Below are 144,179 nucleotides of genomic sequence, written 5' to 3' on the forward strand. Positions count from 1 at the left end.
AAAAAAATCTTCTTTTGGGCTTTTTTTTTATTTTGTGGTCTTATCATGCATTGTTTTAGTTTTAGTTTAAAAATCAAAATCATTGTTTTAGTTTAAAAATCAAAATCATTGTTTAAGTTTAAAAAATCAAAAAAAAAAAAAATTGAAATTACCTCGGAAGGAAAAGTTCCAATTTTCCAAAAATCTGGATATACATTTTGTGATTTGAACAAAAATCAAACTGTGTTTACTGCACAAATTTTGCTGTGGGAATAACAGCTTTACTAAGATACTACGTTTCTGCAGTAACTTGTGCTCGACGTCTGGTAACTTAAATGAAAAAACAGAATTGTATATTCCTCGAACTTCGCGTATTTTTCTGAGATTTTATTGGCGTTTAACAACTAATGGGCACGTAATGCATACAGCCGCTCTGTTAGTTCAAGAGGCCTGTCACAAAACTCCAGTTTTGAGCTACGAATGATTTAGAAGAGTTATCTACTTAAGGTACGTTTTAATTTTTATAGACAATTGCGTCTTATGTGTCATTCTGTACTATGTAATTGGCATAGGAAATATCAATAAGAAGTGAGGGATTCCCTAATACTACTACTACTACTAATAACTCACTGCAGCACCAAGCCGCCTGAGGCCAACACAGCTACGCACGCTCTTCCTCCAACCTAATCTATTTAATTCTATAATTAAATAATAATCTATAAATAATATGTATATATAATAAATAATCTATAATATGTATTTATATATTTGTATAATATATGTATTTATATATATATATATATATATATATATATATATATATATATATAATATATATATATATATATATATATATATATATATATATATATATATATATATATATATATATATATATCTATATATATAAAAATAAGTTGTCTGTCTGTGGATGGATGGGTCAGGTGACGTCACCTGAAAAAACTGGATCAGGTGACGTCAAAACTGAAAAAACTAAAAAAGGCAAAAACTACAAAAAAACTAAAAACTAATAAAAAAAATAAAAAAGCTAAAAAACTAAAAAAACTAAAAAAAGGCAAAAACTACAAAAAAAACTAAAAACTAATAAAAAAGCTAAAAAACTAAAAAAACTAAAAAAAGGCAAAAACTACAAAAAAAAACTAAAAACTAATAAAAAAAAATAAAAAAGCTAAAAAACTAAAAAAACTAAAAAAACTAAAAAAAAGATAAAAAACTAAAAACTAAAAAAAAAGGAAAAAACTGAAAAATAAGCTAAAATAAAGGTAAAAACCAATAAAAAACTAAAAAAAAAACTGAAAAAACTAAAAAAAGGCAAAAACTACAAAAAAAAACTAAAAACTAATAAAAAAAGTAAAAAAACTAAAAAAAACTAAAAAAACTAAAAAAAGGTAAAAAACTAAAAAAAATAAAAAATAAAAAAAAACTAAAAAAAAGGAAAAAACTGAAAAATAAGCTAAAATAAAGGTAAAAACCAATAAAAAACTAAAAAGAAAAAAAGGAAAAAACTAAAAAAAATTTTCATCTAAAAAACTAAAAAAAACTAAAAAAGGTAAAAACTAAAAGAACTAAAAAAGAAAAAAATAAATGACGAAACTCAAAGAGAAAGCGACCAGGACAAAAGGAATGTTCGATTAGCAATCAACAAAGCACCGGGACACAGGGAGTATAAATGACGACCAGGGCATAAGTAAAAAAAAAAAAACTATCTATATATATAAAAATAAGTTGTCTGTGGATCTGTGGATCGTGGATCAGGTGACGTCACCTGAAAAAACTGGATCAGGTGACGTCAAAACTGAAAAAACTAAAAAAAGGCAAAAACTACAAAAAAAAACTAAAAACTAATAAAAAAAAATACACCGGGATACAAATGACGACCGGGACACAGGGAATATAAATGACGACCGGGACACAGGGACACAACTACAACGGGGACACCGGGGGAAACAGGGGGATGTAAATGACGACCGGGACACCGGGACAGGGAATGGTCGATTAGCAATCACCATCAACAAAGCTCAAGGGCAATCATTAGAATCATGAGGTATAGATCTGAATACAGATTGTTTTCCCATGGACCATTATATGTTGCATGTTCAAGAGTCGGTAAACCTGACAATCTATTTATATGCAAAGACAATGGGACAGCAAAGAATGTTGTATAAGTTTTACGTAGTTAAAACCATATATATATATATATATATATATAGAAGCGCCCCCACCAACTAGGTGTTGGGGTGGCGCGAAGCGCCACCCCAACAGCTAGTATATATATATATATATGTATGTATTTATATATATGTATAATATGTATTTATATATAATAAATAATCTGTAAATTATATGATTAAATAATCTATTTAATCTATTTAAATGAGGTTAGCAACTGGTTTTGTATTAAATCAGGAGTTAAGCAGGGTTGTGTTCTATCCCCCTTTATATGGATCATTTTGATGGACTTCGTCTTAAGGAGCACAGGAAAGGCAATTGGAGACCATGGAATCAAATAAGGAGGAAGAACGCTCCTGGACTTAGATTATGCTGATGATTTAAGCATATTAGATGAAAGTGTGAGCAAAATGAATGAATTTTTAGAGGTTTTACGAGTTCAGGGTGCTAAAATAGGCTTGAAAATTAATGTTAAGAAGACTAAGTCACTAAGGCTAGGAATAGGAAAATGAGACTCAGGGATGAATATACAGACTAAAGTATGTCCCGGAAGGTATTTTGTTGCAACTACCTCCACTCCATCTCCCTCTAGAGGGCCCTGACCTTTGATGACCTTTAAAGATATGTGTGTTATAAAAGTGAAACCTTGCGAAATGATCTTCTACTTATTTGAAGTACAACAAAATTGTTTTCAGCTTCATAACTTAGCTCAATTCCATTTTATAAGGTTTTAAAGATATGCAAATACATTTCCTAAATTTTGAAAAAAAAAAACATTGATATGGCTCAAAATTCTACTCAAATAACAGGAAATGCATTTTTAGAACTAAAGGCAGAGAAAAAGCAACTAGTAACTGAAAATTAAGGTAAAATGTTGTTTTGTCAAAATTTCAATAGGTATAGACCTGTCATATAGGTGTTTTTAACTACGTAAAACTTGCGAATATACAACATTCTTGGCTTTCCCATTGTCTGTGCATATACAAAGCCTTATATACTTATAATGACGTCATATGCAAACACTCTTTTTACAAACAAACAAACATGCATACATACAACTCATTTTGTATATATATATAGATAGATACAATACAAATTAACTGCGTAAATCTTGCGAATATACAACATTTTTCGCTGTCCAATAGTTGCTGCATATAAATAGATTGTCAGGTTTACCGACCCTCGAACATGTAACGTACAATTGTCCATGGGAAAAACAATCTGTATTAAGATCTATACCACATTTTTCTAATGATTGACCTTTAGCTTTGTTGATGGTGATTGCAAATGCTAATCGAATTAGGAATTGCAATCTTATAAATTGAAAAGGCAGATCCGTTGGAATCATGGGAATGCGAGGAATAAGAACAGCCTCAACCTCAAAAGGCCCTGTCAAGATTGTTGCCTCTATTACGTTTTCCATTGTTTTTTTTACGGCAAGTCGCGTGCCATTGCCAAGCTTTGGAGGGTTTATGTTTCGTAACAATATTATTGGTACGCCTATTTATAGTTGTAGCACGTGTGGTGGAAACCCTGGGAGATCCAGGGAATTTAAAAATTGAGATGGATAATTAACCGTTTCATTTGGTTCCACAACTGTGTCGACTGACTTGTAAAGGACTGCCTGGTCTCGAATCGTGGTCAAAACAATATTGTTGGTTTCGTGGACGTCTATATTTTTGGGTGCAAGAATCGCTCGTTCACTTAGCCATTTATTATTTTTATAATTGGTTAGAATATTCGGAAATACTTTTTCAATCAATTCATTTTTGGACGTCACTAAATTACAGAATTCAGCAGGTAGTTGTATACATTCTGAAATTGAGTCTACTGGGAGCTTCCCGTTTCCAATTGCCAGGAATTGATCTGAAAATGTTTGACCAGAGGCATCGTTTTGCCATCGGACATGCATATTTGTAGTTAATTTTCATGTCTTTACGTGTGCCCATAAATTAGAATTTTTCAGGCAAGCATTCATTTCGTCTGCAGGGGTTGATCTAGGCATTATAGGTAACGTTTGTCTGGATTCTCCCGCAAGCAATATTAATGTGCTGCCAAACTGTTTCGAATTTCCTCGCAAATCTTTCAAAGATTGATCCAGAGCCTCGAGCGATTTTTTGTGTGCCATTGTGCACTCGTCCCAAATTATAAGTTTGCATTGCTGCAATACTTTACCCATCCCAGATGATTTGGAAATACTGCACGAGGGAGTTTCTGTAGAATGCAAATTCAGAGGCAATTTCAAAGCGGAATGAGGAGTTCTTCCACCAGGCAGCAACGTTGCGGCTATTCCGGACGACGCAATTGCCAACGCTATATCATTTTTTGATCGAATTGATGCCAGAATCAGTTTTATCACAAACGTTTTACCAGTACCTTCTGGCGCATCCAAAAAGAAAATTTCTCCAACGTTGTTATCGACACAATGCATTATCGTATCATAAATGTCTTTTTGCTCCGACGTTAACTAAGAAATGTTATTTTGTACATACGACAATAGATCACTGGTGCTGTAACTTTGTTCACTATCCAATTCTACACATGTCGAAACAGCAGCGGTACGATTAGGTGAGGGCATTCCCAAATCCTGAAGAGGTTTTTTGCCATACATACGCACAAATCTTCAATAATAACTAAAGTGAAGTTATAAATTTCTGATGTAAAATCAAAAGTCATATCTGACGTCTCTAACCGTTTTCGATGGAGTATATCTTCGGACATTTTCGATTTGTATTTTTCCCATAACTCTGTAGGAGCTGAAGGAGAGCAAGGTGTTAGTATGATTCCAAACAATGCACGAATTTGACTTGGAGTTGACGTTTCGCACGCGTCATTGATGCAGTTATCCCAGTGTTGGTCATTCTCCAACAAACTCAGAGCTTGGCATGCACTACGGTAAGTGTCATGTATAGTACCGTTTACAGTTCTCAAATACTCAAAGGACATCGGACCGGGTACATTCACCAAAAGCAGGCGGAGAAAGAAGCATCCATGTTGATTGGAGTGAACGGTGTAGAGTCTTCATATCGTGGTATCTTTGAAGATGGTGGGTTGGCCGTCGACTGACTTACCCTGTTTTCGACGTTCAAATACTTTATTTTTAGTATTCTACGTGTAATACGAAGGCACTTCAGTATACAGTAGTTTTTTTTTGCAAAAGAGTCATTTTTGTATAACGAAAAGAAAGCAGTTAACGTTGTATCCGGTGAATTCAGGGCTCTTTGTTGCACGCTGGATTCCGAGAAATAAACACGTTGACCATTCTGTAAATGTACCGCTAAGTGAACAACAGCTGGACTACGTTCATGTATCGGAAATGAAAGAATTCGCCAAACAGCTTCATTACTGCTTATGTATCTTCCAGCCTGATATTGTACGATTTCGTCGATATCACTGATTTCGGACTGCAAGCCAAAAACTGCCATGTCACTGCCTTTGTTGACGTATTTACATATGTATTTGATTGCCTTTACGGAGTTACAGTATTCAACGTTTATGTGTGCATTAAATGTTTTTGATAATAAAGGGAAATATGGAACAACCCACTGGTTATCTACTTCGATGGTGGTACCGTTACGCTTCTTTATTATTGCTGTTTTACCGCCATTTTCAGTAGATTTTCTTCTATATTGTGGGTAACCATCATTGCCAGTAACTGTGTTGGGTACTAAAAGTCGAGGATATTGCTTTGTGCACCTTCCTTTTGCCATGCATGGAGATTTTTCGTTCAGTGCACCGCAAGGTCCATGTATCATATTTTTTACCACAATACCATATAAGCCCTTATCGACATTTTCATCAGGTATTTCAGTGGAAATCATATCATCAATTTCATTCGAAGTAATTTTATAATGTAGCCAGATTAGTATATGTGCGTGTGGCAATCCTCGTTTTTGCCATTCCAGTGAGTACATCCAGCATCGCACTGACCCAAATACTTTAAGTTTTACTACGTAGTTTATCAGTGATTTCAAATTTTGCCGGAAGACACGGGCCGTAATGTCATGTCTATGAACCGCCGATTGTCCTTGAAGTAAAAGCTGCTGTATCTCGTCCCAAGATTGATTACATGTAAATGTAATAAATAAATATGGACGACCATAGAGACGAACATACGCAATAGCATCTTGACCATATTCATGCATATGACGGGGACTGCCAGCATATGACGAAGGTAAAATCGTTAATCTTCCAACGTTTGTGGTATTACCGTCATTTACAACTGTATCTCGCAAATGAATGTAATGTTCAGAGCGGAGCTTGGTCTGATTCAGACGGATAAATAGCAAACGTTCTGATTGAATTTTTGCATACATATCAACGATGTATTGGTGAAACAATTGACGGCATTTTAAAATATAATTGTCTTCATCCTGCCGAATCATTAGTCTATAGGAATAATAATGCATTGCACTGCATTTATTATTCATTTCTTTGTTAGTGGCTGGATTAAAGTGATAGCCGTCGGCTCCGTCCCAAAAAATGATGGGATATTGTAGGGCATCGTAGCATCGATGAGTTTCAGCAATTCTTACCAACTGAGCGTTTCGCTTATGAAGAATAATATCTCGAGGTAAAAACTGATCACCGACCATAACGATTGCCACTTCGTCGATAGTTGAAGCATTGTATCTACGCACATGTTGGCCAGGAGGCGTTTTGTCAGCGGAAATAACAATTTTATGCGTATCAGTAGGCATCAAATCGATGGCTGTTTTGAACAGACGCACTAAATTATTATTTTCGTGGAAAAGATGCTGCAATTGGGAAACGATTGTCCTTTCAACGTCGGGAGAAATTTCGCAACGTGCATTCAATTCAGAATTTCTATCACTGATGAAGTACAGTTGTAAAAATTTATGATTCTCGCCTGAGAATGGTAGAAGGGACCCTGCTCTAAGATAAATTTGCCCTTTTACTTTGAAAGTAGGCATAAATTGATCTGGATTTTCGATTTGGGCACCAAACGACGTCATTTGGAAACATGAGTTATATTTTCTGATATGTGATAAAAACGCTTAGATTCTGACGTAGTTCCAATAAGCAAAGTCTTCAATGGCTCTGGTGGTGCAGCCAGTAGAGGAACTTTAACTTTTCCTGAGGCGCAACACATTCCCATTGTTTCACCATTAAATTTCAAGGCCTTACAATAGGGACAAATTTTAGACATAATCCCTATTTGAACCCATCCTCTCAAGCTATAATCATCGACTGGGGTGTACCTGAATGCCAGGCGATAATTTTCAGGTTGCTGTTGTGATTCCTCGGCACGCTTTCTTTTGGTGATTTCTCTTTGAGACGCAAGCCTAATTTCACGCTGTTGTTGTGATTCCTCGGCACGCTTTCTTTTCTTACTTTCTCTATCAGCCGCAAGCCTGTTTTCTTGCTGTTCTTGTGATTCCTCGGTACGCTTTCTTTTCTTACTTTCTCTATCAGCCGCAAGCCTGTTTTCATGCTGTTCTTGTGATTCTTCGGCACGCTTTCTTTTCTTACTTTCTAAATTATTATTTTCGTAAAAAAGATGCTGCAATTGGGAAACGATTGTCCTTTCAATGTCGGGAGAAATTTCGCAACGTGCATTCAATTCAGAATTTCTATCACTGATGAAGTACAGTTGTAAAAATTTATGATTCTCGCCTGAGAATGGTAGAAGGGACCCTGCTCTATGATAAATTTGCCCTTTTACTTTGAAAGTAGGCATAAATTGATCTGGATTTTCGATTTGGGCACCAAACGACGTCATTTGGAAACATGAGTTATATTTTCTGATATGTGATAAAAACGCTTAGATTCTGACGTAGTTCCAGTAAGCAAAGTCTTCAATGGCTCTGGTGGTGCAGCCAGTAGAGGAACTTTAACTTTTCCTGAGGCGCAACACATTTCCATTCTTTCACCAGTAAATTTCAAGGCCTTGCAGTAGGGACAAATTTTAGACATAGTCCCGATTTACAAACAAACATCTTATTTTTATTACGCGCCATTGTAGTTGTGTCCCTGTGTCCCACCCGTGAATATAGATAGATATATATATATTTGTTTTTAACTACGTAAAACTTGCGAATATACAACATTCTTCGATGTCCCATTGTCTGTGCATTTAAATAGATTGTCAGGTTTACCGACTCTTGAACAAGCAACATAAAATTGTCCATGGGAAAAACAATCCGTATTCAGATCTATACCTCATTATTCTAATGATTGCCCTTGAGCTTTGTTGATGCTGATTGCTAATCGAACATTCCCTGTGTCCCCATCGTCATTTATATATCCCCCCTGTGCCCCCGGCGTCCCCGTTGTAGTTGTGTCCCTGTGTCCCGGTCGTCATTTATATTCCCAGTATCCCGGTCGTCATTTGTGTCCCAGTCTGTAATTTTTCTTTGAGCGTCCCGGTCGTCATTTATATTCCCTGTCCCGGTCGTCATTTGTGTCCCGGTCTGTAATTTCTCTTTGAGTGTCCCGGTCGTCATTTATATTCCCTGTGTTCCGGTCGTCATTTGGTCCCGGTCTATAATTTCGTGAGTCGACAAACATGACGTCAGTCGACGAACATGACGTCAGTCGACACACAAACATGACGTCAGTCGACAGACAGACAAACAACTTATTTATATATATATACTAGCTGTTGGGGTGGCGCTTCGCGCCACCCCAACACCTAGTTGGAGGGGCGCTTCGCGCCCCCCAAGCCCCCCCGCGCGCGTAAGTCATTACGCGCCATATTAGTTACGCGCCAATGTAGTTGGGGCCCTGTGTCCCACCTGTGAATAGAGATAGATATAAATATATGTTTTTAACTACGTAAAACATGCGAATATACAACATTCTTCGCTGTCCCATTGTCTCTGCATATAAATAGATTGTCAGGTTTACTGACTCTTGAACATGCAACATATAATTGTCCATGGGAAAAACAATCCGTATTCAGATCTATACCTCATTATTCTAATGATGTGTCCCTGTGTCCCGGTCGTCATTTATATTCCCTGTGTCCCGGTGTCCCAGTTTGTAATTTCTCGTTGAGTGTCCCGGTCGTCATTTGTGTCCCGGTCTGTAATTTCTATTCAAACAATCCCTGTGTCCCGGTCGTCATTTATATATCCCGCCTGTGCCCCCGGCGTCCCCGTTGTAGTTGTGTCCCGGTCGTCATTTATATTCCCTGTGTCCCGGTCGTGATTTGTGTCCGGGTTTCCCATTCTGTAATTTCTCTTTGAGGTTCCCGGTCGTCATTTGTCCCGGTCTGTAATTCTCTTTGAGTGTTTTTTCTTTTTAGTTTTTTACCTTTTTTCTTTTTTCAGTTTTCTTTTTCTTCTTTATTTTTCAGCGTCACTATGAAGTACATATTGCCGAACCTTTGTTTTTTTAACTTAAATCTGGTAGGCATTGATGGCCTTATCCAAGTCAAAATCCCAAACCCAACCATCATCGCTATCATTTTCAGTTTTGATATGTTTTGACTCTCGCTGTCCATGTGGATTTTCATCTAACTGCGCGGTTTTGCGTTCTTTAACCGCAAGCCTGTTTTCTTGCTGTTCTTGTGATTCCTCAGCACGCTTTCTTTTCTTACTTTCTCTATCAGCCGCAAGTTTTTTGGCATAGACTCTTTGAGCAGCTTCCTCGGCTGTTGCCATTGTAGGTTCTTCAGTCATTTTACAATTAAACTTTTTTCCGTGAACAAATGTCTTAAATACCTTTAATGACGTCATCGTCATAACAAACATGACGACAACTAATTTCATGACGTCAGTCGACACACAAACATGACGTCACTCGACACACACACACACAGACAACTTATTTTTATATATGTAGAAGACTTGCTGTTGGGGTGGCGCTTCGCGCCACCCCAACACCTATGTGATGGGGGCGCTTCGCGCCCCCCAAGCCCCCCGCGCGCGTAAGTCGTTACGCGCCATTATAGTTGTGTCCCTGTGTCCCACCTGTGAATATAGATAAAAGAGAAAAGATTTCTCTTTTCGTTATAGATATATATATATATGTTTTTAACTACGTAAAACTTGCGAATATACAATATTCTTGGATGTCCCATTGTCTGTGCATATAAATAGATTGTCAGGTTTACCGACTCTTGAACATGCAACTTAAAATTGTCCGTGGGAAAAACAATCCGTATTCAGATCTATACCTCATTATTCTAATGATTGCCCTTGAGCTATGTTGATGGTGATTGCTAATCGAACATTCCGTGTCCCGGTCGTCATTTATATTCCCAGTATCCCGGTGGTCATTTGTGTTCCAGTCTGTAATTTCTCTTTGAGCGTCCCGTTCGTCATTTATATCCCTGTGTCCCGGTCGTCATTTGTGTCCCGGTCTGTAATTTATCTTTGAGTGTCCCGGTCGTCATTTATATCTCCCGGTCGTTATTTGTGTCTCAGTGTCCCAGTCTGTAATTTCTCTTTGAGTGTCCCGGTCGTCATTTATATTCCCTGTGTCCCGGCTTTTAGTTTTCTTTTTCTCCTTTATTTTTCAGTTTTTTTCCTTTTTTTAGTTTTTTTATTAGTTTTTAGTTTTTTTCTTTTTAGTTTTTTTGTAGTTTTTACCTTTTTTAGTTTTTTTTTCTTTTTTTTCTTTTTTAGTTTTTAGTTTTTTAACTTTTTTTATAGTTTTTTAGCTTTTTTAGTTTTTTTAGTATTTTCTTTTTAGTTTTTACCTTTTTTAGTTTTTTTCTTCTTTTGTATTAATGCTAAAGCCAAGGTTCAAACCTGGAGCCTCTCGGACCTAGAACCTGAAACATAACGCTTTACCAACTCAGCTACTTCGGCTTGAATACATTCGTTTTGAGCAGCTTCCTCGGGTGTTGCCATTGTAGGTTCTTCAGTCATTTTACAATTAGAAATTTCTCTTTCAACGATCTTCTTGCAATTAAAAATTTGACTTTGAACGATATTTTTAAATACCTGTGTCCTGGTCGTCATTTATATTCCCTGTGTCCCGGTCGTCATTTGTGTCCCGGTATCCCAGTCTGGGATTTCTCTTTGTGTGTCCCGGTCGTCATTTATATTCCCTCTGTCCCGGTCGTCATTTGTGTCCCGGTCTGTAATTTCTCTTAGAGTGTTTTTTCTTTTTAGTTTTTTACCTTTTTTCTTTTTTCAGTTTTCTTTTTATTCTTTATTTTTCAGCGTCACTATGAAATACATATCGCCGAACCTTTGTTTTTTTAACTAAAATCTGGTAGGCATTGATGACCTTATCCAAGTCCAAATCCCAAACCCAACCATCATCGCTATCATATTAATGACGTCATCGTCATAACAAACATGACGACAACTAACTTCATGATGACATGACGTCACTCGACAGACCCACAGACATACAACTTATTTTTATATATGTACTATTTGTTGGGGTGGCGCTTCGCGCCACCCCAACACCTAGTTGGTGGGGGCGCTTCGCCCCCCCCCAAGCCCCCCCGCGCGCGTAAGTCGTTACGCGCCATGTTAGTTACGCGCCATTGTAGATTTGTCCCTATGTCCCACCTGTGAATATAGATATATATATATATATATATATATATATATATATATATATATATATATGTTTCGTGGAAAAGATTATTTTCGAGATAAATTATTATAAATTAATGATAAATTAAATTATATAATAATTAGATAAATTATTATTTTCGTGGAAAAGATGCTGCAATTGGGAAACGATTGTCCTTTCAACGTCGGGAGAAATTTCGCAACGTGCATTCAATTCAGAATTTCTATCACTGATGAAGTACAGTTGTAAAAATTTATGATTCTCGCCTGAGAATGGTAGAAGGGACCCTGCTCTAAGATAAATTTGCCCTTTTGCTTTGAAAGTAGGCATAAATTGATCTGGATTTTCGATTTGGGCACCAAACGACGTCATTTGGAAACATGAGTTATATTTTCTGATATGTGATAAAAACGCTTAGATTCTGACGTAGTTCCAATAAGCAAAGTCTTCAATGGCTCTGGTGGTGCAGCCAGTAGAGGAACTTTAACTTTTCCTGAGGCGCAACACATTCCCATTGTTTCACCATTGAATTTCAAGGCCTTGCAATAGGGACAAATTTTAGACATAGTCCCTATTTGAACACATCTACTCAAGCTATAATCATCGACTGGGCTGTACCTGAATGCCAGGCGATAATTTTCAGGTTGCTCTTGTGATTCCTCGGCACGCTTTCTTTTGGTGATTTCTCTTTGAGACGCAAGCCTAATTTCACGCTGTTGTTGTGATTCCTCGGCACGCTTTCTTTTCTTACTTTCTCTATCAGCCGCAAGCCTGTTTTCTTGCTGTTCTTGTGATTCCTCGGTACGCTTTCTTTTCTTACTTTCTCTATCAGCCGCAAGCCTGTTTTCATGCTGTTCTTGTGATTCTTCGGCACGCTTTCTTTTCTTACTTTCTAAATTATTATTTTCGTAAAAAAGATGCTGCAATTGGGAAACGATTGTCCTTTCAATGTCGGGAGAAATTTCGCAACGTGCATTCAATTCAGAATTTCTATCACTGATGAAGTACAGTTGTAAAAATTTATGATTCTCGCCTGAGAATGGTAGAAGGGACCCTGCTCTATGATAAATTTGCCCTTTTACTTTGAAAGTAGGCATAAATTGATCTGGATTTTCGATTTGGGCACCAAACGACGTCATTTGGAAACATGAGTTATATTTTCTGATATGTGATAAAAACGCTTAGATTCTGACGTAGTTCCAGTAAGCAAAGTCTTCAATGGCTCTGGTGGTGCAGCCAGTAGAGGAACTTTAACTTTTCCTGAGGCGCAACACATTTCCATTCTTTCACCAGTAAATTTCAAGGCCTTGCAGTAGGGACAAATTTTAGACATAGTCCCGATTTACAAACAAACAACTTATTTTTATTACGCGCCATTGTAGTTGTGTCCCTGTGTCCCACCCGTGAATATAGATAGATATATATATATTTGTTTTTAACTACGTAAAACTTGCGAATATACAACATTCTTCGATGTCCCATTGTCTGTGCATTTAAATAGATTGTCAGGTTTACCGACTCTTGAACAAGCAACATAAAATTGTCCATGGGAAAAACAATCCGTATTCAGATCTATACCTCATTATTCTAATGATTGCCCTTGAGCTTTGTTGATGCTGATTGCTAATCGAACATTCCCTGTGTCCCCATCGTCATTTATATATCCCCCCTGTGCCCCCGTTGTAGTTGTGTCCCTGTGTCCCGGTCGTCATTTATATTCCCAGTATCCCGGTCGTCATTTGTGTCCCAGTCTGTAATTTTTCTTTGAGCGTCACGGTCGTCATTTATATTCCCTGTCCCGGTCTGTAATTTCTCTTTGAGTGTCCCGGTCGTCATTTATATTCCCTGTGTTCCGGTCGTCATTTGGTCCCGGTCTATAATTTCGTCAGTCGACAAACATGACGTCAGTCGACGAACATGACGTCAGTCGACACACAAACATGACGTCAGTCGACAGACAGACAAACAACTTATTTATATATATATACTAGCTGTTGGGGTGGCGCTTCGCGCCACCCCAACACCTAGTTGGAGGGGCGCTTCGCGCCCCCCAAGCCCCCCCGCGCGCGTAAGTCATTACGCGCCATATTAGTTACGCGCCATTGTAGTTGGGGCCCTGTGTCCCACCTGTGAATAGAGATAGATATAAATATATGTTTTTAACTACGTAAAACATGCGAATATACAACATTCTTCGCTGTCCCATTGTCTCTGCATATAAATAGATTGTCAGGTTTACTGACTCTTGAACATGCAACATATAATTGTCCATGGGAAAAACAATCCGTATTCAGATCTATACCTCATTATTCTAATGATGTGTCCCTGTGTCCCGGTCGTCATTTATATTCCCTGTGTCCCGGTGTCCCAGTTTGTAATTTCTCGTTGAGTGTCCCGGTCGTCATTTGTGTCCCGGTCTGTAATTTCTATTCGAACAATCCCTGTGTAACGGTCGTCATTTATATATCCCGCCTGTGCCCCCGGCGTCCCCGTTGTAGTTGTGTCTCTGTGTCCCGGTCGTCATTTATATTCCCTGTGTCCCGGTCGTGATTTGTGTCCGGGTTTCCCATTCTGTAATTTCTCTTTGAGGTTCCCGGTCGTCATTTGTCCCGGTCTGTAATTCTCTTTGAGTGTTTTTTCTTTTTAGTTTTTTACCTTTTTTCTTTTTTCAGTTTTCTTTTTCTTCTTTATTTTTCAGCGTCACTATGAAGTACATATTGCCGAACCTTTGTTTTTTTAACTTAAATCTGGTAGGCATTGATGGCCTTATCCAAGTCAAAATCCCAAACCCAACCATCATCGCTATCATTTTCAGTTTTGATATGTTTTGACTCTCGCTGTCCATGTGGATTTTCATCTAACTGCGCGGTTTTGCGTTCTTTAACCGCAAGCCTGTTTTCTTGCTGTTCTTGTGATTCCTCAGCACGCTTTCTTTTCTTACTTTCTCTATCAGCCGCAAGTTTTTTGGCATAGACTCTTTGAGCAGCTTCCTCGGCTGTTGCCATTGTAGGTTCTTCAGTCATTTTACAATTAAACTTTTTTCCGTGAACAAATGTCTTAAATACCTTTAATGACGTCATCGTCATAACAAACATGACGACAACTAATTTCATGACGTCAGTCGACACACAAACATGACGTCACTCGACACACACACACACAGACAACTTATTTTTATATATGTAGAAGACTTGCTGTTGGGGTGGCGCTTCGCGCCACCCCAACACCTATGTGATGGGGGCGCTTCGCGCCCCCCAAGCCCCCCGCGCGCGTAAGTCGTTACGCGCCATTATAGTTGTGTCCCTGTGTCCCACCTGTGAATATAGATAAAAGAGAAAAGATTTCTCTTTTCGTTATAGATATATATATATATGTTTTTAACTACGTAAAACTTGCGAATATACAATATTCTTGGATGTCCCATTGTCTGTGCATATAAATAGATTGTCAGGTTTACCGACTCTTGAACATGCAACTTAAAATTGTCCATGGGAAAAACAATCCGTATTCAGATCTATACCTCATAATTCTAATGATTGCCCTTGAGCTATGTTGATGGTGATTGCTAATCGAACATTCCGTGTCCCGGTCGTCATTTATATTCCCAGTATCCCGGTGGTCATTTGTGTTCCAGTCTGTAATTTCTCTTTGAGCGTCCCGTTCGTCATTTATATCCCTGTGTCCCTGTCGTCATTTGTGTCCCGGTCTGTAATTTATCTTTGAGTGTCCCGGTCGTCATTTATATCTCCCGGTCGTTATTTGTGTCTCAGTGTCCCAGTCTGTAATTTCTCTTTGAGTGTCCCGGTCGTCATTTATATTCCCTGTGTCCCGGCTTTTAGTTTTCTTTTTCTCCTTTATTTTTCAGTTTTTTTCCTTTTTTTAGTTTTTTTATTAGTTTTTAGTTTTTTTTCTTTTTAGTTTTTTTGTAGTTTTTACCTTTTTTAGTTTTTTTTTCTTCTTTTTCTTTTTTAGTTTTTAGTTTTTTACCTTTTTTTATAGTTTTTTAGCTTTTTTAGTTTTTTTAGTATTTTCTTTTTAGTTTTTTTTGTAGTTTTTACCTTTTTTAGTTTTTTTCTTCTTTTGTATTAATGCTAAAGCCAAGGTTCAAACCTGGAGCCTCTCGGACCTAGAACCTGAAACATAACGCTTTACCAACTCAGCTACTTCGGCTTGAATACATTCGTTTTGAGCAGCTTCCTCGGGTGTTGCCATTGTAGGTTCTTCAGTCATTTTACAATTAGAAATTTCTCTTTCAACGATCTTCTTGCAATTAAAAATTTGACTTTGAACGATATTTTTAAATACCTGTGTCCTGGTCGTCATTTATATTCCCTGTGTCCCGGTCGTCATTTGTGTCCCGGTATCCCAGTCTGGGATTTCTCTTTGTGTGTCCCGGTCGTCATTTATATTCCCTCTGTCCCGGTCGTCATTTGTGTCCCGGTCTGTAATTTCTCTTTGAGTGTTTTTTCTTTTTAGTTTTTTACCTTTTTTCTTTTTTCAGTTTTCTTTTTATTCTTTATTTTTCAGCGTCACTATGAAATACATATCGCCGAACCTTTGTTTTTTTAACTAAAATCTGGTAGGCATTGATGACCTTATCCAAGTCCAAATCCCAAACCCAACCATCATCGCTATCATATTAATGACGTCATCGTCATAACAAACATGACGACAACTAACTTCATGATGACATGACGTCACTCGACAGACCCACAGACATACAACTTATTTTTATATATATACTATTTGTTGGGGTGGCGCTTCGCGCCACCCCAACACCTAGTTGGTGGGGGCGCTTCGCCCCCCCCCCAAGCCCCCCCGCGCGCGTAAGTCGTTACGCGCCATGTTAGTTACGCGCCATTGTAGATTTGTCCCTATGTCCCACCTGTGAATATAGATATATATATATATATATATATATATATATATATATATATATGTTTTTAACTACGTAAAACTTGCGAATATACAACATTCTTTGCTGTCCCATTGTCTGTGCATACAAATAGAATGTCAGGTTTAACGACTCTTGAACATGCAACATATAATGGTCCATGGGAAAACAATCCGTATTCAGATCTATACCTCATGATTCTAATGATTGCACTTGAGCTTTGTTGATGGTGATTGCTAATCGACGATTCCCTGTGTCGCCATCGTCATTTATATATCCCCCTGAGCCTCCCGGCGTCCCTGTTGTAGTTGTGTCCCTGTGTCCCGGTCGTCATTTGTGTCCCGGTCTGTATATACATTCGTTTTTGAATTGGTCTTTTTTTAGGTTTTAGTTTTTTACCTTTTTTTAATTTTTTTTCTTTTTTTTAGTTTTGTTTTTCTCCTTTATTTTTCATTTTTTTTCCTTTTTCATTTTATTTTCTTTTTTAGTTTTTTTTAGCTTTTTAGCTTTTTTAGTTTTTTATTAGTTTTTAGTTTTTTTTTCTTTTTAGTTTTTTTGTAGTTTTTACCTTTTTTTTAGTTTTTAATTTTTTTTTTACTTATGTCCTGGTCGTCATTTATACTCCCTGTGTCCCGGTCGTCATTTGTGTCCCGGTGCTTTGTTGATGGTGATTGCTAATCGAACATTCCTTGTGTCCCGGTCGTCATTTATATTCCCTATGTGCTGGTGTCCCGGTCGTCATTTGTGTCCCGATGTCCCGGTCTGTAATTTCGTCAGTCGAAAACATGACGTCAGTCGACACAGAAACATGACGTCACCTGACTGATCCACAGACAGACAACTTATTTTTATATATATAGAAGATATATATATATAAATATATATATATTTTCTTTTTAGTTTTTTTGTAGTTTTTACCTTTTTTAGTTTTTTTCTTCTTTTGTATTAATGCTAAAGCCAAGGTTCAAACCTGGAGCCTCTCGGACCTAGAACCTGCATTTATATATCCCCCTATGCCCCCCGGCGTCCCCGTTGTAGTTGTGTCCCTCTGTCCCGGTCGTCATTTATATTCTTTTTAGTTTTTTTTTTGGTTTTTACTTTTATTTTAGTTTTTTTTCTTTTTTCTTCCCTGTGTCTCGTCATGTATATATCCCCCTGTGCCCCCCGGCGTCCCGGTCGTTATTTGTGTCCCTGTGTCCCGGTCTGTATATACATTCGTTTTTGAATTGGTATATGATGAAATAAATTTTGTGTTTTTTTCCTTTTTCTTTTTAGTTTTTTTGGTTTTTACCTTTTTTTAGTTTTTTTCTGTTTTCTTTTTAGTTTTTTTGTAGTTTTTACCTTTTTAGTTTTTTTTTTAGTTTTGTTTTTCTCCTTTATTTTTCAGTTTTTTTCTTTTTTTTAATTTTTTTTTCAGTTTTTAGTTTTTTTCTTTTTAGTTTTTTTTTGTAGTTTTTACCTTGTTTTAGTTTTTTTTTAGTTTTTTCTTTTTATTTTTTTTTGTAGTTTCTCAGACCTAGAACCTGGAACATAACGCGTTACCAACTCAGCTACTCGGGTTTGAATACATTCGTTTTTGAATTGGTTGATGAAATAAATTTTTTGTTTTTAGTTTTTCTTTCTTTTTTTTAATTTTTTTGTAGTTTTTACCTTTTTTAGTTTTTTTCCTTCTTTTGTATTCAGGGTTGAACTTCTCAGATCTACAACCTGAAATAAAACGCTCTACCAATATTAGTTACGCGCCATTGTAGTTGTGTCCCTGTGTCTTTTAGTTTTATTATTGGTTTTTACCTTTTTTTTAGCTTTTTTAGTTTTTTTTCTTTTTCAGTTTTTAGTTTTTTTAGTTAAATTAGTTTTTAGTTTTTCTTTCGTTTTAGTTTTTTTTCGTTTTTGCCTTTTTTTTTAGTTTTTTTTTAGGTTTTAGTTTTGTAGTTTTTACGTTTGTTTAGTTTTTTTTCTTTTTTAGTTTTTTAGTTTTTTTTTTAGTATTCTAGCTTTTTTAGTTTTTTTAGTTTTTTTCCTTTTTAGTTTTTTTTGTAGTTTTTACCTTTTTTAGTTTTTTTCTTCTTTTGTATTCAAGGTTCGAACCTGCAATCTCTCGAACCTAGAACCTGAAACATACCGCGTTACCAACTCAGCTACATCAGCTTGTATAATTTCGTTTTTGAATTGGTATATGATGAAATAATTCAGACGTCATATGCGGACAGACAGACAGACAGACATAACTCACAAACAACTTATTTTTATATATATAGATATATATATATATATTTTCTTTTTAGTTTTTTTGTAGTTTTTACCTTTTTTAGTTTTTTTCTTCTTTTGTATTAATGCTAAAGCCAAGGTTCAAACCTGGAGCCTCTCGGACCTAGAACCTGAAACATAACGCTTTACCAACTCAGCTACTTCGGCTTGAATACATTCGTTTTGAGCAGCTTCCTCGGGTCTTGCCATTGTAGGTTCTTCAGTCATTTTACAATTAGAAATTTCTCTTTCAACGGTCTTCTTACAATTAAAAATTTGTCTTTGAACGATATTCTTAAATACCTGTGTCCTGGTCGTCATTTATATTCCCTGTGTCCCGGTCGTCATTTGTGTCCCGGTATCCCAGTCTGTAATTTCTCTTTGAGTGTCCCGGTCGTTATTTATATTCCCTCTGTCCCGGTCGTCATTTGTGTCCCGGTCTGTAATTTCTCTTTGAGTGTTTTTTCTTTTTAGTATTTTTTAGTTTTTTACATTTTTTCTTTTTTCAGTTTTCTTTTTCTTCTTTATTTTTCAGCTTCACTATGAAATACATATCGCCGAACCTTTGTTTTTTTAACTAAAATCTGGTAGGCATTGATGACCTTATCCAAGTCAAAATCCCAAACCCAATCATCATCGCTATCATTTTCAGTTTTGATATGTTTTGACTCTCGCTGTCCAGGTGGATCTTCATCTAACTGCGCGGTTTTGCGTTCTTTAGCCTCAAGCCTGTTTCCTTGCTGTTCTTTTGATTCCTCGGCACGCTTTCTTTTCTGACTTTCTCTATCAGCAGCAAGTTTTTTAGCATAGACTCTTTGAGCATCTTCATCGGCTTTTGCCATTGTAAGTTCATCAGTCATTTTAAACTTAAACATTAATAGATTTCTACGTGAACATATATGTCTTAAATGACGTCACCGTCATAGCAAAAATGACGACAACTAACTTCATGACGTCAGTCGACACAGAAACATGACGTCACCTGACAGACAGACACACAGACAGACAACTTATTTTTATATATATAGATATAGATAGATAGATTGATCAATAATGAAATGTATGTAGTTATAATAGTGAGAAGGGGGAAGGGGGTAATGTAAGTAACGCACCACTGAACTGGAATACGCATATTGGTTCTTGACAAAATCAGCTGTTGAGCTAAGCATAGAAGTAAGGTTTTAGAAGCTCCAAGTTCAAACAAAAAACTCAATAGGTGTTACGATTAACAAAGATAGAGATTTATTCCAACATAATAGAACTAGGGTGAGATTTCACAGTGTCGGGTGTCTAGCTTTCAAGATTATTTTTCCAGTATCGTCGCAAGACATGTTAAAATCCGCCAAAACAATTCTTGCTCTCGATGCTAATATCGACGATGCCACTACTCGCTTATGAATCCCCAGTAGAAACAGAAAAACTAAAAAAAATCATTTTGTTTCACTTCTTAATGTCCAATAACACTAAACTTATACTTTACTATAACCATAACAGCATATCTTCGCATTCTTAAAAAGAGGTCTCAACTCTGAAAAAGGAAACACTGTGCCTTGGTTTTTTGACTTTTTATATCTCCACTGTACCCACAACCTTTACTAATAACACTACACAGGTAAATGAAGGTATTTTCGTTACCTAACATTAACCTCAACTATGTCTAATATATGCAACTTATTCTTTAAAACGTTGTTTTTCTAAACCATTTTTGCACCTTGACCTCACATAACTTTCCAAAATTCATTTATTTCGCTAATATTTTTATATTTGACACTCAAATCATCTGCACGTCTAATAGAATTAGGTTGATGAGAGTTTTAACTTCCCATTTGATCTCCCTTTCCCCACTAAGGGGAGTGAGAGGAGGCGTTGTATTCATTTTTAATCTCTTGCCACTCGAATAGAAAAAAAAAACAACATGAAAATGTGGACTTTTGGTTATTTGATGACCGGCTAAGAAATTTTTCATAATTATGTTGCAGTAATACAAAAGACATAGTGGCATTTTTGGTAGGCTAGTCCAGCTCTTGACAGTTTACTTGACTGATAGGTAGAATCCATTCACTTGTATTTCTTTTGGGGGTCCTAATAGTGAATGATTCTGTTTTTCCAAAATTTGCCAGTTCCTTTATTCTCAATTGTCGGAATAGTTGGAAAATCGGACTTCTAACATCGAGTCGTTTCTCCGTGTCTCGGATGTCCAAAAAAACTGTCCTTGCGCAAATGCTCGTTTACTAACAGAAATACTAATTGAACGTTAGTTGCATAAAACTAGCAATCTAAGGTAAATTATTATAAAGGTATGTATATTTTTGTATATTCATATGTACATAATAAATCACATACAATTGTCTTTTGCAGAAAAATATTATCAAGTACAACCAACATATTAATTATAAAAGTAATAATTTAAACCTTAACCGTTAGTATAATTATATATAACAACCTTTTATATAAAAAAAAACATAAAGTAAATTAACATAATGATTATAAAAGTAATTATTTAAAACGTTAATTGAAGTACTAGAAGCGCTTTTTTTTTAGTTTTTGCTCTCCTGTCAAACATATATCTTGCAACACAATGTTATGAATTACAGTTGCAGAGTTGCCCCCCCCCCCCCCAACCAAAAATCTGGGTTACAGGCTTAATAACTGCCAAAAAATAGCAATAATAGGGATTTAAAATATGTTATGACACAAGTAACTTCAATTGGTTATATCAAAGGTTATAATTGGCTGCTTTTGCTTTTTTTTGGGGGGGAGGGGGGGGGGGTAAAAAGAATAACTATTTAAATTTTCTGATTGCCGTCTCAAAGAGCCCTTGTTTAAACTGCCTTAATTAGTTCAAACCTTAGACTTTAGTTCGTTGATACCTCAGTTACTGATACTTTAATTTATTGATAATATCAATAATTTATTGCTATTAATATCGAGATGTCAAAAACAGTAACTGGAAAGTTTTGCCTATTGCGATGAAACGTAGAGATAGGCTTTTCAATGAACCGTCTTAACCGCTAACAAGTTGTGCCAGACTCGAGATAACTATTGAGAATGCTAGGGTAATGGATGGAATTTGATCGTGGTAATTTTCCGAAGTAAAATCCTTGAACATGCAGTGTTAATTAGTGGCAGGGCGATATCTGGATTTTTGGGGATATCGAATTATCAATATTTTTACCTTCAATATATAATACATCAAGGCTTGAACTCGTTATCTCTACCGTAGAATTCGGAAAATAAAAAATTAAATAACTGAGATAAAACAAACAAGACGACTCAGCGGAAGCAAAGAAGAGAACAAAAGAGAAGGAAAAACTGAAATCAATACAAATTTCAAGAAGAAAAAAGAACTAGAACACTAAAGAACTAAAAGAAATTATGGAATAGGAGTTGAACTAAATAATCCAAATATACAACTAAATACTTCATGCTCAACTGAAATATAATATCTGAGGCCTGATTGAATATTTCATTTATTTCGTTTTGTTTTACTGTTTTTTATAGCTTTTTTGGGTTTTTCTTTGATATATAACTTTTTTCTTTTTTTTCTTTGTTTAGTTGTTTACTTGCACTGAGACTGCTTGTTTTGTGTGCATATCATGATGTTATTCTTCTTCGGATTTTACTGGTCTTCTCGTCCCATGTTCTCGTCGCTTCATTTATTTTGCCGAGTCTAGTCTTGGATAGTCAATCCGAATAGAGATACTTCGTTTTTTCTGATTCTCTTAAATAAATCTTAGATGTGATCTCTTGATATAATAAATATTGGCTGGCATGGCCACAGGGGCTTTAGCGAGGAGAGGGACGTTGCTCGGTAAAACTTGCAAACTAAAACAGTGAATTATTTTCTGAAAATTCGAGATCTTTAAGAAAATTCTAAGAATATAGGGTAAGGAGGCTAAGGCTCGGAGGCATCTTTCCGGCATGCAAGCTATGTTGTAAACAGGGTTGCCAAACATTTTTGATCTACAAAAAATGTTTTTGCACCTGTCAGATATGGAGCTAAAATCCTGTTATTTGACTGACCGGCCTGTCAATGTTCTGGCCCTCAACTGCAGTTACCTGTGGGGACTCCACGTGACTCGAAGATTTTTACCGTTCATCATCTGTAGCAACACTCAGATACTACGAGCACTTCTAGAGCTCTGTTGCTGCTTTAGTGAACTTTTTAAAACTCATTAGTTATAATTAAAGGACGTTTGAGACCTTTTGAAGGTCGATGGATGTCCTCTACTGTAGTTTAGGGTCCAAATATAATCATTAGTGCTAATAACACCCATATAAGGGACTGCGGCTCTCAGCTCCTTTAATCCTTCATGGAAAGGGTAATTTTCTGGAGGTCATGTTTCCCACTTGAACAACTTCGAAGTGAAAATTCAAGACAAAATTGTCATGTAGAAGTTCTCCTTTTTGTGAGGCGCAAAAGTTGCGCCCAAAATTTGAAGTTTATGTAACAAGTTTTTCTTTTCGTAGGAAAATCAAATATTTAGCCATTTCAAAAGCCCGCAAAGTCTCGTTGAAAACTACACTGGTGATACGGTAGAGCTGTTAGGTTGTGCTTTTATTATATATTTTTCGAGCGAAATTCACAGGTTTGCGTGTCAGTGAAAACGGCTGTTCAATCGCCAGACCAGACTTGAAAAAAAAATTCAATTCAAGTTTTGAGCCTTTAAAGGCCCCAGCGGAAACTGTCAGAAAAGTAAAAAAAAACTTGGCTATCTTTGCCTGAAAAAGACATAATGAAAACACGGCCTATATTGGCTTTAAGAAAAACAGCAAAGACCAACTACTAGCCAATTTATCATTTTTTTTTTTTTTTAGTTACTAGAGTAATTAGGCATCCTTTAGAGTACCTAAGGCAAAGATCAATGCTAATGAAATTGCAGTTATAAGCACCATCGGCTAATCAACCAAGGAATCAGTAAAAGTTCATGCTCAGAGGCCAACAGTGCTCACATTTCCAAAATTACTCTCTAAAATGCCATGTTTCTAGCTTGAATACTTGTGCTGATTATGGAGTGCAAATATGAAAACTTGATTTTAAATTTTAAGTCTACATAGATAAAAAAAAAAAATCCCGTGTTTAGCTCGTGCAATTCTGAATTCGATTGTAATTGCATACATTTCTAAATGCAATACCCCCATTTTGCATACAAGTCCAGTGGACATTGACCGTCGTTTTTCAGCCCTTAGTTGATCATCCCTTAGTTCTATGATTATATACCTTAGTTCTGCCCAAGGATGGATGATACAGTATCTGTCTATCAAAAAAAGAAAATGACATCATTTTTATACAATCCTCAAAAAGGCTTATGCCAACTTTGCCTCTCACTCAGACTATCTGCCTTGATTTTGTCTCCAATTAGCCATGGCTTGATTTTAATTCAAAATCTACATATCTAATTTGGGCTACCGATTCTATCTCCGGTAGATAAATTGAATTATCAATTATGGAGTTATGGATGATATCAATAGAAAATCACATCATTTTTATACAATCCTCAAAAAGGCTTATGCCAACTTTGCCTCTCACTCAGACTACCTGCCTTGACTTTGTCTCCAATTAGCTATGGCTTGATTTTAATTCAAATATCTACATATCTAATTTGGGCTACCGATTCTATGTCCGGTTCGAATAGTCATCCATCAGTTATGGAGAGTTTCAGAATATTTTCCCTTAAATATGGGTAGTTCTTCAATATGGGTAGCTTTTCAATAAGTCCACCTTAACTCCTTTTTGGGCTATTGGCTTATCAAACAGCTGTATATAATACACCAGAATCATATGCTTTCCACAGTAAAAAAAAAAAACAAATAACATTAAATGTTAGGCCACACCAGGGTAATGGGCCCAATTTGGGCCATCCTCCACCCAGAAACGAAAAAAAAACAAAAAAAGAAGAATCCACCACAACCCGGAAAAAAAATTGTATAAGTTGACACCAATGTTTTGGAAAAGAATAATCGAAGCAACAGCTTACCAAGAGCAATTGAAGAAACAGTAAAAAATATATGGTTAGCTAGGGATTTGGCCAATGACAGCTGAGACGTAGCTGGATCTGATAACCACTGCCATGCGCCTAGTGCCACACATACAGACGCAGCTAGAAGAACCACTGAAAAAATTACAAATTCAATTATTAACATTTTTACAGTTATTATTCCAACATTGGAGTTATTATTATTTACTTTATTTTCTACTTTCTCTGCTGGTTCCTACTTATTTTTACTTTTTTATTTTACTGTCTCTAGTGGTTCCTTACCGGTTTATCAGAAATTGCTGTTATCTTACTGATATGTTTACAATGGCTGATTAAGCCATTATTAGTCAGCACTTATTCTTTATCCTGACGATAACGAATTTGCTTTCCTCCAAGTACCACGAATTCATGGCACCCCCTTAAAACACTGAAATATAATGGACAAAAGCTAGAATATTTTCCAAGTTCTAAAATAAAAATTTGCTCCTTTCATCTACTTCTTTACTAAATACTAAAATTTTAGTTTTCTTGATCACCTGGTAGATTTCACGACTGACGTCATCATACTCAAAATTGCGACTATGGAGACCCCGAAACGCATCACATTAGGAGATGTTTCTCTATATTCGTCTTTGATAGGACATCACTACTTCCCATCAGATTAATGATAATCAGAATATTGGACACACAGAAATTTTTCGCAAAGACTTCATTTTTTACCTATATAAGTCTGGATTTTAATTTCATTTCTATTGGTTTCTTTTTTTTTCAACATCAGGAAAAAATCATACCCAAATTTTGCACTTTCTCCCCATGTTTGACCAATGAATTTCTGCTTATTATCTGTTTAAATATTAACATGCCTAAGAGCTCTTAAAATTATATCAATCCACAGTCAATACTATGGAGGCCAAAATACTTCAAGCTATCCATCCCATCAAATGAAAAAATTAAAACAGGAGAGAAATAAGGGAAGGGAAACTACAGAGGAGAGAGAGAGACGAACAACAATAAAAAAAGAATTTGACAGAGAAAAAGCCGAAAATGCAAACTGGCAAGTGACAACAACCACATTGTAGTTCAAGCAAAAAAAATATATGAAAAAGGCTTGAAGTACTAAGGAAATTAAAAGAAAACATTTTCTACCCCTTGGACCCATGTTGGGTCTATTCATACCCAAAAACCACAGTTTCCTAAGATATTTCTTATGGTCGTTTCAAAATTATAAGGTTTTCGGGGTACTATCGCATTTTCGTCACTGTTGTCACATCGAGACGTTAAATAAATATTACAAAATTAATTAGATAAATTTGAGAACGCTCTTCGACTGTAAAAATACAAATATTAAAAATATACTGTTTTCCAAAAAAAAAACCTTCCAATGAAGGCTAAAAAAAGGATTAAAGTACTCAGGGCGTCAAAATAAAAACATTTTTTCCCCTTGGACCTATGTTAGGTTTATTTATACCTGAAAAACATAATTTTCTAAGACATTTCTTATGGTCGTTTCAAAACTATAAGATTCTTAGGGCAGTATTACATTTGCATCAGCGTTGACACGTTAAACCATTAAAGTAAATACTGAAAAACTAATTAGTTAAATTTGAAAACGCTCTTCAACTGTAAAAACTCAAACATTGACAATATGTTAATCCCCAAACACAACTACACCATCACAGGAAAGCTAAAACGAAAGCTAAAAAGGTTGAAAGCACTAAGAGCGTCACAATAAAAACATTTTTGTCCCTTGGACCTAATGTTAGATCTATTCATACCTGAAAACCACAATTTTCTAAAATATTTTATATGGTCGCTACAAAATTATAAAATTCTTAGGGCAGTATCACATTTTCGCCAGTGTTGTTACGTTGAAATAAATATTCGAAAACGAATTAGTTGAATTTTAGAATGCTTTTTGACAGTAAAATTTAAACGTTAAAAATATGTTGATTCCATAAAACAAGTACACCTTCAAAGGAAAGCTACAATCTCTTAAGATGTCTTGTGACATGTATTTTACCTTATTTTTTTGTTGCTTTTAACCCTCATTTTTGCCTAAACTTGGCACCTTCTATTGCCGAAATTGGAATTACTACTATTTAAAAATGGAGTCCCATTTTTTTTTTTTTTTTTTTTTTTGCAACACATATTGTCACGTTGGTTTCCACTTGACCAATTCAAACAATCACATTGGATTTTCACTGCCCTAGGCAATTTACGGAAAAACATTTAAAAAATCATTGGGATTAGATCTGGCCATCAAAGAATTCCAAACTGAAAGCATTCAAACCGCTTAAATAGCACCGTAAATAGTGACAAAATATTGTTACTGATAATTAAAGGGTTTGTAATCCTATGAATACATCACATTAGTCATTATAACTAGTTTTTGAAGCAGATGCTCAGACTAAAAATCACACAGTGAAAAGCAGGACCCAGGTTCCTAAAAATGCCACAAAAAGTATGACAGAAAACTGTTCTTAAAAAAATTCTAGCATAAATTACAAAAAAAATTCTAACTGAGTATGGTAATAAATTTTTAATCGCCCTTATTGTCGAAATGTGAGCAGAGGGTTCTTTTGAGACCAGACGTTAAAAAAAAGTCCAGATTCTTCTGATTTTCTCATATTTCATGTTGACTTGACCTATTTCCTGTGGTTTTGATGAACTAATAGCAATCAAGCAGATAATTTTTTACATTTTTCTAATTTTTGTTTCCTGGCATCAAATGCATGTTTTACAAGAATGAGCTTCAATGTCTATTGTAAAAGAATTAATTAAGGGGATGTAAGCAGTTAAAGTCAAGTATTTTATATTTTTGTTAGTTTCGATTTGTTAGTTTTTGTTAGTTAAGATTAAATTTTCCAACTTATGCAATAAGTGTTGCTTTATCAAGACTTGTAGGCTTAAATTAAAATTAAATCTTAACAGAAGTATTCAGTTCAGCATTGTACTTTGAACAAAATTAATAGCCATGAAATCTTCACTTAAGTGCTCATGGCAACAACAAAAACTTCAAATTAGTCATTATTGTTGACATCGCCTTCTTTCAAAATATGTATTGCATTTTATACTTACACAAGTTTTAATAATTTACATGTCTGAAAAAACCTCCATGTTATACAACTTTGAGTACAAAGTTAGCCTATCTCACTCTCCTTATATAGCCTTCAGGAGCCCCCTGTGACTTCAGGAACACAACCATGATCACATAATTAGATTGATAGAAAATACAATGAACTTTCTTATTTTGGCGGAGAAACGAAATTGCTTACATCTCCACTTCCTGGCTGGTTGCTGGGAGCAGCCAATGATTTCAGTAAGCCGCCTTTCAAATGCTTTCAAATCTGAAATAAAAGCTTATAAATAAGGAGATTGGCTGAAGGCCTATAGGATTTTTTTTAATTGACAGATTTAAACATATATAGCCAAAAACCATAAAGCATGATTACTAATGGGCTAGTTCTCAAGTGATGTTAAAAATCTTTCTTTTTTCACTTGATAGGTTGTTGTTTGTTTGTTTGATGCACTTGTGGGCAGGCTGCCCACTGTGCATGTCTCCTCGATTTTATCAGAGGCTTTCAGGGTGAGAGGTATTCCACGTCTAATTTCAGCTGTCTTACTGTTTTTCTCTCATGATCAGGAATTAAACAATTAGAATAGCCATCTAGCTATTGTCTATGGTTAGAAAGGGTCTTGAAGATTCTCAAGGACGGTTCCTTTAAATCAATGGCACAGCTATATCCAACGCCATCTAATGATGCCACGTTTGAGTCTCCATATCTATATTGCAAACAATAAACTAGCTTATATGACAATTTAGACCCATGAGCTTGGCATGCAATTTATACATGTACGCATACATATACATACCATTAATATACAATCATTACAATTATCTATATATACTACAGCACTAAGTGTAGCTTATATGACAATTTAGACCCATGAGCTTGGCATGCAATTTATACATGTACGCATACATATACACACCATTAATATACAATCATTACAATTATCTATATATACTACAGCACTAAGTGTAGCTTATATGACAATTTAGACCCATGAGCTTGGCATGCAATTTATACATGTACGCATACATATACATACCATTAACATACAATCATTATAATTATCTATATATACTACAGCACTAAGTGTAGCTTAGTATCTACAGTAAATCAACCTAATACTTCCACAGATGTTTTCCTAGCCCAAAGTGGTACCAGTGCATGACCCAGGATACTTCTGAGTGTAAATACACCAAAATCCTTCAGGCAAGCTTATTTTCAATGGCAGTCTCTGTGTCTCATACTTTCTACAATACATTAGTATATGCCTAACACCCCCTTCTACATTACAGACCTCACATAATGGAGAATCTACTAACTTCCTTTTAAATAAAATACTCCTAATTAGAGCATGGCCTGTTCTAAGCCTGAATATACTGATAGCAGGGTGCCTGACTGGGTGGCACAGATCAAGATGTGGGGGTTTCTTTTTCTTTTCTCCTTTTCCTTTAATAACTTTTCATAATATCATAAGAAATCATTCACTGAATACTGTCTAACGTTGTCAGCCCTAGCTCACAGTATATTGCAGGTAGGGAGAGGGGGTTGATTTTAGGCATCCAAGAATTTTTCTTAATATGCAATGCAGGGCTGTATCCAGTTTTTTATGGAGTTGGGCAGGTGCCTCCTGGTATAGGAGGCAACCATAATGCAAATTGCTTATTACAACTGCTCTCCCAAGCTGGGTGGCAACAGAGAAAGAGGCTCCTCTCTTAGATATGCAAATATCATTGACAATGTTGGCTCTACTCTTGATGTTTTCAATTAAATAATTCACATGGTGGGTCCATAACAGTTCAGTGTCAAAAATCAACCAAAGGTAGCAAAACTTTTCAACTGCTGGGACAGGGGTACCACTGATTGAAAGCCTTGGTATTGAGTGAATATTTTTCCTTGTGAAGAGGAGCACTGCTGACTTAGCTGGTGTTCACTTGATAGGTAGTGCATTAATATTTTATAATACCATAGTTAAAATATTTGAAACCAAGTCAATCACTAAAATAAGCTTCTAGAAGAACTACATTGAAAAACCGTCAAGTCAAGGAGTGGCAAGACAATCCTTAAAAATATCACTTTCAATTATCTTAAATAAATCTTTTTAGTCCAAAGCACAGATTATTGATGGTTACACATATTTTTCAATTTATTTTTTGGCGAACCTCAAAAACCATCTGATCAGATGATTTGGCTTCCTAAAGATTGATGATATTCAATGAAATTGAGAAACAGGAGTGTTATCCAATCCAAGCACAGGCAGAGCATTATCCAATGAAATCACATGGCTTGGGTAGTTTTACTAGACAGCCAATGTAATTGAGGAACACATCAGCCCATGTATTTTGCTAAGAGTGATATATCTTGTGAAACCTAAAAGATAATCTGTGCCTAAAGTACTTGTGTCAATTACCAGTTTATTACTACTACTACTAACAACTCCCTGCAGCACACCAAGACAGCTGAGGCCAACACAATTACATACTTCCTCCTCCATACCAACTTAATCAAAGCCTCCCTCTCTACACCCTCACAAGAAGTAGATGCAACTATGATAAATTAAATTATGATAAATTACGAAATCTGATTCACCCTGCTGAAAATGCCAGGGGTTAGTCAAGCCTTGGCATTTGTCCAATATTTGGTCAATATTTTTATTTAATTTTAACACTTCAATAGTTCTTGCCCAAAATTGTTTTTCTATTGAGTGATGGTCTGGTCATTTTTGTGGTATAATAATATTCCCTCACTTTTGTCCCTAAGAGAAATAATGGAGATTGAAGTATTTCAGCTTTTCAAGGCAACAAACTTTGTGGAATGTCACTGGGTAGATTCAGAGACTTGCTGGTTGTACTGGTCATCTTTATTAACAGGCAAACCATTTGCTGACCTTTGTATGGAGAGGGGTAATATGCATAATAAATTCCAATTTGGGTCAAACAAGGCCTTAGTGAAGCTTGGGGATAAGCTTTGGGAATGGCTGATGAATGTTCATTTAATCAATCTCAAAGTTTTCCTACAGCTGCTCTTTCTAACTGCTATCTCTACCCTATTTTTATTTCTATCACTTAGGAGATTACATATAATAGGTGTATAAAAGTCTATATCAATCTAAATTTTGATGAACAATGCTTTACCTTAATTTGGGTTTTTAGTTTCTTTTTATTTAGCTCCAGGTTTTGAAAACACAATTCCTATGATCTCTACAAGATTTTAAGCCAAATCAAGGCATTTTTTCAAATTTAAGGAATAGGATTACTATTAAAAATCATTATAATTCAACAAATCAGGTTTGAGTAAAGACAAAAGGCTCAAACAACATTTCTTGTGCCATATTTGGGTAATTTTTTGGTTTCACTGATTCTTAAGATAGTTAAGAAATATACATAAGTTTTAGAATCAAAATTTTAGCCTGAATCTAAATATAACATTAATTTTTGGTAGCAAATTTAATTTAACCCCATTCTGCCCTAATGGTCAAATATATTTCAGACATTGTAAGTGTGCACTAAATTTCTTATATATCACTTTTTTCTTCAAATTGATTTAACAGTTTATTAAGTTGATGGAAACATCATTGCATATGTACAGTTCAGGGCATTAAGGGGGGAGATTTGCAATGAAAATTAACATTATATTTTGATTCATGATAAAATTGTGGTTCAAAAATCATGTATTTTTCTTACCTATCTCAATAATCTGTAAATAAAAAAATACTCTAATTTGAGTTCTAGATCTATTCTATTTTTGAAGATTTTGCTTTTATAACACAAAGATTGTCCAAAGTCCCCTGCCTTGTGGTGAATATTCTAATTTTTATTTAGAGTGAAAGTTGAGTGGAAAAATAATGGCATTTACTTATTACATGTCAGCTATTTATCAAAATTTATGGTTTTATCAACTTGTAGTTTGTTTTTACTACTTTTGAAAGATGTATTATATTATGTATTTAAAAATAATTTTACTCTATCAAATATAGCCTAAGGCATTAGCCTAGCTAAACAGCAGTGGGTTAAGATGATAAATTGTGAAACATAACATTTATGAAATATGTTTACATAATATAATTATAATATAAAACACAACAATGTAGGTCTACATACTATATAAATGAAATATCAAAATCTCAAATACATTTTTTTTTTCTTTTTTTCAAGTTCAATGTTCCTTTCACAAATGAGTAAGGATACAACAACTTTGTTTGAAATGCTTTAGAGGTTTTTTGTTTCAAAGTACTATTTTCCAACTTTCCATTCAGATAATCTGATCCCTTCTTTATCTCAAAAGTGCAAGGTAAAATTTAGTACATACATATCCCCCCAGAGGTTATCATAATCAGTACAGGCCTATATTTCTACAAGCATTGTAGTTTATAATGCCAGTCTTACCAATTCCATTTAAATTTTATCTTGATTTAAGTGAAAAAATTTAAGTGTCATTACCATAAACAGTATAACAGAATAATTTGGATTGAATTCAATTTACAATAATTTACTGAGTTCTAATAAAGTAAATCTCATTTCACCTAAGAGCTTTGACCTCTGTCCACCTGGTATTCCAGATACATCTAATGAATCAGAAACAAAAAGGTCAAGGAGATTTGCTCCCACAGTTGCATTGAAAAACATAAGAGCAATAAACTATATGTAATTAGTTTATTGGGTATAATTTTTTTGGTTTTTGTTAATGTCTTTTAGTTTTACTGCTGATGATGGGCACTGTATATATGTCCAAAATATTCAGTTAAAATTTTATGTTTGTTTTACTGTCAATTAAAAGGTTTCTTCCCTGTTATATTTTTGTCATGGAAAGGCATGGTCTTCAAATTGTCTAATAAAAATATATTATTATACTTGAAAAAACACTCATGTGCCATATTATAATTGGCAAATTTGCAGTTGGCTATATAATATAAGTTGGCTAGGATGAAAGTGAAATGTAATTTGATGTTTTTTTTTTTATTCTCTCTTACAATTAAATAATTGCTTCTGGGGCTAATTGCATCTTGATAGCCTCAATGTCATTTGATGCCTTTTTTTATGCTCTTTCATAATTGAATAATTCCTTCTGGGGCTGATTGCATCTTGAGCCCTTAAAAGGGCCCCAAATGTACTTCATTTTTGTAACCACACAGAAAAATAATCAACACTAGTTAAGGTATTGAAAATTGGCTTGAAACATATCACTGGTTTATAAATAAGTTGTTAAAGTGTAATATATTCAGAAAATAATTATTCAGAACAATTCAAATCTCATTTATCAGGCTGTTCAAATATAAATCATTTTCTTATTATTTCAATTCTACTGGGTGTTTTTAAATGCTGTTGACTAAAAATATTGCTGAGTTTTGTGATGCAAAACTTTGCTGTCAACAATTTGGGGTAAATTCTTAGTCAGGGTGTAAATTCACACATTAAGAGGGTGGGGGTAGAGTTTGTGATAAATTTGCAGTGGGCTTGTAATTTGACTAGGATGAAAGTAAAAATATCCTTGGATACTTTTTTATGCTCTTCTATAGCTTATATAAAATACCTTAGGGGTCCCTTTAAGGGGTTAATATGCAATTAGCCTAGCTCTAGAACTAATTATTGAATTATAAAAGAGCATAAAAAGGCATCAAATGATGTTTTCACTTTCATCCCAGCTAATTTATATAGCCTTGGCTAATTTCAAATGATGAATTAGGCTAGGCTATTTCTTTTATCAGGAAGTTTTTTTTCAATTTTGATCTTTGACTTGTTTTGCCACACTTAGATGGGCCATCTGGGGAAATTTCTCCTCCTAAGTTCAGGCATGAAAAAACCTTCCCAGGGCTTTGTTGAGGCTCTGGAATTGAATCCATCCCTGAAAAATTTGAATTGTTCCTGAAAAATTTGTCTTGTGTAATTCAATTAATTTCCAATAAAGAAAAAACAATTATCTACAAATGACCAATTTTACCTTAATATGATGAATACATCAACTCATAAATGGCTCAAATGAATTGAAGAAATTCAAAAATATGAGTCCAAAATACAACTTCGCCTTTTAAAGGACCGAAAAACTAATTAAATTTATTTCTTAACCATTTTGAAATTGTATCAAATTTGAAGAAACTTAAAAGAACCCAAAGCCTTCAACCAACAAAACTATTTAAGGTTCTACCTTCACAGGTTGTTTGCTCCAGCTGCATGTTTTAAAATGGAATATTTTGCCTTTTTAGCAGGATTGCCGGCATATACAGTTGCTAGAATTTGACGATACATTTGCGTGCTACATAGCGATTTTCGGTGCAACAGTCAAAAAACGTTTGTGCGTATCACAGCTTTCCCCTTAACAACACGCACACTGTCTGTTTAAATTTACTTAGACTTATTTTTATGTAAATTGTCTAATCTTCTTTAATATACAAGAATAAAAATTATATCCTGAACTGATCAGAAAGCTGAATGAAAAAATAAATGTGCACAGCAAGCATTAAATAGTATTTAGATTATTGTCATGCATAAATAATATTGAAACGTATATTTTGATGTGAGGCATAATACTTAATTGCATTTTAATGTCCATATAGCGTCAAGACTATCCGTTCTCCGGAAAAAACGGGACGGAAAATTGAAAGCAGGAAAAGCGGTCTAGAATTACCATTTTTCAAAATGTGTCTTAACAAGTTTATCAGCTATTTTAAGGCCGTAGCCAGGATTTTTTCAGAGGAGAGAGGTATTTTGCGTTTGTTTTTGAGGGGGGAAAGGTACAAAAACTTTAGAAAACACATCACCAAGTTTACATGTATGTTTGTCACGTTTTATGAGTCGGACAGAGGTTCCGGGGGAAAATGTTGAAACCCCCTACCCCTTGAATACGCTCCCAAGGTATCCTCATCAATTATGTTTTTTTCTAAGCCAAGGTCTAAAGTAAACAATTTATAGACTGAAATGAACGTTTTCCTTTTTCTGTTTTGAAATCATTTAAAAAAAAATAATCCTTTGTCCTTTATCGTCTTTGATCTTCTTTTGGTAAATTTTCTAGAAAAGCATCTTATTTTCTGGGCCCAAAAACAAAAAAATAGCACGGAAATAGTTTACATAGTTTTCATACTTCTGTCCCATTTTTCCAGAAAGCGGATAGTCTGCACGCGTTATTAAAAGAAATTGGTTTTTATTGTTTCTGGGAAAAGATCCATATGCGATGCAAAAATTACCCGCAGTTTGGCTTGCTTCTTGTTTTCTAACTTTTTTGGTCGAACCAAAGTCGCTTCCTCGCATTATTTATTTCATTGCTTTTACTATCCAGAAATTTGGAAAACTAGCTTAGGCCGATAGATGTATGTTCATATTGAAACCTGTGTGGAGCTATCTTGATCTCCTCTAGCTCAGAGAAAAAAAGTCCTTTTCTATTGAAACTGATAGATCAACAGCTTATAGTACTTATAATTTTTTCAGGGGCGTTACTTTTAGTCACTGGTGACGACGGTACGCGTTTTTTTTAAATAGCTCTTCTTTTTTACAAAATTTTAAGGGAAATTGTAATACAAAAGTGCTACAATTTGGTCATGAAAAAGAAAAAGTAGTTTCGTCAGCTAAAATTTGAACTTGTCGCTCAATATGCCTTAAAACGCTGGTTCTACATGTCCTTATCACTAACCTTACAATTTCGTTCCATACCCCCTAATGGAACTAGATGTAGCCCTAAGTTATATTTTTTATTGTTAGGAAATTTTCTAGGAAAATCACTTGGAAATTGTTTCTTATACAATCTTATACATACTAGATCACGATCGGTATAATCTCCTTTTACAATAGATCTGTTTTCGTTTTATTCATTTTAGTGCTATTTTGTTTGCCCTTTTATTAGTTGAGTCTCTTTCTAGTTATGTCTCTTCTGATATGTTCTTATATATTTTCTTATATTTATATGTTCATGCTCCATCTTTTTCATTTCGTATGATTGACGGGTTTTCAAATAAAAAAATAAATAAATATAGGAAATGAATTTTTATCATAACTCTCTTTCTCTTAAATATTCTCCTTTTAAATGCACAGAGAACCAATTGGCAAAATTTGTTTTTCAATTTGTCAACTCAAAATATTTCTTTAGAAAACCAAATGTAGTCGGTGTCAAGCTGAAACCACGTATCTCGGATTAACACAGGGGGCTGTCAAGTGGAGACCACGTATCTCGCAGCTTTCTCCACATGGCATAATTTGCCTCCGGAAGAAAAGAGTCGTTAGCAGTGAAACAACAATAACACAACCACATGTAAGATAGTTATTGTTCCTTCTGAACTGCTAAAGTTAATTAACACATTTTTAGGCAAGCGTGTTGATTAGGAAAAATTGTTATACTATAACCGTTGTATATTTGACAGGTCAGTCGAAAATAAAATTCTAGGTTCATAGCATAAACATGTATTATATTTCATGCTAGAAATAGGGCATTTTGTCTCTCACAGAGTTCGTGTTTAGAGAAATTTGAATCCCTTAATGACAAAAGTGGTTGCGTAACATGCTACATTCGTGTTTTGTTTACTTTTATTTGAATTAAAATGGAATAGTTGTGGTCATCAAGTCATTGCTAATTATAGAAAAAGACAAGACAAATAGTCCAATTGAGTGAGAAGCAAACTATAATGAGATCTTTGTGTCCTATTGGGAGCTTGGCAATACAATCAGACAGAAAGATTGGTTGTGTGCCCACTCCAATTGTGAACCTGTTTCAGAGCAGACTCTAAAAGCAGAAACAGGAAGAAGAAAGAACACTGTTAGGTACTTTATGCCCCATGACAACGGAAACAAGAAGAAAGTTTGTCTGAAATTCTTTTGTGCAACCCTTGATCTTGGGGAATTTGCTATCAGAAATGCAGCTAAGAACAATGATCTGGAATTTTCTCGAAGAAAGGATAAGAAATCAGACCCTACCAATAAGATACCCAGGGATGTCTATAAGCATGCAAGAAAGCGGATAAAAGACTTACCTGCTCCGGAATCTTATTACTGCCGTTCTTCTACAACCAAGAAGTATTTGCCTCAAAACTTCAAAAATAAGTCGAACCTGTCCAGGCTGTACACCGGACACTGCAGAAAGATCAAAAAGCCCATCCTTTTGCGTGGAACATTCATGAACATCCTGATCAATGACTTTGACTTCAGCTTCTATATGCCGAGGAAGGATAAGTGCGTGCTCTGTGAAATGGTGCAGTCTGCCCAGAATGTGATAGAAAGTGAAAAGTTGGGTTGCACGAGCCACTTAATAGAGAAGAAGGTAACCAGGAACTATGCGGCAGCCACCCGCCAACGTGCTAAAGCTGAGCAGTCTCACGTTGATACATGATTTGATCTAGAAAAAACCCTTGCACACGACACAGACAAGGAATGTTGATTTGATTCTCTCGAAAATATGCTTGCTACAATTTTACAGTTTACAAGAATGTGACTAAGAATGGATATTGCTTCTTCTGGGAGCAGAAGAACCGAAACCGAGGGGCAAACGAAATAGCAACCTGTCTTTCGCGGTGGATTAGAGAAATTGATAGTAGATGTACTGTCAAGACAATAAGCCTTCTTCAGCAGTGTAAAAGCATAAAAGATAATTGAGCTGAAATTCATTCTTTCGGGTAATTTGCTAATGACTATAGATAGCAGGCATTCTGTGATTGAAAACAATGTAAGAGGAATCACAGTGTACGCGCCAAGTCAATGGATGACTCTGCTCCAAACTGCAAGGAAAAATCCAGCTCCCTAGATTGTTGAGGTACTGACGTTCAAAGACTTCTTAGACCGAAAGGCAGCTCAAGATACCATTATCCCATCTACCATGCGGGATACAAAGAAACGTAAAATTCCGTGGAGTAAACTGAGGTCGGTAAAGTTCACACTAAACTCGTCAGTTGTAAAGTTTCATACTGGCTTCACGGAAATAGATGAAAGGTAAGCTGAATTTGGCCGTAAAAAGAAAGTGCAAAAGGCAGCTTACGCTGAGAAGATTCCTGTTTCGGAAGTGAAAAAGAGAGACCTTGTGGCCCTTTGCAAGAAGAAGGTGGTCCCACAGCCATTCCATTATGAATACGAAAATTTGAAAACTTTGAAGGGTGTGAAAGAAGTCCTTCTTGAGACTGATGAAAACAAAGAAGGGAGAAGAAGAAGAATCGTCTGAAGAATTACCGATGGCTGAGTGATTCACAATCTGTACTTTTTGTATTCGAATTCTGGATAAAAACAGCTTTGCTGAATTGCACAGTTTTCCGATATATGCGTTTTCTGCTTGGCACTCTGCCATAAGGCTATTAGAAATTTTGTCAAGCGGAAACCACGTGTTGGCGTTTCTGTCAGAACTGCTTTAGTTGAGTTGTTTTAGTTCTTTCCACGGGATCCGCCATAAAAAGTTGGCTATCTAAAGTAAACGTTCCAATAGCACAACTACTAACGAGAAAAAGTTATTATGTTTTTTTCACGTCATGAAAAATTTTGAAAAAGGGAGATACGTGGTTTCCGCTTGACACCGACGATGTATTATAAATGTAAATGTATGTTAAGGTCATTTGCAAAAAGGGCCCTGTTTTGTTGTTGTAAAGCAAGTTTAAGCTTATTTCTCTTTATAAAACATTTTATGGCTTTCTAGGATGTTTTCTATGAATGAAATATGGAAATTAATTTAAGAGGGAAAATTTTTCTTGCTGAAAAATTTTAGGTGTGATAATCTTGCTTTCTATAATTGGTACATATACGACACAAATATCAAAATCAAAAATATGGAAGCAGTCACGTGATGTTATGCAACAGGTACCTGAGTCAAGTTTTACTCCATTATATAATCAGTCAGTAGATTTCCGATCCTCAGAAGAAAGTATATTTAACTTTTTATGGCTGAAGGCAAGCGTGCATTTTTCACTACAAAAGTGCTGTGATTAGGTATTAAAAGCTAAGAAATATTATTGCTTTTGTATTAAGTAAAAAATTTTGGAAAAGCTGTATTTTTTAGAAGGAGGGTAAGGACACTTAGAATTTTGTGATTAGGGAAGGGGAAAAAATCATTTCTCCTATCCTTATAGATGGGTATAGGTTATATTACATTTCCCCCTTTAAAAAAAAAATGTCATCTGGCAGGGTCCTTGGCTAGCTTTATTGTAAGATACAAAAGGAATTTTTACCAATCTTAAGCAGAAACAAGTACGTGCGTTAAAATACAAATTCAGTTATTGTAAAAATAGATGTCACAAAATAGCATTGTTAGTTTTAGGGGAGGGGGGTTTGGAGGAGTCACTGACCTTCTTTGTGCCTTCAAGCATATGGTCTAATCCTAAGGAGATATAATAACAAGAATAAACACAGGCTTGTAAGGGATGATTTGGGCTGATTTGCAAGACAGCAAAGATGGTAAGCCAAGAGTGGCTGGCTACAGCATGGAAGACAAAGTTGGAAATCGAAGTTTTTGTATTTACTTCTGATTGACCGTATGTAGCTGATACTCTCTGTTGTACCATCTGTGATATACTTTCTGATACCCGCTTGCCAGCGAAGTGACCAAAGAGTAAAAAAGTGCTAAGTGCTACTCGAAATTCTGTAGATAGGTACATGAATCCCAGGTAACTGTAAAACACTGACCTTTACTGTCCAGGTGCCAGCAGGTTAAAAAGTTTGGAAATTCGGAAAACATTCAGCTTTTTAACTTTAAAGCCTGCTAGTTCATCGGCCTCGTCATTCTTATATTTCACAGACCCAAGTAATTTACCCCATTGGTCTCATGGAGATTGGAGAAAGACCTACCTACACTTCTACTAAAAATTAAGCTGTTCCAGAAGCTTATTTTGTGCCTCCAATTATTCGACTTAGAAATTCTTGCATGATTCAGTCCCAATAAACAACATTTAATTTTCTCTTAAGAAGGTGGCAGTGGGAGAGAGTTGGGGGTAATGTTATGAATACTCGCTTATTTGGATTTTCCAAATATACAAAGTAAGATTCTTTGCGTGACTCCTCTTCAAAGAAGGTAAAACATGCCATTCTGGTGTCCACCGAATCAGTACACAGCTTGGAGCTCGTTTTTACACTTAGTTTGAAATTATATCGTTTTTGTATCTCACTCTCAAAATTTTGAAGCATGGACATACGCCTGGTTAAAATTGGCTGAAAGCCAAAGGTGGGTTTCTTTAATCAAGTATGATCTAAATTCTCTTTTTTCAACTTCGAAGCCATATAGCTGAACAGTTAAAAGAGCTAGCCATTTCCAACGCTCACAGCTATGATTTTCTATTAATTCTCTACAAATTGATGCTTACTTCATTATAAGCCAAGTAGACATAGTTTTGTGAAGAAGGGCCAACTTCACGGTTTCCCCCAAATTCATGGGCTTAAACTATTTTGACCTGGAACTTTTTTATACCTTGTGGTACCCTGATAGAATATATTTCAGGTCTGATGTCGCCTTTATGGCTAGACTACAAGTTTATTACCTTTAGTTTCCTGGCTGATTGGATGGCAAAAGAATTGCTCATGCCTTTATGTGCATTTGGCCAATCTTCTACATGTCTCCAGGAGTCACAGATAAAGCGCACCGTTGGATGACAGACAACTTTTTTTTTAAACTCTATTTCTTTTAGTTGCCTCCTAGGCTAGCCACTTTGTTTATTTACATTGAGACGGAAATTAACTCGCATTTCCACTCAGGAATTTGTTTTTTTTTGCAATCAATCAGGACTTACCTCATGTCTGCAACGGGAAGCTTACATTTAGCGACTTATCTTCTCTTTACTTTGAACCAGGACTTAGCTCATTTTCGCACCAAATCATCATTCAGCTCGTTTTTGCTCCAAGTCAAAACTTAGCTCGTTTTCGCCCGAGTCAGTCCCCATTTTCGACTTCATTGTTCACTTTCACATTGAGTCAGAAGTTATGTCATTTTTGCATTGAGACGAACATTATCGTATTTTGCCTCATATCAGGACTTAACTTGTTTTTACTACTGAGTCAAGAATTAGCTCTTTTCTTGCATCGAGTCAGGACTTAACTTGTTTTGTTTGTGCCGGAGTAAGAACTGAATTTGAAGTTCTTGCATGATTCAAGTCAAGGTGCGACTTGCGCAATACTCCCTACTATAATGTATTTGTGAAGAACAGCCCAAAAACATAAATATTAGTCTTGTCCTTGGGGCTGCATGACCAAGCCTCCTTGGGGACAGTCTTTTTACCCTTTGATCCTTACAAGCCAAATTTTTTACTCAGAACAGTCAGAATTGTGATTCAATATAACAGGGAGCAACAGGGGGTGGGATGTGGCTATAAAAGACACGAGAGCAAGCTGGATGTCCTCCAATCACGCAAGATCTGTTAAAGAGCACTCAAACTTTCAATTACGGTCAAGGGAGTGCCTTTTCACGTTTCTAGTAACGTTCCTTCTATATGAAATTGCTGGCAAAAAAAATATTAATAATAATAAGTATATAGGAGACACATTCTATGCTGACATTAAGCTGCTGTGTTTGCTCTGATTCAAATTTGTAAAAAAACATCCATATTTAGTTTAGTAGTCAAAAATTATTATAATACGATCATTTTGATAAATTCAGACAATGGAGGTCCCCCCCTCTAAAAAGTTATGCAATCTTGAAGAAAATTTTCCCATGGAATTAAAAATTTCTGAGGATTTTAGAGCAATCCCATGTTCATGCCATAAAATTCCGTTTTTTTTTTCAAGATCCATAGCAACGGATAAGTGCTTTTTTTTTCTTGGATGATTAAAATTTGTTGAGCTCCTTTTAAGTTACGAAAGAGATTAAGTAGCAACCATGCGCCATCTTTTGTCACGAAACAACAATTTTGGCAACATTCAGGGTCCTGTTTATATTTTGCGTTGTTTATCAGATAAAAATTAAAAATGCCGGTATGGGTCAGGTAATGTACATAGTAACCTAGTGTAAATAAGGCCTATCATCTGCTTTGACAAAATGATAGAATTCCCAAAAAGCGCGGTTCGTGTAAAGAAATACACAAGCTAAATTAGATCAAACCATTGGTGTGATCAGCTGTCACAGCACATTGATTATGACGTAAAGAACCATGAAGATTCTATGCATTATTTACTGGTTTTTCCCCGTGCCACTTTGAATAGAATGGGTGCTCGTAGAAACTTGGGAGGAGGCTTATTCGATTGAAAGTCAGAAGTTGTATTACCCTTTTTAGTCTAATACGAAGGTCCAGGGTGTAACGAAGTGAAAATATAAAGGATTCACCTCTAGCACACAGTGAACTCTTTCTGACATTTTATTTTTATGTTTTCCAAAGAAATTGCCTCCGGGTTGTTCTGGGTACCCGGCTGAATGACAGTCTTTTAAGCAGTAGGCGTACGAAAAGTTTGATTTAATATCCCTTTCTAGGGCTATAATGAGAGAAATGTGGAAATGGCTACGACAAATTCTGCGGATGAAGGATGACAGAATGCAAAATATTGCCCTTTTCGACCACCCATCTAGGGCTAAACGGAAAGCAAGTTGCCCACGGTTGGGGCGGGAGAATATCGTAAAGAACTATTTGAACTATTGGATATCGTAAAGGGAAATGGAAACTTCCTGGGAGGGTGTAAAGAGGAAGTCTTTGAATAAAATGGGATGGAGAAGGAGCGTTCATAGCTGTGTTGCCTCCGGTGGGTTGGTGCTACGATGAGTTTTTAGTAGTTCTAGTATATTTGCTATCAGAATTCGAAATTGTCTGTTAGTACCTAATCAGTGTTTAAAAGTATTAGAGTCGAAATTTGATATAAGCAAAAAAGGTAAATCTCAAAGTTTGTCGTTTAAAAATTTAATATTCATTTCATTTTTTTTATAAATTGAATTTCTTTGTAACCTTTTTGCGACAAACTTATAAAGTGATTTTTCATTTGGTGCTAATTACAATATATTTTTTAAAATTATAATGTTCGGTCGATTAGTTTAGAAGTGGATGACATATTTAAACACAATATATCATGCATACAACAGAAACAGCTTTTGTCGGGCCCTAAACTACCATTATTAATTATCGTTGCTTTAACTATTTCAGTTCAAGTTCTGACAATGTTCAAACGCCGAAGGTTTGCTTTTTGACAGTATGGAAATTGTCAGATGAACTTATTATATTGTCATTATATTGTCAGATTTGTCAGCCAAAATTTCCAGAGAAACTTAAATGAAGTCCTTTTTAATATACCCTAGCCGTTCTGGAGCCGAGATTTTGAGCCGTCCTGGCCGAGTGGATTGGTGCGCTGGATTCAGGACCCTTTGTCTGAGAGGGCGAGGGTTCGAATCCTAGCGTACCCAATTATTTAGTTTGGGACGTGGGTCAGTGGTGTGACTCTGTAAGCTCAGCCAGAGTCGACCCAGCTCTAAATGGGTACCTGGAGAAATCTGGGGAAGGTAAACAGGAAGGGTGTGTGAAAGCACAGGATGGTTTGCCCCCAACCCCCCATTGCGCTTCCTGGCTGAAGGGCCAAGAAACGGAGATTAGCACCGCCGGTAGGGACTGTAAAGTCTAATGCCGTATTCTTTACCTTTTTTTAAGACCATCTTTGGCAAAAATTCTTATGTCCATAGGCCTAACCCAAACATCTTTAAGCGTTTACGCGTTGATCTACTCACTGACAGGAGTTGTGAAAAGTTGACTTTGAGTAGAATAGAACCGAGTCTGGAGTGTCAGAATTTTAGATGCCAGGTGAGGCGGAAAACGTTTAGTCCTGTGGCAAGCAAGCAACTGGAGTTCAACGGTAAAGCGATCGAAATAACTGCATTTATGGAGGGGGAAACGCTGGTAGTTGACTGTAGTTCAACCAAAGTCAACTAATTTTCAAAATAGCACGCACCCTAGTTGCCAGGATGACGTCGTTCCGATTTCAAATCATATTTGTGGTGTTTAGAGCCATGAAAGTGGCTTAAAATATTTCAAGTTCCACCTTTGTGTATTCCATACGCAAGCATGTATATTTATCTAAGCCTATGGGGAGGCCAGACCGAGGAACTAGGCCTAAACAGACTTAAAATAACACAGTAATGTGAAAGCAGGAACAAGCCAAAAGTAGATATACTATGGCGGTCATGTTTGCAGAGGGTGACTTAGGGGGTCTTTTGAATTTTAAATTCCCGGACACTTCTTATTGTTATCATTGCCTACCCCCCCCCCCCCCCCGGAATAAAATATCTGCTTAAGTTCCTGTGCCATCTGTTTTAAGCTAATTTTTGGCAAAACCATATTCTTACTGTAATTCCTGACCCTTTTAAACGACCCTACCTAAAAGGACCCTTTTAGACGACCCTGACCCTAAAGAGACCCTTTTAGACGAATCAATGTAATTTGCATTTGTTACAGGAAAATGCAACAAAGCCAAACATCTTATTTTTCTAAATATACAAAGAAATATACCCGATTATTAACTCCTTCTGATTCCCAATTAAGCTAGGAGATGGTATATAATGTTCATTTTTTCTGTACGCATGTTTTTAAAGACAAAAAAAGATTTTTAATATATACCCTAAGGATCATGAGCTGTATGTATTTATTTTAAAATGCAATTATCAAGTCTCCACTAACTAAGGAAAAAACTTTGCTAATTGCTACACTTATAATTGCTAGTTCTTAAAGCATTTCCTGACATGAATATGCATTACCATATTCTTACTGCAATTCCTGACAAGACCCTTTTAGACGAATCAATGTAATTTGCATTTGTTACAGTCAGTATAACGAGCCTGAAAATGCGAGGAAGCATAACCAGAGGCGCCAATTGGGGGTGGGGGGTCAGGGGTGGGCAAATGCTCACCCCAGATTTTCCAGGCGGCCCAAGCTTCCACCACAAAGGGCCCTTTTCCGGCCATAAATATCCATTATGTCCAACATAATCCATTCTGTTCAAATGATTTGAACTAACTGCACGCCTATTAGCCAAAGAGCGTAATTACCTGACGACTTTTGGGGTAATTACGCTATTTGCTATTAATCATTGTAAACTTTGAAAGTAGGTTAGATTCATAATAAAAGTCTCAAGTTCCGTCAATTGCCTCATGCCCACCCCAAGATTTGGCCCAAATGGCACCTCTGAGCATAACATCTTATTTTTCTAAATATACAAAAAAATTACCCGATTATTAACTCTTTCTGATTCCCAATTAAGCTAGGAGATGGTATTTATATACCATCGTATAGAAACATTTTTTTCTGTACGCATGTTCTTACAGACGAAAAAGGATTTTTAATAAATACCCTAAGGATGATTAACTGTATATTATTATTTTAAAATGCAATTATCAAGTCTCCACTAACTAAGGAAAAAACTTTACTAATTGCTACACTTGTAATTGGTAGTTTTCCTTATTCTACATCATATTGCTGGATTTAAGGCTTACGAAAGATTATTCCTGGCAAAGAATTGCTTATAGAATCAACAGTCGTTTGATTGGAAACAGTTTTGTCTCAGTTTGAGAACGGAAAGGATAGTAGGGATCAAACACACTTTCACATGATTGGATGTATGGACAAAGGTATATTTATTGATATTCAGATATCAAATAACTAATTGAACAAGATTCACATGAATGATAGCTGCATTTGTTTAGACCAGTATTTGTTCAGACATCCCCATCTAGATATCAGAGTCCAACTAGATATGCATGTGAACGCCACGGATAATTTCGAGATAAATCGTAAAGCTGCTCACCAGACACGTTTGTGCCTACACAGAGGCGCAAAGGCATTGGAGTTAGAGGCACTGAGGCAGCATTGGATACAAACTCAAGGGCAGGGACCACTGTACGTCATGCACTGCCAGTGAATCATCCGCTTGATCAGAAACGGCATTTCATTACTTCAGTTGAATATTTAACATTATTGATTATGTGTTTATACGTAATGAAATTATTGATTATGTACAAACTATAATACTTAAATGGTACTTCTTTAGAACTTATTAAATAACCCAAAACACTCAATAAGTTTAATGTGTGTAATCTGAGAAAAACAAACCTGCCTTTCGCATTCGGTGATTTAACACCGACCTCAGCCTGAGCGAGACAAACTACTTTGCCAGTATATTTTAAATATATATTTAATATATAGAGGTGGTTAGATATTGAACATAATGAGTTCGGTTATCCTGCTTCCCATTATTTTCTGCTGTAGTTTTTATAATTTCATTAATAAAGTATTATATTTTCATTATAGTTTGGTGTATTTTATTACGATGAACCTAACTAATCATTACGATTAATCTAACTTCACTTCTTGAATGTTTTCGGAATATTCACAAGCACCCTTTTCATTACTCAACTCACTGAAGTAACATTTTTAACCTATTATCAAACAGTTCGTGGGAACGAACTGTAGTAAGTACGGCCCGGCTCAATAGTAACCAAAGCTCTAAAAACGGGATTTTGATAGTAATAGATATATCAAAATAATCGGATCTTTATGCTGATTTTAAATATGTAAGTTTCATCAAATTTAGTCTAATCTATCAAAAGTTACGAGCCTGAGAAAATTTGCCTTATTTGAAAAATAGTTGGAAACCCCCCTTAAGCGCCATAGTATCTTATCGAAAATCACACCATCACATTCAGATTATCAGAGAACCCTCTGTAGATGTTTCGAGGGTCTATGTACAAAAATGTGGAATTTTGTATTTTTGGCCAGAAGACTGATCACGGGTGCGTGCTTATTTGTTTTTTGTTTTTTTCCCAGGGGTGATCGTATCGACCCAGTGGTCCTAGAATGTAACGAAAGGGCTCATTCTAATGGAAAGTACAAGTTCTAGTTCCCTTTTAAGTGACCAAAAAATTGGAGGGCACCTAGGCCCCCTCCCACGCTCATTTTTCACTTAAGTCACCAGATCAAAATTTTGAGATAGTCATTTTGTTCAGCATAGTAGAAAAACTTAATAACTATGTCTTTAGGGATGACTCACTCCCCAAACTCCCCGGGGGAGGGGCTGCAAGTCACAAACTTCGACCATTGTTTACATATAGAAATGGTTATTGGAAAGTGTACACACGCTTTAAGGGGGATTTTTTGGTTGGGGGATGGGTCAAGGGGAGAAGGTCACGTGGGATGATCTTTTCATGGATAATTTATCATGGGGGAAGAGAAATTCCATGAAGGGGGCGCAGGATTTTCTAGCATTCTTTAAAAAAAAACAATGAAAAAATAGATATGAAACAGTTTTTTCAACTGGATGTAAGGAGTAGCATTAAAACTTAAAACGAACAGAAATTATTACGCATATGAGTAGGTTCATCTCCTCCTGTATGCTAAAGTATTTTTTGTAATTTCAACTATTTATTCTACGACCTTTGTGATTCAGGGGTCATTCTTAAAGAATTGGGATACAATTTAAGCTTTAGTGTAAAGAGCGGGTATTGACGAGGGGGTGAACCCTCTCATATACATAATAAAAATATACGAATGTAGAACCTCGCTACATACGCTGATTCGTAAGTTACGTATATTTATTACTAATATAAATGTTCGTAAAAGAAATTATAAGCTCTAGTTGCCTTTTTAAGTAACCGAAGAATTGGAAGGCAAATAGGCCTCCTACCCCAGCTCTTTTTTTCTCAAAATCGTCCAATCAAAACTATGAGAAAGCCATTTAGCCACAAAAAATTAATATACAAATTTCGTTTTAATCGTTTATGTGCGGAGAGCCAAAATCAAAACATGTATTAATTCAAAAACGTTCAGAAATTAAATAAAAAAATTCAAGTTTTTTCAACTGAAAGTAAGGAGCGATATTAAAACTTAGAACGAACAGAAATTACTCCGTATATGAAAGGGGCTACTCCCTCCTAAGCCCCCCGCTCTTTACGCTAAAGTTTGTTTTAGTGTTTTAAAAAGTAGGGTTGTGAGAAAGGGTCAAATTTTGGCGTTTAGAGCGGGGTGTTTCTCTGAATATTTCTGATCTACGCTATTATGAAAGTGAAGAGTGCTGCAAACCCAAAAATCAACAGAATTTATTCAGTATAGGAGGGGGACTGTCCCTCCCTCACCTCTAACCTCCCCCAGTGGTCAAAGAAAGTTTGGAGGATGTTCATCTTATCGGACAATGAGTATTATAATCTTTTTTGTAAGTCGAAAGAAGTTGAGATCAACCAGCCCCTGTTTAAAACTGTTTTTTTTTTTAATTCTGGTCCTTTTGTTACCCCTTAGGGCATCTGATCGATATTTTGAGGTACTTTCTTTGTGGCTGCTAAATTTTGCATGTAGGGAAATTTTCCATAGGGTGGGATTATCAAGGGGGAATTTTCCACGGAGGGGAGAATTTTCCAGGGGAAACGCCGGTTCCCATATTAAATTATCACAAGGAAGCCATCTTACCAATCAACATAAGAAATTTTCAGAAAATTCAGGTATATCCTTTTGAAAAAAAAATAAAATGATGGTTATAATGCTAATAACAGCGAAAATGGAATTTGAGTGTTGACTGTACAAGTAAGAACTTGTACAGTCATTCATGCATTAATGAATAAGGAAAAGTTCGGGAATTCAGCTTTCACGACAAATAACTCAATGTGTAATTATGCAATTACTGGTTGTAGCGAGCGCCAAATTAAAAAAAAGAAATACTTTAGAAAAAAAGTATAAATTTTTTTAAAAACATTAGGCATGAAACAACTTAAGAATATGGAGCTTTTTTATGAAAGTGAAGCTGTCTTTGGAATCAGCAGTGCTACTGTTTGAATTTTAAGGAACAAAAGGCATTATCTAACTGAACGAAATATTTTTGCCTATTTAGAACCCCGGTTAAACATGGCAACGCTGAAAAAATTGTACTGTCCTTAAAACTTAAAAAAAAATTTTAAGTTTTCACTTTAATTTTTTTTAATTTTTATTTATTTTTTATCAAAAATTGTCCTTAAAAATTTTGAAACAACCGAAAGAAAAGTCTTAGGAAATCGCGGTTCTTAGGTTTGAATATACCTAAAATGGGTCCATGGTCCAAAAGGAAGTTTTGGCAAAATAGTCCATAGGAAAAGTTCTTAGGTTTGAATATACCTAAAATGGGTCCATGGTCCAAAAGGAAACTTTAGAAACATGGTCCAAAGAAAACATTCTTAGGTTTTGAATATACCTAAAATGGTTCCATGGTCCAAAAGGAAACTTTGGAAACATGGTCCAAAGGAAACGTTCTTAGGTTTGAATGTACCTAAAATGGGTCCATGGTCCAAAAGGAAACTTTAGAAACATGGTCCAAAGAAAACATTCTTAGGTTTTGAATATACCTAAAATGGTTCCATGGTCCAAAAGGAAACTTTGGAAACATGGTCCAAAGGAAACGTTCTTAGGTTTGAATGTACCTAAAATGGGTCCATGGTCCAAAAGGAAACTTTCGAAACATGGTCCAAAGAAAACATTCTTAGGTTTTGAATATACCTAAAATTGGTCCATGGTCCAAAAGGAAACTTTGGAAACAGGGTCCAAAGGAAACGTTCTTAGGTTTGAATATACCTAAAATAGGTCCATGGTCCAAAAGGTATTTTTATTTTGATATTCTTGGTACTCTAAAGAAACAAGGGAAACACTTGATTACTAAAGAAAATCCATCGATATACTTAGTTACATTTTTTTTAAATAAATCTTTCTTGTAAAGACGCTATTATATATTTTTTTTCGTAATTAGATAAACAAAAGATAGACACACTATCTTTATCATCTACTTCATATTCAAGCAGACTGTACTGGTCACTATTCCTTTCAAAAATAATAGCAAATCATCTTTTGTTTTTATCAGTACGTCAGAAAAAGCTTATTCGTGTCTTATCAGTTAGTATTTACAAAAACAGGATAAAGAGAAATTTTTGGGCTTCTTTAGAGACGGGAAAACTACAGTTTCGGATTATTTTTAACCAGACAAAAGGCTCACTTCCACCGTCTAGGAAAAAAACTGTTGGCTAATGATTTTCTTACAATCACAATTACACCCTCCAGAAAAAAGCTTGGAACTAGCACTGATAGACAATTTATTTAACAAAATGAATCATTTTTGGGGTAAATTGTTGTACGGCTACCATTTTTTGTCTCGAATCCTTCTAAGTGTTTCACCTTAGTGGCCCCGGTGGAAATCTTTGGAAACTAGGTCTAAACTTCCATACATTTTTTTGTGGAAGAAGAAGGGTAATGAGGAATCCAATTTTATTTCAAAAGAAAGAGTTCGAGAATATGTTAGTCTTTAAAAAGGGTTTACCCGATAAATGGCCAAGATTTTTTTCTGATAACTTGAAACTTATATCTCTAAGTTCCTGGGACCCCTATGCACGAAAAAAAAAACTTAAAAAACAATTTTACTTCACCAAAAATTAGCGTGAAACTTTTCTTCCGGTCTACCAGGACTAATAATATATTGTATATATTATTTTTATAATATATACTGTATTGCATATTATATATATATATATATATATATATATATATATATATATATATATATATATATATATATATATATATATATATATATATATATATATGTATTTGTTCAGCCCAGACCAACAAAATGGGACGGCAATTTGAATGTTTCTCATCACTTCAGACCAAAGAGTAAGACATCCGAGTGTCATAAAAACGGGACCATATTTTTGTGTTTCTAATCGGCTAGAAAATCACATTTATAAATTTTCGAGGAAGATGGACTCCTATGCATAACGTATTTGAAATTAATTTTAGCTGTATTGACTGAAAATGAACTCAAATTTTTCGTCTTTGGTAGACTTGAAACTTATTGGAGGCAAAGACAGGGCCAGAAAACCTCAATAAAGATGAAAAATCTCGGACTTAAATTGTATCGATATGTGACAAATATCGATGTCAAAATGTGAAATAGAGCAAAAAAAAAAATAGGTTTTCTCCGACTCGCTTAAACTTACAAACAATGTAGGCGGGGGCAAGGTGATGCCGATGAAGGTTAAGTATAAGGAAAAGTGTGGTTGTATTGATTTACAACGGCCAAACTACATCCAAATTTATGTTTTAGTCAGGTCGCAACTTACTGGGAAAAAATGAGGTTGTATTGATTCACGACGATCAAATGTCATCCAGATTTGTTTCGTGATCGGCTTTTTTGTGATCTTTTTGTAATCATTTTTTATAAATTAATTCTAAAAAGGAGTTAAACCAGTTAAATACAGCAGTCTAGTTATCTCTTCCGTATAAGGCACGATATATGAGGGAAACTCCTATACACATGGAAAAATTTCAATAAACGTAAAACTAGATGAATATCTCACTCGTATACATCCCTAAAGGGCCTTTGCGTCTGCTTTTTCCGTTGGACCCCAAAAATCAATATTTAAAAAATTTCATTAACAGGCTTTGCCCTCAGCATTATCGTATAGGGAAACCTCCCTCTACAGCCTACATATTTTCAGCATTTTGCCTGCTTTTCCTTGTGTGTTTTCCGTAATTTACGTCTATTTCGTTTTTACCCGCGCCAAGATTTTGACCCCCCCCCATCCCTAACATGCATGTGTACATGTTTGGCCTCACTAAACACTTAACGTTTCTAAGACTAAAGAACCTAGTGCCGATCAGATAAGGACCAGCATTTCACTTTTAAGAAAGTAAATTTCAGACAGAAAGAAAGAAAGGAGAGTTTGGTTATTAGAGAAGTATTCACAGAATTATTCAGCATATTAATTGAATAGGTTTGCCATATAATTTACTGTTTTTGTTTTTTATCTAAAAAAAAAACGGTCATAATTCTCTTACCATCCAGTTCATATCCAGTCTGTGCTATATTTCTCATTCTTCATCTCAATAATAAAACTAAATCATCTTTCGTTTTATCAATGCATCATTAAAAATTTATTTTAATCTTATCAGTCAATATTTACAAAAAAAGAGGAAACAATTTTTGGCTTCTTGGGAAACAGCGATACTAATAGTAAATTGAATTATATTTTCATTCAATTTCTTTTTACCAGACATATTCAAATAGACGTTAAATCTGACCCCTTAGAGGACACGCTGTGATTTTCATAACACTATTTAATGTTCTGCCTAATCAATGCTGGTACATTTATGGTTCCAGTGCTAGCTGAAACCTAGTAAAGAGCTAATCTGGGCCATTAGTAGCTAAATGTTTGAAAACGCGTTTTCACCGTTATATCTAACGAGACAGGTAGTATGTTTTCAACAAACATACCACCCGTTGGGTTGGTAACTCGTTTTCAACAAAACGAGTTTTCAAAGAAAAGTAAAGAGCTCTACAAAATCAAAAGCTGAGCAGAAATTAAGTCAAATAATTTCCCAAGCGTAAAACTACTACAAATCGCCATCAATAAATAAATGGAGCCCAAAACGAACTGAAATTTCAATTAATAACCAAGTCAAACACAAAACGAGCAGAAATAAGCATGAGTAGGGCTGACACCTCCCATGCCTTCTTACGATCAGAACCTAATTTGCAATTTACTGAAAACAAAATATATTTTAAATATTTTCACTTTTTTAACTTCATAAATACGTTCTGAGACCATACTGGCTATGCATGACGTATGAAAACAAAGAAAGGAAATAATAAATGAAAAGAGAAAAATCAAACAGGTGAAAAACGAGGATTTTATCAGCCAGTGGCAAAATATGAAAAACAAGCAACTATTTCGACTATTTCGGGAAAAAAGGAAACAAAGAAGAAACAACAACAAAATCTAAACTTCTTAAGTGAACTGCACGAGAGGAAAAAAGACACTGAATCAAACAACAAAAACCAGCTTGAGCAAGTTGGACCGACAAGGACCTCCGCCAAGTCGTACTCAGTGCTCAAAAAAATATAAGAAAGAGGGAAAAAAGGAAACAAAGAAGAAACAACAACAAAATCTAACCTTCTTAAGTGAACTGCATGAGAGGAAAAAAGACACTGAATCAAACAACAAAAACCAACTTGAAATCAATGAAAGAGAAGTTACCAATTAGATTGAATAAGTATCATTTGCCTTGCAACAGATTTCGCCTGTCTACAATTTCGGTTTTCATTAGATATGCGGACAGGTTGTCTTAAATTAGACTGGGCGAAAATATTCATAGAGTCTTTTAATATTAAATTGTTATAAATTGGGCTTTAGGAAATATCTCCCGTGTCTCTATTTATAGCCAAATTTCTATTTATATGTTTTTTATCTCAATTGCCTCTTTTAAAAGATTGCGGTAGGCCATTTACGGTAGATATTAAAGTTGCCTCTTCAAAAAGAACTAAATGGTCAGGATTTTCGTATATAAGTTTCCCAATCTCATTCGGGAGAGAGGTTTTGTACGAGGATCATTTCATAGAAGAATTTTTCACGGGGAAAGGGAATTATACATGAATGGGGCGCCGGATTTCCAGGCCTTGTTTAAAAAACTATTAGAAATTGAATAAAAAACAAGTTTTTTCAACTGAAAGTAAGGACCAATATTAAAATTTAAAACGGACAGGAATTATTACAAATATGAGGGAGGTCGCCCCCTCGCCATTACTTCGCTATTTATGCTAATGATTATTTTGTAATTTCAAAAGAGCTGTTTATTCTGATTAAATGACCTTTGTGATTCAGGGGTTATTCTTAAAGAATAGGAACAAAATTAGAACTTTAGCGTAAAGAGCAAGGCATTGACGAGGGGACGAACCCCCTCGTATACGTAATAACTTCTGTTCTTTTTAAGTTTTAATTTTGCTGCTTACTTTTAGTTGTAAAAATTGTTTTTTTTATTATTTAATCATAGTAGTAGTGACATCAGCAGGAGCTGTAACAGTGTTTATTAGTAGTAATAGCAGTAGTAACAGTAGTACCAGCATTATTAACAGATTAGTAGCATGTACATGTTGACTTTTGGTAGGTTGAACATTATCCTCAAGATATCCTGGAAATTTCACCTTGATACGGTAAGGTGTTCAAAAAATATTGCTGATCTGCCCTTTTGACCATCTGTATTTACATAGTATGTTTGGACTTAATTCGACTTTCCGCTCAACATTTCCTCAGCTGTAGTCGTAGTAGTATGCAACTATTAGCTCTTTAGTCAACTGATCATTTCTCTTATCATTTCCTGGAAGTACCAAATTAATGTACTTAATTACGTTTAGTTTACTCAAGTTAAGCACATTTTTTTCTGTTCTTACCCAGCTGTTGGCATTGTACTTGGGTCATAAGAGAGGGTAGTCGTCAAAACAGGTAAAGTACATGATTGTTATAGGATTCAGACGATCCAGTGGACTATGAGAATAGGTCAAAAATCTCCGGCGTCATAAACACACCGATGTAGTTTAATAAATAAATCCTAAAACGATCAGAAATTACAATGAATAATTTGGTTAAACTTGAAAGAACCAGAAATTGCAACAAACAAAATTAGGGCAACTTTCCCCCTCCTGAATCTTCTAAAGGATATTGTGTCATTTGTGCTTTGTTGAAAAACCAAATATAGTGTAACCATTTTTCTTTATAATATTAACACAGAAAATCTAAAATTTCTTTTAAATATAAAATTGAATCTGGAATTCCTGAGACATCTAAGAATTAATATCAATATATCTTAAATATTTAGTTTGTTTTAATTACTTTTATTCTGGTCTTCTTAGTTATTACGGTGTATATATTTAATCTTTTTGATTTTGTCGATATCTTGACAAATATGTCACAACCCACTGTTCAAAGAAAATAAGTTTCTGAACAGCGGAATAAGAGTAGTCTTGCTCCTGTTTGTATTAATATCTTTTAATTTTTGAGTTTGGGATTATTTAGTTAATCTCCATTAAGTTTGATTATTCAGTTAAATATCTACTCATTTTAGAATTTATTTATTCATCTATATCAATATCTGTCAGTTTTATATGGTTGATTATTTTAATTTCAGTCGGTTTGAATTTCAGTTATTTATTGAAAGTGCTTTCAGGTTGTTTTAAGTTTTAACTTTTATAGGACATTATTTCTGCTCGTCTTAGGTTTTAATATTGCTCATTATTTTCTTTTAAAAAAGATTCTTTTTTGGTAAAAAAATTTCTCTTTTTAATTCCCTATCATATACTTATACCTGTCACTGGTAATTTTACTAATCTAATTCGGTCTTTAAAACCGAAGCTTTTTGCTTGAGTTTGGAAATTTCAACAAAACATATTTGTTTTATTGTCTATGGTTAAACAGCTTTATTGTGTTAAAAAAATTTCAAATTATTACTAACGTTTCTGGAATTCGACCAAAACTATGTGAATTAATTATGACTAGCTAATTAGCTAATAAGATCGGCTATCTTAGCTAATTTTACGTTTAGCTTTGATACTTAACAAGTATTTCATAATAACAAGCCCTAACAGATACACAAGGGCCCTTCAGCTGCAGCTGTGATCTAAAATATTCAGATTTTTTTATATTTTCTATTTAGGAGCCTTGCTAGAATTATTCTCTCCCCCACCTGAAAAATTAGTTTCTATGTGTCTGATTGAGCCTCTTGCATTTGACAGAAATTAATTTTATTTTTTTATTGGTGTTAGCAGGCTGCAGCAATGGCTGCAGCCTGCTAACAGCGATTTGGGGCCCCTAGAGAGAGAAATGTACGGATTTAGACGAGGAAAAGTATTTAGAATCCAGGGACAAGTGTTTATGTGCGTGTCTAATTGACACTGAGCAATAATTTGCGCGTAGATCATACTTTCAAGTTTCCATAGTGGAAATACAAAGACCACAAACTTGGAAGGGCTGAATAAAAACTTTACTACTAAAATTAGGTTATTTGGAAACTCCACCTAATAGATTTGGGGATGAAACTGTTTCCCATCTAACGAATTATATAAAACAAATATTTGAACTCCTCCCCAAATTTTTGTTAGACTCGTAAAAAATACAATAAGCAGATTTTGACACCTTCTTTAAAGTTTTTTCTAAGACCCAAGCCCTCATCCCACAACGGCCCCCTAAAAAAAATTGATATGCCGTTTAGTCTTGAAGCTAACTAAAACATCTAAAGCATACTAATTTAGGAGGACTGGTAATTAAAAATGCGGTAATGAAGGATGTTTTTTTTCTTCTGGTTGTTGAAGTTTGACAATTGTATAATAAAAACAATTAACTACAACTAATCATATCTAGCGTACTTATTAGAAACTTTGTTTAGGTCTTTCAATCCCATAAATATATAGTGAGGATAATTACGTTGCCTCTCGAATACTAATTAGCAACCAAAAAGAACTAAAACTTGGATATGAGTCAACAACATTGAGTTTTGTTTTTAAACTATATCAGTATCTTAGTATTTTTTTTTTCAATGTACTTTAAACAATAAACGATACGCAGTTTTTTGTGCTAAAGCTTAAAAATAGAATATTTAATTACATTGATTTAAGCATTAAAATTTTTAAACGTCCAAGAAAGGCCAAACTCAGGCTTGATTAAAGAAAAACAAAACATAAATCCTGTTGAAGTGATCCTTTATAAAGCTGGGAAAGGGGTTGTTAAGTTTGACACTGACAATTGCAAGTCTTTTTTTTCAACAGTAGTGACACCCTAAGGCTTCTGGACGGAGCCGTATCTCTTCAAATTTCGATCGTGGCACTTTCTTAAACTTCTTCAAAATACAGGTGTATGTTACGCAATAGGAGTTGTTTGTTTACTTGTGCAAATGTTTTCTTCATGAAATTATTATGTACAGTTGAGTCTCATAGTACACCTGTATGCTACGCAATTGCTTACCGATTTTGAGGTTGACAAAATCTCGCGTCACTGACTAGAGCTCAGGGCCCACTAGTCGAGTGGGGAACCCCTATTTGTAACTGAGAAAAGCGCACAAATGGGTGTTATATAATAACTTAGGAGATGTTTTTCTCTTAAACACGTTTTTTTCTATTTGGTGGTTATTCCTCAAGGTATTTTTTTCTTCGAGATATTTTTCTTCAACAAATTTTTTTTGAGATGTTCTACATAGATCAGGGATTTCCACAATGGAACGACACGTTATTTACCTAGAAAAACACTTTATTCTTAATGCTACTTCCTGAAACACAATTTCTACGCGATAGGCTGTTTCCCCGTCTGAAGTATTTTCTACACAGTTGCTAGATCGACAAAGCATTGGATTGCATTTTTCCAATATCCGGAAATATTTCACATGGAAGGGAGAAAATCAATTAGTGAAAAAGAGATTTATAGGATTATTGTTATAGGTTTGAAACACACACACACGCATAGATTTTACATTGTAGTTATGTAAATGCTCAGATCAATAACTTCACTTTTGCTTTTCTGTGGTGCCAGGGCTATGCAAACAACACTGGTGAATTATCACGTAGACATAATAGAAAAGAGTTTTAACTCTTTTTGATGCTGATAGACCACATTCTTAGATGCGGACAAGGCTAAATTCAGGTGAATCCAGAAATACATCTGGCTTATCTAGACGCCACTGACGACATTGCAATGGTAGAGTCCTGTACGACTCCAAGAAATATTCAGTGGGATGAAAAAAGAACGGGTCAAGCGCTTCTGAAGATAAACGCCGAATAAACAAATGCATAGCAACAACTGACTCTCTCTTGAATAGCGAGTACGGAGACTTGTACATACAACAAGTAGTTCAGGTCAAATACTAGGGAAGTATAATTGAGAACATTGGCTCAAATCGCAGGAGGTATCGACCAGAATAGGATAGACAATGGCACATTCAATGGGCTCCATGAAATCCGGTGATCCTACTATTTCTCCACTTGCTTGAAGTTACTGCTTTCCGATTGCAATTTTTGTCTGTACTTTTATACTTTTTAGAGACACGGCACTTAAATGAGCAGCAAGGAAAATGAGTTCGAGCGTTCAAATATATCTACCTTAGGAGAATACTAAGCATTCATTAACTTCAGAAAATATAAGTTGAATCAATATGACAAATTGACAAATTGACATTCACCAAATTGTTATTTTTTTTTAGGCTCAAAATGGCTGTTTGTTGTTTTCAAGGGGTACTATGACCCACGCTTTTAGTTAAATGAGCCTAACAAGTATTCTAAGACGACTGGTTTGACATAGCCATCCCCTGAAAAAAAGAAGAGAGACACTTAATTATTGTCTTCCCCAATGCAAATTCTTGATTTGTAGCTACATAGTTGAAATCTGTTGTCCAGGTTTCACAGACAAGTTGATCAACCATATAACTGGCTTTCGTATAAAGTGAATATACAACTCGACGCTTTTTTATGCTCTTTACGAATATAATAATCGCTTCTACCTTATATTCAGATTTAAGCTCTTTTAAACATAACCCAACCTAACCTATGGTAGCCTTATTATAAATAATTTTAGCACTGAGAAAATGTAGCAATATTTTTCGAAAACGGCGCAGAGAAAACGTAGTATTATTCTGTTGGAAACGCCGGATAATTCGGACTTTATTTGAAAATTCGTCATTTTTAAGAGCTAAAAAACTGCTTAAATTTTGGTAAAAGTGATTATTATATTCGCAAAGAACATAAAAAAAGGCATCAAGTGGCATGTTCGCTTTATTGGTAAGTCAGTTTCATAAACCGTCATAATTTTTTGAAAATTCGTCATTATTAAGAGCTAAAAAAGTGCTGAAATCTGAATTAAGATAAAAGTGATTAGTACGTTCGTAAAGAAAATAAAAAAAAAGAAATCGAGTGATATATTCACTTACGAAAGCCAGTTATATGGTTTGCTATAAATTTACGATATATGGATAACCAATATGATACGTATTTGTGTATATATTGTAATTGAAATTCCTGTCTTACAGTTGTTTTTTTACCATTTGTGAGGAATGTTCTTTATTTACCACTCATCACTATGGACGGTGCGGTATTTACAAAACATAAAAAGAAAAAAAACAATTTTTGGCTTCTTCTGACACCGCGGATCTAAAGTAAATTGGATTATTTTCAACAAGGCATATTCAAATGTTCATTATATCCTTAGTACTCTTTCAGTATTTGACGAGGGATAAAATAAAAATGCGAAAGAAAACTGGTATAACAGGTAAAATATCTAATTCGTTATCTTATTAGCATAGACCTGGGTGCTAACCTTCATAGGAGGCTAGGGGGATAATATAGAGAAGGGGATAGTAATGTCAATTATGTAGTCTAGGGAATCAAAAAGAAAGATTATGTCTCAATTACTGGATAATTAAAGTGATTAATTAAAAGAAACTGTTTGAAAGAAGTTCTCTTAGAAAAGGAAAGAGTCATATTAAATTTAAAACCAGCAGATATAAATTACTATGCTAATTCAAACTCTAAACGACAAAAATTACCATTAAAGAATAAATGTAACGGAAAACGACAGTAAATAAGTTACTGTAGCAAACGTACAGCAAGTACTAATACAAATGAATAAATAAATATTAGAACAAGTATAGCTTAAATTGAACACTCAAATCAAGCCTAAAACAAGCAAAAATCACTACGAATATGGGTTTTGCTACTGCCGCCTTCCCCCTCCCCTAAAAGTAAAAGCTTAAAGCCTACTGGTTCATTTGTGTTTTATCGACAACTATATGTTCATTGAACAGTTCCTGGAAAGACCAATAAATACTAATAAAGTTGAACTGAACATTTGGTATATAATGATATCAATTGCTGAAAGCTCGGCAAATAAATTTTTATTTTGCTCTAAATTTTGATTTTTTTTTTCAATTTTCTAAGTACAAAAGAAAATATTTTTAATAAGTTATCAGTAAAGTGCAAACGGCGTATTAGGCTTTGGATTTTTAAAGTTAGATGGGATGGGGTCAGTAGTAAAATTATTGTAATGCCCTCATCTGTTCTTGTGATATTGCACATACACCTTTTTTATAAAAAAGGATGCACTTAATATCTTTATAATTATTTGACATACCCCTCAGTACTCCTCGAAGTTTCAACTTAATACCCTTAGCCTTTTTGAACATACCTAGAAACAAACATCCCCCCTTTTCCTAATGATAAATCTTACATGTAAAAAAGGGTAAATTGCATATTTTAAACTCCTTACCCTAAGGGATGCTGTGAGGGGCATTGAAACTCTAGAGGCATAGTTTCGAATGTGCCTCCTTCCAAGTTTAAAGGATCATCCCTTACAAAAAACCTTATATTTTGACAATGCATAGCTTACAGCCCTTCCCCCGGGGGCTGTGTTTTTTCAACCCCGGTGGCATTTGACAGTCTATTTTGAACAAATAAGGCTATATTAAAATTTTGATCGGATGTATTTTGGTTAGGGGAGGGTGTGGGGGTCTGGTTGCCCTTCGATTAATTTTGACACTTAAACTGGGCACTAGAACTTCTATTTCTAATATAATGAGCATCTTCTAAAGTTTAGGCGACCACCTCTTCCAGAAAAACCTTATATCTTATTATTGAGCAACTTGATTAGCTTACAGCACTTGCCGCAGGAGCTGGGGGCGTATCATACTCAGAATTCATAGTTATTTGACCTCCGAACTATTTTGAACAAAATGGCTATCTCAAAATCTTAATCGGAAGCATTTTGGATTAAAGAGCGTGGAGAGGGAGGGGGGATGGATGCCCTCTCGGCGATTTGACTCTTAAGAAGGGAGCTAGAACTTTCGATTTCAAATCAAAAGAGCTTCCTCCAAAGTTTATCCGACAACCCTTCTAAATAAAAACTTATATGTTGACAACGGTGGCTCGCATTACTTATACCCTCAGCTCTGGGTGCTATAGGTGGTCTTTCAACCCCTGAGGCATAGTTGTTTGACCTATTGACTATTTTTAACAAAATAGATGTCTCAAAATTGTGATTGGGTGCATTTGGAGAAAATAGGGTCTGGCAGACTAGTTGCCCTCCGTTTACTTTTCAGAGGCAACGCTATAGCATTGAAATCTTCGATTTCGGCAGAATTTTTGGTAATTTCCTATGTATATACAGCTTGGGCCAATAATATACTTAAACAGGACATGGTGTCGTCAACCTAACTATTTGGTAGGCTGGTAGAATCCATTTACCCACAATTGGTCAAAAGCTACAAGAAATTTCTGAATTCCCATTTTTGGATGTCTGTGCTCGACTGGACCTCTGCGAGGGATCGGATGCATTGTTGTTATCCATATCCATTTGAAGGGCTTACTGATGTAAAATAAATTTGTCAGTTATTAAAAGCTAGGGTTCAAAAAACGTGTTTTGCTATTTAACCAAACACTTCCTAACAATGAATCGTAAGCAAGGACTGACTGTAAATAAAGAGATATTCGGCTCAGTAGTAACCGAAATTCTTAAAAGCAGAATTTAAATAACAATAGATACATCAAAAGAATCATTTTTCATTCTAAGATTGGAGATTAAAGGGCAACTAGCTCCCCTCCTACGCTTCCTTTTCCTCAATGACATCTGATCAAAACAATAAGATGGCCATTTGATTCAGTATAGTTCAAAGATCCAATAAATGTGCCTTTGGGGATGACATGACCCGGTGTAGTCACTGGGGAATGGGCTCTAAGCTACGCAATTTTTCTGTCGTTCACAAATAGTATTTGTTATCTAGAAGTATATGGAAAACTTCTAGGGCAAATTTCCTGCCAAGGAATTTTCAGCGAGAAGAACTTTCCATGGGAAGGAGAGTTCCCTGGGGGAATCTTCCATGGGGAAATTTTAAACTTAGGGGATTTCCTGTCTTGGCCAGAAACTAAATAAAAAAAGTTTTTCGACTGAAAGCAATCAGCAATATTGAAAATTAAAACGCATACAAATTATTTCGGTTAGTAGGAGGGTTGTCCTTTCCTGTACCCTCACTCTTTAACCTAAGGTTGACTTCTTGCCACAAATCTTTAAGAAAGACCGCTCAAACACAGGGGCCGTTGGATCGGAATAAAAAGCTTTTTGAAGCACAAAAACCCTTGGTACAACGAACGAGGAGTTGAAGAGGGGGAGCCCCTTCAAATAAGGTCTAATCTCTGTTCGTTCTATGTTTGGATGTTACTCCTTACTTTCAGTTGATTTTTTTTTTATTTGATAATATGTGAAGAGTCTGCGTAATCCATGGTGCACCATAGAAATTGAATAGGGGGCTTCTGATCTACACTATGTGGAAGAGTAAAATATCTTGTGGCACTTATAAATATGATTGCTTAAAGCTGAATCGAAAGATATGGAGTTATTTCTAGATTTTAATGCTTTTTCAATACTTTCTTTGTGTCGCTGTAATCTTGTTCCTAAATTTTTGTGGGTTCGATCAATGTAATAATTTCCCCAACTACATGGTATTTGATACACCCCTCTTAGACGAGTCATTGGGGTTTTATCCTTACCAGAATTGAGAAGATTCATTATACTTAAATTACTTGTGAATACAAAACGTAAATTGTTCTTTAAACAAACAATTTTGGTCGAACCCACCAAAACTTAGGAACAAGATTACAGCAACACAAAGAAAGTATCGAAAAAGCATTAAAATCTAGAAATAACTCCATATCTTCCGATTCAGCTTTAAGTAATCATATTTTTGAAAATCCAAACCATTATGTGCTATTTGATGAAACAATTCTAATTAGCAATGACCTAGGAATCAAACAAACTGTCCGCGAGGCAATCGAAATCAAACAAAACTTAAATAATAATACATCCCTAAATAGAGACTTAGGTGAATGCACACTCAACCCTATGTACACAAAATTAATTACAGAAAATAATCTAATTCAAAATAAAACAAAAATAGGAACGAATAAAAACAAGCCCAATCCCAAAAGAACTACAAGATTAGCTGCAGAGAAGGCAAATATTGCAATAAGAAATTATTCCAATTCTTAATAAATACAGTTAGTTCAATGAATGAACCTTTTTAGCTTGTAAAATGTTAGCTTTTATCACACAGTCTTGGCTGAACTTTTCTTTAAGAAGTAATGATGCCAAGGCTATTTTTTAAAAAAAGAATGGATTTTTAACCGAAAACTTTTATTGTAAGTGTTTTATTGTTTATTATTTTCTTTGCTGAAGACGGCCCTTAGATACAGGGCCGAAATATTCAAATAGGTTTTGTTGGTTCACTGTCTTGGAAAAAAAAAGAAAAAAAGTCCTCATTATTCTCTCTTCTGTAGTTGTAAGATAATAACGTTAAACATATTTTGATTACTTTCAAGAAAGATACAGAAGAAAAGCTTGTAATTGGGTAACGATCGTCTTGGGTATAAAATAGATATAGTTATAATTTTTGGAACAACTTTTTATCCTTTTTCGGAGAATTTTATGAATGGTACAGTACTCTTTTCTTAACCTTTTATTATGAACGTCGCCAATTGTTTACATATACTTTTGATTATTGGGAAACATACAGGTTTTTTTGAAGGGGGGGGATTTTTGGTGAGAGGGATTTTGGAGACGTAGGAGGTTCCTTATATTAAGGAATTTTCCTGGGGGAACGGAATTTTCCTTGGTGAGGAAGCTGGATTTCTCCAGCACTATTTAAATAACGATCATAAATTAAATAATAAAAACAAGTTTGTTCAGCTGAAAGTAAGGAGTAATTTTAAAACTTAAAACGAACAGAATTTGCTACGTATACTAGGGGGTTGCCCCTTAATAACTCGCTGTTTACGCAAAAGTTTTCTTAGAACTTTTTTTCTGTTTGTTTTAAGTTTTGATAATGAAAGTATATTGCTTATACTTTCAATTGAAAATACCCTTTTTTTTATTTCGTTAATTTAAAAAGAAACTTCGAGAAAATGAAGTTTATCAAAGAAAAACAAAGATTGTCATGAATCATTATTGTTGAAAGATCACCAGTTCAAGATTTTATTTCACTGTAATTTTTATTTTTAATTTCAATGTTATAATAACTGGAAAAGAAAATGTTTGTAATATAATTCGTTTTCAGTGAGTCCCCTTTGAAGTTTATACAACCGCCCCTTCCATAAAGCCTTATTTGCCCCCTGGGTATATTTACAACACTTGCTCCCGAATTCGGGGGGGGGGGTGTACAAATCTCGGAGTTTTTGTGATAAGATCTTTGGTCTATTCTGGAAAAGATGATTATCTCAAAATTTTCATCAGACACATTTGGGGAAATTAGAGTGAGAGGGGGGGGGGTGTTGTTGTTGTTGCCATCTGATCACTTTTGAATCTTAAAAAGGGAATTGAAACTTTCCATTTTTAATCATTTGAGCTCTCTCCGAAGCTTTTACCACCACTTCTTCCATAAAAACCTTATATGCTCCTGGGGTATAAGTTACAACCCTTCTCCCGGGGTTACGTTGACCCAAAGTTATGTTGTCTGATCGTTGGACTATTTCGAACAAAGTGGCCGTCTTAAAATGTCGATCAGATGTATTAGGGGGCAGAAGATAGTGGGTGGGGTGTATATACCCTCCGATTACTTTTGACTCTTAAGAAAGGAACTAGAACTTCCTATTTTCAGTCAAATGAGCCTCATCTGAAGTTTATGTCACCATTCCTCCCATAAGAACTTTATATACCCCCGGGCATAACTTACAACTCCTGCTGTCGGGCTCTGGAGGATTGTATCAACCCCGGAGTTTTTGTTATCTGATATTAGAACTATTTTTAACAAAATAACTATCTCAAAACTTTCCGAGAAATAAGTTTTTCAAAGAAAAGTAAAGGCCATATTAACCTTAAGATCAGAAAAAATTGAAATCTACAATAACTCGAACTCAAAACGACCAGAAATTACTACTACAGAATAAGTGAAAACCAAAACGAAAAAAAAAATAAATAAACAATCATAGCAAAAAAAACACAACTGATACTAATATAAATGAATAAATAAGTCTTAAAAAGAGTGAAGCTTAATTTGGATATGCAAATCAAGCTTAAAACGAACAAAAGAATTTTCCTATTGAAGTATAAATGAAACTCAAAACGAACCAAAATTAAATAAACAATTATAGCAAACAAACATACAATAGGTACCAATATAAATGAATAAATAAAACTTAAAATGAGTGAAACTTAAACTGAATATACAAATCAAGCTTAAGGAACAAAAACCACTACAAACAAGATTTTGGGTATTGCTTCCTTCTCTCACTGTAAAAGTCTGGAACCTACTGCGTCATTGGCGCTTTACTGAAAACTTTACGTCTTTTGAACAGTCTTGGAAAGTACAAATAAAATCAAACTGAATACTTGATGTATAATGACATTAATTGTTGAAATATTATCAGTTTAAGATTTTATTTCGCTGTAATTTCTATTTTCAGTTTCAATGGTGTAATGACTGGAAAGAAAAATTTTTTAATATAATTCGTTTTCAGTGAAGCACCAATGACGCAGTAGGCTTTAGATTTTTACAATTAGGGAAGAGGGTAGTATCCTAACTCCTTTTTGTAATAAAACTTTATTTGCCTTGAACAGCCATGGAAAGAACTAATAAAATTAAACTGAATATTCGACATATAATAATATTAATTGCTGAAAGCTCATCAGATCAAGATTTAATTTTTCTGTATTTTTTAAGTTTATTTGTAATATTGTAATAAGTACAAAAGAAAATATTTGTAAAATAATCCGTTTTCAGCAAAGCGCCAATGACGCAGTAGATTTTAGACTTTTACAGTGAGAGAAGTAGACAATACCAAAACTCTTGTTTGAAGTAATTTGTGTTCCTATCGAGCCTGATTTGCATATTCAATTGAAGTTTCACTCATTTTAAGACTTATATATGTGCCTATTGTATTCTCGTTTGCTATTACTGTTTATTTAATTTCTGGTCCCTTTGAGTTTGATTTATTGTAGGTTTCTATTTCTTCTTGTCTTAAGTTTAATATGGCCTTTACGTTTCTTTGAAAAACTTCTTGTTCGGAAGTTGTTTTTTTTTTTAATTAATTTATGTAAGTTTCTGATTGCCAAACTTTCAAGTTTTTCAGATTCCCAATTTCAAAATAACTTTTAATCTATATAAATAAATCTAAAATAAATTCCAAAGTGAAACTATTTGTGTCTGTAAACAGTCCTGGCAAGAACTAATAAATTTAAACTAAATATTTAATATATAATAATATTAATTGCTGAAAGCTCATCAGCTCAAGATTTTATTTCACTGCTATTTTCTTTTTATTTTCAATGTTGCAACAATTACAGAAGAAAAAAATTATAAAATATTTCATTTTAGTAAAGCGCCAAATACGCAGTAGACATTATGCTTTTACCGTAAGGGAAAAGGGCAGTAGCCAAGCTTTTGTTTGTAGTGAAAACTATAGGTGTTTCGAAAAATTTTGGAAAGAGCTAATAAAATTAAACTGAATTCTCATGATTTCTGGAATAAAATATCGTTAATCAGTTAATCATTGTTAATCAATCTGTGTGTGGGGGGGGAGTCTGGCAATGGAGGGAGGGTCAGGTGCCAGCTCCCATGATTTTTAGAATAAAATACCGCTAGAAAATTTTTTGAGGGGGTGGTCAAGCCATGGAGGAAGGGCCTGGGGTCAGCTCCCATATTTTTGCAATAACATATCGGATATAAGTTGCTATTTTGAGGGGGTTGGGCCATGGAAAGAGGACCAGGGGTTAGCTCGTATGATTTATCATTGATGAGCTTTTTTGAGGGGAGGAGGATACGGCCATGGAGGGACAGGAGTGAACTCCCACAATTTTCGGAATAAAACATCGTCAATAAATTAATACAGTTCAAAATAGGGATGAAACCTTTTAATTGACAGTGAATAGATATAATATATAATAAATTAATAGAATAGATATAAAATAAATTATTTTTTGGGGGAAGGGGTCGGGCCATGAAGGAAGGGCCAGGGTGAGTTCCTGTGATTTTTGGAATAAGATATCGCTGAGAAGTTGTTTTATTGGAGGGGGTCGGGCCATGGAGGTAGGATCAGGGGTCAGTTCCCAGGACTTTCGGAATAATGGATCGTTAATAAGTTTTTTTTTTTGGCAGTAAGGAGGTCAGGCCAGGGGGTCACCTCCCATAGTTTTGGAACAGAATATTGTTATAATTTTTTTGTTTGGCCGGGTGTTGGGCCGCAAAGGGAGGACAGGGGTCAGCTCCCATGAATTATCATTTATAAGTTTTTATGGAAAAAAGGGAGAGGATCGGGCTTGGGAGGGATAGGGGTCAGCTTCCATAAGCTTAGGGATAAAGTATCATTAATAGGTTTTCCTAGAGAGGGTCAGGGTCGGGCTCATCTGATCTTTGAACTATTTTAAAAACCCTCGCATAAGAACCTTACAGGCTCCCAGGGAATAACTTACAAAACTTTCCCCCGGCTCTTGGGGGTTGTGCCGACCCCGGAGTTTTTGCTGTCTGATTTTTGAGCTTATTAAAAAACGGTTATCTCAAAATTTTCATCAGATACATTTGGAGAAAATGGGCGTCACATGGGGGTGTTGCCGTCCGATGACTTCTGACTCTTAAAATATGAACTAGAACTCTCTATTTCCAATAAAGTGAGCGCCCTCTGAAGTGTATACAAGCACCCCTTTCATATGATTTATATATACCCCCAGGACAAAACTTACAACGCCTGGCCCAGGCTCTGGGGGTTTTGTCGACTTTAGAGTTTTTGTTATCTGATCTTTGAACTATTTTTAACAAAATGGTGATATAAAATTTTTATCAGATGCATTTGGGGAGAATAGGGCGTGGGGGGGGGTTATATTAATTGGAAAAAATATAAAACATTGGAGCCTTATGGCCTTTACAATAGGGATCGCTATAGCGTTGCCTCTGATATATTCTATAGGGGGCTTTCTCGATAGATACTTTACGGAATTCTTGGGATCCTCAGAGGTTTGGTGAAAGAGATTGAGGTACAATGGATGAGGAGAAAACCACCTTAGATCTAATATAACTGGGTGAATTGCGCATTATGTAACCAAATGAAAAAATATTAAAAGAAATAGGGAATGTCTTGTTCAGGGGTTTTGAGACAATTTGTCAATTTGTCAAGAAAAATAAAGTACACACACATACATGGCCAAACATTTGCTTTTGGGACTTCAAGCCCTCAATTCTCATGGTTGTAACATATCTGCTATTTTATCCATACTGAAGTACACAATATGTATAACTTTCTGTTTGAAACGATTGTTTTAATTTTTTTTCTATTAAATAGATTATTTTGGCTTAGTTGTCATACCCAGCGTAAAAACAATGTTTCTGTCCAATTCCGCACCAATTTATCTTTAGTTATAAATAGTCAAAGAAAACATTATAATAGTTTCAGTGTTTAGTAATTTTTTCGAAGGAGATTTTGTTCACCCTGAAATTTCAGTTACGTTGGGAGATATTTCAAATTAATAGAATACAGGGTTGCGTGAAGTATGGAACAAGACTGCTAATGTTGTATTGCAACTTTTTTGACTGCATAAACATAGCATTTCAAACAAACTAAAAAAAAAAGTTTTTGCAATCTTTTTGGAACAATGTTTCTCTGTGTTTTTGGCTTATTATTTTCTTTTCCCTTTTTTGCATTTTTTTTTTTATTTGGGTTAAATTTTGAACTGAATCTATAATACCTTATAAAAAAAAGTATTAGCCTACCCCTTCAATTGTTGCTAAGATACATTATCCATTTCAGGTCCCACTCAGCCTCTTCTGCCACTATGGACTCAACATATCGGCCAGCCTCTTTCAGGGACATGGCCTTCTGTTGGTAGTGGAGGTGTTCTCTTAGTAAGTTGCATTTTACCATAATCAATTCCAGAAACGAGGATAGGCTGGGTATAAAAAGTAGGAGTTGTTCCGGTGTTGTGAGATGGTTCGGGATCTCTGCTCTCTGCTTCAGACCCTCCACACGTTTGCATAACTAGAACTGTGACTGTAAACGGTGGTGCAGGGTGACCTTCAGAAGTGACACCCCTCAATGAAATTATAGCCTACCAAACGACACGGTGTTGCACTGAATTCTGATTAATGGATAATTACTCCATCGTACTTGTAGTCCAAGATACTTTTTGCTGTCCCGTTTTAAGCCGTATTATGCGCTTCGTTGTAGACTTGAGAACATGTAAGAGTCCCTAACCTTTACTTGTGGGACCCATTACTTTTTCTCTGCCCATAGTATTTTCAATAGTTTAAATAGCATGAAAATTGTGACTTGGAATGTTACAACGTTAGATAACAGTTATCATGTTGATATTTTGAGTAACGACTTCAGGCTTTTTGAACTGGACTTGTTAGGGATTTCAGAAACTCATATCCCGAGGATAGGAGCCATGAAATTAGGTGGCATAGAATTTATTTACTCAGACAGGAAGGATGACGTGCATAGGCAGAGAATAGATCTCATGATGAATAAGGAAGCTTCTAAGTTTTGCTTAAGTTGGGAAGGTTTTAATAAAAGAACTCCCCCTAATCAAGCATTGTACTCTCAGCCGAAGGCATTAAATTAGGAGTTTGATGCCTGTGCAACGCAAATCATTGGTCAGCATGCGAAACGTTGTTTTTCAAAGAAGTTGAGGCCAGGGATAAAAATTGCCGAATGTCTGGATGATGTAGCCAGACGGCACAGTAATATAATATTGTTTTGTAATGGTAAAAATTGACAGGGGGCAGTCAGTCTAGATTTGACCCAGTTAAAGGTAGGAATGGGGCAACAATTATTGATAAGGAAAGAGTTGGAGGGAGATGGGTAGAACATTTGGACAATATTTTAAACCGTGATCAAGTTACAGGAAATGACATAAAAGAATGACACAGTTTATAACATTTAGGAAATTAAGGAAGTTTATTTTGCTATAAAAACTTGAAGACAGCACTAAAAGGATTAAGAAACAATAAGGCCTTATGTGCTGATCTTTGAATGATATACTTGTTTTTTTTAGGAATGAAATTACCTAGTATGATGAAATTTTTAGACTTAGAGATGTTGTAGACAAAGTTTAAAGAGAAGAACAGTGTGGTCTTAGGAACAAGAGAGGATGCGTAGACCGAATTTTCACTCCTGAATAAATAATTGAGAAGTGCCTCAATCATCAAGCCTCTATTCAGTTTGATAAATTATAAGAAAGCGTTTATTCAGCTGATGAAAGAGCTTTAGGGGAGGTCCCATCTTTGAATGATGTATCAAGTGAATACATTAAAGTAATTACTGTATGTACCAGAACGGCATTGCTTCGGTTAAGGTAGGGAATGAAGCTAGTGGGTGGTTCTGTATTGAATCATGATTACGTTTTATGGTCGTTTATATGGATTATTTTGATAGATTTTGTCCTAAGGAACACAGCAAAGGCTCTGGCAGAGCATGAAATCAAATAGGAAGTAAAACTTTCCTAGACTTAATTGTCCTATTATCCTAGACTTAAAGTTATTATCCTAGACTAGGTCTTTAAATTATCCTAGACTTAGTCATTATCCTTGACTTAAGTCATAAAGACTTAAATTATCATAGACTTAAATTATCCTCCCTAGATGTATATTAAACAATTTGAATGTCAAAGATGAAAATATTAGCAAAATAAATGGTATCTTTGGTATTTAGGGAGTTCAGGGAGGAGGAATAGGTTTTAAAACTAGTTTTCAAGAAGCCTACTTAAGTTGCTTGCACTAGCAATAAATTCAGATGAATAGCTGATGTTATGTGAAGAAAAGACCAATCGAGTGGATAGTACTTACCTGGGTAGTGCCAGGTAATATACACAGGATTACGTTCTATGGTCATTTTTATGGATCATTTTGATAGATTTTGGCTTAAGGAACACAACAAATGCTCTGGCAGAGCCTGGAATCAATTAGGAAGAGAAACACTCCTAGACTTCAATTATCCAGGTGATTTAAATGTTAAGGATGAAAATATCAGCGAATTAATGGTTTCTTTGATATTTACGGAGTTCAGGGTGGAAGAATAGGTTTTAGAACTAGTTTTCAAGAAGACTACTTAAGTTGCTTGCACTAGGAATGAATGCAGGTGAATAGCTGATGTAATGTAAAGAAAAGATCAATCGAGTTGATAGTACTTACCTGGGTAGTACTATTAGTAAAGATAATGGATGTTATGAAGATGCTAAAAGACGAATAGCCTAGGCCCATGGAATTTTTCACAGTTGAAAAGTTTTAAAGTAAAAGATAGGAAGATAAGTCTGCTAGCCAAGATTTGAACATTGAAAGCTACAATGATGACAATGGCCAAGTATGGTAAAGGAAATTAGATGCTCCATAAGGAGGATGAGGATTTGTTGGACGTTTTCTAGCGGAATTGTCTACCAAAAGTGTCGGGTACGCATTGACGGGCCTCATTCAAAACCGTATGTTGTACAAAAAATGGGGTTTTATCATATTTTCAGGGCTATAATGAGAGAAAGGTTGAGATGGCTAACTTAAATAGAAGAATTAGTCTCATGAAATTTTGATCCCTTCTTCTATTTTTCTTCTTTTTTATCTCTTTTTCTTCCCCTCCCCCTCCTCTCTCTCTGTCTCTCCATCTCTTCTACGTCTTTTATTGTAGTCTCAAATCTGCAGTTGGGGTTAATACGACTGATATTTTTCGCTAACCACAATAAAACGATTGTCATGTTTGCTGATGAAGCTTCTTAGGTATTCATTTTTTCAAATTAATTTTTCAAGCAACTAAATCCTAAACGTTTTTTTTAGTTTTTTCGGCACTTTGCTGTGAAAAACAAAATATCCACTTTTAACATACCAATTTGACGAAATGTTTGTTTTCGAATCAGTCACTAACAACAAATTTCTTGATGAATTGTCTGAGAATCAGATCCGACGGAGAGTGCGCCGAAAGATGAGGCCAAGTTCCCCTTAGAGAATACAATCGATGTTTATTGCTTTTTAATGCGAAATTGGAGTTAAAGTAATTTTTTTAGATTTAATTTACAATCAAAACTTTTCTTATGATGTTTTTTATGACTTCTTTTTATATTATACAAAAAATTTAATTTGTCTATGATAAAATTGTTCCCCGATACCAAATATTTTCATACAGTTAACACATATTTGCTTCAGGCTCTCTATTTTTTGTTTTTTTTATCCAGTTTTAGTGAAACAATTCTAAGATGTGCTTTTCAACATTTTCTAATCTCAAGACACCCCATACATTTGTTTCTATTGTGAAGGAAGATTTGTTTAGTGAGGAAGAATTAGCGACAGTACTAGAAGGATTAAAAAATAATAAGGCCCCAGGTGCTGATAGTATGATTAATGAGTTCCTTAAATATGGTGGCTCTGAGGTTAGGAATAAGCTACTGAAGATTATGAACATGATTTTTGAAAAAGGGGAAGTACCCAATGATTTTAGGAAAACCTTAATTAAACCACTGTATAAGAAAGGTGACAAGAGTGAATGTCGGAATTATCGAGGCATTAGTCTGGTCTCTGTAGGTAGCAAATTACTGAGTAATATGATACTTTTTAGACTGAGACATGCTGTAGACAAAGTTTTAAGGGAAGAACAATGCGGTTTTAGAAAAGGTAGAGGATGTGTCGACCATGTTTTCACTCTTAGGTTAATAATTGAGAAGTCCCTTCGTTGTCAAACACCTTTGGTCCTTAGTTTTATCGATTATGAGCAAGCTTTCGATTCTGTTGATAGAACAGCGTTAACAAAGGTCTTATCGTTATATGGTATACCAGAAAAATACATTAAAGTGATTTGCGCTATGTACGAGAATAATACTGCTGCGGTTAAGGTAGGAAATGAGGTTAGCAACTGGTTTTGTATTAAATCAGGAGTTAAGCAGGGTTGTGTTCTATCCCCCTTTATATGGATCATTTTGATGGACTTCGTCTTAAGGAGCACAGGAAAGGCAATTGGAGACCATGGAATCAAATGGGGAGGAAGAACGCTCCTGGACTTAGATTATGCTGATGATTTAAGCATATTAGATGAAAGTGTGAGCAAAATGAATGAATTTTTAGAGGTTTTACGAGTTCAGGGTGCTAAAATAGGCTTGAAAATTAATGTTAAGAAGACTAAGTCACTAAGGTTAGGAATAAGTGAAGATGAACAGGTGACCTTAGGTAACGAAAAGATTGATCAGGTTGGGAGCTTCAGTTACCTTGGTAGTATTATTAGTAAAGATGGTGGGAGCAGTGAAGATGTTAAAAGTAGAATAGCTAAAGCTCAGGGTGTTTTTTCACAGTTAAAAAAAGTTTGGAAGAATAGAAAGATAAGCCTACAAACCAAGATTAGAATATTGGAAGCTACAGTGATGACAGTGGTCAAATATGGCTCTGAAGCATGGACACTCCGAAAAGCAGATGAAAATTTACTAGATGTTTTCCAGAGAAATTGCCTACGGATTGTTCTGGGTACCCGGCTGACTGACCGTATTTCAAACAGTAGGTTGTACGAAAAGTGTGGTTCAATCCCGCTTTCTGGGGCTATAATGAAAGAAAGGTTGAGATGGCTAGGCCACGTTCTACGGATGAAGGATGACAGATTACCGAAGATTGTCCTTTTTGGCCAACCGTCTGGGGCTACACGGAAAGCAGGTCGTCCTTGTCTGGGTTGGGAGGATGTCATAAATAAGGATTTAAAGGAAATGGGAACTTCCTGGGAGGGTGTAAAGAGGGAGGCTTTAAATAGATTAGGTTGGAGGAGGAGCGTGCGTAGCTGTGTTGGCCTCAGGCGGCTTGGTGCTGCAGTGAGTTATTAGTAGTAGTAGTAGTAGTAGATTAAATAAAAAAACAAGTTTTTTTTAACTGAAAGTAAGGAGCGACATTAAAACTTATAACGAACAGAAATTACCCCGTACATGAAAGGGGCTGCTCCTTCTTCAACGCCTTGCTCTTTGCGCTAAAGTTTGACTCTTTCTCTCAACTCTACTTTTTAAAACAGTAAAAACTTTAGCGTAAAGAGCAGGGCGTTGAAGAAGGAGCAGCCCCTTTCATATACGGGGTAATTTCTGTTCGTTTTAAGTTTTAATGTCGCTCCTTACTTTCAGTTAAAAAAACTTGTTTTTTTATTTAATTTCTGAACGTTTTTTAGTTAATCCATGTTTTGATTTCGGCTCTCCGCAGATGAATAATTAAAGCGAAATTTGCATATTTATTTATTTGGCTAAATGGCTTTCCCATAGTTTTGATCGAATGATTTTGCGAAAAAAGGAGGGGAAGGAGGCCCAGTTGCTCTCCAATTTTTTGGGTACTTAAAAAGGCAACTAGAACTTTTAGTTTTTACGAACGTTTTCATTAGTAGAAGATATACGTAACTTACGAATTAGCTTACGTAACAAACTTCTATGTTCGTATGTATTTATTACGTATATGAGAAGGTTCGCCCACTCATCAATACCTCGTCAATAACTCTTTGCATTAAAGCTTAAATTTTGTCCCCTGAATCACAAAGTTCGTAGAATGAATAGTTGAAATTACTAAAAATCCTTTAGCGTAAAGAGTGAGGTATTAGGAGGAGGTGAACCCCTTATATGCGTAACATTTTCTGTTCGTTTTAAGTTTTAATGCTACTCCATACTTCCAGTTGAAAAAAACTTTTTCATATTTATTTTCTCATTGTTTTTTTAAATAATGCTAGAAAATGCTGCACCCCCTTTATGGAAATCTTCTTCCCTCATGACAAATTCCTCCATGGAAAATTTTCCCCACATAGCCCCCTCTTCTCATAGCCTCCCAACCAAAAAATCCCCCTGAAAACGTCTCTACATTTCCCAATAACCATTAGTATATGCAAACACCGGTCAAAATTTGCAACTTGCAGCCCCTCCCACGGGGACTGTGGGGGAGTAAGTCGTCCCCAAAGACATAGTTATAATGTTTTTCGACTATGTTGAATAAAATGGCTATCTCAGAATTTTGATCCGACTACTTTTTTGGTCACTTAAAAAGGGCACTAGAACTTTTCATTTCCGTTCGAATGAGCCCTCTCGCAAAATTCTAGGACCACTGGGTCGATACGATCACCCCTGTGAAAAAAAAAAAAACAAATAAAAACGCATCCGTGGTTTGTCTTCTGGCAAAAAATACAAAATTCCACATTTTTGTAGATAGGATCTTGGAACTTGTACAATAGGTTCTCTGATACGCTGAATCTGATGGTGTGATTTTGATTAAGATTCTATGACTTTTAGGGGGTGTTTCACCCTATTTTCTAAAATAGGGCAGAATTTCTCAGGCTCGTAACTTTTGATGGGTAAAAGTAAACTTGATGAAACTTATATATTTAAAATCAGCATTAAAATGCGATTCTTTTGATGTAACTATTGGTATCAAAATTCTGTTTTTTAGAGTTTTGGTTACTATTGAGCCGGGTCGCTCCTTACTACAGTTCGTTACCACGAACTGTTTGATTGGTGAATTCAAACCAAAAGCGGCCATGGATTTTTTTGAATTTCTCCTTTTTTGGTTACTGGTCTAGATTATGTCAGTTTAGCGAATGCCATTTTAGAATTTGAGAATACATCTTGTTTTTAGGATGAATTTGACAGTAACTATACCGGTGAAGGGTCAAGTTTATACGACAAATTAATTTGGGCCTTTTCTCATGACCCCAAATGGCAACGAGAAATTGCTCTTGGAAAAAGAGTGGGATTCTACAAATTTAGAGGAGAAGTTGGCTCTGGGAATTTTTCCAAAGTTAAGCTTGCTTTCCACCAGCTTACTCACGGTAAATTTTCCTTTTGTTTTTCTTAGCTGCTTTATTTTCGTTATTTTCCTATGCATGCTTTCTTTTTAGATGAAGTTCATTAAAGAAATTAGCTTGCTCGCATTCTAATGACCCTAAATGGAAAAGAGAACTTGCTCGACGTATAAAGGCAGGATTCTACAAATTTGAAAAAGAGCTACAGAGTTACTACTTAGCTAATTCACTCTTATGGGCGTTATTATATAAAGAAAATAGCTGCTTTTTCGCAACGTTTAGTTGCTCTTCGCTAAGCCTAGAATCCAGCCTTCATCTTGTTGTTGAGTTTTAGACATCGACTTCCAATCTTTTTTTATCGATACCCCAGAAATGACTCGAGGTGTATGAAAGTTGCCTTTTTTGCCTGTGTAATTCACAAAAATATCACTAGATACTAAATATATGTGTAAATCAATAAGAAATTATCTAAATCTACAGATTATCTATATATTCATCTACAATACGCCTTGTTTTATTTACTTTGATTGTCCTTAGAGGTTCTAACGCAATTAAATACTCATAATAACTCATGGATGCAACAAGAAAGACGGGAATTAAGTATAATGCGGTCAACTACCATGGAGATTTGTCCACCCCAAGAAAACAAAATATGTAAACCTTGCCAAATTGTACGGCCTTAAGTAGAAATGTGATGATTTTCTGAAAAAAAAGCTTTTGTTGATACCTTAGCTCCCTTCCTCTCAAAATTTTCGGCTTTTCAACCCCTGGAAAATTTCATTAAGTGTTATTTTACCTGGTTCTTTAAGATCCTGTGGCCCTAATCTAATTTTGCTTGTCAATTTTTAACTTTCAGTACGTTTCAAACAAGATTTTCAACTGCAATTAATAACAATGAAGCCAGTCTGAGAAAAATTTATATTTAATAAGAAATCAGAATTAAATAAAAACCTTTAAAATAGAGTATATTGTAGGTCTTTTATGCTTGAAACATATTATTTATTGCGCAATTTTATTGTATGGCTTCTAAGCCGTCCTACGTATTTCTATTTATAGATATGCTCTAGTGGTTTTATGGTTTCCAGTTTGTCCCAACAAACTATACTAGACCAGTCTCCAATGCTTTAATCGATCTTTTAAATTTTACCAACTTTCAATGTGTAACAGCGCACAGTGAGACCCTAAAATCTTGCAATACAAGAGTTGTCCTATAAGAAAAACCATATATTACGGATTTTTGGACCTTTTCATTTACCTTTGGGGAATAATGATAGATAGATAGATAGATTCATTCATACGAGGGCTCTTTTGGACCATGGTGAAACACAACAAGCAAGCAAAGAATACAACATCAAAACGCAAACTGGCTAAACACTAGAAACGAATATTCAAGAAAATTTTCACGATGCTTCATACCAAACCGGACGAACCTTCCTTTAATTTTTACATCTAAATATTACCTAGTTTTCAGAACTTCCAAAATTCAATATCTTTCCCCAGCCTCCCGACCAAATATTTCCTCCCGCAATTCCATCAATTCTTTACATTTCCCTTAAAAAAAAGTAACAAGGCCTCATCCATCTCTCCACACGTAGGGCAACTGTAAGGACCATTCCTCAATCCAGTCCTCACTAAATGTTTCCTTCGTTCTTCAGGGGGTTTCCCCCTTACAGACAATGTAGACCATGTCAGATACATGTAGACAGAATCTAAAAAGAGCTCTGGCATATTTTCTAAAAAGTTTCAAGCGCAGTTCGAAATTTTCAAATGATCCCCCACCTCTGGATTCAAATCATGTGGATATTCCTTGATAATACAAGTAAAAGTTTTTTCCTGTCGTCCAAACAGAAACTATAAGTTAACATTGTTAGGGAATTACTCTAACAAATCAAATTAACGCTGAATAAGGCTTTTGCTAAATTCCCAGCACAAAAAGCGTTATGAAGCAAAGGAGGATGACTAGTTCTATACTTATAACACTAATAGAGAGTTCAGGACAGCTAATACTTCATACACTTAGTTTATTTCTAGCGTATTTATTCTTTCTTTCTTGAGGTTCTCTTGGCTCCACAAACAATCCCTGAAATTTTTATTTCCAAGCTTGCATTTTAAATTTCCCGCCCAATTATAACGTTTCCACGAATTTATAGCAAACAATAATTTTAGCCAATAATTCTGTCTCCGCCGTCCTTATAAAAACTGTTAACTAACAATCGGGCGGCAGAAGAAAGCCATAAGCCTCCTTGTGCAGCTCAGTGAGTAATTTCTCAGTGAGTAAGTGATTAGTAGACTGAGTAATCGGATTGATTTATAATTTTGACAGAGTTACACTTTCTCGAATTTCAGACACATAGGTTATGATTCCCAAAGGGTGGAGTTAAGCTGGGGTGTCTGGGTCATCTTTTGGGATGAGGGGCTTTATACCTCCACTAATGGATGAACCAACCTGGTGAAGTTCCTTTTTTCAACTAAGAGTGAAATCTTGCATTTCCCGAAGCATGGGTCTCAGTCCTATATCAGACTGTAGAAAAATGTTGTCAGGTTGTAGAACATTTTAACACACACCAAATTGCAGCAAACGAAAATATATTAAAACGTGCAAAATCTTTTCTGGGACAGAGAAAATAAAGTAAAAAGTTACTATACAAAAATAATAACATAGTCTTAGCATTTGGCTTCAAATCGGGAAGCCTTTCTTAAGTTAAGAAATACTAGCTGAAACTAAATATATGAAAAAAAAAACACAAAAACGCTAGACAAAAAAAAAGGAAAAAAAGAAATGAAAATCACATTTAAACAAAATCCAATTATATAAAGCGCCATAGCCCAAACAACAAAGCACAAGGCAGGGTATCTGTTGTCCAAATATATTACGTCTAATTATCTTTGAAATGGAATCCAAGCAGAATACAACATATTTTTTTTTAAATCCTAGATCAAAATCAGAAGCACAAGTTCGTTGACTTTTTCCCAAGATTATTTCATCTTGACCTACACTATTGAACTGTAAATTAGAATGGGACTTCTTGTTCCTCGTTATTATCATAAGTACAAAGGGTTTTGAATTAGTTTTTAATTAAATATATTCGAGATTTACCTTAATTGACATTCCTCTTCATCTCTACTATGGTTAAAAATTCAGAGAGATACGCCAAATTTTTTCCAGAGGTGGGGGTAAGACAAAACAAAGTTTTTTCTTTGACAAAGACGGCTGAAAACCTTCTATATACCAAATTTCAGGTAAGTGTTTCTCGCTGTGATGCGGGACTTTACAGAATTTGAACTTGAACGGAAGAGGAATCTCTTCAGTAATGCCTCCAACTACTATTTCAATTTCAAACAGCTCTTGTTTTCTATGGCAATAATTTTTGTTTATTTGTTTTGTTTCTAGGAAAAATATTTAATGTAAGAGAATTTTTCAGTCGCTTACATAAAAATTAAGACCAGTAAAGTGCGCGCACAAATAGCGACACTAAACCTCCGCTTTGTCATATACTTTGCGATTTTCTTATCTATTTTTCATTTTTTTTTTTCAGAAAGAGTTGCTATTAAAATAATTGACAAAGTGGGCCTAGATTCAAAAGGCTTGGTAATGCTGTCAAGAGAAATAGAAAGTATGACTAAATTGGATCATCCTCATATTGTCAGGTAAGCTATAGAAATCTTCTAACTTTTTATTTTGTGTTTACACATTCATATCTTATAACTTCATGGTAAAACATTAATCGTCTGTAAAATGATGCACCTATTCAGATGTTTAAAGTAATTGGAATCAAAAAAACTTTTTCATTTATTCGGTTGATGTGGGTTGAAGGAAAAATGCACAATAATAGCCTATATAATTGGATAATAGCACCATTTTGAAATAGGAGAACACCCATTTTATAGTCATTTTCAGTAAACACTGGTTCTGGTATCGCAATAAGTTTTAATGTAGGTATTCAGCTGCTACAATATGTTTTAAACAGCCTTTCTGTGAGTTGTAAATTTTAATTCGTTTTTTTTGGCAATGAAATGCCACTTTTTGTATAGTTACTACACTTTTTTGTGTATTTGCTTAACTGTAGTTACTTTTTTGTATAGTTGCTGTATAGCTCGTTTGACATTGTATAGTTGGAATGAACTGTTACTTTTTTTTATAGTTGCTTCACTTTTTCCATCTAGTTCTTTCACTATAGTTACTCTTTTTATATAGAAATATAATTTTACTTTGTATATTTGCAATGAAATAATTAGCGACGAAGACCACATATTCCTTATAGAATAAACAAAACTTAGCAACAATAGGGAAATTTTTCCAAGATCATGGAATTCAATTCAGTTGAAATTTTGGCCGTATGTCCAAGGGCCGTCTTCCGCACAACGCCAGAAAATATATATATATATATATATATATATATATATATATATATATATATATATATATATATATATATATATATATATATATATATATAATAGTTGTCTGTCTGTCTGTGGATCAGGTGACGTCATGTTTCTGTGTTGACTGACGTCATGAAATTAGTTGTCGTCATTTTTGCTTTGACGGTGACGTCATTAACGGTATTTAAGACATTTGTTCACGGAAAAATGTTTAATTGTAAAATGACTGAAGAACCTACAATGGCAACAGCCGAGGAAGCTGCTCAAAGAGTTTATGCCAAAAAACTTGCTGCTGATAGAGAAAGTAAGAAAAGAAAGCGTTCCGAGGAATCACAAGAACAGCAAGAAAACAGGCTTGCGGCTAAAGAACGCAAAACCGCGCAGTTAGATGAAAATCCACCTGGACAGCGAGAGTCAAAACATATCAAAACTGAAAATGATAGCGATGATGATTGGGTTTGGGATTTTGACTTGGATAAGGTCATCAATGCCTACCAGATTTAAGTTAAAAAAACAAAGGTTCGTCGATATGTACTTCATAGTGACGCTGAAAAATAAAGAAGAAAAAGAAAACTGAAAAAAGAAAAAAGGTAAAAAACTAAAAAAAAACTAAAAAGAAAAAACACTCAAAGATAAATTACAGACCGGGACACAAATGACGACCGAGACAGAGGGAATATAAGTGACGACCGGGAACCTCAAAGAGAAATTACAGACTGGGACACCCGGACACAAATCACGACTGGGACTCAGGGAATATAAATGACGACCGGGACACAGGGACACAACTACAACGGGGACAACGGGGGCACAGGCGGGATATATAAATGACGACCGGGACACAGGGATTGTTCTAATAGAAATTACAGACCGGGACACAGGGAATATAAATGACGACCGGGACACTCAAAGAGAAATTACAAACTGGTACACCGGGACACAAATGACGACCGGGACACAGGTAATATAAATGACGACCGGGACACAGGGACACATCATTAGAATAATGAGGTATAGATCTGAATACGGATTGTTTTTCCCATGGACAATTATATGTTGCATGTTCAAGAGTCAGTAAACCTGACAATCTATTCATATGCACAGACAATGGGACAGCGAAGAATGTTGTATATACGCATGTTTTACGTAGTTAAAAACATATATTTATATCTATCTCTATTCACAGGTGGGACACAGGGACACAACTACAATGGCGCGTAACTAATATGGCGCGTAACGACTTACGCGCGCGGGGGGGCTTGGGGGGCGCGAAGCACCCCACCAACTAGGTGTTGGGGTGGCGCGAAGCGCCACCCCAACAGCTAGTATATATATATATATATATATATATATATATATATATATATATATATATATATATATATATATATATATATATATATATATATATATATATATATATATATATATATCATGAAAAGAGAAATCACCAATGCAACAGCACAAACACACAAAAAAAAAAAAAAAGACAGAAGGAGAAAAGGAAGACTGTTTTCCTAAATTAGTGATTAATATAGACCAGCACTTGAATGAGGCCTTAACCCTACTCATCCATACAATCACATAGGTCAAACAGCATAGCCACACACAATCAACCATAAAGAATAATCCATGGACAGGCAGTCATGTCGTCAATAAGTATAAGTCGTCATTTACCAAACAATAGAAAAAATAATATAGACAAATAATTCAGAGGCAACACCCAACATAAGGGCTCATCAGGAGAATACACTGGCCTATATAGGGTTTCGCCACTCTAAATTCTCTACCCAGCACAGTGTTGTGGCTACCACAGAATATCCATGGCATCCCCGCGTCAGGTATCACCCCCAAAATACATGCCTATGAAAAAAAAAACAGCAAATGTAAAACAACCAAGTAAAACCAAAACAAGCTTATCCTGTTAATATATCCCTCCCTTTAGCAACAATAGGTAAACTAAATATTATAAATTTTACCAAATCACAAATATTAACACATTGCAAAAAACCTGAATGAACTAAAAAATTATAGAATTCATCTTTACCATGTGGCTAATTTTTAAGAAAATCCGCTCAATTAGAAACACAATTCAAAATAAATGGCGCTGCGACAACATTTCTCGAACCTCCGAAATTAGTTGAAAATTTCTTTAAGTATTTCTAGATAATTCTTTTGATATTTATTTAAAAGTTCGTTATAATGAAAACTAAATTTTTTAAATTTCCAAGTTAATTTATTTGCAGAAAAACCTCTTGATATCAATTTTTGGCTTAAGATATATATATATATATATATATATATATATATATATATATATATATATATATATATATATATATATATATATATATATGTATATATATATATATATATATATATATATATATATATATATATATATATATATATACCGACGAAGTGGTCCTAGAATATTACGAAAGGGCTCGTTCTACCGGAAATTGAAAATAATAGTGCTCCTTTTAAATGACCAAAAAATTCGAGGAGAACTAGGCCTCCTTCCATGCTCATTTTTGTCCCAAAGTCACCTGATCAAAGTTTGAGATAGCTATTTTATTCAGCATAGTCTAAATATCTAATAACTACGTCCTTGAGGTTGACTTAATCCCCTACGGTCCCCGGGGGAAGGGCTGCAAGTTATGAACTGTGCCCATTGCTTAAGTATAGTATTTATTAATGGGAAATATGGTGGAATTTTCAGGGGAATTTTTTTCGTGGGTTGAGGGGGTGTGGATACGTGGGAGTATCTTTCAACGGAGGATTTTCTATGGGGAAAGTAAATTTTCCATGAAGTGGGTGCTGTATTTCCCAGCATTATTTAAAAATGACCAGAAATTAGATAAAAACACCAAGGGGATACTATATCAGGGGACATTTATAAAGGATTGAAACAAAATTTGAACTTAGCGTAAAGAGCGAAGTATTGGCGAAGGGGCGAACCCCCTCATGTACGTGGTGATTTCTGTTCGTTTTATGTGTTGATGTTACTCCTTACTTTAAGTTGAAAAAATTTGTGTTTTATTCAATTTACATTAAGTGCTGATCCTTTCTTTGGGAAACAGCTTATTTAACTACTTCTGACAGTGTCAGAAGCGTAAAATATTAGACACGATCGAAGAGCATTAATGACTTATAAGAGTAAGAACTGATGCTAGTGTCGGCCAAAAAAAAAAAAAAAAAAAAAAAAAATCACCGAGCATTGGCAACACTTGGCATTTTTTCAAATTTGTAACCATTTTTCTGTCAGGAACTGAGATAAGACACTTAATACTACACTAATTTTACCAACTACATAAATTCAACTAAGTACAATGAATTCAAAGTGTTTACAAACGCTAGATGGTGTTTTTCATCGACACTAGCGCCATACCCCACTCTTTTAAGTCACCCATACTCTTTGTACACGAGCTTTAGACGTAACAATGACAAAATGGTCTTCTCGTCATTACCATTCAGTGTTAAACTGCAGATTTCCTCTGTTTTTCCAGCCTATCTGATTATATTATAATAATAAATGATACGTAATCACGTAAATAAAAACAAATTAATAAAAGTATAGAATTCCTGAATAATGATCATAAGATTATATGATCAAAAATCCTTGTACAAATCCGCAATCTCTGCGAGTAAGGAGAATTTGAAATCCAATAGTCTTTTCTAAATGAGGTCTTCTTGAGATTGTTGGTAATCAAGCAGTGGTTTACCTATGTCTTTTGCTATATTTTTGTAGAAAGTTTTCTCTGTTGAGACTGTTGGTAATCATAGGAGTAGTTTACCTTTGGCTTTTGCTATATTTTTGTAGAAAGTTTTCTCTGTTGAGATTCTTGGTAATCAAGCAGTAGTTTACCTTTGTCTTTTGCTATATTTTTGTAGAAAGTTTTTCTGTTGAGACTGTTGGTAATCATAGGAGTAGTTTACCTTTGGCTTTTGCTATATTTTTGTAGAAAGTTTTCTCTGTTGAGATTCTTGGTAATCAAGCAGTAGTTTACCTTTGTCTTTTGCTATATTTTTGTAGAAAGTTTTTCTGTTGAGACTGTTGGTAATCATAGGAGTAGTTTACCATTGGCTTTTGCTATATTTTTGTAGAAAGTTTTCTCTGTTGCCTCAGCAACCTCAAGAACTACATTGTTCTCATTACTTTCAGTTAATAAGATATCTAAGCTCTGTTGCTAGGTTTTGGGAGTTCCACTTGTGTTTGATGATAATGTTGTCTTTTTGACAACCTTGGGAAAAACGCTATTAATTTCTTCATTAAATGAACGGAACATGTATCAATAAGACACAATTTATTTGGTGAACCATTTAAACAAGAAGAAGAAACATGGAATCTTGAATGTGCTAAATTTAATATCGAACCATATGGAGAAAAATATTTACTCAATGCCACTATTGTTCTACTGATTAATATTGATACGAAATAATATTTCGCTTTTTCTTATATATTATAGTAAGGAGCGACATTAAAACTTAAAACGAACTGAGATTATTCCGTATATGAAAGAAGCTGTCCCCTCCTCAACACTCTTCCCTTTATGCTAAAGTTAGTTACTTTTTAAAACAATATAAAACTTTGGCGTAAAGAGTGGGGTGTTGAGGAGGGGAAAGCCCCTTTCATATAGAGAATAATATTTTGTTTTTTTTATTTATTCTGTAAATGAAAGGGGCTATCCGCTCCTCACCACCCCGGTTTTTAACATAAAGTTTTATATTGTTTAAAAAAGTAGAGTTATGAGAAAGAGTCAAACCTTAGCGTTAAGAGTGGGGGGGTTGAGGAGGGGACAGCCCCTTTCATGTACGGAATAATTTTTGTTCGTTTTAAGTTTTAATGTCGCTCCTCTTACTCTCAGTTAAAAAAAAAACTTGTTTTTTTATCTCAGTTAAAAAAAAACTTGTTTTTTTTATATTTAATATTGAGACTAAGCCTAACTTGTCTGTATAATGAATCTGTTTAAGAGCAAATCTGTATGGCAAAATAGTGATTTTTTGTGAAATTTTTTGCAATTGTCCCTCATGAAGTAATTTTCATAACCATTGTTGCGCAATATCATGTGAAAAGAGTGCAAGGGTGCAAGTCGTTAGGACTTGAAGGGTCTAATGCCATATCCTTTACCTTACCTTTTTGACCTAGTCCTCACATGATTTAAAGCAAAAGATTCTGTGAAATACTACAGGGACTGTGACCGATGGCTTATAGGTGCGGATTAACACTTGCGACCACTTCTCGCCTAAAGACTTGCATGTTTTGTTTGTCGTTTAGAAAAACCACTTTTACTCAATTTTAAAAAATGTATATTTTATGAAATATAATAACAAGAAGGTTTTTCTGGAATATAAAATCAGTGCAAAATTTAACTGAAGACAGAAAAAAAAGCAAAGCAAAATTTGCTGATTTGCTTAACGATCTCACCCCAGATTCAACTGTTTTATTTAATTTGTTTTACTTTTTAGCTTTGTGTGATTGATGTGTAATCGATTTACGTTTCCTTTTAGATTATTTGAAGTTGTTGAGACATTGAGTCGTGTCCACTTAGTTATGGATTATGCTCCTTACGGAGAACTATACAATCAGATAATGACTGAAGGAGCTCTACCCGAAAATGAGGCGAGATTAGGGTTTTTCCAGCTAGTGTCTGCAGTGGAGTATATGGTAAGTCACCTCGTTTCGGTAAATTATAAGGTCACATTTATCTCTTTTGTCAGCTAGTGAATTTCTTATTAATCTACATACTTATAGGACAATTTTAATGAAGTTCCGAATGTGTATCTTTTTTGTGTTTTTTTTTCTATTCACAAGGGCTTCCTTGATCCAGTAGACTATGGATGTAATTCCCAAACTTGCGAAGGAAAAAGGTCGACCTCTTTTTTCCAGATAACTCTACGTTTAGAAAGCAAAAATTCTGTGTCATCGTTGTTTCTTTTCCGAGACATAATATTTGAATTTCCCTTACCCTACAATTTACTCAACTCAACTCAACTTTATTAATATCAAATAATTAATTCATGCATCTCTTTTAAAACTCCCACAAAAGGCTCCATGGCATGTGAACGCAGGGAAAAACATTACAATCATATCTATCAAGGCTCATAATACAAGATAAGGGAAATAAACACAGAGAGGAAAAAAATAACAAAAAAGAAAAACGGAAAAATGCCAAGTTTTACCAAACTTTTTTTTAATTATGTACGCTCAATTGAAATGGCCAACTAATATATAATACTATTACGATTTATATAAAAAAAAAGAAGAACAATGAAAAAAGAACAAGATGAATGGGATGGAAACCATTAAAATTTTAACCTGCCCTCCCCCAGTAGTTCCCAAGATAGTTGTTTCATCCATAACATAAAATACGAAGTCGCCTTGTCTTCAAGAGTCCCTTGCCTCCTAAAATTTTCAACTCGATACCCTTAGCTATTTCACAGATATTTCAGGTATGCTATTTTGATACCCTTGTATCACTTAGTGTCTTTTTGATTTACCTCATTACTTCGACATGATGTATACCATAGTGGTTTATAGTTCAAAACATTCAGGTTGGCCGAAGAACAGTTTACCGCTTGAAAGACAACCAGTCACCGGCGACTGGTGACCGGTCATCGTGCTTGCTCCACAAGTGCTTCAAAAGTTTTGGCTTGACCCAAACCAATGTTGTTTGTGAGATGTTGCAGATAGGTCACTTATGTATACTGAACATAGTTTCAAATCGATAAAACAAGCCATTCGCCGCGATATTGCATGTAATTTGAAAACTCGGATGCGTCTTCCTATATACTCAAAAGCCCGTCCTGTTTCCACAGTTCACCCTTATCCATGGTGCCCTCGGGGTAATGTTGACACTGGTGGCAAGGTTTTTAACCCTTTTGACGCTTCTAAACAAAATCAATGTCTCAAAATTTAGATTCAACAACCACAAGGATTACAACGAACCGCGTAGCCAAAAAGGCAAAGGATGGAGACTTGATACACTCCTATCACATTTGGCCCTTTAAAAGGGCATTAAAATTTCAGATTTCAATTGAATGAAGCCCCTTCAAATTTCCTATGACCACCCTTCAATGCGATATGGTCGTGGATAATCATGATTCTGGCCGTTTGTCTTGCGTCGTTTCGGGGGAAACGCCAGTTTTTTCTTCGGAAATTGAATCTGTTAGCCCGAGAACTTAAGGATATAATTTTGGAACTTTTAGATATTTATGGACAAATAAACGTTCAAATGGGGATAAATATATTTATTTAGACAGCGAAAACAGGCATAAAAGTCTAGATATTTCTATCACATATACAATGATCGCCATCTGCAGAAATACTAAAGTATTAAAATTAAAACTAACATATTTATACAAAACAAAATAATTTACCGTTTGGTTATTTGCAAAATAATGAACTTCCATGTTATTCACTAATTTATTTTTTCAGAGAGAGTTCAATGATGAAGTTCATTCAAAGTCTTGATGTAAATTTTCTTCTTTAATCTTGCCCAAAAGTAAAACAGATTTTCAATGAAAATGGCAAAGCCTTTTGTGTCTTCCAACTGTAAACGAAATGTTGAATTTATAGTTGTTCACTTGGATGGTCTCATTCCCCACACATATGACGTTTTTTCGACGTAATACCTTAGATTAGGTATCATCTTCTCAGACTAAACTGCCTTTCTATGACGAGCAAATAAACGTTCAACATTTCCCTTGCAATTTAAAAGACACAGAAGACTTCGCTTCGCCACCTTTATTGGAAATGTATTTTAAATTTACGCAAGATTAAAGAAGAAAATTTGCATCAAGACTTTGAATAAACTTTGTCATTGAACTCTGTCCGAAAAAAATGTAGTAAATAACCCGGATGTTCATTATTTTGTGAATGACCCAAAAGTTAATTATTTGTTTTGCATAAATAGGTTAGTTTCAATTTTAATATTTCCAATGATGGCGATCGCCGTATATATGATCAAAATATTTAGACTTTGTACCTGTTTTCGCTGTCTAAATAACTGGATATATCCCCATTTGAATGTTTATTTGTTCGTCACAGAAAGGCAGTGTGGTCCGAGAAAATGATGCCTAATTTAAGGTGCTATGTCAAAAAAAATTAGACATTTACACTTTTTTGAGCAAAATTAGCATCTTAAAATTTTAATCATATGACTCAGAAGGTTGCGTAAGTATGGTTAGCAAAAGGATATATAGGGCTTGTTCCCCTCCACTGACATTTCAAAAACTAGCAAGAACTATCAGTTTCCAGTCAAAAGACCTTCCTCTGAAGTTCTGCAGCCACCCACTGCATAGAAACTGGCTGAGGGGGAATTTACCTCTTTGGTTAGGCACCACTGGAGTGTAGTATCATACATGAAGAAGGAAAATTTACCCTCTTACTACCTATCATCAGGACAACTATATCTTGATAGAATATACAGTAGGGGTACTGCAGAGTGACAGTTCCTATTTTATTCTTGATATTTTTCGGGTGTTCCACAAAATAAGTTACCTGCACAGGTAGAGTGAGTGTCTCCCTATACAAAGGTTTTTTTCTGGAAAAATCGGCGGAGAAAACTTGAAAATCATGACCCGAAAATTACATCTTGCCATTCCAGTGCCCTACCATAAATAGTTGAAGGGGTACACTTTTTCAGGAAGGAATTTCATTAACAAAGTATTATTGTACAACAAGTTTGAACATAAGCAGTTGGAGGAAGAGTAAGGGGTGTATGGTATTATAGTATACAAAATCAAGGTTTCAGCCCGGGAACTAATGAAAAAATACATCCAGTGCACGAATTCTGCTGCACTGTGGAGTCCCTGAAAATAGGGTATTTCTGATTTCTCATTTGTTCTCAAAGTTCAGTAGAGATGTCCACGTCCACACGCTCCTGGAACTAATAAATGAAGGTCTTGGTTACAGGGTTGTCTTTTGTCTCCATAACTGTTTAATTCATTCCTAATCGCAGAACTGCCTCTTGCCAAAACTGTATACAACCCAGTAACTAATGGTAAACTAAATAATAAAATAGCATATGCAGACGACACTTCGAAATTTAATGGCTTAGAACACCTTTAGGATGGCCACAAATAAAATAACACCAAAGAAATGCGGGTACCTCAAGACCCTGGGTCAAAAGATGCTCTGTAATAACCAATGGAGAGCTAGTGGAAAATTTTGAATCCTTTGTCTGCGTGAACCTTTTGAATACCCCAATCATGTATAGCACTCCTATCCACAGGCTGATAGTCAGGAGGCTGGTACCTACTGATAACTAAAAGTAAAACTGGAGACTGGTATCTACACGGAACATTGGTCAAACATAAGAAATATAAGTAAGACTGGATACTGGTACCTACTACTACCTAGGCAGACCGTTGGTCAAACATAAGAAAAATAAGTAAGACTAGAGACTGATACCTACATAGTGGTACCTATTGATACCTTCGTGGACCATTGGTCAATCATAAGAAAAATAAGTTTGCCTACCTTGGCAGTTTTTTAACTCAGCAATGATCACCCTAACTCATCAGGCCAAAACTTGGCCTGACCAGTTCCAACTTCAAGGGCCTACTGGCAATCCAGAAAAGTAAGACATTGTCGATATTCTTAAAGGTCCGATTTTTTAACTTGCCATTAATCCTCACCGCTTTATACTCAAGTGAAACTTATTAGCATTGCTGGACTTGATAGCTTATTTCATTGCAACACAATTAATGGAATTTACCTTTTTTCTACTGTTGCCTCTTTTTGTAGTGGAAATGGGGTAATAGACCAATCTTGGAGGAGGGAAAGTGTTTCTTATTTTTCCTACTTCTTTGGAGGTATTTATAAATGCTTATATTTCTCTAATCGTTTTTCCCGAATTTTCTCCTAATAAGAGAGGATTACTAACTTTTATTTTAACTTTAGACGCTTAAATTAAATAAAAGTAATTTGTAAATCATAACAATAAGGAAGGGCAATAGGGTGAACCATCAAATTCCATAGTTGATCCGAATAATTCGAGGATTTGATTTTTCGAGCTTTTCTATATTTGTGTGTTTAGGTCATTGATCAATGACCAAATAGACCTATATCCAATGAACAATTAACTATGATGAAATATGCCTATACTTTTAGCATGACCAAGGAATCGTTCACCGTGATATCAAAGCAGAAAATGTATTTATATATGAGAAAAACTGCCTAAAGTTGGGTGATTTTGGCTTCACAACATGCTTAAAGTCCTTACAGGAAGCATTGGATACTTTTTGTGGATCTCCCCCGTACGCTGCACCAGAGCTGTTTACCGAAGATACGTACATTGGGCAAGGTGTAGATATATGGGCACTGGGAGTTCTTCTATATTTCATGGTTTGTGGAAGAATGCCATTTGAGGTAATCTATTCTGTTTAAGTTTTAGCTCACTCCAAATTTTGAGAAAAAAATTAAGACATTTCGCTAATTTGTAAAAAGAAAGTTGCTGCCCTCCCTTGAGGATGAAACAAAAACGGAATTTTTCATAAGTTTGTATTGGAATATTAACTTTTTATCGTTTGTAATTATAGATTGAGTAGATTGGTTTCTTGCATAGTATTTTGCTAAAATTTTGCCAATTTTTCTGTTTTGCTAAAAAATTGCCAAAATTTCGCCAAGATTTCAAACTAAAGCATTTTCCTAAATTTGAAATTTCCTATTTTTCCTATATCCTATTCCTTGGAAATTTCCTTTTTGAATTAAATTTCCTAAATTTACTAAGTTTGAGCCTCTTTCCCCCAAATATATAAATTTATGCTAGCTATAAATATATGTTAACACTTTACGTGTTGCAACTAATGCCTCTAAGGGTTTGGGTTAAAGATATGAGAGTAAAATATTCTTCACTTACGGCCAACTGGGTTTTCTTCAAAAAAAGTTTCATTATTTCCAAGCTTTACATTTTATACACTTCACAATTTTATTTGGATACCAAAAGGGCAGCTTATCGCTTGCTCTTTTCTGTGGGTGTCCTTGAGAACGTCTTTTCGTAGACTATTTTAAAGTGTTTCTCTTTGATCAATACTTCTATTCTTACAAAAACAGCAACTTTTGTATCATGCTTCAAACTTACTAAAAATTTAATAGATGTACTGAAATTCCCCACAAAAATTAGTATTTATAGATTTCTAGATTTGTAGTTATTAAACAAGTGTCTTTATAGTTGTTATGATACTATATTAAGCATCATTTCAAAAAAGTTGTATTCTTATAAACCATTTTCTACACACTTTAGCCTATTTTTCTTTTCTTTTCTCTTTTGAATAAAAACACCTTATCAAAATGCCTACAATATTATCACCCTCTCTTTTTTGTTGCCGTTTTGTTTGTTTTTACTTGTTTCCAGTTTATACCCTTAGATATAGTTTCACTTCATCCTTAGGTGGAAGTTGAGCATTGTAATTTGGGTTTATAGCAAATGCATCTTTTCGGTAGCTATAGCCATAAGGAAGGTTTACGCAATTGCCTTTAAATTCTACTACACTCATTAAATTGCCAATACCCTTTTTTCTAATTGCATTGCAATTAGTTCAATTGTAACTTATTAAAAAAATGTAAGCAGAAAACCTTCAGAATAATCAAGCTTTTAAAGCTAGGGAGATCATCTTTTAAAGTGCCGAAAGCTTCAGAACAAAAATAATAGTTGCCCCCTGCTCCTGTGCCCATTTAGGTCTATTTATACATAACAGGGTGTTGGGGTGGCGCTTCGTGCCACCCCAACACCTAGTTGGTGGGGGCGCTTCGCGCCCCCCAAGTTATATATATATATATATATATATATATATATATATATATATATATATATATATATATATATATATATATATATATATATATATATATATATATATATATATATATATATATATATATATATATATATATATATATATATATAGGTTTTAACTACGTAAAACTTGCGAATATACAACATTCTTCGATGTCCCATTGTCTGTGCATATAAATAGATTGTCAGGTTTACCGACTCTTGAACATGCAACATATAAATGTCAGTGGGAAAAACAATCCGTATTCAGATCTATACCTCATGATTCTAATGATTGCCCTTGAGCTTTGTTGATTGCTAATCGAACATTCTCTGTGTTCCCATCGTCATTTATATATCCCCCTGTGCCCCCCGGCGTCCCCGTTGCAGTTGTGTCCCTGTGTCTCGATCATTTATATTCCCTGTGTCCCGGTCGTCATTTGTGTCCCGGTGTCCCAGTCTGTAATTTCTCTTTGAGTGTCCCGGTCGTCATTTATATCCCTGTGTCCCGGTCGTCATTTACGTCCCGGTGTCCCGGTCTGTATATACATTCGTTTTTGAATTGGTATATGATGAAATAAACTTATTGTTTTTTTCATTTTTTTCTTTTTTATTTTTTTTATTTTTTTTAGCTGTTATAGTTTTTTTTTCTTTTTTCTTTTTTGTTTTTGTGTAGTTTTTACCTTTTATAGTATTTTTTTATTTTTATTTTAATTTTTTTGGTTTTCTTTTTCTCCTTTATTTTTCAGTTTTTTCCTTTTTTAGTTTTTTTTCTTTTTTAGTTTTGAAATTTTTTTGTGTTTTTTCCTTTTTTTCCTTGTAGTTTTTTTTTTTGGTTTTTACCTTTTTTTTAGCTTTTTTAGTTTATTTTCTTTTTTTAGTTTTTTTCTTTTAGTTTTTTTTGTAGTTTTTACCTTTTTTAGTTTTTTTTATTTTTATTTTTTTTAGTTTTCTTTTTCTCCTTTACTTTTCAGTTTTTTTTTCCTTTTTTAGTTTTTTTCTTTTCTAGTTTTTAGTTTTTAGTTTTTACCCTTTTTTAGATTTTTTAGTTTTTTAGTGTTTTTTATTTTTAGTTTTTTTTTGTAGTTTTTACCGTTTTTTAGTTTTTTTTTTATTCTTTTGTATTAACACTAAAGTCAAGGTTCGAACCTGGAACCTCTCGAACCTAGAACCTGGAACATAACGCGTTACCAACTCAGCTACATCGGCATGAATACTTTCGTTTTTGAATTGGTATATGATGAAATAATTCAGACGTCATATGCGGACAAACATGACGTCACTCGACAGACAGACAGACAGACAACTTATTTTTATATATATAGATAGATAGATAGATAACCACAATTTTTAAGGATTTTTCTTTAGTATGTTATTATGAAATTTTTATGGTACTGCCAAATTTTGTACGTGTTGTCAAGTTACACTAGGGAAATAGATGAACATAATTAGTTAATTAAACTTGATAATACTTTTCGTCCGTAAAAACTCTGGCACTAACATTTGGTTGATTCCCAAAAATAACTGCACCCTCTAAGCAAAATGGCACCTTCTTAAGTCGTTGGGTGCAATGGGTTTTTCGCTTAGTTTTTGCTGACTTTCGACCCTCTTTTTTTGTTGGGCACCCATTACAAAAAAAAATATACGCTTGCATACAAACGCCTTTTTCATTAAAAATTGGATTTCCGATTTTTTTTTTTCATTTATCAATACTGCTCCATAAATGAATATTTACAATAGTTTTATTATATAGTTTTTTATTATATATTATTATTTTATTTATAGTTTTATTATTTATAGTTTTAAATAGTTTACAATTTAGTTTTTGCTGACGTTACACCCTCTTTTTTATTTGGAACCTAAATAATAAAAAAAAACTATACACTTGCATATTAACGACTTTTTCAGTAAAAATTGAATTTCCAGTTTTTTTCCATTTATTAATTTATATATTTATTAATATTTAATATTTATTTTTTATTATTATTTTATTATTTATTAATATATATCGTTATATATATTTATTAATATATATGTTATATTTATATTAATAAATATATTAATATATTATATATATTAATCTATATCATTAATATATTAATATAATATATATTAATATATTAATATAATATATTAATTAATATAGTATATTAATATATATATATATATATATATATATATATATATATATATATATATATATATATATATATATATATATATATATATATATATATATATATATATATATATATATATATATATATATATAATATATTAATATATAAATATATAATATATTAATAAATATGTTATATTTATTAATATATGTTTATTAATATTTATTATTTATTATTATTTCAATATTTATTAATATATATTGTTCCGTAAATGAATGTGTATATCACTCTGCATCACCTATTCATGTATCGACTCACTCTGTTTTATTGTGACGGGAACTAAAGAAACTCTTTTTATGCGGGAAAAGGCCAGCCAAATCTTTTGACAGATGAAAAAGAATTATTTATCTTTCACCTACACTCGGTAGTTTGTTGTATTTTTAAGTGCTCCATGACGCTGATCTTTCCATGTGGATCTGTATTTTTAACATCAATGACTGGAGAATACCCAACTGCATAGAATTTAAGCGAGCCAAATCAGTATTTCACCATTTCTTTAAACCTATTTATCGCACGAAATGCATTTCAGGCTTTTAGCCAAAAGTCCATTTGGCCATCTCTCTAATTGTAGAAGAAGGAGATGCAAATAAGCTTTTTGAAAGTAGATATAGTACAAACTAGTAGGGCTATATTTGAAATTTAAAACCAAAACCTTTTTTAAAAAGTTAAACTGAACAAATTTACTAATTTCTCGATTGACTGTCAAAACTAACTATTAATTAGTGACTATAGCTAGAGGGAAAGGGGCAAGATGGGCAAGAGGGTGGCAAAACGTTTTATTTACGTTGAAAAGCCCACAAGAGGCAGTCGACAGCCAAGCTATGACAGAAAACGATAATTCTCCATCTTGCTTGCCTATTATCACTCTTTGAAAAATACCTAGCTATATCCATGTGTTGGGAGTTTGTTAATCCTTAGAATTGTTTAAGGAGCACTAAAATAATTAAATTTATTAAAATAATAAAAAAAAATACAGTGAATTCTGATATTGAACTACGATAGTTACCTATAGCTGACTAAACTATATTCAAGTCGATCGTAGTTCTGACTGCAGTTCTGACAAGGTTCAAACATCGAACCGGCTTCTTTGTCAGTGAGGCAACTGTCAGGTTTTTAGGTGAAATTGTCAGTGAAATTTAAAAGGAGCCCGTTTTAGATACCACATGACAACCTTTGTCAAAAACTCTAAAATCCATAAGCAAAATTCCCAGCATCCTTAAGCGACTACGTGCTAGCTCTGGTCAGTGGAAAAAGCTACGAAAAATCAACTAAAGTTCTAGAATAGAAAAGTTTTTTATAGGAAAAAATGCTTTAATTTTTTCATTATTTTTTTGAATTTTTTCAAAAAGCATAATGCTTTAATTTTTGTCCTCCAAGTTTCTGGAGGACAAAATGCTTTAATTTGAATTTTTTTCAATTACCATTATCTAAAGCCAGGGTACAGATGCGTTCTTAGAGTATCATCGTAACAATTGTTTGCATAAGCAAGAACACAATTGATCAAATAATCAAACACGAAAAACATTCTCAATGATAAAAGAAAAATAAGGATAGAAAATATTGTGCGTTTCATTTTATTAGGTTGGTATAGGTAAAAAACGTGGTACTAGACTTGATAGTCCAATCTGGCCATGTTGATCTTCATTTCATGACACTATAGCCAGGAAGCGCAATTGGGGAGGGCCACCAATTTAGCTAGGATGCTTGGAATTACAACCACTAAATGTGCGTTTTCTGTATTTGGTAATATTGCTATAGTTTCTGCCAGTTTTGTGTGGAAATACTAACGCTTTCATTTGCCACGGGAACATTATTGGAGAAAGTAAGGAGTTAAGGTCTAATCCAGGTTGGAAGAAGAAAGAGCACAGATATTTTGACCTCAGGCAGGTTGGTGTTGAAATAGTGGCACCAATTCACAATAATCGGGGGGAGGGGTTGTTTCAGATTTTTTCTCGTTGAAATACCCCAAGCACGTATTTGTTACAAACTCTAAGAGGACAACCACTCTTCATGTCCCTCTACCCTTCTTGTCTCCCTACAACTGGGACCTGAGGTTGTAAAGCGTTTAGAAGTAGTAACAGTAGTAGTAATCTTAGCAGCCGTAGTAGTAATGATATAACATCACAGACTTCAATTAGGTGCGGTTAAAAATTGAATAGCTTCTGGTTACACCATCACTGGCACATTTCTGTAACCTAAGCGCAGTTTTCAGGTCCTTTTGACTTTTTGCTACCTACACTTTGTTCTAAGCAGAGTAGGTTTGATTGGTATTAGTGTGTTGTAAATTTTGAAATATGAGATCCGAGCAGTCACGAAAGAGGGTAGGAGAGGCAAGTTCTTTTTTTTAATTTTATTTTTAACGGAGACACCTGGCACGTACGCAGGGGGGGGGCCTTCGGGCCCGCCACCCCCCCCCCCTCCCCCGAAATTTTATGAAATGTTTAATTTCCCCATGGTTTCTTGGGATTTCTGGCAATAGTAGGATGTTTATTAAGAATCTAGATACATGTGTGAAGCCTTTTTTGGGGGATTTTACAGCATGCAATTATCCGGTCTAGTCACTGCCCAATTATTAACCCATATTCTGTCTAACTTTTTACCCTCTTTGAAGTAATTAGCAATTGTACTATTATTTTTTTTTAAAGAGAGTTTGCTTTCCACAGTAAAATAGAATCATCCTTGATATTAGAGCGTTTATCCCCCCTTTTCAGGATAAAATACAGCTTTTAATGGATCAATTTTGGAAACTATCGTTTTTCATTAATATCTACGTTTTTGCAATAGAAGAACTACTCCCCACAGCACCCATATTGCACTGTTAACCCTAAATTTCCCTTTCAGTGGGATATAATAGATTAATCACTGGTTCTAAATCGCTATGAACATAACCTGAGCCTAAAACGTACTTTTGAGGCTTCAGTCTTTTTCCCCCATCCGCTACAATATTACAGATTAAAGTTAATCTGTATTTTCCGATATACGTGCTTTTTGCATTACTAAATAAAAAAAAGTGCTACTTTATATCTGCTGTTTTGAAGGTTTTGCCCCCCCCCCCGAAAAAAATTCCTGCGTATGTGCCTGGGAGACACAAACAAAATGCGCCCCTTTCATCCCTTTAATTGGCATCGCTCAATGTTAGCAGTCTCTTCAAGCCATGATTTTATTAGATCGTCAATGAGAAAAAAGATATGTTAGTTATTTTCCTTCCCAAAAATTCTTGCTCGTACATTTTTCAGTTGTAAACGTATGTAAAAAGAGCAATTCCAGTTAAAAAGAAACAAAAAGATAAAATACAGCATTTTAAAAAACTTATGTCTGTTAAAAAGCCTCAAATGTTTTGGTATTAGTTAATACATAATAAACCTAAGTGAAACACAAGAATTGGGCAAAAAAATGAAGGTAAGTTGAATAAGGATGTGATAAAATTGGCGGAATCGATTAAAAGCAAATAATATTCTTTAAAATAAAAAAAATTGGAAATACTTCATTTATAGGCTCAAACCGTAGTTGGCTTGAAGACCCAAATTTTGGATGGTAAACTTAGTTACCAAGGAGTACCATCAAAAGTGTGCGAAGAGCTCATCAGTGCCATCTTAAAACCCAAAGCCTCAGACCGGTTTTCACTGAAAGAGATAAAAGAGCACCCATGGATGATAGAGTCTGAAAGTTCACTATCCGTCAAAAAGTACGATCGAGAATCTTTGGAAAAACTTGTAAGTATGTCTTCCTGAATAAAAAGATATGAAATAAAAGTTTGGTATTTTTACTGCGGTGAGGGGTAGTCCTAACCAAGTGGTTAGGTCGCTAAGTTTAAGATCTTTTATCCATGAAGACAGGGCCTCGAGTTCTGAGGTCAATGGTTATAGGGTTTGGAACAAGATTTAGCGATGTGACTCTGTAATCTAAGCAAGATTCGACCAAGTTTTAAAAGGGTACCTGGAGAAATCTGAAGGAAAAATACGGAAAGCGTTGGATGATTTGCCCCAGCCGCGCAGTGCACTCCTGGCCGAAGGCAGTATTTAAGAATTTCGAATTAACTTGTAGTTAGAAGTTGTAGCATATTAAATAAAAAAAACAAGATTTCTGAAATGAAAGTAAGGAGCGACATTTAAAACTTAAAACGAACAGAAATTACTCCGTATATGAAAGCTCTTTACGCTGAAGTTTTTTATCGTTTTAAAAAGTAGAGTTGCGAGAAAGAATCAAACTTCACCGCAAGGAGCGGGGTGTCGAGGAGGAAAAGCCCCTTTCATATACGGAGTATGCGAAACAAAATTGCTATCTCAAAATTTTGATCCGTTGACTTTGGGAATAAAATGAGCATGGGAAGGGGCCTAGGTGCCCTCCAATTTTTTTGGTCATTTAAAAAGGGCACTAGAATTTTTCATTTCCGTTAGAATGAGCCCTCTTGCAACACTACAGGAACTATGACACAGAATTGGAGTGTTTTTTTTTTTTTTTTTTTCATTTCCTGCTCTTTTTAAACTTTATTTAGATGTAAAACTTGAATTGATAGCAAGATTTGAAGATTGTACAATGAAATGGAAATAAGGACAGAACAGCAAAAAAGAAAGAGGGAGAAGGAAAGATCATTAAGGGAGAGGAAACAACAGGAGAGAAGTGCTGGCGTCAATTGGGGAGGGTAGTGAATGGGCTCATTCACCCTAGATATCCTCCTTAATAAAATTTAAATAAAAAATATTTTTGGAGGATATTTCAGACTGGCTTTTTTATAGTTTTATTTAAAATAAAAAAATATCAAAATTACCTCCCCTAGATTTTGAAAAATACATTTTACTCCTTCCCCTTTAGTTGTGGTGGATTAACTGTATTGTAAAAGGAATATAAGAGGGAGTGACGAAGTGATGAAGGGAAAAAGAGTGAACAAGGACTAAACATGGCTTAGAGTATGGGCATAAAAAAGCGGAAGAATATATTAGAATATATCAGACTTTGCCTAACACACTTTTCAAGAATCCTTTTAGGACTAAATATTTGTCACGAAGTGCCTAGCTAGACAGTTCATTCTCTGTCCAGTATTTGTGTTATAAAAGTACACCTAAGCAGCATGGAAATGTGTATCAGACGGAACAGGATCGCATTTCTTGATCAGACATACCATTCAGCTTCCAAAGGGCCAAAACAAACGAAGAACGGTTTTTCTGTTGACAAGAAATTGACCTATGTACCTATGGATCTTGCAAGATGGGTTTTAACCTATGGACCATGTAAAAATAAAGAATACATTTTTTCCACCCGTCCGTTCTCTGCCTCTTGGTTTCAAGGTTGAAACTCTAGAACCAGCTTAGTCTCAGGTAGTTATTATAGCTATGGCTTTTTGACCTCAACTTGGGAACAAGTATTGGTCACCGTCGACACTAGTCTTGTATTCTAGTCAGAAGGCTGGGAACCAAGCAACCAAACTTTTTGGAAAAATTCAAATCAAAGGAGAAGATCCTTTAAGAGGCATCGGTACTACTGCCATAAGCTAAACAGTCTCAAGAATTTTTCTACTTTTCCATTTACACTTTCTGAAGTCAGCAATCCCGATCTTCTTCCGTATAGCTCACCATGAAGATCAAAACAACCCGTCCTGGACCATTGAAATTCGGTATTGACCCTAGTTTGCGCTTTAAAAAATTTCTCAAAAGTCCACGGAAAACTTCGAATGCTGACACTGATAGTTATCCATAAATCGCAAAGGATCATTGCATCAAACACTCTCAACCTGGTCGTCAGGATCTCACCCTTCAAAGATGTTATCACCGCGCGTTTTCTTATCCAACTTGCCTCAATTTTGTAAAAATATAAATAAACAACCTCGGTAATTTTAAGGGCCAGGGAACCCAGTAAATATATTTCAGATATGAAACAAAAGTTCTTTACATATCCTGGTAGCATATGGTTCAGTCCTAGTGTACTCAAATAGATTTCCCATTCTTAACACAGAAATAAACAGAAAAGAAATGTAAATATTTCCCTGCTGGTGATTAGTCCAAACAGAAAAATAAAATTAACTACATTTGGTTTTTGTTGCTTTTCTCAGCTCATGTTTTGTTGCAGTCAAACAGTTTGGCAAATGGGCTTCTAAAATTATATTTAATCAGTAGGCATTAGACATGCATCCAAAAATATACTTTGTTTTAACGCATAATCCAGTAGGTGCATACCCAGCATTCCGACTGAGTAGACTCGATTTAGTAAACAATTTAGTAAACTCGATTTAGTAAAATGTTTGATTTAGTAAAATGTAAATAGATTTTGCAAAATTCGGATAAAGACAAAACTAGTACACATTGAGCATGACATTGTGTTCTGATGGGTAGGGCTTTGATATGTACTAAATATTTTGTCATTTATTGGCTTTCTCTCTTTTCAAGGTTCAGGACATGGAAGAAAAAACACGACAAGAATTAAATGAGCTTGGCATATCACATGAACTGCTTAAAAATGAGATACAGAAAGGTTCCCGAAGTCCAGTCATTGGAGCTTACAGGATTATCCTTCAAAGAAATTTAAGAAATACCCAAAAACAAAATAAATTAGATTCTGGAGGTAAGAGAGATATTTCATTTTCCATTCTTTCAGTAAAGTCCTTATTTTTAATTCCATCAGAAACTTTAGAAAATATTATCTTTGCAGCTATAATATAGCTATCTTGGGAATAGAGAAAATACCTCCGCCATGGACTAAATATTGGGATAAAAATATAAAAAAAGAAGAAAAAAACAAGACAAAACTTTGCTTAAAAATTTTGCCAAAAATTGTGAAGTGGTTTTTAGTTTGAATAACAAATTATAGATATTTCTTAAGAGCCAAACTGAGATTTACAGGATGAGATTTTTGTTATTTTCATGAGAAGTAATTTAAATTTTCTGTCTTACAAGTTCCTCGTTCTTTACCCAGATTTTTATCCACTCACCCCATTTATCCTCGGCTCTGTTTACAAGAAAGCAGATTACTAAACTTTTTTAATGTTTTTTTTATTAAATAGTTGTAGTATTTTTGCAAGTAGACTTGTTGCTACAAATTGCCCCAAAAGGGTGCCACTTGTGGCATCATTACTTAACAAAACAATTACTTAAGGAAAGGCATCTTTACTTAAGGAAACATCCTGAAAATGGATGTGAATAATTCGAAAACTGTTCGAAGATAAATAAATTTTATTCAATTGTTGATCTCTAGAGATTCGAAAAATCAGACTGAAGAGAATTGAATAAATGTTACAAGCTCGCCATACAAAATTTGCTTAGAACATTTTTACCAGGTTAAATTAATTTTTGAATAAGTTGGAAATAAAACATACCAGGAGTATTAACTTTAAGTTGAAGTTAGATAGTCTAAAAATCATTTTCAGAAAATTATTTTTTATCTCTCAGGGATTTAAATTATTTCTCAATAAAATTAAACTATCGAAACTTCAAAAGCTTTACTTTTAAAATCTTGTAATATGTTTCCAAAATTTTAAAAGAGCCAGGTTTGTCTGTACTATGTTGACTAAACCTATTAGTTCAATAATTGCAATACATTATTCTGTCGAGTCTAAATAACAGCTAATATTTCTGAATCATTGTACGTTGGAAACTGTTTCTCCCTTAATGATTTCTTAGAAAATTTTAAACTTTTGGTTACTATGGGCCGTGGTTCGCCCTTTACTTAGTTTCCACTGCTACTGCAACGACGACCTGTCAATTTTGGAACATCTTTCGCAAGTGATACTTTTCAAACAAGGTAAATTTCTCCAATAAGAAAAGCAAACTGGACTTAATACCTTACCAATACACCTTTCATAATTTCTGTGTAAATGAGCTTGACAGTGATAAGGAGTGAAAAGTATTTAAATCAATCCAAAATTCATATAAAAGGGTGATTAATCGTGTTAAAAAAATATTGGCCTATTTTTAATTATCTCTTACAGTTGATGTTCATTTTATGTTGAGTCTTTTTTAAAATTGATTTTATGTTTTAACATTGTTTCGATCTGCTTCTACAGAGAAAAAGAAAATAATAAAAAAATAGTAAAAAGAAAATAATAAAATAATAAATAATAAAAATAAATAATAAAATAATAAAATAATAAATAATTAAAGAAAATAATAAAAAAATAATATAAAGAAAATAATAAAAAGAAAAAAAGATAAGCCTGCAGAGTGCCATGCTGAATATATATATATATATATATATATATATATATATATATATATATATATATATATATATATATATATATATATATATATATATAATACAGAAGGAAAAAGGAAGTTCTTTCAGGATTGGGCTTCTTTTTATTCGTTCCTATTTTTGTTTTATTTTATTTTGTAATATCTCTTGTGGATAGAGTACTTAATATTTGTTCAGAAACGTATATTAAAAAAGAATTAAATTTTATTACAGACATACTTTTTGGCAACGGGTACCCAATTTCTCTCATAAATACTGTTACTGCTCAAAGATTAAAGAAGTATTCTTCTAAAGCCTTAAATCCCACACCAGAAAACGATTCGAATAATCCTACAAGCACGATTTACCTACCTTATATTCTGAAAATTACTTCAAAACTGAAAAAAAGTTTGTTTAAAAAACAATTTATGTGTTGTATTCACAAGTAATTTAAGTATTATGAATCTTCTCAATTCTGGTAAGGATAAAACCCCAGTTACTCGTCTAAGAGGGGTGTATCAAATACCATGTAGTTTTGGAAATTATTACATTGGTCGAACCCACCAAAATTTAGGAACAAGATTACAGCAACACAAAGAAATTATTGAAAAAGCATTAAAATCTAGAAATAACTCCATATCTTTCGATTCATCTTTAAGCAATCATATTTTTGAAAATATAGTTAGTTCAATGAATAAACCTTTTTAACTTGAAAAATGTTAGCTTTTATCACACAGTCTTGGCCGAACTTTTCGTTAAGAAGTAATGATGCCAAGACTATCTTAAGAAAAAAGGAATGGATTTTTAACCGAAAACTTTTATTGTAAGTGTTTTATTGTTTATTATTTTCTTTGCTATACATATAAATATATATATATATATATATATATATATATATATATATATATATATATATATATATATATATATATATTTATATATATATATATATATATATATATATATATATATATATATATATATATATATACATAAACCCAAATGAATATAAACCCATAAATTTTATGCTGTTTCTTCTCTTTGCAGGTGTGAATTCTCAATCAAATGCCTCGTCTCCTTCTCAAAAGAATCCAGAAATAAAAATTTCACCATCATCACCTCAGAAGCAGACAAGAAGAAAACTTAAACAAAAAATTACCCTGTTGGCGGCTAATACACACAATCACAAATCTAAATCTTGCTCAATTATGTGAGCTTAAATTGTTGTCTCTCTGCTGCATATATTCTGTATTTATACTTTTTACCATATGAGAATTATTATTGTTTTTCTTCATATTTTTGTTTCATGATATTATGTTTCTCGTTTTTCAAGATCATAACTAAGAACAGCCTAAGGACACATGGCCGTATCCAGTAGTTTGTTTGGAGGGGGGTATCCAAAAAATTTACAAAACACAAAACAATTTATATACCTATATTTTTTTAATTCTGTAAGATTCAGAAAAAAATTTCGGGTGGGGGGGGCTCAAAACATGCAACTTATAAATGTGACACTGTAAGGGAGTTCCTGAAAAACAGAAGGAAATGGCAATTTCATGACAGTTTGCGACAAAAAACCTTGTGACTCTTCCCTCCCTCCACAGTCACGCCTACCTAGAATGTTACACTTGAAGCATTGTTACAATAAACGTTAAAAAACTACTGGCTGAGTGTATTGACGTCATCAGGATACCAGTTACCATTACCATTACTTTTCAGTTACCGTTATCTAGAAATTAAACTTGCCTAGTACAACCTTTAATTCAACAATAATCAGTATTCGTATAATCCGACTGGTCAAAATTTGGAGTTGGATTTGTGCTAAATAATCAGTAAAAAAACGTGATTATATTCAAATTCAACAGGTTCGTTCACAGACATGATTTATGATTTACCTAGCTAAACATAAAAACTATAGGTGACTTCTGTAAGTCACCTATACTCTGTGGTTAATAATTCAAAATCAAGTTGAAATAAATACTCAACATTCTGGTGATGAAAAAATTGTTTTTTTTGTTTTTTAGTTTGTGTGTAGCATGTAATTTTTGTTGGCAGAATCATTATTTTTGATGTAAGAGGACAAGAAGTCACAGGCGTCAAACCTCGCTTTGGTAGCCGGAATTCCCGTTGCCTGAGAAGAAAATGAGTGAAAGTTTGATTTCCTATGATTTTGCACAAGAATGAGAAATTTAGTGTTTCAAAATGCTCTTTGAAACAGAATAGTATAAGCTTCGTGAGTAAGCAACAGTAAAAAATAATATTTTTTGAATAAAATTTTAAGAAGCCTTTGGAGGTACACCAGCTGGGTGTAAACATTATCGTTTGATTTAGTTCAAAATCCACTGAAAGTTTCTACTAAATACCATTAGCCAATCTTAATATTGTGCAGACACACCCTTATGATAACTGAGATACGCAAAGTTGTATTTTAATTACGTTCAACATCCCCCTTAACATTTTCTGAAAGTTTCAACTTAATACACCTGACTGTTCCTTAGGTATTGCAGACATACCGTTTGGTCAACCAGAATGCTTATGGTGTCTTTTGATTTATTTCAACATTCTAATCGATATTTCCTGAAAGTTTAAACTTAACAATCTTAGCCATCTCTAAGATATTGCAGCGAGGCTCATTGAAAACTGAGAAAAATATAGTGTCTTTGAGCTCAACATCCCCCTCGACATTCTCTGAATGCATTAGCTGGATACCCTCCCCTAGATACCCTTGATACCCTTTTTCTCTAAATATTAATGACACATTTTCCTCGTAAATCTAATGTATTTAGTGCCATTGATTTTGTTTAAGATCCCCTTTAGCATTACCTAAAAGTTTCAAGTTAATACTGGTAACCATTCTTGAGATCAATGTAGATACTCCCAGATATACTCACTTCAAAAATAGGATCCACTTTGCGCCGTTTGATGTAATGTAGCACTTCTCCCCCCCCCCAAAAAAAAAGAAGAAATTCCCTGAAACTATTAGTTTAATAACTTCGGCCGTTTGTACAATATTGCAGATAAGCCCTTTCGACAACCTGGATACACTATGCCATTTTGACAACGAGGAGGCACTTAAATTCTTTTGATTCAGGTAAATAGTTTTAGTGTTGACAGTAAAAGTTGTAGTAGTATTTGCAGTTACAGTCCTAAACTCTAAAGTGGGGCGTAAAGTGGTTATAGTACTAGTAGTAGCAATCACAATCGCAAGTAGTAGCAGTTGTAGTCATGAGTTGTCATCAATCAATGAATCAATCATGTTAACCATACTAAAGCACTTTTACAGACGTGAAACGATTATTCGGCCCAAAAAGGTTAGTTTGTTGTGGGCCACACAATCACGTAAGAAAAAACACTGAAAAAACCATAAATAATACGCTAAATTGCATAATACATACAAATAATGATAAAGGAGAATATACACTAGAATACAAAAAAGAAAAAACAGGCAGTAATAGTAGTTATAGCGATAAACGGAAATCAAGAAAGTATAGAAAACAAGAAAGACCAAATTGGTATCAAAACATAAAAAAAAAAAAATTACGGTTAGGAAGGTTCCTGAAAATAATTTTCAAAGATGAGGAGAGAGGTACATCATTTGGGATCTAATTCCAGAAAAAAAAAACAGGGGGAAAATAAACAAGAAAAGAGAAATTTTACTGGACTATGAAAAGGCCCACCTGGAAACTGCCTTCGCAGAGAGAGATAGAGGGACAGCAAAGGGGATACTGTTCCCTAGTGGAATTGATTGATGGAAAGGAATCCTTCGAGCTGCTGTGGAAGAACATTAAAGTAAGGCAAACCTGCGAGAAGAATTACGTAAAGAAGATGAGTATTTACTTATGCCTGTCCATTAAAAAAAAAAAAAAAAAAAAAAAAAAAAAAAAAAAAAAAAAAAAAAAAAAAAAAAAAAATGGCTGTAGATGCGGTGGAAGTGTACTTAGAAAAGCAGGATACGAAAAACAACTTTGCCCAAAATATGATCCAGCGGAGCTATTCGAGCATCATTTTAAAGATGAGAAGAAGGGTATATCCGAGGGAGAAGAAAAATAGCCTTCGCCACCCTAGTTTAAAAGCTTCTCCTGTATTTCTATATCTGTCGCAGAAAAGGTAGCAGTATGTGGATGGCAATTCCTTGAACAGTAGTAGTAGAGCATCAGTAACAGTAGTAGCAGTATGCGCATGGCCTGGCAGTTCCTTGAACATCCCCTTCAACACACACTGAAAGTTTCAGTTTAATATCATCAACTGTTCATAAAGCATTCCTGATACGTCCTCTTGACAATCCATTCTGTTTAATATATTCTAATTTTTTGACTTAATACCCTTAGTTTTAAAAGCAATTGTAGTATCAGTTGAATTAATAATAGTAGCCTTAAATTTTGTGGCAGTAGTAGAAGTAGAAGCAATATTAGCAGCAGCAGTAGTAACAACACGAGTAGAAGCAGTAGCATTAGGATGCAAATATTTTCTTTTGGTTATTTTAACATCCTCCATAACAAACATTGTTAGTTTCAAATTCACTTACTAAACTATTCCAAAGATATTTTTGTTACGCTCTTTTGACACCTTGTGGACAGAGAGAGTGATGTGATTCAGTTCACCTTCCTCCCTCAAAATTCTTTTAAATTTCACATTCATGCCCTTAGGCAGAAATGTAATAGTAATCAAAGTAGTAGTATTGATTTAACTAGCAATAGTATTAATAGTAACAGTGGTAGTACTTGAAGTTTTACTTCGGGCCATTTGCTTGTTTTGTTTTGTTTATTTATATTAGTAAACCCATCTTTCTCTTTCTCTCGTAGTAGTATTAACATATTGCCTTTTGTCATTAGAATATCCCTCTCATCAAGTCCTGGAAGTTTCAGGTTAATACGATTAGTGAGTATAGTGACATTGTTGATATGTTCTTTTATTAACTGTATGTTTGTTAATTTCTTGAAGTAATAGTAGCTGAAGTAGTAGTAGTATAATGTAAATTTATCAGTAGTGTAAAGTAGCAGTAGTGAAAATTTAGCAGTGATGGTAGCATTGGCAAGTTGTGTGCACATATTGCCTTTTGGTCGAATAATGTTCCCGTTTAACCATTCTCTGAAAGTTGAAACTTAATACCCAATTTCCCTCTTTTGAAAGTGTGCAGGCACATAGTGTCTTTTGAATTAGTTCAAATTCCGCTTAATATTGTATTTGGAGTAGTGTGTTAGTAGCAGTGGTGGTAGTTGTAATAATATTTGTAGCATGCAAATATTACCATTTTAGTCATCTCCCTTCATTTTGTCACCTGGAAGCGGAATTAGCGTAAGTGAAGAACACAAAATTTCGAAAAAAATGCGTGTGAATGTTTACAACCTTGCAAAACAGATATGGTTGGAGTAAAAACACGATCTATTTACATACTGAAAAGCAAGGCATTATAAAGGGTTGATGAGAATTTCCAAGCAAAATATTAAACAGTTCCAGCACAATAAATTGCCAAAATACTGTTTGTACCATACTCTCTTACAGAAATTCTGGCGGAATTTGAGCTATTTGACCGTCCCTGGAAATTCACAAAATGTGGTGGTTGCAACTAAATGATCACGCATGGATTTTGACGCTCTACTTTAATCTATTTTTTGACTAGGTCTAAAGGCGGGTACACTTCCTGGTTCTTAAATGCCCTCTCAATAACACTGTGTATTGCATCTTCTTCTTGAATTAGAGAGTGTCCTAACTCACAATATTTCATAATAATTCTTTCAACCGGTAGATTTTTGAACAGGATGCTCTGCATATTTTGCATATTGTTACTGATAGATTCCCCTGAGTTTTTCCTTAAATCTAGTTTAGCTGTGAGGTTGTAAACTGTAATCTTTCTCTTGTAAAAAAAGAGACATTTCCCTTGGGGATGGACAAACATTTTCTTGATAAAAACAGAGAACTGCCACTGAATGATTACAACGGTCCTTATCACGCTCCTTTCTACTCTCTGATTTTCCTTTCACGTGCTTCTCGTACTTCAACCGAACTGATTCTGGTAAATCAATGCCGTTCCTACTAGCAACCTCCTCATACTCTTCCTCATATATGTCACAACTTCCTCATATATGTCACACCTATCACTTTTATGTACATGAAACACTAAGTTAAATTATGTATTAAACACCCTTCAATATACTGTTTCTCCCACAGGCTTTTTAGAATCGAAACGGTATTTTTCATCATAAACTTCAAAGTCTTTCGCAGACTTAAACCGCTGTCCAAGATATTCGTGTTAAGTTTTGGACAGACGGGAATGAGACTCCACTGGAAAAGACAAAATATGCTTGCGAACGCAATTTAAAGTATCAGTGCTTATTTTGTTTGTTTGTGGAATTTGTTTGGGACTAGGTACATCCTCAGAAGTTTTGGTATTATGTGCATAATAGATCCATTTCTGGTTGATGTCAAATGTTGACAGGTAAAATTCTTTGCATACACGGTATGTTTTTTCCTTGACTGTCACATTATAAAATAGGGTGTTCTTTCTCCAAGTTTCTTTTTTGTTCTGTTTCTCTTCTTTGGCAGGCATTTAATTGTTTTGAGATAAAATATGTTTCATCTCTTTTAACAAAGCCCAGAACGCTTCAAAAATTGCTTGTCCCTCTTCTTGGCCAATTGTGTGAGAGGAGTAGGGACATGTTGAACTGCACTTGCTCACTTTTATCTGACGTTCTTTTCCATGCTTCAAATTGTAATAGGGTCAATATAAAATATTTCGGAGCTAACTACCACTTTGATTTTATTCTTGTCCGATTCACTTTCTCTTTGGACTCTTTTTCTGGTCCTTTTCATCATCTGCACAGTCGGACTGTTTGACAATGGCCCTACAAGCGGTTCAAATGTTACTAGGCCACCTTTAACTTGTAAGGGTGACATATCTTCTGGCAATTCTATTGAGCTGAGCAGACTAAAATTGCGTTTGTCTAAGAACATGTCAGCCATAATTTCATTGGCATTTTTCTGCGAATGTCAGGCTGGGGCACATCTTCAGAGCTAAAAAAAATATATATTCAATTATTAATAAACATGATGGGCAGGTATAGGTAAAAGGCAGGAAAAAGGCATTGACACCCTTAGTTGGTCTCCTGAAACCAAAACATAGTATATATTTTCTCATTTTCAAAGTATATAAAGTTTACATTTTCAAAGTATATATTTTCAATGCATTCTGCTACTCGTAACTTGTTTTTCCAATTTTTGTTTCGTCACAGTTCATTTGATTTACAGGTACATGGGTTGAATTCAATTCAGGCGCATTGGGAGAATAGATAGGAAATATATAATATGGGCTATATATTTACGCATCAGGAGGAGTTGGAGGTAAAACATAGAGGGGCTGCATGCTAGATGTGTTAACTGTGAGTATTCTGCATATTATGAAGTAAGAATTGTTATCTTAAGATAGGAAATATGTAATTCAGCCTATATATTTACATATTGGAGGGGGGAAGGGCTTATGCAAAATGTGTTCACTATGAGTATTCTGCAAATTATGAAGTAAGAATTGCTTTATTAACAAATCTTATTGTTTGAGTTCCTTTTCTCCAGTTAGTTCTTTAGGCAAATATTCATAAAAGCATTTTCTTAGTATTATCATGTCTTATTGTAATATGAGGTCAATCTATTTAATGTGAAACATCGAGAATTCTTGCGTAAAAAGTGCCACTTATTTATGGTTGTGTGCCTAAATTCGCTTTAAAAGATTTCATCAAAATCGCCTACTCTTGATCTAAATACTCTCTTGTCAGATGTTTTTTGGGAAATTATGGGTTTGAAGGAGGGCTTCAAACCCTTCATGCTCTTTTGACTCTTAAAAAGGGCACTAAAACTTTTAACTTACAATCCCATGCGTCCTGTCTGATCCAACGTTTATACGAACACCCGTTCTATAAGAACGGTTGTTCGTCCATCATGTTTGATTCTTAAAAAGGGACTAGAACTATACATTTCCAATCAAATGAGTCTCCTCCGAAGTTCACACGATCATCCCTTCCTTAAAAATCTTATATACTCCTGGGGCATAATTTACAACCCTTTTCTTCAGACTCTGGGGGGTTGGCTCAACCCTAAGGGCCTCGTTATGTGATCTTTGGACTAATTTTGGCAATCTCGAAATTTCTATCGGATGCATTTGAGGAAATTAAGACGTGAGGGGGGAGCTAATCTTCACTGACTGTGACTCTTTAAAAGGAAACTAGAATTTCTGATTTCCAATCCAGTGAGCCCCCTCCGAATTTCATACGACAACTTTCCATGAGAACCTTATATGCCCTTGAGGCTAAGAAATATTGGTACTTGTGTATTATTCAGAACATTCTCAATAAGTGAGACAAACCACCATGCAGATACATTTTAATTAGATATTTTATACATAGAGGTGGTTAAATTAGGCTAACTTAGGTATTTGATATAATGCACCCCACCCCACCCCTCTAATGTGCAAATATATAGCTCAAACTTTTGATAAAGCTAATGAAATAAAACAAAATATATTGAAAATACAATACTTTATTACACAAATTTTAAAATTACAGCTTAGTATTCTAACCTATCCTTTTGTCTTATAGTTTTGTCTTTGTGGCTATGAAACCAAATTTTCTCACAAAATGTACCTGTATCGTAGTTTGTTTCACGAAAGAACCTAACTTCACTTATTAAGTGTGCTCTGAATAATACACAAGTACCAAAATAATTTCTGGACCTTTCAACTATGCTGAACAAAGTGGTTATCTTAAAATTTTGATTGGATATATTTTGAGACATGATAGGCGTGGAAGGGGGGTAGTTGTCTTCCAATCACTTATGATTTTGAAGAGGTAACCTTTTTTCGAAGTTTCTATGACAACAGATGGCCATCTCCAAATGTCTATCAGTTGTATTTCGGCAAAATTTGACATGTGTATGAGGGGGTGTCTACCCTACGACCACTTTGACTCTTAAAAATGGCACTAGAAATTTTGGTTACCAATCCAATGAGCCCCCTCTGAAGTTAATACGAACACCCTTTCTAAAAAAAAACCTTATATGCCCAGGAAATAACTCACAACCCTTACTCTGAGGGCTGTACGAAATTTATCATCCTCAAAGACATAATTTTCAAACCTTTCAACTACATTTGATAAAACAGCTATCTCAAAGTTTTTATTGATTTGTTTGGGGAAATGATTGGCGTAGGGCTCTTTTTGAGGTTTCTACGACAACTACTTCTACACTAATTCCCTGTTCTCAAACAAACAAAAAAGAACTATTACATTTTGCCCACATTACTCTTTACTTAGGCAGCGCTATTGTACTGCCTATGAAAGGAGCACATTCTTTGAAATTACAGAGTCAAAAGTTCGGGAACTACTGTAGTGTCATCTATTTACCAAATCGCATCAGTCAAATATCAGAATCATAAAGGTTTATGCTGAAAGCTACATTGTTAAGAGCATAGGTGCATACAAATCAAAACCAAAAACAAACGGAAATTACAATAAACAACCGAGTCAGCTTGAAGCAAGCACGGACTATGAGGAGTAGGTTTACACCCTCTGTTCCTTCTAAAGACCAGTACATAATTTGCATAATTTTGGGTCAAAAATGTCTGGATAATTTTTATCCAGAATTTGGAAGCAATTCTCCATAGGAGATGTGTCCACGGGAGAAACTCTCCATGGTGGAATTTACCACAGTAGAAGCTTTCCGTTGGTATGTGGTATTTCCGGGGGATATTTCCACGGAGGGGAGTTTCTGGCTTAATTTTAAAACGATCAGAAATTAAAAATGAGTTGTTGTTTTTCTTTTCAAATGAAAACATGCTAAGAAGAATATTTCAGGCAGAATCGTCCTCATGAAATCTTCTGTCGGCAATTTTCAGCGAGGATGGAATTGTTCGGGGGAATCTCCTGGGGCAGGTGGGTATTTTACGCGTGGGGAACTTCCACATAGACATTTTTTTTGTTGGGAGAATTTCTCATGGGCGGAAATCGATTTCTCGGCATTATTTGAAAGATTTACAAAAAATTAAATTAAAAAAAAATAATTTTTGCCAGCTAACAAGCTTTAAATAAACAGAAATTATTCCGTAAATGACCCCTTCCTAAATTTGCCATTTGTTATGCTGAATTTTGAGTTTTCCTCCCAATCCTGTAAGAACGACTCCAGAAACACAAGGGCCGTTTAGTTAGAATCAGAAGCTTATTCCAAAAGTACTAAAATACTTTAGTATTGAAAACGATGTATTGAGTGGGCGTGACGCCTTTCATGCACGGAATGATTATGTTTGTTTTTAGTTTTAATATTGCTCCTTACTTTCCGCTGAACGAACTAAGTTTTTAATTTAATTTCTGATCGTTTGCCAAATAATGCCGGTAAATCCGGGTCAACTTCCACGAAAACTTCCCTCCCCTCACGGAGAAATCCTCTGTGGAAAGTTCCCCGCGTAAGATAATCCCCTATCCCTTTAATATTCTTTCAGGGCAATTCCATCCTCGTTGAAAGTCCTCTCATCCTGCTAAGTAAAATTTATTACGGACTATTTATCCTGACAATTATCCTTATCGTATTTCCATTTGAAAAAGACTTTCAGTTCTAGTCCTTCTTCCAATAACTTCGAAAATTCACTTCCGTGCAAATTCACCAGAAATTCACCAGAAATTGAGCACCACTGAAAATTTAGCACAGACAATTCCTTCAGAACATCTCCGCGTGCAATACTGAGTTGTCAAAAAGAAAGTAAGAAGAACAAAAAGGATTTCGTGTAGGAATTTTGTCAAATCCCCCAGTGTAAAGATTCCCCTGGAAAGCTCACCCCCAGAAATTTCCCTCTCCACTGAAAATTCTCTCCATAGAAACCCACACACAGGAAAAAATCCTCCCCCAAAATAATGTCTTTATACTTTTCAATAACAAGCACTGTACGTAAATAATGGGCAAGTTTTACGACTTAAAGACCTATCTCGAGGAGCTGTGGAAAGTTCCCCGCCTAAAATAATCCCCTTCCCCTTTAATATTCTTTCAGGGCAATTCCATCCATGTTGAAAATCCTCTCATCCTGCTAAGTAAAATTTATTACGGACTAATTATCCTGACAATTATCCTTATCGTATTTCCATTTGAAAAAGACTTTCAGTTCTAGTCCTTCTTCCAATAACTTCGAAAATTCACTTCCGTGCAAATTCACCAGAAATTCACCAGAAATTGAGCACCACTGAAAATTTAGCACAGACAATTCCTTCAGAACATCTCCGCATGCAAAATTGGGTTGTCAAAAAGAAAGTAAGAAGAACAAAAAGGATTTCATATAGGAATTTTGTCAAATCCCCCAGTGTAAAGATTCCCCTGGAAAGCTCACCCCCAGAAATTTCCCTCTCCACTGAAAATTCTCTCCATAGAAACCCACACACAGGAAAAAATCCTCCCCAAAAATAATGTCTTTATACTTTTCAATAACAAGCGCTGTACGTAAATAATGGGCAAGTTTTACGACTTAAAGACCTATCTCGAGGAGCTGTGAGGGGAAGGGGTCGTGCTATCTCCAAAGGCATGTTTTTTAGACCTTTCAACTAAGCTGAACAAAATGACCATCTCAAATTTATGATATAAAGATATTTTGGGAAAAAAGAACATGGGAAGGAGGCAAATTCCCCTCAAATATTTGTGGTTACTTAAAAAGTCTACTAGAGATTTTAATTTCCGCTCGAAAGAGACCTCTACCGATGTTCTAGGATCATTGGTTTGATAGGATTACCTCTGAGAGAAAAAAAAAACAACGAACAAACAAATAAATAAATATGCATCCGTGTCCAACTTTGACTTTTAGGGGATGTTTTCCCTTTTCCAAAGATCAGGCAAATTTCCTCAGGCTCGCAAACTTTGATGGGTAGCATTAAACTTAACGAATCTTACATATTTGGAATCGGTATAGTGATCCGATTCTTTAGATATATCCACTGATATCAAAATTCCGTTTTTATGGCACTTGGTGTTAACCAAGTGACATACAGCAATCGCCAATTCTGTCGGTCTGTCGGTCTGTCTGTCGGTCTGTCGGTACCGGTTTTGCTACTTTAGGCACTTCCAGGTAAGCTAGGACGATGAAATTTGGCAGGCGTATCAGGGACAGGACCAGCTTAAATTAGAATAGTCGTTTTCCCAATTTGACCATCTGGGGGGGGGGGAGTGGGGGCCGGTTAATTCGGAAAAAATAGAAAAATTGAAGTATTTTTAACTTACGAACTGTTGATCAGATTTTAATGAAATTTGATGTTTGGAAGGATATCGTGTCTCAGAGCTGTTATTTTAAATCCCGACCGGATCTGGTGACATTGGGGGGGGATATGGGAGGGGGAAACCTAAAATCTTAGAAAACACTTAGAGTGGAGGGATCGGGATGAAACTTGGTGGGAAAAATAAGCACAAGTCCTAGATACATGATTGACATAACCGGAACGGATCCACTCTCTTTGGGGTGGTTGGGGGGGGGGGGGGTAATTCTGAAAAATTAAAAAATGAGGTATTTTTAACATACGAACGGGTGATCGGATTTCAATGAAATTTGATATTTAGAAGGATATGGTGTCTTAGAGCTCTTATTTCAAATCCCGACCGGATCTGGTGACATTGGGGGGGGATTTGGGAGGGGAAACCTAAAACTTGGAAAACACTTAGAGTGGAGGGATCGGGATGAAACTTGGTGGGAAAAATAAACACAAGGCATACATACATGATTTACATAAACGGAATGGATCCGCTCTCTTTGGGGTTGTTGGGGGGGGGGGGGGTATTTTTGAAAAATTAGAAAAAAATGAGGTATTTTTAACTTACGAACGGGTGATCGGATCTCAATGAAATTTGATATTTAGAAGGATATTGTGTCTCAGAGTTCTTATTTTAAATCCCGACTGGATCTGGTGACATTGGGAGGGAGTTGGGAGGGGGAAACCTAAAACTTGGAAAACACTTGAGTGGAGGGATCGGGATGAAACTTGGTGGGAAAAATAAGCATAAGTCCTAGATACATGATTTACACAACCGGAACGGATCCGCTCTCTTTGGGGTAGTTGGGGGAGGGGTTAATTCTGAAAAATTAGAAAAAATGAGGTATTTTTAACTTACGAACGGGTGATCGGATCTCAATGAAATTTCATATTTAGAAGGATATCGTGTCTCAAAGCTCTTATTTTAAATCCCGACCGGATCTGGTGACGTTGGGGGAAGTTTGGGGGGAACCTAAAATCATGGAAAACGCTTAGATTGGAGGGATCGGGATGAAATTTGGTGGAAAAATAAGCAGAAGTCTTACATACGTGATTTACATAATTGGAACGGATCCGCTGTATTGCGGGGGGGGGGGGGTTAATTCTGAAAAATAAGAAAACATTACGTATTTTTAACTTATGAAGGAGTGATCGGATCTTCATGAAACTTCATATTTAGAAGGACCTCGTAACTCAGATCTCTTATATAAAATCTCAAACGGATCAAGCGTAATTGGGGGGGGGGGCAGTTGGGAGGACCGGAAATCTTAGAAAATACTTAAAGCGGTGAGATCTGGATGAAACTGGGTGGGAAGAATAGAAACCTGTCTAAGATACGTGACTGACATAACCGGACCGGATCTGCTCTCTTTGGTGGGGGGGGGGTAATCTTGAAAATTGAGGTATTTGTAACTTACAAAAGGGTGACCAGATCTTAATGAAATTTGATATTTAGAAGGATCTTGTGCTTTAAAGTTCTAATTTCAATTCCGACCAGATCATTTGACATTGGGGGGAGTTGGAGGGGGAAACCGGAATTCTTGGAAAATGTGAAAATTGGGGTATTTTTATCTTACGAATAGATGATCGGATCTTAATGAAATTTGATTTTTTAGAAGGAATTCATGTCTCAGAGCTCTTATTTCAAATCCCGACCAGATCTTTTGACATTGGGGGGAGTTGGAGGGGGAACTCTTGGAAAAACACTTGGAGTGGAGGAATCGGGATGAAGCTTGGTAGATAGAATAAACAAATGTCCTTGATACGTGATTGACAGACTCGTACTGGGTTTGCTCTCTTTGGGGGAGTTGGGGGGAGGGGTTCAGTGATTTGGCGAGTTTGGTGCTTCTGGACGTGCTAGGACGATGAAAATTGGTAGGCGTGTCAGGGAGGTGCACGCTTTGACTTGATAAAGTCGTTTTCCCAGATTCGACCATCTGGGGGGCTAAAGGGAGAGGAAAAATTAGAAAAAATGAGGCATTTATAACTTAGGAGTGGGTGATCAGATCTTAATGAATTTTGATATTTAGAAGGACATCGTGACTCAGAGCTCTTATTTTAAATCCTGGCCGGTATTAAGCCTCTTATTTTCCTTTTTAAATCAATATATTGATTCATAGAATTTTGTTAGAGCTCAGACCAGATGATCTCTTGGCTCTTAGCTCTTCTCGCCTCGTCACAAGTACCATGTTAGCTCTTAGCTCTTGTTTAGAGTTTTGTTTGCTATTGAGCCGCGTCACACCTTACTTACAGTTCATTACAGCGGACTGCTTGATGTGGTAAACCCAAGAGATTGTAACGCAAGGGGAATAGCTTTTTTATGTATTTGTTTCTGTCCTCCTTTTCAACTGTAGGCCTGTGGAATCCCTTAAAGTTGTGATGACCTGATTACGGGATATAAAGTTTCTTTTTTGTTAAAAAAAAATGATTGATAGTTTATAAAATGCTTCAAAAATTGTTGAAGGAAGACGCACAAAGCAGGTCAAAAGTTTTTTTTTTACAAACCACCTAAAAATACAAAAATATTAAGTAGATTTTTAAAACAGAAAGTAAAAATTATTCTTTTATTTTTGCAACTGAGGAGGTATAGAACTGTGTTTTCAGCCCAGGAAAAGTAGAAGAGAAGCGACACGATAAATTTCAAAGAGTTTTCACATAACAGGTTTGTATTATGTAATGACAGTTCTTGCTCCTTTTCAAAAAAAAAAAAACAACAAATTTTTGTAGACAAAGCATTTGATGGGGACATACACAGAAGGGGAGCCTCAATGCCCAGCCTCTCCCCAAATCCTAAATTTTGTTTAATCTCTTGGCTTTTCTTATTTGGATTGTTAAATAAAACGTGTTTTTTTTATATTTGCAACCCCTCCCAAAAAAAAGTAATTTATGTGTAGGTGCCTGCTACGTGATGTCATTTATTATGCTGAATCTTAGTTTTCAAAATAGAAAAACGGAATTGGTTTACTGCTTCATATTAATGATGTGTCAAACAGGTCGTGGTAATGAACTGTAAGTAAGGAGGGACTCGTCTCAATTGTAACAAAAACTCTAAAAATGGAATTTTAATATCAGTAGACAGATCAAAAGAATCAGCTTATTATGCTGATTCCAAATATATAAGATTCATCTAGTTGTGTGTTATCCATCAAAAGTTACGAGCCTGGCAAAATTCACCTGTTTTTTCACACATGGGGGAAACATCCCTTAAAATTATATGAATGTCAATGAAGATCACACCATCAGATTCAGCGCACCAGACAACCAAACAAAATTCAACCATTGTTTGCGTATAGGATTTGTTGTTGCTTTTTTCTCGGGTTATTTTTCATAAGGAGTTGTGCTTAGGGTTTATTTCTATAGGGAAAATCTTCTTTGGGGAGTGAAATTTCTGGGTGGGGAGGGGTGAATGTTCCAGGAGAAATGTTACACAGGACGGTGGGGGGGAAGTCGACGGAGTTACTATATGAAATTATTTTTAATTGTCTTACGTTCTCTTTGCCAAATTTTTCAAGTGACTGTGTTCCGGCGGAATTATCCAGGGGCTTTTTTCCGCGTGTTTTGATTTCTAAGGAATAATTTCCACGGATAGCAGGATATCTGGAGTGATGGAGAAACCGATTAGAAATCAAAGTCTTATTCAAATGAAATAATACTAAGGAGAATTATTCAGGCTGAATCGTCCGCATGCAATTTTATCGGGAGGGGGATTCTCAGCGAAGATGGCACTGTCTGAAGGGAATTTGACGAGAGGAGGCACTTTACGCAGGATGAAATTTTCACGGAGGAGTTTTTGTGAGGGGGAGGGGTATATTTAATAGAGGTTGAGCCAAATTTACCGGCATTATTTGAAAAACGAACAGATATTATTCCATATATGAAGGATTGCCCCCACCTCAATACCTTGCTCATTACGCTAAAGTTGGACTGTTTGTCCCAGTTTTTTAGAGCGTCAACTAAAACATGGGGGCCGTTTAATTGGAATACGAAGCGTTTTTTTTCTTATAGATGATGACAGCTTTAGCGTAAGGAGCAAGATAATGAGGAGGGGGAGTCCTTCATATACGGAATAAATCTTCCAAAATTAATATACAAAGTTTGTTTTAAATTTTCATGTACGGTGAGCCTTCGAACCTCCATCAGTTCAAAAAACTTCCGATATTAGATCAAAGAAATATTATTTTAAGTGAAAGTAAGGAGTGACATTAAAACTTAATGCGAAGAGAAATTATTCTGTATTTGAAAGGGGCTGTTCCCTCCTCAACGCTTCTCTCTTTACGATAAAGTTTATATTGTTTTAAAAAGAAAAGTTGTGGAAAAGACTTGACTTTCCGAAATTTTTTGTATCATTTCTTATATTTTCCACTTAATTCGTTCCATTTTCAGCATTTACCTCCCTCATCTTCCTATAATAAAATAATAATTCCTCGGTATCTACTTGGTTTTTTTTTTACCATAGCTGCCCGAAGTGTGTGTTTTACTAGACAAGCAGTCAGTCTGGACTAGTTCCCCATTAAAGGGAGGAATGCAGCCTCACTAAGTGATTAATAGAGTGTTAAGAGATATGGTGAAAACGATTATAGAATATGTTTAACCGTAATAAATTATAAGATATATTACAGAAAATAATGAAAAAATTGTTGATGATTTTGACTTGATGAAAGATTTATTTAGTAAGGAGGAGTTAGAGACGATGTTGAAAAAATTGAAACATTATACGGCTTCGGGTATTGCACTATAGTAAATGAGTTTTGGAATAAGGTGGTTACGCAGTTACAGATAAGAAACTAGAGATTAGGGTTATTATTTTTGATTAAGAGAAGTACCAAAAATATCATAGTGTGATCTAGACCCTTTATAAGATAGTTAATATGAGTAAATATAGTAAATATAGTGGCGTTGGCTTGATTTATGTAGCGAGCGAATTGCTTACAACGGAGATAATTACTAGACTAAGATACGTTGAAGATACCGTTTTGATAGAGGAACACAGTGGAATGAAAAATCGGGAAAAGGGAGTGAAAGAGCTGACCAAACTTTAATGCTTAGATTGTTAAACGAGACGTGGCTGAATTATCACATCTCTTAAGTCCTCAGCTTTAATGGTAAGTATTGTTGTAAAAAAGATTCTAGGCTCAAGTAATATTACTGTTCTTCCCTATGGCTTTGATAAATCTTTATTATGATTCTATCTTTTCTAATTCATGTGTAAGCTAATGATCGATTTTCTTAAATTAGTCCATTTTTGGTTTCGAGGTGGGTATAAACGGGTAGTGTTATTTATTTTATTCTTTACTGGTTGTGAAATTTGTTGGGTCTTTTTGCTCATCAATTCATTTTTCTTTCGATGCCTGGAATCCGTCGGGGGGTGTCTAATTTCATGTTTTGTTTTATAGATACATTGTAAATAAACAAAATTGAACTTTTACAGTCTACCAGCCATTTTTGTCTACAGTTTGTAAAATTGGTAAGTTGTATATACGAAAATGATGAGGCTACTTCGAAGGTAAAAATCGAAGTAAGCACTCGTGCTTTATCCTCTTTTATGTGGATCATTTTTTAATCCTGCACAGGTTTTCAAAGAAAAGTAAAGAGCGAGACCAAAACCTAAAACAAGCAGAAATAAAGTTAAATAAGTGAAACTTAGACGATCAGAAACTAAACTGGGTGAATAAGTTAAGCCTAAAACAGAACAAAAGCTAAAATGAATAATCAAAAAAACTTTAAACAAACATGAATAAACAGGAATAAAAATAAGACTACCACCCGTATTAAACCCTTCAAAAGCAAGAGTATTATTTGCGCTTTACTGAAAACGCTATGTGTCCTGAGTAGTCTATTTCAAATATAAACTACAAAAAAAGAAAATTGTGACGTTATTAAAAATTTGCAAATAAAAACCACCATAAACGACATATTTACAGCTTCCCAAAACACAACTCCCCACCTAAAACAATTTTTCTTTCGAAGCAGAGTTTGATACTTCGCGGGTCCTATTCTAACAACTACAAGTCATGTAACACCGCATCCCAATATTTTCCTGTTCTAGGCATTTAACCCCCACCCTCCCATCTAAAAATACAACCCGTAAAACACCCCCGTGGAAAAAGCCCCCTACGGTAAACACTCACTAGAAAATACCTCCCCCCAATGAAAATGCCCCGGTAAATACTCCCTCGTGTAAAATACCCCCAAACCCGCCTCCACCCACGGAAAATAAACTCAGGTGGACAATAAGGCTTAACAAATTTGAGAATTCTATTTGAGTTTTTTTTTTGCGTAGGGGGAAGGAATTTTGGTGCCTATATATTATGCACCACTCACTTAAGTTTACGCTATGGAAAACAGATGAACGAACCGGTTTCTTCGTTAGCTTCTCTCAGCTTAGCGCGAGACAAGACTAAGACAAGTGACAGAATAGATGTGAAATATGTTGTTTGGGCTATATATATATATATATATATATATATATATATATATATATATATATATATATATATATATATATATATATATATATATATATATATATATATATGAAAATCAGGGGGACAGAATAAAGTATAACCTGTCAGCATGCAAAATGTATAAGGTAAAATTGTTCTGCATAATATGAAGTAAGAATTGATTTATGACTTTAAACTGTCCAAATACTTTATTTGGCACCCCTGTTATTATGTGCAAATATATAGCCCAAATTATATACTTTCCATCTATTCTGTCACTTGTCTTTGTCTTGTCTCGCCCTAAGTGGAAAGGAACTTACGAAGAAACCGGTTTGTTCTCGAGTTTTACACAGCACAAACTTAAATGAGCGGTGTATAATAAACAATTACAAAAAATGTCTTCCCAATACAGAAAATAAAAAACAAAACTGAAACAAAATTCTCAAATTTGGAAAGCCACATTTTCCACGGAGGGGGGTGTTTTCCGGAGTGGTATATTCCGTGTTTTTCTCATAGGGGTATTTCCGGGGATCTGGCTATTTTCCATGATGAGGGGGGGGGGTGGTTATTTTCAATTGGGGTGATTTCCGGGGGGAGGGGTAAACGCCGGTTACCATAATTTCTAGCCATGGGTGTCCCAATCCGGAAAATTCAGTGACGATAAGAGTTAAAATGCATTTTCACAGTCAAGGGGTTAAATTTTCTATTGAAAATACCAGAAAGGGGTTTTCATCACTTAAAATACTAAAAAAAGGTATTTTTCAATGAATATATACAAGAAAAGGAGTGTTCCTGAAACATAGGGATGGATGTAAAGAGGGAAGGGCAAATTACTCCTCTTCCTTCCCTTCTTATTAGAACCCCTGTTCCTATCAAGAAAGTACTCTTGGTTCTGTTACATAGGCTATTATATTTTTGCCAAATAACTTCATCGTCTCGCATTGTCAGCTTCGTCAAGATTTCATTTACAACTTAAACAAAATAAATTTTCCTTTTGAATGACAGCATACATCCTGTTATTCTTAATTTTTCCTTTGTTCTTTAAATTAATGCAAGTAATTGTTGAATATGACTTCTGTATATTTTTAAAGTAAACATACATTTTTATAATAATTATTTTGTCAAACTATTAGGATCCTATACTCATAGATATTTAAATGACGCGATCCTAGCGCCAAAAAAACCGGCATTTGAAATAGATTTCAGATGAAAATTTCTCAGTTGCGAACTAGCATTCATAGTGTAGAGGTTGTATCTGACATTTATACAATTTTAATCTGTCTCAATTTATAACTGAATATTTGGCATGTTTTTATAGAGGTATACTGAATACAGTTCACTTTGTGCTCTCCTGTAAATGCATAAAAGTCAGTTTTTTGTTTTTGTGAGACAATATATTCGCTGAAGGGGCCCTGAATAAAAATGTCCTAGGAGGGGGAATATTTTCTTTGGTTGGGATTGAAGAGAAGATTTTTCCCCTGAAAGATGTCACCCCTCCAATCATTTCCCAGCTTTCTATGGTTCGAAATTTGTGACATTCTTGGGGGAAGGGTGCCCTCCTCCTCTGAAAGTGTTTACCGTCTATGGACAGAAACTTGTATCTGAACATGACTGTCATTTTATATTTATTTGGAAACTCAATTGAGCACTACATTACCTGGTTTGTATCATGTTTATGCTTGTGAGAAAAAAAGCTTATATTTTGAAATAAAAAGAAGATTCAGTTAAATAAAATTGATACCGCAGGAGTTTTGGATGTCACTTGTTTGTCTTGTGGATATATTCGCCAATTAAGAACGGCTTTTGGGAGTCTAAACCTCTCGTGAAGAAACTAAAAATATGTGTAAATGTGTTTTTTTATGCGTCCAACGCATAAAAAAAAACTCTTTACGGGTTCGATCTCTTTCTCCTCATAGGCCAGTAAAAAAATCTTTAGAAACGGATTTCTGCATTCCTTTGTTAAGACAGCCTTCCACTAAAAAAAAAAGGGAAAAAGAGAGATAACAAAACAAAAAGAGTTTGTTTTATAGTTACGTGGTAAAAAGTGTGCTGTACTTTTATTGGTTTACATCAGTAACAAATTTTCGTTAGCCAATCATATTGCAGCGTATATTCAGAAATGCAAATAACCCCATCTTTAAAAAAAGCTAATCGCTTTTAAAACTTCCTATCTGAAATTCTAGCCCAGTAAAAAGAAAAAAATAATTTCTATGAATTTTTGGAAACTTTAAGCCCATAAACCAAACGGATTTTTTTTTCTTAATGACAGGATTTTGAATTTAAAAGGTCTGGATTTTCAGTGGTTTCTTCTCAGAAGAAAACGCTATAAAATTCTAAAAACTACTTTAGAAAATCCTGAAACACTTCTTTCTACTAGTTATAAGAGTACTTTAATTTAGTTCACCCCTATCCCCGTTAATGCGGAAATATATACACCAAATTATATATTCTACGTGGATTTCCTCGTTGTGTCAAGCAACGGGACAATTCATGGAGAAGGTATAACTAGGACTATATATTTGCAAATTATGCGGGATTGAGGTATAATGAAGCACTTCTAGGAGAAATATAATTAATCATTTTACAATTTTTAAAGTAGTTTTCAGCGTTTCATTCTTTCCTTCTGGAGTGGATAACCCCTGCATTAAAACACATTTAAACTAACAGTGGCTGTGCTATGACTTCAGCGAATTGACTTACTCAGGTCACATAATAATCATGCGATACTTCTCTGAAGAAAATAGTCAAAATATTTTTTTTTTTTTTTAATCCAAATTCAAACAGCTGTGTTTTGCCACGTAAGCAACAGAATAGTTTGCGTCAGGTGCCAATAATTATATCCTAATTTCGTGTATAAGTTCCCCAACTGCATTCATAATTTTAATGCAGTTAATTTCCTACTTCCCGATGTGTCCGAGAAATATCTTAAATATTTTTTGTTATTATTTCAGCTTTATATGGTAATTAGCGAAAAGATTACGATGGAATAATACAAGTTGCGTTTCAATGCCAAGGCCGTGTTCAGCATTGCCACGCAAACAGAACTGATGGAAGTTTGTTTGATATTGGGCGAAAATATTGGAGCTAAATAGTCAAAACTCGCAAAGATTGCCAGATCGAATTAGTCAAAGAAACTATTGACAAATCATCATTTTATGAATATTCATTTGGATTATTTTTTGTTAAATGTGTTATTATTAAAAATCGAAAAAGTGGCAAATTTTTTTAATTGCTGCGCTACTCGTTAAAGCTTGAGATATTGTTCGAGTGAAAAAATTTTAACTCTAGAAAGTGATTCATACACATTATTTGTTCTGGAATTTCATTGCTACTGTTTATAATTAAAAGTGTAGTTTTTTCGATACTTTTACGAAAATAAAGGTGTGTAAAACCAAACTAGTGAAAAAAAAATGGATCCTGAGGTGAATTTTGATAATTGTGATATATCGGAAAGTATAAAGGAGGATATTCAAGCAATGAAAGTTGAAAGGGATGAATTACATTGCCAGCTAAGCCAGTTGCAGTTCGAGTTGGAAATAGCGGAGTTGAAAAGGTTTTGCAATAGAGGGTAAGTCTGTCTTTTTTTCTCAGCAATATTAACCACATTCAGAATACCTACATTAAAAAAATATATAAAAGTTCTTATTTAATTTTTTTCTACTGCGGGCCAGCAAAAATGTTGTTTTTTCGATTAGTCCTGTAATATTAAATTGTAAAGAGCTAAAACTGTGTTTATCGATAAATTCAGTATGTGTATACTGATACATTAAATTAATTTCTTAATTCAAGATGTTTTAGGAATGTTTATGCAGGTAGTCGCTACGCATTAGCAAAAATTTAACTTTTCCCCTAGCGTGGCGATCTATGTTTGTAATGGTTTATATTTTTGATTAAATAAAAAAAAACAAGTTTTTTTAACTGAAAGTAAGGAGCGACATTAAAACTTAAAACGAACAGAAATTACTTCGTATATGAAAGGGGCTGCTCCCTCATCAATGCCCCGCTCTTTACGCTAAAGTTTGACTCTTTCTCTCAACTCTACTTTTTTTAAACAGTAAAAGACTTCAGCGTAAAGAGCGTGGCGTTGATGAGGGAGCAGCCCCTTTCATAAACGAAGTAATTTCTCTTCGTTTTAAGTTTCAATGTCGCTCCTTACTTTCAGTTAAAAAATACTTGTTTTTTATTTAATTTCTGAACGTTTTTGAATTAATGCATGTTTTGATTTTGGCTCCGCAGATGATTAATTGAAACGAAATTTGTATATATTCTTTTTTTTTTGGCTAAATGGCTTTCTCAGAGTTTTGATTGATAAAGGTTTTTTGACTATGCTGAATAAAATGGCTATCTCAGAATTTTGATCCAGTAACTTTGGGAAAATAATTAGCGTGGGAGGTGGCCTAGGTGCCCTCCAATTTTTTGATCACTTAAAAAGGGCACTAGAATTTTTCATTTCCATTAGAATGAGCCCTCTCGCAACATTCTAGGACCACTGGTTCGATATGATCACCCCTGGAAAAAACAAAAACAAAAAACAAATAAATAAACACGCATCCGTGATCTGCCTTCTGGCAAAAAATACAAAATTCCACATTTTTGTAGATAGGAGCTTGAAACTTCTGCAGTAGGGTTCTCTGATATGCTGAATCTGACGGTGTGATTTTCGTTAAGATTCTATGACTATTAGGGGGTGTTTTCTCCTATTTTCTAAAATAAGGCAAATTTTCTCAGGCTCGTAACTCTTGATGGGTAGGCCTAAGACTAAACTTAATGAAACTTATATATCTATAATCAGCATTAAAATGCGATTCTTTTGACGTAGCTATTGGTATCAAAATTCCATCTTTTAGAGTTTTGGTTACTATTGGGCCGGGTCGCTCCTTACTACAGTTCGTTACCACGAACTGTTTGATTATTATGATAAATAAAGTTAACCATTCCCTGATCAGCGTTCCTTGACCGTTTAAATAGGTATAATTGTTCAAAAATAAATTTAGATTGTAAAATCAAATAGATCATCACATATCCCCCCCCCCCACAAACACACAAAGTTATATGGCTGGAAATGCGAGGATAAAGAAAAAAAGAGAAAAATTAATCACTCAAGAGGAAAATATCGAACAGTCGCCCATCAATTTAGTCCAGAAACAATCAACGAATCCAATTCAGAACGAAGTGCAATGCCGAATACGCAATAGATTAATACATCAGTGCAAATAGGGTAACTTCTGGGGCGTTTTGCAGCAAGGATCTTACATCACTTTTTGTTGAAAATGAATTAAGCATATGGTTCGAAAGAACTTAAAAAATTTCTATTGATCGATCCATTCGAAACGTACTTATCTCTAATTCTGACCAAGTTATAAATTGTTCCAAAAAGGCGGGCAAAAGAGTGTAAATCCCTTATCTTCTGATTAACGAACAATTTAGTAATTTGGGCATTGCCAATGAATTTCTATTGAAAAGTTAACTAAGAATCATCTTTAAAGTTTCAAGTTTCTGACTTATGAAAAAAAAATTATTGTGTGTTTTTATTTTCATTTTGGTCTCCTGTAAAGTTGGTGAAAATGGACTTAGGCCCTTTTTGCAAAATGCCACATACTTACAAGAATATCACCACCCAATCTAGTGTTTGACACTTTTGGGGCATTTGTTTCAAGCTCTAAAATCGTGTTTCTTCCAGAAACTGAAAGAAGATACTTGCTACTTACTTTTATTGCTTATTACACGCTTTTGCTCCTGAATATTAGACTGAAAAACTGCCTGGAAACGCCAAACATTAGATGGTGTTGATGACTTTCTCGTCGACACTAGCTCCAGTTTTCACTCTTATAAATATTTTAGCAAATGAATTGGAAGTATAGTTAGGATGACAGCTAAGAGCTCATATGGCACTTGTGACGAGGCGAGAAGAGCTAAGAGCCAATAGATCATATGGTATGAGATCTAACAAAATTCTATGAATCAATAGATTGATTTAAAAAGGAAAATAAGAGGCTTAATGCCGGTCAGGATTTAAAATAAGAGCTCTGAGTCACGATGTCCTTCTAAATATCAAAACCGATCACCCACTCGTAAGTTATACATACCTGATTTTTTTCTAATTTTTCCTCTCACTTTAGCCCCCCAGATGGTCGAATCTGGGAAAACGACTTTATCAAGTCAAATTTTGCAGCTCCCTGACACGCCTACCAATTTTCATCGTCCTAGCACGTCCAGAAGCACCAAACTCGCCAAATCACTGAACCCCTCCCCCCAACTCCCTAGATAATCTTAGAGCAGATAGTCTTAGATAGTCTCAGAGTGTCTTAGAGCGTATCCCCAGATACGCTGAATCTGATGGTGTGATTTTCGTTAAGATTCTATGACTTCTAGGGGGTGTTTTCCCCTATTTTCTAAAATAACGCAAATTTTCTCAGGCTCGTAACTTTTGATGGGTAAGACTAAACTTGATGAAACTTATATATTTAAAATCAGTATTAAAATGCAATTCTTTTGATGCAGCTATTGGTATCAAAATTCCATTTTTTAGAGTTTTGGTTACTATTGAGCCGGGTCGCTCCTTACTACAGTTCGTTACCACGAACTGTTTGATAATGAGGGAAAGGTTGAGATGGCTGGGGCACTTTCTGTGGATGACAAATTACCAAAGATTGTCCTTTTTTGGCCAACGGTCTAGGGCTAAACAGAAGGCAGGTTGTCCGCGGTTGGGGTCGGAGAATGTCATAAAGAAAGATTTAAAGGAAACAGGAACTTCTTGGGAGGGTGTAAAGAAGGAGGCTTTGAATAGATTGGGCTGGGAGAGGAGCGTGCGTAGCTGTGTAGGTCTCAGTCGGCCTGGCGCTGCGCTGAGTTGTTAGTAGTAGTAGTAGTATATATAACACACATAATTAAATTGAATGAGAAGAAAAACAATGAATGCGGCTCTCAAAAAGAAATGAAGAAATTAAGTAATATCTAATAATTTATTAAAATCGGAAGAAGTAAAAATAATGTATAGCATTGTTTAATTTAATAAGATTTAATAAGATGTCTTATTAACGATATGTCTTACCGGTTCTTTTCTGACTTTATGTCTGGTCTAGTTTTTTTTTTCTTTTTTATGCGTCTAGTTTAACGTTGGCTCTCGCAATGAAAGATTAATGGAATTCATCTCAACCTGTAGTAAAGCTTCGTAATCTCTGATGTATAATTTTGGCAGCGTATTTTTTTTATTAGGAGGGAGGGTTGTGAAGTTAAGCATATCTATTCTTAGGAAGGACATAAATAAGTATTCTGTAGTGTTTTAAAGTAGTTTTCATGATTTTTAAGGGTTTTATTTTGAGGTGGTCATGTATGAGACCGATGTCGAATTAGACACTAAAAGAACAAGAATAAATTCTTAATTATTGGCTAATTAGTAAAGGATGTGTCAATTTCTTGACAATACTTATCTGGATGGTCGCCACGCCCTGAGTACCTTACCACAAGTAGGTTGGAACAGCAGTTCCTAGAGTCTCTGGGTGATGAATTGTAATTATCATATTGTCATTATTTTTAAACTCCACTATTAACAACTCACTGCAGCACCAAACCGCCTGAGGCTTGGTCCCGCAGTGCACCTAACCAACTCAGTTGCGCATGCTCCATTTCCATCTTAATCTATTCATAGCCTCCCGCTTTATACCTCTTGAAGAAGTTTCAGGTTCTATTAAATCCTTGCTTACAACTTCCTCCCACACTATTAGAGAGTGACCTACTACATGCAAGCTCAAACCAGTTCTGCCAAATGTTGGGTTTTAAGTTGTGTCACCATAGAAACAAAAATGCACCGAAATGGAGCACACTCTCACTTGCAAATGAGCCGAATGAAAAATGCCCTCCTCCCTAAAAATGTGCCGATTTGAAAAGATTAATACCCAAACGCCTCAACAAGCGCCAAAATGGTACAAATTCGCCCCATCCGGCACCTCTGGTTCAAACTAACACAGAAATACTGAAATTTACAGTTGCAATCCCACTTTTCCCTATGATTATGTCAAAGGTTGGATATTTTGCTAAAATATATTGGTTCAGCTCTACAGCTGAAGGCTACGAAATTTATGAATAATTCGACTTTGTCGACTCATAACTTTGCCGCATTTGATCTTGATATCCAGCTCCCAGAAAAAAAGAGTAGGTATATGGAGTCCAAACTAGAAATCCACCCGTCAGCTCCAAGTTTGTCACATGAATTAAGGGAACAAGTGCACTTAGATTTCTGAAACGCAACGGTTGTAAGATAAGTTTTACGCCATTGGGGAGCGAGTTTGAGGTGTTGCCACATTAATTTCTTCAAATCATCGCATTTTTTTTCAATCACCTTCAGCGTATCTTCTTTCTAAAAATGGTTCTTTCAGTCCGTCTTAATTTTACTCCGCAGACAACAACTACTACTACTAACAACTCATCGCAGCACCAAGCCACCTGATGCCAACACAGCTACGCACGCTCCTCCTCCATCCTAGTCTATTAAAAACCTCCCTCTTTACACCCTCCCAAGAAGTTCCCATTTCCTTTGAGTCTTGCTTTATTACATCCTCCCACCCCAACCAACTAAACATTCCGCCCAAACTAGACAGACGAGACATTCAATTTAACGTTCATAGTATTTAGACTGTGTTTTAAAATACCTTATGGCCTAGAGTAAGCCTTATAGTTGAATATTGTCATTTAAAATGCCAAGTCCAGAACTTTTATAGATTTCAAATCTAGGGAAATAGAACTAATCCCCCCTCCAAGTAATGCCTCTGTTCTAGAAACATCAATTTATAAATACATGCCAAGAATGGTTAGATTCTTGTTTTATTTGCTTGTCAAAGATAAAAACGTATGTACATTTTATTAATATTCTTGTTTTTTTTCCCCTTTCAATATCTCTCGTTAGTTAAGTATATTACTTTAACCAACCGCCTGAGCATAAATTCTGACCAAAAAGGCTATATTTTAACGATACCTTTGTATATTAGGTCAATCTCCGACCCAGAGATTTTTATAGGTTAACGCTTCTTTTAAGTGTTTTAATGCTGACCTATTTAAGCTTGGAAGCAATTTAACAAAATTTTTATGTTAAAATTTTAATTTTATTTATTTGTTTATAAAATTATTAATATAATAAAATTAAAAAATTAATTATATTAATATTTTAATAATAAAATAATAAATATCAATATAAAATTATTTTTAAAATTTTAATTTTATTAAAATTATTTTAATTTTTTTATTCTTTGTGCCTCCATGTATAAACCTTTTTGAATATTTGCCATACCGACATATAAACATCTGACTGGCTAAGCATATAAATGTCTGATCGGTCTTTTAGTAAGGTCAGGTGATCATTTTATCTAGGCTTCGTTTCGATTTGTAACCCTTCCTTGGTGAAGAAAAAGATCTAATGGCTTTCCATCGAACTGAAAGATCGAATAAATATTCCAACATGAATTGTGAAGATGTCATTATATTTTCTTAAACTGAAAGCCGGAAACTGATTTATGTTTGTTTCTTTTTTGTATGTCAATCTTTATTTATTTCCGATTACTAAAGCCAAGACTAACTCCAAAGAGTAGTTGATTGTGGAGAGATAAAATGATAAATTTTTTTTAACAACTTACTTACAAAACAGCATGCTATAAATTTGCTTACAATATTATATGAACATTATAATATTAGCTTAACCGTCGCAGGTTAAAGGAAAATTCGAGAAAAACTACTCTTTGAGATAAACTCCCCCTTCATGGAATTCTTTTTGTGTGAAAGATTTCCCCGGTTTATTCTTTTACACAGAAATTTCCCCCTTCCCCTCGCATGTTAATAACAATCAGATTTTAAATTGAAATTATTTGAAAAATTTACCCCAAAAATTCTCCTGTGGACAATTCCCCTCCTCGAAAATTCCTCCGTAGAAAATTCTTTCTCTAGATCATACCCACCGAAGACAATTCATCCCAATAATTCCTCTTTGTCGAGGAATCGAGTTATTCAAGAGAAAAATATGATAATCCAATAAATTCATGAAACCTCCGATCAAATTTTTTCAGATATCATGCTTTCCGCAATAGAGTTAATCCTCGACTGATAAAGTTGTCTTCTATGCTACATTTATATAAAGTACCTTATTAATTTATTTTGACTACATATACTAAGAGTCGGAAAAAGATATGTAAATCCAAGTTCATTTTAACATGGAAAATCCCCTCCCTGTGGAATACCCCTAGACTCCCGCAGAAAACTTTCCCTACATGTAAAATATCGCTGGTATTTTTAAACTTTGAAAGCATTGTTCAATACCAAATTCAGAGTTTACTCAAAAAGAAATTTTATAATTCCAAAAGTGTGTTAAATAAAAGAATTCATGACTAACTAACCAGTTACTTAAATATTCAGAAAATGTAAATAATTTAAAAGCTGTCCATTATTTGTAAGGTGGAGTCTCTAATTTCATCAGTGTGAAAAGTATTAAGAGGGCATGGGGGGAGAGTATACCTATATCCTTTGAGAGAATGTAGGCTACTCAGCAGCTTCTTAAAGTTTCTGGGCTATCGGGTGGAGAATGTAGTAGTACAAGGGCGGACTGACGAATAGTAGCCCACTCAATGATATGAATTGAGCTAATTAAAAAATTATAAACGAAAAACTCACCTCATCCCTACCTTAGGAACGATGTATGTCGAGACTCTGTACGACCCTCTGCTGCTTAACAACAGAAAATTCACTTTTATTCTTGATTCATATGTTACTGCTTTTCCTGAGAACGAAATTACCCCACGAGTTAATTATACTACCCTGCTTGCTGGTTTATACTGTCAAGAATATGTCTCCATTATGGCTTTCTCTACCAAAGCCACCTCCTTTTTTTTACTTTTTCAGACAGCCCCAGTCTCCATTGGTAGTTTTGGGGCTCAAAAAGGGAAATCAGTTCCATTTGAAGTGGCTTTTTCAGAAAAATTTGTTTTTCAATGAAGAACAAGAGCCAAGAGCTTATTCCCACCAAGTTTCATTACGATCTCTCCACTCTAAGTGTTTTCCAAGATTTATGGTTTCCCCCTCCAACTCCTCTATATGTCATGGGATCCTGTCGGGATCTATAATTAGAGCTCTGAGACATACTACTACTATTACTAATAACTCACCGCAGCACCAAGCCACCCGAGGCCAACACAGATACGCACGCTCCTCCTCCAACTTAATCTATTCAAGGTCTCCCTCTTTATACCCTACCAGGAAGTTTCCATTTCCTTCAAATCCTTATTTATGACATCCTCCCAACCCAGACAAGGACCACCTGCTTTCCGTGTAGCCCCAGACGGTTGGCCAAAAAGGACAATCTTCGGCAATCTGTTATCCTTCATCAGCAGAACGTGGCCTAGCCATCTCAGCCTTTCTTTCATTATAGCCCTTGAAAGCGGGATTGAACCACATTTTTCGTACAACCTACTGTTTGAAATACAGTCAGTCAGCCGGGTACCAAGAACAATCCGTAGGCAATTTCTCTGGAAAATATCTAGTAAATGTTCATCTGCTTTTCGGAGCGCCCATGCTTCAGAGCCATATTTGACCACTGTCATCACTGCAGCTTCCAATATTCTAATCTTGGTTTTCAGACTTATCTTTCTATTCTTTCAAACTTTTTTTAACTGTTAAAAAACACCCAGGTTCTTCTAAATATCAAATTTCATTAAGATCCGATAACCCGTTCGTAAGTTAAAAATACTTCATTCTTTATAATTTATCCATATTAACCTTCCTTCCACCCCCCCCCCAAATTGTCGAATAGGGGAAGTAACTATATCTAACTTAATCTGGTCAGATCCCTGATACGCCTGCCAACTTTCGGCGATCGCTATATGGATCACGTATCTAGTTTCGGGTCATCTTCCTGTAAAACTTGGGTTGGTCTGGGATTCGAGCCTGAGACCTCTCGCACTCTAGGCAAGAATTATACCCCTATACCATAAGCCATACTTAAGAAGAACAATCATTTGCTTTATCTGCAAATAATATTCTTCTCAACTATCTTGTTAGCTTGCTCCCCCTCCTCCAGATGGTCGAATCGGGGAAGAGACTATTTCTAATTTAATAATTTAATCTCGTCTGGTCTTTGATACGCCTGCCAGCTTTCATCGTCCTAGCTTCTCTGGAAGTGCCCAAGCTAGCAAAAGCGGGACTGACAGACAGACAGACAGAAATTGCGATCGCTGTATGTCACTCGGTAAATACCAAGTGTCATAAAAAGCTGATTTTACTTGGTCTACTTTGCCTGAAAAAGCCGTAAAAAATACAAGGCCTAACTAATGGCCGAAAAAGGCCTTTTCTCACAAACAGCCGTGTCTTAGTGGCAAAAAAAGTGCCAGCCGCGACAAACCAACGGAAAGAAAAGCCAGCTTATAAGACAGGGTAGTCAAACTAAGGCCTACATCAGCTAGTCGCCAAAAACGAGCGAAAAATAAAGGCATTTAAAAATTACCCCATTTTTATTGTCATAACCAATTTTCATCTATAAACCTGTGTTAAAATTGGTCTGTCATTATGTCATTATCTTGCAAAGTTTCAGAAATGTCAATCTTGAAGCAACTGATAAAAACACGAAGAGAAAAGTTAAAATATGATCTCTTTTTAAGTCAGAAGCATAATAAATTCAATTTGACGCTAAAAACTACTAACCAGAAATACTTCCCACCTGCGGGCTGGATTCGCTTTCCAGTCTAGTCGATTCTTGTCTTTTCGCGAGTAGGGTAGTTTTACTCTATTCATAAATACTTGAAATAAACTATGGAAAGCTAAGCCAGTTTCGCTTTCCAGCTCACGAAAAAAGGCTGCGGAAGTAGACTAAGGAGTGTTAGAAAAAACCCTCAATTGCGCTTTCTCGGTATAAGTTTTCGAGCAGTAATATAATTTTGCTCACACGTCACAAGGTGCCGAGTGACAAATCTAGACTGACAATGAACTAATCTTTCCGAAAAGACAAATAGGCGAAACTTTTTAAAATTCGATTAATTCTTTTTTGGACATTATTAAGCCAGTAAAACGATCAAAAAACTTTTGAGTTTTTTCAAAACTCAAAAGTCGATCAAAAAACTTGAGTTGTCGGTCAAAAAACGACATTTTATACAAGCAATTTTTCTGTCTACATTTAGTTTCAGTTTATGTTCATTTGTAGCAAGGCCATGTCCATGGGGTTTATTGGGTTTTTTCCACTCCCACTAAATTTTCGTCCTATTTGTAACTAGTACCGTAAATGCATATAAATATGTCTTTAATGCGTTTTATAAAATTTGTGAAATTCTCAATGGGTTTTGAAAAGTTTTTCTTGTAACAAACCCCCCTCCCCTCCATAGAACAAAAATCATGGATGCGGCCCTGCTGTAGAGTTTTTCTTTTTGCTGTTTAAAATTTCCTATGTATTAGAATTATATTTTTGACAATTTGCTTGAAGTTAAAATCATGGAAGCATAAATTTTAGAGCTGATACGAGCTTATTGTTGGACCTGAGGTGAATTAGTAAATTTCATGAATTTTGTGAATAATGTAAATTTCTTACACAGTCTGTATTCTAAGCACTGGTCCAACTGAAGTACAAATAGGGTAATGGTACTTGTACGAAAAACCCCCTACGGCTCATTTTGTTTTTGTTTTTTCGTTATTTTCTTTCAGCTTAGCTTGAGACAAGACAAAGAGAAGTGACAGAGTAGATGGAAAATATATAATTTGAGCTATATATTTACATATTAGGGGGGGGGGTAAAGTATTTGGACAGTGTAAAATAAGAAAATAACTCTTATTACATAATATGCAGAATAATTGTACATAACACATTAGGATGCAGAACCGCCACACCTTACCCCACCCCCTAATTTGCGAATATATAGCCCGGATTTGTCTCTAAAGTATTAGATTTTTATCTTACTTTCGTATATTTCATTAAGAATGAGTGTCAGAGAGACATATTAGAAGAATAATAGGTAGGGGGTGTATCATACAAGTACTAGGGTAATTAGTAGCAAGATGTGCTATTTAAGAAACTTACCATCAAGGCCGTGGCTAGGTTTTTTGTTCAGGGGAGGGGGGTTCAAATGTGGATTGCAAAAGACTATATGAGTTCTACTACGTTTTTACAAGCCAGAACAAAGTGTGTGTGGGGTATGGGTCAAATACCCTAAGGTTTCCCTCCTTAGACTCCTTAGACACGGCACTGCTTAGCATGCAAATTTTAAAGATCGTTCACAAGTTGGTTGGAAGTAATTTAAAAATATGCTGTCATATCCAAGCAATAAAGCCCATGTTTATCATGCTTTGTTTAAGATTATTATGCTAAAACACGAGGGAAAAAATATCATTTTCACCTATACGGATTCAAACTGTAATTAAAACCATACAGATGTTTGTAGAACGCTCGTAAAAACATGTTTAATACACTTTTTTTTTAATATTTTACTCCAATTGGATTGTTTTAGATTAGCTCTTTTCAGCAATAAAATTTGAAGATGAACGTTTCAATGAATAATTAGGCAATAAAGCTTTTCTTGTGGTCAAATAAACCTTCAAATAAATATTTATTTCAAAATAAATAAATATAAATAAATATTTCAAAATAAATATTTTGGGATACTTCAAATGGTGCCTATGTATTATTGCGATCTCACTCCAGAAGTGAAGTTACGTTAATCCTAGCAAAATAAAGCAAAACATAAAGAAAATATAAGACTTTATTAACAATATTATGCCAGAACGGATTATGTTAAATACCTAACTTAACTTACCCTAAACATATCTATATATTAAATATTTAATTAAAATATACTAGCATCATAGCTGCCTCATTGAGACAAAGTAAATTATAACCGATTGCAGTAAAAAAAAAAAACCGGTTCTACTCAGATCAAGAACTTGAGTGGGGTAGCTATAATACATAAGTACCCTTCAAATATTATTGGAAATGGTTCTCCATCTTTCTTTGCCACCAAATTTGGTTCCGTGGAGTTTGTTTGGGGGAGTCTATTCAAAAAGGAACGGAACTCATTTTTTTAGTATATGGTAACTTCAGGTGTTACTACAATGTCACTTGGGCCAAAAGTCACTGACCCTTTTTATTTTTCAATATTTTTTTTATTTCTTAATATTTGTTTTTGTTCATATCCTGAAAAATTAATTATGGAGAAATTCAGTACCGAACAGCGTACAGTATATAACGTGATACGGTATAGGTTACGTACGGTATACGTACAACGTACGGTATACGTACGTGATAGAAAATCAATTTCCATCGCCTTGACTTCATGATACTAGATTTCATGCATATAACTGTTGAAATAAAAAAGTTATTTATAACTGAAATGGGTTAGTGACTTTTGGCCCACCTTGTTAAGTTCGGCGGCTAATCAAACTGTTAATGGTAACGAGCTGCTGATTCAAAATATGTAAGAATCATTAAGCTTAGTTTTACTCATAACAGGCTACGAGCCTGAAAATATTTGTCTAATTTTCGAAAAAAGGGGGGAAACACCCCCTAAAAGTCAAAGAATGTTAATGAAAATCACATAGTTAGATTCAGCGTATCAGCGAACCCTACTGTAGAGATTTCAAGTTCGTATCTGCCAAAATGTTGAATTTTGTGTCACAAGAAACATCACGGATGCGTGTTTATTTGTTGTTGTTTTTTTTTTCCAGGGGTGAATTTGTCAAACCAATGGTCCTAAGACATCGGGAGAGGGTTCATTTGAACAGAGATTAATAGTTTTACGGCCCTTTTTAAGTGACCAAACATATTGGAGGGAAACTAGCCCCTTTGCGACGCCTCTTTTTTCGCCAAAATCGTCCGATCAAAGTTTTGAGATATCCGTCGTGTTTGCCTTAGTTGAAAAGTCCCAAAACTATAGTTTTGGTGATAAAGAGCCTCTTCCCCCTGCCTCTGAAGATAGGTCTCTAAGTTATAAAATTCGTCCATTGTTTACGTATAGTATTTGATATTGGGAGGTATACAGACATTTTATTTTGGGAGAGGATTTTGTGCTCGGGCTGGGTTTTCATTCGGATATTTTTCTGTGTGGAGGGAAATTTCCGGGAGAGGATTTTTGAAGGGAAATTTTATACTGGAGGGATTTGACAGAATTACTATAAAAAATTATTTTTATTCGTCTAACTTTCTCCTTACATACTCAATTTCGCATGTGAAGATGTTCCGGGGGAATTGTCCGCGGGAAATTTTCAGCATGTTTGGATTTCCGGGAAATAATTTCCATGGAAGGGGAATTTTCCGGAGTGATTGTAAAAATGATTTGAACTGGAAGTCCATTTCAAATGAAAGTATGCAAAGGAGGATTTTTCAGGCTGAATCTTCTGTAAGAAATTTTACGGAGGAGGGGGGTCAGCGAGGATGCAACTTTATGGAATGACTTTTAAGGGGAGGGGTGTATTTAACGTGAGAGAAACTTTTACGGGGTAGTTTCCCGTGAGGGGAGGGAATTTTTCAGGAAGTTTGAGCCAGATTTACCGGCATTATTTGAAAAACGATCAGAAATTAAATAAAAAAAAAAGTTTTATCAACCGAAAGTAAGCAGCAACATTAAAACTCAAAGTGGACAGAAATTATTCAGTATATGAAGGAGTTGCCCCTCCTCAGTACCTTTCTCTTTAAGCTATAGTTTGACTGTTTGTCCCAATTTTTTAAGAACGACTCCTGAAACACAAGGGCCGCTTGATTAAAATTGGAAGCTTTTTTTAAAAGTGCTAAAAGCTTAGCGTGAAAAGCAAGGCACTGAGGAGGGGGGGCAACCCCTTTATATAAGTAATAATTACTGTTCGTTCTGAGTTTTAATATTGCTCCTTACTTCCAGTTGATATTTTGATATATAATTGCACAAGGTGCTCAAAGGTTGCAGTAAAGCTTTCAGAAAATAGCACTTGACTGGATATGTATTTTACTTGATTGTGTTTTTTCAAGACTAGCCTAGTCAATACCTAACGTCATGGGGGGTTTGATTTCCATCATTTAAAGGTTTTACATTCCTGTTGTATTTTCCTAATCTGAATCGCTTTCAGAAGACTCTAATTGACAGTAACAAATTCAAACGACTAGTTTGATAGTCGATTGAAGATTTCCACTGACTTTATATTAAGTACTTTTATTGTTATTAATTTATTGCTTTTTGTGTGGGGTCTTCTGCAAATAAATTGTTGGGTCTCCTGGGGGTTTTTGGTCAATCTGCTAAAATGGTTAACTGCACAAAGAATCTTGACTGGTATTTCAAAGGAGAAAAGAAAACGTTAACTGGCTGTTTTGTCAAATATGCTGACAATGTTCAGCATTCCTTATGGAATGCTGAACCGTATTTCAGCATTCCGTATGCTGAAATTTCGGACTTACGGAAATCATATGATTTTGGAATCATGTGATTTCTGAAAATCATATAATTTTCGGAGAAGCTCCTCCGAAAATCATCGTTAGAAATTGAAGCTTTGTTCAAACGTAAGATTCATAGAAATACTTTTACACAAATCCGCTTTTTTTGGGAGGGGGGCTTAAATTTATTTAGAAGAAAAGATCATATTAGGTTGGAAAAAGGGGCTGGTAAGTTTATTAGAATCTTGAAAGAAACATGCTCATTATGCGAACAATTTCGGAAAACAAGAGAAACTTGTTACAATTTAGCTCATCAAGAAGGGAAGGCCTTATATTTGAGTGAGGGGGGGGGGGGGGTTGACAGGTTCATTACTGTATTTAAAAAAACGCTAATTATTTGTACAATATTCAAAATCAGAAAAACTTTTAAGAGTTGAATCTTTTAGGGAGCCATGATGATGCTTGAATCCAAGGTCATATCCAGGGAGAGTAGGGGGTTTGAAGCCTCCCCCCATCCGTCCAAAAATTTGACTGACTAGCAAGAACTTATAAAAAATGCATATAAACAAACTCCTGATGCGTTTTAAAAGTTTGTTTCGTAACTTCCCCCCCCCCAAAAAAAAATACCCCCCCCCCGCCCGAAAAAAATCCTGGTTACGGCCTAACTTGGATCCTAATGATCCCCCTGGTTCCAAATTTTCTCGGAGTTCATACATGCTTACTGTCATACCTAAAATTAAAGAAATGTGTCATATATATCGACGTAAAAAATATTAAGATATGTCATACAATGAAATTATTTTTACTGGACTTGAGCCATGTGTTATCAATTTTTTCTGGCTTATATGCCAGGTGATGCCAGAATAAATTAGAGATCACATTACAAGTGGAGACAGTGGGGTTAATTCAGCCAATCAAAAAGTTTGACTTGCAGTTCTTTTTACGGCAGTTGTGGAGATGCAGCTTTGGAATTAAAACTAGCCTATTTTCAATTCAATTATTCTTGCCGCCGTGCCTAAATGTTTCATCTGACATTTTCATAATTGAAATACTTAATTTTTTATTTGACATTTGAAATAACTGCTGAAAACTGTTTGCTAAGCTTTGGTCAAATAGAGGATCGGTAGGGATATCCATATCAGAAGTTTGACCGAACATGCTTTGCCCTGGTAATCTTCCCTTTGAGAACTGCTTAGCAAACGGATTTGACAATTATCTAAAAAATGTGCTGTTATTTCCAAAGACATTCCATTGAAAATATAGCATGGCATTTTATGGACGGAAAAATTCAAATATAGCTTATAGACGAAATTCTCCTGTCCCTGAAATGCCAGGTCGTATTATGAATTGGACAATATTAGGAATACCAGCAAAAAATAAGGATTCAAGAGGGCAATATTTGAGTTGAAATTCAGACTCAAGTTGAAAATAACAAATTCTATGTGATGGCATGAAAGGTTAGACATGGTATCTTTCTTTTCCTCAAACTTAAAAATTGTCTTTTATTTTAGTAAGGTTTTTCAGGAAATCTGTATGTTTTTCTGGATTTTTTTTTTTCATTTTTCTTTAGAATGTGTTGAGCCAAATTCCTCTATTTGAGGTATAGTTTTCAGTGGCGCATCGGGGAGGGTTTGGTGGCATATACCTCCCCCTTCAAGAAGGTCGAAAGTTGTATTTTAATTTTACATTTAGTATTGGTTATTGGAAAGTACACAGACGTTATCGTGGGGGATTTTTCTGGTGGGGGTTTGGGGGGGGAGTGATACGTGGGAGGATCTTTCTATGGAGGAATTTTTCATGTGGGAAGAGAATTTTCCATAAAGAGAATTTCCTGGCATTATTTAAAAAACAATCAGAAATTAAATAAAAAAACAAGTTTTTTCAACTGAAAGTAAGGAGCAACATTAAAACTTATAAAAGAACTGAAATTATTACGTATATGAGGGGGTTTGCCCCCTCGTCAATACCTCACTGTTTACGCCAAAATTTTTTTAGTACTTTCAAAAGAACTATTTATTTTAATTAAACGGCCTCTGTTATTCAGGAGTCATTCTCAAAGAATTGCAACAAAATTCGAGCTTTAGTGTAAACAGCGAAGTATTCACGAGGGGGCAAACCCCCTCATATACGCAATAATTTCTGTTTGTTTTAAGTTTTAATGTTACTCCTTACTTTCAGTTCAAAAAACTTATTTTTGTAAACAATTGTACCGTGTTGGCAACGCTGATCGTAAGCTTATTAAAGTGCGAGATGGTATAAGCACCGAGCCACCGAAAATAATTGCTGATCGGCCAGCGAAATCACTCTTGCGAAAGTTGCCAAATTAATGTCAAATAATTGAAGTAACTGGAGCAGTAATAGGAATATTTATAATAACAAGGCATTGTGATAAATTATCCTAGATTGTCGTAGACAAATATAAAATTATTGAATTGCCTGCCTTGTTGGTCATTATCTATAATGACCAAAAATAATGTAGACTTCCTAAAAAATAAGTTGACAGAAGATACACAATTTCCTAATAAGGCCAGGCACGTACGCTGGGCAATGAGATTTCCAGTCTATGCTCCGGCAGCTGTTTATACGTGAACAAGATCAACGAGGGGTTGCAGTTTAAGTAAATAAACTCAATTCTAGTGATTAAATTTTGAAGGGTAAGAATGATTCTGGTTTTTACCAATTGGGATCAAGTTTCAGCTGAGGCAGCGACTTTTCAGGATTGAGCTTTGAATTTGGGCATAAAAACCAACTTGAGCTCAATCAAAAGTCTCGACCGGCACGATTCAAGTTCTTCAAACAAAAATTTGTGCAGAAATTTCTTTTGGAGACTGGGGACTCTGGGACACATCATCGAAAAATATAAAGATAGGGGTACTATATTAATATTGTAAATTTTTCATAAACTGTCTTGACATTTTGTGGGCTGCTTAAAAAAACTTGTTTTTTTTTTATTTAATTTCTGAACGTTTTTTAATTAATGCATATTTTGATCTTGGCTCTCCGCACGTAAGAAATTAAAACGAAATTTGCATATTATTTTTTTGTTTCGGGTCAATTTTTTTGCAAGTAATGTTACTGCTGCCGCGGTAAAAAGAAAAGAAATGCTCCGCCATAGCCATCTACATTAAGAATAAAATATAACTATTTATTCATATTTTTTTTGTATTATTTTATTTTAAAATTCAATATCATAACTGTTTTTCTTTCTTTTTTTTTTACTACGATCAAAGAACGTGCTGGAACCGATGATCTTTCAATGCGATGTTGAGTGGTCTACCTTTAGCTATAAATTCTGTCCCCATTTCAATAACAATTCAAAAACAATAGGGACAAGTTCCACAGCTTTATCCTTTTCTGGTATATGAAGGGTGTTTCCCCCTCTCCTAAACAATTCACTCTTCTAAAACCTCTAAAACACCAGTAAACACTTCTAAATACCTCCCTCTTCACGATGAATTGCTATTTACTAGTTATAAAGAACTTTTTAATGTTCTAACTAAGTGACCTTTGTGTTTTGGAAGTCGTTATTAATGAAACGGGATACAATTCAAATATTATTGAAAAGATTGTGATGTTGATCAAGGTATAATTTCTGCATTTACATAATGATTTATGTTGGTTTTAAATCTATATGACCCTTTTTGCTTTCAGCTTTACAAATTAGAAACAAATCATGTAATTTCTGATGTTTATTTTTAATTCTGGAAAATCCGGCTCACAGCACAACGGAAAAATTCTCCCTCCCACTGACCATTCTTTCCCTCGTGGACCCAGTATAGTTTATTTATAACCGAAACCAAAATTTATCTCGGATTTTTCTTTTGGTTGTTATTACGTATATGAGTGGGTTGCCCCCTCATCGGTACCTCGCAATTTACGCTAAAGTGTTGTGAATTTTTTAAAAGCTTATTATCCTAATTAAAAGGTCCTTGTATGTCAAAAGTCATTCTTAAATAATTGGAACAAAAAGTCAAACATTAGCTTAAATAATGATATACTGAGAAAGGGGCAACCCCTCTTCTTCATTATTTAAATTCATTATTTCTGATCGTTATTCCGTATATAAAAGGGGCTGTCCCCCTTGAAAGTCCCGCTCTTTAAGCTAAGGTTTGACTCTTTGTCGAAAGCCTACTTATTAAAATAATAAAAACTTCAGCGTAAAGAGCGAGGTGTTTACGAGTGGACAACCCCTTTCATATACGGAATAATTTATGTTTTATTTTAAGTTTTAACGTCGCTCATTACTGGTAGTTAATTGTTTTTAATTGTTTTAAGAAGTAGAATTGTGGCAAAGAGTCAAACTTTAGCGTAAAGAGCGAGGGATTGCGGAGGGGACAGCCCATTTCATGTACGGATTAATTTCTGTTCGTTTTAAGTTTTAATGTCGCTCCTTACTTTCGGTTAAAAAAAACTAGTTTTTTTAATTTAATTTCTGAACGTTTTTGAACTAATCCATGTTTGATTTTGGCTCTCCGTACATAAATTATTAAAATGAAATTTGCATATTAATTCTTTTTTTTGCTAAGTAGCTTTCTCTTAGTTATTATCAGACGATTTTGAGAAATAAGGGGTGGCGAAGGAGGCCTTGTTGCCCTCCAATTTTTCGGTTACTTAAAAAGGCAACTAGAACTTTTAATTTTTAACGAACGTTTTTATTAGTAAAAAATATACATAACTTAAGAATTAACTTACGTAACAAACTTTTATATTATTATGTTATTGATTATATATATGAGGGGGTTTGTCCCCTCGTTAATACCTCGCTCTTCACACTAAATCTTAAGTTTTGTCCCAATTCTTTAAGAATGACCCCTGAATCAGAAAGGCCATAGAATAAATAGTTGAAATGACTAAAAATACTTTACCATAAAGAGCGAAGTATTTATCTCCTCCTAAATACCTCGTTCTTTATGCTAAAGTATTTTTAGAACCCCTCATATGCGTAATAATCTCTGTTCGTTTTAAGTTTTAATGCTTCTCCTTACTTTCAATTGAAAAAACTTTTTCATGTTTATATTTTCATTGTTTCTTTTTAATAGTAATGCTAGAAAATCCTGCGCCCTTTTCGTTGAATTTCTCTTCCCCCATAAAATATTCCTCCAAGGAAAGATCCTCCCACATAACCCCCTCCCCTCAATCCCACACCCAAACCAAAAAAAATCCCCCCTGAAAACGTCGGTACACTTCCCAATAACCATTACTGTATGTAAACATTGGTCAAAGTTTGTAATTTGCAGCCCCTCCCCCAGGGACTCTGGGGGGGGGGGTAAGTCATCCCCAAAGACATAGTTATTATGGTTTTCGACTATGCGGAACAAAATGGCTATCTCAAAATTTTGATCCGTTGACTTTGGGAAAAAAATGAGCGTGGGAGGGGGCCTAGGTACCCTCCATTTTTTGGTCACTTAAAAAGGGCACTAGAACTTTTCATTTCCGTTAGAATGAGCCCTCTTGCAACACTCTAGGACCACTTGGTCGATAGGATGACCCCTGGGAAAAAAACAACAGACAAACAAACAAATAAACACGCACCCGTGATTTGTCTTCTGGCAAAAAATACGAAATCCCACATTTTTGTAGATTGGACCTTGAAATTTTTTCTATGGGGTTCTCTGATACGCTGAATGCGATGGTGTGATTTTAGTTAAGATCCCATGACTTTTAGGGGGTGTTTCCCCCTATTTTCCAAAACAAGGCGAATTTTCTTAGGCTCGTAACTTTTGATGACAAAGACTAAATTTGATGAAACTTATATATTTAAAATCAGCATAAAAATACAATTCTTTTGATATATCTCTTAGCATCGAAATTCCGATTTTTAGAGTTTCGTTTACTATTGAGCCGGGTCGCTCCTTACTACAGTTCGTTATCACGAACTGTTTGATTTAATATAATGCGTTCTGGGCGGCCTACTTTCCATAATTTTTGTTGCAGTTTCAATAGTTTTATTACTAAAGTATTGTATTTGCATCATATTTTATATATTTCAAAATTCTATATATTCATTATATTCATTCATTCATATTCATTCATATTATATATTTCATTTTAACCTAACTTTACTTCTTTAGTGTGGTTGCTATAACGCGTACGTACCTTAAACCATTTCACACACTTAAACCAGTTAAACCAGTTAAAACACCACACACCCAACACACTTAAACCATTCCACACGCTTAAACCAGTTAAACCAGTTAAAACACCGCACACCTAACACACTTAAGCCATTCCACCCACTTAAACCAGTTAAACCAGTGAAAACACCACACACCCAACACACTTAAACCATTCCACACACTCAAACCAGTTAAACCAGTTAAAACACCACACACCCAACACACTTAAACCAGTCCACACA

General features: G+C 34.9%; 3 protein-coding genes across 6 annotated transcripts in view; 2 read left to right on the top strand and 1 right to left on the bottom strand.

Moving 5' to 3' along the window:
• Window positions 1-20,030: 20,030 nt before the first annotated feature.
• Window positions 20,031-51,610, bottom strand: LOC136033252 (nuclear envelope phosphatase-regulatory subunit 1-like). 3 transcript variants are annotated; one of them, XM_065713989.1, is made up of 4 exons: window positions 51,547-51,605; window positions 28,065-28,136; window positions 24,790-24,924; window positions 20,031-20,231 (listed from the first exon to the last, which is right to left on the bottom strand). In XM_065713989.1, the coding sequence occupies exons 1-4, from the start codon at window positions 51,581-51,583 to the stop codon at window positions 20,086-20,088; spliced, it is 390 nt and encodes a 129-aa protein (XP_065570061.1). In that variant the 5' UTR covers window positions 51,584-51,605; the 3' UTR covers window positions 20,031-20,085. The 3 variants fall into 3 exon arrangements, with proteins under 3 accessions (XP_065570061.1, XP_065570062.1, XP_065570063.1); XM_065713990.1 differs by lacking the exon at window positions 51,547-51,605 and adding an exon at window positions 34,002-34,170; XM_065713991.1 differs by lacking the exon at window positions 28,065-28,136 and having other exon boundaries at window positions 51,547-51,610.
• On the top strand, window positions 45,204-103,097 carry LOC136033250 (serine/threonine-protein kinase NIM1-like). 2 transcript variants are annotated; one of them, XM_065713988.1, is made up of 9 exons: window positions 45,204-45,332; window positions 68,297-68,391; window positions 75,100-75,292; window positions 78,802-78,913; window positions 85,160-85,316; window positions 89,766-90,023; window positions 97,103-97,321; window positions 99,989-100,163; window positions 102,819-103,097. In XM_065713988.1, exons 1-9 carry the CDS (start codon window positions 45,311-45,313, stop codon window positions 102,983-102,985), a joined length of 1,398 nt encoding a protein of 465 aa, XP_065570060.1. In that variant the 5' UTR covers window positions 45,204-45,310; the 3' UTR covers window positions 102,986-103,097. The 2 variants fall into 2 exon arrangements, with proteins under 2 accessions (XP_065570060.1, XP_065570059.1); XM_065713987.1 differs by lacking the exon at window positions 45,204-45,332 and adding an exon at window positions 58,730-58,787.
• Window positions 103,098-121,690: 18,593 nt separating this feature from the next.
• LOC136033249 (IQ motif and SEC7 domain-containing protein 1-like) overlaps window positions 121,691-144,179 on the top strand; it is a 359,466-nt gene continuing 336,977 nt past the window's right edge. The window contains exons 1-2 of the mRNA XM_065713973.1: window positions 121,691-121,791; window positions 123,423-124,039. Of these exons, the coding sequence (XP_065570045.1) occupies window positions 123,882-124,039 (158 nt within the window). The 5' untranslated portion in view covers window positions 121,691-121,791; window positions 123,423-123,881. The remainder of the gene's footprint in view (window positions 121,792-123,422; window positions 124,040-144,179) is intronic.

This window comes from Artemia franciscana, chromosome 11 (assembly GCF_032884065.1).
Source record: "Artemia franciscana chromosome 11, ASM3288406v1, whole genome shotgun sequence".
NCBI classification, from domain to species: Eukaryota; Metazoa; Arthropoda; class Branchiopoda; order Anostraca; family Artemiidae; genus Artemia; species Artemia franciscana.

Coding starts and splice junctions, on each gene's coding strand:
- LOC136033252 (XM_065713989.1), bottom strand. CDS start 51,583: ATGAGAAATATAGCACAGACTGGATATGAACTGGATG. Junction 28,137..51,546: donor GACTGGATATGAACTGGATG/GTAAGAGAATTA, acceptor CTTTTATTTCAG/ATTTGAAAGCATTTGAAAGG. Junction 24,925..28,064: donor ACCAGCCAGGAAGTGGAGAT/GTAAGCAATTTC, acceptor TAATTTTTTCAG/TGGTTCTTCTAGCTGCGTCT.
- LOC136033250 (XM_065713987.1), top strand. CDS start 58,763: ATGCGAAAGAAAACTGGTATAACAG. Junction 97,322..99,988: donor GAGAATCTTTGGAAAAACTT/GTAAGTATGTCT, acceptor TCTCTTTTCAAG/GTTCAGGACATGGAAGAAAA. Junction 100,164..102,818: donor AAATAAATTAGATTCTGGAG/GTAAGAGAGATA, acceptor TTCTCTTTGCAG/GTGTGAATTCTCAATCAAAT.